General features: G+C 42.7%; 8 protein-coding genes across 15 annotated transcripts in view; 5 read left to right on the forward strand and 3 right to left on the reverse strand.

Annotated features, from left to right (window-relative positions):
• Nucleotides 1–15,727: 15,727 nt before the first annotated feature.
• On the reverse strand, nt 15,728–29,762 carry lrrc31 (leucine rich repeat containing 31). Its single transcript, XM_080417671.1, has 12 exons — nt 29,731–29,762; nt 29,407–29,483; nt 24,872–25,075; nt 23,952–24,095; nt 22,490–22,657; nt 22,236–22,400; nt 21,621–21,824; nt 20,711–20,878; nt 19,802–19,966; nt 18,948–19,103; nt 17,577–17,684; nt 15,728–16,880 (listed from the first exon to the last, which is right to left on the reverse strand). Exons 2-12 carry the CDS (start codon nt 29,417–29,419, stop codon nt 16,564–16,566), a joined length of 1,812 nt encoding a protein of 603 aa, XP_080273797.1. The 5' UTR covers nt 29,420–29,483; nt 29,731–29,762; the 3' UTR covers nt 15,728–16,563.
• Nucleotides 29,763–31,932: 2,170 nt separating this feature from the next.
• Nucleotides 31,933–44,633, reverse strand: eif2s3 (eukaryotic translation initiation factor 2, subunit 3 gamma). The gene is made up of 12 exons (XM_080417242.1): nt 44,537–44,633; nt 43,050–43,113; nt 41,776–41,903; nt 39,484–39,599; nt 38,636–38,730; nt 37,568–37,726; nt 36,207–36,341; nt 36,000–36,094; nt 35,084–35,228; nt 34,181–34,350; nt 33,432–33,604; nt 31,933–32,263 (listed from the first exon to the last, which is right to left on the reverse strand). Exons 1-12 carry the CDS (start codon nt 44,603–44,605, stop codon nt 32,200–32,202), a joined length of 1,413 nt encoding a protein of 470 aa, XP_080273368.1. The 5' UTR covers nt 44,606–44,633; the 3' UTR covers nt 31,933–32,199.
• Nucleotides 44,634–50,015: 5,382 nt separating this feature from the next.
• Nucleotides 50,016–64,141, forward strand: klhl15 (kelch-like family member 15). Of its 4 annotated transcripts, XM_080417353.1 has the most exons (9): nt 50,016–50,253; nt 51,508–51,598; nt 55,818–55,956; nt 57,116–57,304; nt 59,155–59,379; nt 59,972–60,133; nt 61,026–61,235; nt 62,236–62,426; nt 62,964–64,141. In XM_080417353.1, the coding sequence occupies exons 1-9, from the start codon at nt 50,181–50,183 to the stop codon at nt 63,856–63,858; spliced, it is 2,175 nt and encodes a 724-aa protein (XP_080273479.1). In that variant the 5' UTR covers nt 50,016–50,180; the 3' UTR covers nt 63,859–64,141. The 4 variants fall into 4 exon arrangements, with proteins under 4 accessions (XP_080273479.1, XP_080273477.1, XP_080273478.1 ...); XM_080417351.1 differs by lacking the exon at nt 51,508–51,598 and having other exon boundaries at nt 50,179–50,253; XM_080417352.1 differs by lacking the exon at nt 50,016–50,253 and having other exon boundaries at nt 51,581–51,668.
• A 7,178-nt stretch (nt 64,142–71,319) lies between these two features.
• Nucleotides 71,320–82,847, forward strand: apoob (apolipoprotein O, b). The gene is made up of 9 exons (XM_080418075.1): nt 71,320–71,366; nt 71,746–71,859; nt 73,364–73,489; nt 73,947–73,979; nt 75,278–75,332; nt 76,210–76,305; nt 76,651–76,742; nt 80,563–80,652; nt 82,281–82,847. The coding sequence occupies exons 1-9, from the start codon at nt 71,346–71,348 to the stop codon at nt 82,317–82,319; spliced, it is 666 nt and encodes a 221-aa protein (XP_080274201.1). The 5' UTR covers nt 71,320–71,345; the 3' UTR covers nt 82,320–82,847.
• Nucleotides 82,848–90,094: 7,247 nt separating this feature from the next.
• On the reverse strand, nt 90,095–97,271 carry LOC308077623 (diamine acetyltransferase 1-like). Its single transcript, XM_080418381.1, has 6 exons — nt 97,006–97,271; nt 95,611–95,662; nt 95,424–95,498; nt 92,233–92,334; nt 91,714–91,754; nt 90,095–91,246 (listed from the first exon to the last, which is right to left on the reverse strand). The coding sequence occupies exons 1-6, from the start codon at nt 97,069–97,071 to the stop codon at nt 91,070–91,072; spliced, it is 513 nt and encodes a 170-aa protein (XP_080274507.1). The 5' UTR covers nt 97,072–97,271; the 3' UTR covers nt 90,095–91,069.
• A 1,374-nt stretch (nt 97,272–98,645) lies between these two features.
• acot9.1 (acyl-CoA thioesterase 9, tandem duplicate 1) lies at nt 98,646–113,239 on the forward strand. The gene is made up of 16 exons (XM_080417846.1): nt 98,646–98,767; nt 99,438–99,523; nt 100,900–100,926; nt 102,450–102,495; nt 104,173–104,343; nt 105,456–105,493; nt 105,891–105,974; nt 106,838–106,941; nt 107,154–107,227; nt 107,851–107,918; nt 108,166–108,277; nt 108,508–108,598; nt 109,574–109,659; nt 110,244–110,331; nt 110,489–110,639; nt 111,574–113,239. The coding sequence occupies exons 1-16, from the start codon at nt 98,754–98,756 to the stop codon at nt 111,627–111,629; spliced, it is 1,296 nt and encodes a 431-aa protein (XP_080273972.1). The 5' UTR covers nt 98,646–98,753; the 3' UTR covers nt 111,630–113,239.
• An 11,539-nt stretch (nt 113,240–124,778) lies between these two features.
• LOC308077671 (pyruvate dehydrogenase E1 component subunit alpha, mitochondrial-like) lies at nt 124,779–142,150 on the forward strand. 5 transcript variants are annotated; one of them, XM_080418518.1, is made up of 13 exons: nt 124,779–124,897; nt 127,403–127,423; nt 128,488–129,093; nt 130,633–130,692; nt 130,819–130,992; nt 131,926–132,052; nt 133,461–133,552; nt 134,863–134,955; nt 135,232–135,387; nt 136,450–136,521; nt 137,227–137,294; nt 138,300–138,408; nt 140,307–142,150. In XM_080418518.1, the coding sequence occupies exons 1-13, from the start codon at nt 124,838–124,840 to the stop codon at nt 140,469–140,471; spliced, it is 1,803 nt and encodes a 600-aa protein (XP_080274644.1). In that variant the 5' UTR covers nt 124,779–124,837; the 3' UTR covers nt 140,472–142,150. The 5 variants fall into 5 exon arrangements, with proteins under 5 accessions (XP_080274644.1, XP_080274646.1, XP_080274647.1 ...); XM_080418520.1 differs by having other exon boundaries at nt 128,488–128,580; XM_080418521.1 differs by lacking the exon at nt 128,488–129,093.
• A 1,952-nt stretch (nt 142,151–144,102) lies between these two features.
• Nucleotides 144,103–144,179, forward strand: part of LOC308077518 (ribosomal protein S6 kinase alpha-3) — a 72,821-nt gene continuing 72,744 nt past the window's right edge. Inside the window, exon 1 of the mRNA XM_080418266.1 lies at nt 144,103–144,179. This exon is cut by the window's right edge and continues 531 nt beyond it. The gene's annotated coding sequence lies outside the window, so the exon portion shown is untranslated.

Consider the following 144,179-nt stretch of genomic DNA (forward strand, 5'->3'; position numbering starts at 1 on the left):
CTGACCTGAAGAACTGGAGACCGATTACCCTTTTAAACTTCGACTGTAAGCTTTTTAGCAAACTTTTAGCCTCACGAATGACCAAGGTTTTAGGGGAGGTGATCCACCTGGATCAAGCCTGTGCCTTACCAGGGAGGAGGATCACCGACAACCTCTTGCTGATCCGAGACACCATCTGTTTTGCGAGAGACAGAAACATGCGGCTTATAGTCCTAAATTTAGATTTTGAGAAAGCTTTTGATCGAGTCTCGCACCAGTACCTGTTCAAGGTACTGCAAAAACTGGGGTTTCCAGGGCGGTTCATAGCGTGGGTGGGTTTGCTGTACAGAGACATCAGCAGCAGATTTGTTGTTAGTGGGCATCTTACAAATGCAGTAGATTTACACTGCGGTGTCCGTCAGGGATGTCCGTTATCCGCCCTCCTCTACATCGCCGCCATCGAACCATTGGCACAGATCTTGAGAAGGGACCAATGGATCAAGGGGGTGAGTATTCCAGGGAGTGGGGGATACAGCCAAGTGCTTTTTATACATGGACGACGTCAACATTTTATGCACTGACATTTTATCTGTGGACCGGACGCTGGACTTGACTGACTTTTACGGACGGGCCTCTGGAGCAAAGCTAAACAGACAAAAAACCCAAGCCCAGTTTTACGGACCATGGACAGCGACCGACACAGCTAGACTTCCACTGACTGTGACCCAGACTGACTTGAAAATACTGGGGGTAAAATTTGACAGACAGGGTGGGGGCGACACTAATTGGCCAGACCTGATAGGGAGAGTTAGGCAGAGACGGGTGCGTGGCGCTGTTCCGACGCCTCGCAGCTCCGACAGCCCGCGAGTCCGACAGCCGTCCCTGGGAGGCCTCGACCCGGCCCAGGGAGCCTCAAAGCTGGGTACTCGCTCCAGTCCGGGGGACCCACGCCTCCGGGGGACACCCGGCTCTCCAGGCGGTCCCGTGGACCCACTGTTAAGCACCCCTCGGCGGGCGTTAAGTGAAGTGGCAGGCCGCGGCCAAAGCACCGCGTGGACCTGGTGGTACAAACGGCGACGAGCGCCCATGGGACTATTATGGACTTAGCGCGTTGGACCCGGCTCACCGGCCGGTCCCGCGGACCTACTCTTAAGCACCCCTCGATGGGCGATAAGTCGGGGGGTCCCGCGGCCTATGGACCGCAGGCACCTGGTGGTACAAGCGCTGCCGCAAGAGTTTTCATGCCCATTAGCAGGGTCTTATTTCCTCGCTGAGGACTGTCTTCTTCACTCTATGGCTTGAGCCGATGTCATTTCTCTTGGCTAAAGGTTTCGCTGGGTAGAGGACAGTGGGAATCTCGTTCGATTAACTCGGGCGATCCCCGCGGCGTGCGGATCTCCTCGCCGAGCCCCGTGATGGGGCTCGAGGCGAGGCCGGCCGCGGTAGCCCTCGAGCGGTCCGTGGCAAGACAATGGGAATCTCGTTCGAATTAACCCGGGCGCAGCCACTGCCGAGATATGGGACAACCGGGCCGCAGGGCAGCACGACCAGCATAGATACGTAGCTGCTCGCAGGTTCATGTCAGGCTCCCCCACCCCCGACACCATCAAGGTAACTTGACTTGCGGGTCGGGGGCTCTGGTTTACTCGACTCCTGCGTGCCCCACACACTATGTGGTCTGCACCCATGTAAGGTACTGTCCCGGCGTGGACACTTGGCAGTGCCTGCACGCCCAGCTCACACAAGTCTGCTGCGCCCTTTAAGACAAGCATATGCTACTGGCAGGATCAACCAGGTAGGCCTCCTGTTCCGCCGCGGACGTCGCGCCCAGCTGAGGCGCGCGCCGTGGGGTTGCCGGTCCGCGGAGACCGCCCAGGCCCCCCGTGAGGAGGGCGGCGGTGTGGTGTCTCCCGGAGGCGCGCACTGCGTCGGTCACCACTTCTTCCGTTGCCCCTCAGCCGGACGAAAGCATGTTACAGGGGATTGGTGCCCGTGGCCCGTTACGCAGCTGTTTGGTCGGTCGCCGGAGTACGCGACGCAAGCAGGGTTTGAGAAACGGAGTCTCCGGAGCGCGCCTTTGCGCCCCCGCGGCGTGCGGATCTCCTCGCCGAGCCCCGTGACGGGGCTCGAGGCGAGGCCGGCAGCGGGGGCCCTCAGGCGGTCCGTGGCAAGGCAACTAGGGCAGACGGTGCGTCTCGGTCTCGCTCGGCCGGGGTCGGCCGCGGAGGAGTGCGGAGGACAGGCCACCGAGGCCTCTCCGCACGTGGTCCCTCCGCACGTGGTCCCTCCGCCTGGTCGGGCCCGCAGGCTGCAAGCAGCGTCCACCGAAGCACACGAGGTGACGGCGGGGCCCTTGCAAGAGGCGGGCTACGAGTGCCTATCGGTCAGGGAAAAGCAGCGGGTTCCACGGCCCTTGCGGGCGGCATGGTTCCCGTGAGTGGCCACCGTGGCCGACGGCGGGCCCTGCATTCGGGCAGGCCTGCCGTCCGTGGTCCCAGCGTCCGCACGCTGGTCCTTATATCCGGTCTGGGGAAAGTTGGCGATACTCCCGGGAGAGAATTTCAAAGGAGGGGGCCAGGGCAGAGCCCAGATCCTCGTGGGCTCCACCAGGACCTCCAGGGCGACCGTCCGCCCGGCCGTGCCCGAGCGGAGGCCTCTCTCTTCCCATAAGCCCGCTGGCAAGAGGCCTCCGATTTCATGGTTCTCTCCCCCCTCGCGGGGAGGGGGGAGAGGGACCCACGGCCACCACCACCCGGGCGCCCCGCTCGAGACGGAGCCTCGCCCCGGGCTTCGGGACGGCCGAGCTCCATAGGTACGTTCTGGAACAAGTCGGCGCCTCGCCAGGGAGACTTTTTCACAGGAGGGTGGCAGGGACGAGCCAGGCGCCTCCTGGGCCACTGGGAGGGGACAGGGAGGTACGACGCGGAGATCCAGGACAAGGGACCCCTCGCGGCCCCGACACTGCCCCAAGACCATGCCCCGGTCCCGGGCAATGTCCCTACCTACGAGATGGTACAAGTGGCCACTCTCCACCCATTCGAAATTTCCAGCAGGGGACAGGCCTGCAGCCCAGAGCTTGCTGGGAGCTCTGGACTCTGAAAAAAACCATGGCTTTTTTCCGAAACCTCCAGGATTTGGGGGTTTTTCGGCCGCAGTTTCCCCGGGCGGACCCGGGGGGGGGCACCGACGCGTGCGCACCCCCGCCCCGGATCCAACGAGCCCTCCGCCGGCCCCGGGCGACTAAGGGACAGGGAGGTACCGGCCGTTTTGGCCCGAAAAGCCGAAAAAGAGCAGATCGACAAGCTCAAAAAAAATCTCAAAAAAGTTGAGATTTTCGGCCGGGGGTCCTCCAGGGGGTCCCTGGGGACCTCTGGAGCCCATGCAGACACTTAGAAACATTTTCAATTTTTTTTTTGTTGGGAGAACCAGGATTTTGGGCGGTCCGTGTCGCCGTCTCGGCCCCAGGCAGGTGCCTCCGTGCTGGGCATAACTACCCGATGGCACGGGTCGGCCTTTCAGGCACCTCCAGGAAAATTCCTTGAGGCAGGAAGGCAGGGGCCCACCTCCTCCAGGGGCTCCTGGACTTAGAAACATTTTCGAAGAAGATGGAGGTGATTTCTAAAGTGACACGACCCACACCATGGTGCGCAGGCATAGTCGTGGTTCCCAAGCCGAAAGGGAAAATACGGCTGTGTGTAGATATGACACCTTTGAACAAATATGTCAGAAGAGAGAGACTCATCCTCCCAGCTGTGGATGAGACACTTGCCATGCTTGAAGGGGCGAAGATATTCACAAAGTTGGATGCTACTGCTGGCTTCTGGCAAATCCCGCTGTCAGAGGAAAGCAAGCTACTCACAACCTTCATCACCCCGTTCGGGCGGTATGCATTCAATCGCCTCCCGTTTGGGATTTCATCGGCCCCAGAGCATTTTCAACGCCGTATGTCACAGATGATAGAAGGCTGTACAGGTGTCCAGTGTCATGCTGACGACATACTGGTGTATGGAAAGGACATACAGGAGCATAATGAGAGATTGCACAGGGTCCTAAAGACACTGCAGGCAGAAGGCCTGACACTGAACAGTGAAAAATGTGAGTTTGCGAAAAACAGCATAATGTTCCTGGGTCACCGCATCACAGCAGACGGAGTGGCCCCGGATCCAGCTAAGGTCAGAGCAATCTTGGAGATGCCTGAGCCTACCGACGTCGAAGGAGTGAAAAGATTGATGGGGATGGCCCAATATATAGGCAAGTTCTTACCTCATCTGGCCTCGTACACTCGCCCGATCAAAGACCTGTTGTGCGGGAAGAATGAATGGGTCTGGGAAGCCCCACAAAAAGAAGCTTTTCAGAGACTGAAAGCAGAGTTAATTTCCCCGTGGGTGTTAGCCCCGTACTCACCTACAGCAGAGACGTGCGTATCGGCCGATGCCTCGTCCTACGGTATCGGAGGCGTTCTGACGCAGCAACAGACAGATGGATTATGGAGGCCGGTCGTGTTCATCTCTCGGAGCCTGTCAAGCCCAGAGAAGAATTATGCCCAAATAGAGAAGGAGGCGTTGGCAGCCACATGGGCATGTGAGCGGTTGTCATCCTACCTTCTGGGGGTCAGATTCAGGCTAGAAACTGATCATAAGCCACTAGTGCCATTGCTGAGCAACAAAGCACTAGATGAGCTCCCACCCAGAGTTCTGAGGTTTCGGCTGAGACTGATGAGATTCACATACGATATCGTACATGTGCCCGGTAAGCGCTTGATCACAGCAGACACATTGTCGAGAGCTCCTGTCAAACACACATTCACACAAGAAGAAATGGACAGGGAAACAGATGTCAAAGTGTTCGTGGATGCAGTTGTGCAAAGCCTCCCAGCCACGGAAGCTAGGCTGAGGAGCATACAGGAGAAACAGAGTGTTGACCCTGTCTGTGCAAAGCTCATCAGATACTGCAAGACAGGTTGGCCTGAGAAGCATGACCTCCCACCGGAGTTGGGGGCATACTGGCCAGAAAGAGAGAACCTCACACTGGCTGGTGAACTACTGCTGCGTGGTCAGAGGATCGTGATTCCCCAATGCAGCAGACAGGAGGTGCTTAATGACCTGCACGCTTGACATCAAGGAGTTGTCAAGTGCAGAGCAAGAGCACGCCAGTCAGTCTGGTGGCCCGGACTGTCGGTGCACATCAATCAGCTGGTGGAAAAGTGTGACACATGTTCACAACACAGGGCAGAACGCAGAGAGCCCTTGGTCCCGACACCAGTGCAAGAAAGGCCCTGGCAGCGGGTCGCTACAGACTTGTTCTTCTGGGAGAAAAATACTTATATTGTGATTGTGGATTTTTTCTCACGCTACATAGAGGTTGCCCATCTTAAAGTAGCTTCAGCTGAGACAGTCGTGGCTGCGCTGAAGGACGTATTCAGCCGTAACGGGACCCCACAGACCCTGGTTTCGGACAATGGGCCCCAATACAGTGGGTTACCCTTCCAGAACTTTGCTATTGAGTATGGTTTCACCCATGTGACCAGCAGTCCACGGTATCCGCAGGCAAACGGAGAGGCTGAGCGGGCCGTGGCTACAGTGAAAGGACTGTGGAAAGGAGGAGGCGACAAGGCAAAGGCGCTGTTGGCGTACCGCGCCACGCCCCTGGAGAGCGTTTATTCCCCTGCACAACTTCTCATGGGGAGACAGATTCGCTCCAACATACCACAACTCCCAAAGACTCTACTCCCTCGCTGGCCAAACATCAGAGACTTCAGGAAGTCGGAGATGCAGGCAAAAGAGGATCAACAACGTCGCTACAATCTGCGTCACGGAGCCCGTCCCTTGCCTACGCTGCAGTGTGGCCAAAATGTGTGGCTCCCCAAAGAGAACAGAGGAGGGACTATCATACAGCAGGCAACAACGCCCAGGTCATACATCGTACAGACAGACGAAGGACAGTTGAGGAGAAATCGTGCTCACCTGCGCACTCTTCAGCAACCTGCTCCACAGATAACTACACCTGAGGTACCTGAGCCAACTGTGGAACAAGGTAACTCAGAGACACACACATACCAACCAGCTCAAAATGCCAGTGACATTAGAAATGACAGACATTCTGATAACACCAAAGTGCCCTATGTGACCTCCTCTGGCAGAGTGTCACGTCCTCCAGTTAGACTGGATATGTGAGAGACTGGGGGGGGGGTGAATGACTGTTCATGAGAAGAAGAAAAAAAAAGTGAGAAAAAAAAAAATGAAAAAAAAAGTATTGTGATGTTCTGAAAATGTGAATTGTTTCTTGAAAAAAAAAGAGAGGAGAAAGATGATGTGATTTGCATGTGCTCATAATTTCAGTAAGAAATGCAAGACAAGAGTTTTGGTTGAGATTTATTGATTGAAAATGTTATGCAAATATTGAATGCCTATTGTGGTGTAATACTTGAAAACATGATGTTTTGTTATTAAGGGACTGGGAGATGTTTCTTACTAAAAGGGGAAGATTTCATGTAAGGTATTGGCCCGTGTTGCTACACGGACATGTTTGTATGTTGCACACTTACTTCCGGAATGACCTACTAGTAAACAGTCAACGTGAACACACGCTCTCCGTCTCTTATTATATGTGAACTAAAGAGTACAAGGTTTACACAACACAGGAGAGACGGCAATACGTCAACCTTCAGAACAAGGACCTTCCCAATCATGGTCAGTGACCTTGTCTTCCAGAGACCTAGCTTCCTCTGGACTGCCAACATCCGCCTGGTCCAATTGGCCATGGCGCTCTGGGCTAACTCAAAGTCAACCCCCAAGATCCTCAGGGGCCCTTCGCAGAGAGACAGCCCCCCTGGTACCTCCGTCCTTCCTTTCCAGCGCCCAAAGAACTTGACCGAGGACTTGGCGAGATTAAGGTCTGCACCAGACGCCAGGCCAAATTCCTGGAAAATCTCCAAGGATCGGGTTAAGCATGCGTCGCGTTCCAGTAGCAGGGTGGTGTCATCTGCGTACTGGGTAAGCTTGACCCTCAGGCCTCCACTGCCTGGTACCAGGATCCCTAACACACCAGCGTCAGCCCTAATGGCTTCAGCCAGGGGCTCCATATAAAGGATATAGAGAAGAGGCGAGAGCGGACACCCCTGTCTCACCCCTGAGTAAAACCTGAAGAACTCTCCAAGCTTACCATTAACAGAAACAGTGCTCCCCGCTGCTGCGTACAATGTACGCAGCCACCCAACAAAAACCCTACCAAACCCTAGCCTATCCAAAACGCGAAACAAAAAGCCCCAGTGAACCCTATCAAACGCCCTTGCCTGGTCGAGACCAACCACCATTAGTGGCAGGTGCCTTTCTTCCGTCGCACATCGACACATCGACCGCCAGAGGTTAATCTCATAATGTACTCACCAGTGCCAAGGTGTTTTTGTTGTTTTTTTTTTTTTTTCATGTCGCCATAGATCTTGTTAAAATCCTTAAGATTGAGCCGTACACAGTCTGTTTACATCCGCGACATCCCACTGTATCTCCCAGTGAAGACCACGTGTCAAACGGGGTATCCATGTTGTAGTTAGAGCGGATTACGTTAAACAGTGAAATGCGAGGAGAAAAAACTACAGGAAGAGAATTGAGTTTCAGTTTCGTCTGTAGAACGAGAGCGGACGTGATCGTCAAAACCGGATCCCAAATAATTCTATTTCCGGTCATCAAACCGGAAACGGAAGTGGATCAAAAAAAATCCGAAAGTGAACCCGGAAATTTTTAGCGCGAAAAGACCGTGGACCGTAGGGCTACGGTCTCGGCGCTTAACAGTTGGATTTAACGGACCGTAGGACTACGTTCTTGGCGGTTAATGTGTTAAAGAGAAGTGAAATCACCCCCTTAGCCAAAGACCCTCCCATAACCCCTGTGCGGAGTACTTCGGATAACACCTCAAGAACCACCGGACCAAGTATCCCCCAAAACTTGAGGTAAAACTCAGCCGGCAGCCCATCGATGCCAGGCACCTTCCGCCTTGCCATTCTTCGAAGGGCACTCTCAAGCTCCGCGAGAGTGAGCGGGGCCTCCATAGCTTGCGCTATGTCAAGCGGCACCCGCCGGGTTAGGAAATCCAACATCACCTCCCCTCCCCCTACATCTATCTCTCTTTCAACGAAAACGGATCGGTAGTGGTGAGTGGCGACACGCACCATCTCATCCACCCCCGTCACAACTCTACCCTGCTCATCTCTAACCCCCGTGAGTACATGTTTAACCCTCGCCGCCCGTACAGAGCTGAAAAGGGCTGCGGAACACGTCTCGTCCTTCTCCAGGAAGTAGTGACCTGTCCGCATCAGATACCCACGAGCCCTACGTTCATAGACGTCCCTAAGCTTCGCTTTAAGGGAGTCACAAGCCCGCTGGTCTACAGTGCCACTTTCGTTTACGAAAGCGTACTCGAGCTCGAGAAGACGTTGAAGACGAAACACCTCCCTCCTCGCCTCCCGCGCCTTCCTTCTACAGTACCTAACCGTAAACTCTCTGATCCGCTCCTTGGCTACTTCCCACCAGTCAATCACACCCAGACAAAGCTCCCTGATCCCTTCCAGGCCCCGGAAGAAAGCAACAAAACTGGCCACGAAACCATCCTGTTCCAGGACACTGGAGTTTAACCTCCAGTATCCCGGACCAAAGACCGGCCCATCAGCCCGGACACAGAACAGCACCCCATCATGGTCGGAGAAAAAGGTCGGAAGGACCCTGCCCGACAACAGGCTCAACGATTCTGAAAATAATATATAGTCCAGTCTCCTGGACACCCCCTGTGAGTTTCGCCATGTGGGACCATCCATTCGAGGGGCGACAACCCTCCCCCCGTCCACCAACTTAAACAATCTCAGCATGGACTCCAGCTTTCGAACACTTGTGTCCCCCTCTCCCCCCAACTCACAATTGAAATCCCCCCCACAACAATCGGTCTATTTGTCATGCAGAAATTCACCAACAATTCAAAACATTCCCCCCTCTCCACCACCCCCTGCGGACCATAGACCCCAAACACCCTTAGCTTCCACCCCAAAAAATCTATATCCGCCCCCACAACCCTCCCTTGGACAACCACGAAAACCTCTTCCACCATCACCTCCCTGCTCCCGAACAGGATCCCCACCCCAGAAGAATGAACCCCCCCAACACTCCAAACTGACGCCCCACCCCCATTCTCTACTGAAACCCTCCACATCTCCCTTGTCTTTCAAGTGCACTTCCTGTAAAAAAAAAAAAATAATACATTTCTGTTCACCCAAAAAATCAAAGACCATTCTCCTCTTCACCACATTCCTTAGCCCCCTCACATTAAAAGAACCCACATTTATGGACCCATTATAATGGTCATTATTCAGTTCAAGAAATGTATGAAGGGTCCACCTGATCCACCGGGTCCACCTGGTCCATTATTCCTGCCCACGAAAGGGGCTCCTTGTTGGGCATCCCCCCGCCCCCCTCACCGGCACTGTCCGGAAAAGGCAACACAGGGGGGGGGAGTGCCAGCACTGACCCCAACGGCAAAATGGGAAACAACTCCTGCTGCGATGGGACAGCCACCGAGGCCACTTCAGCCCCCCCTGCCCCTCCTCCACTTTTTTTCCCTTTTCTCCCTTTTTTGCCCACCTTCCCCCTCCCTTTTCCACCCTCCCCCTCTTCTTCCCTATCCCTCTTAGACCCCCTTTCATGCTCACCCGCCTTGTGTCCATTGCCGCCCACTGCCAGGCCCGCCTTCTTCACCTTCCTCGCCGCCCCCTTATTTGCTGTCGCCGTACTAGACAACAGCCCCTCCATCCCGTCTTCTTGCCCCGAGAAATACTCCTCTGAGCCATCAGCCACCACCTCCTCCACCACCGTCTGCTGCTGGACCCTTCCTCCGCAGCGTCCGATTGGCCCTCTGCGGCCCTCGTCTCCTGATCATTCCCCAGCCTCGCCCTCGCCTCGAGGTCTCCCGTTGGCTGCGACGGCGTAGGTCCTCCTCCGGCCTGGGCAGTCCCTCCGGATGTGGTCCGCCTTCCCGCAGCCATGACACATCCTCTGCTGGTGCGGGCACTCCGCTGCCATATGGCCAAATGCCGTGCAGACCCGGCACTTGATGCCCCATCTGAGTGCCCATGCTTCCTACATCTTCTGCAGTAAGCAGGCTGTCGCGCGTAGAAAAGAAATCCCCGATCCGCCGCAATATTGAAAACAGCGGGGGGGTGCACCAGCCCATCTTCGAACCCTGGGTCCTCGTTCAGGAGGACCTGGAACTGGGTCCTCCCAGTCCAGATACCCGAAAGGTCCATAATCCTCCTGCTCCCAGGTAGTACTTCCCCATAGCAGGATAAGAACCCCACCAGTGACTCCCTCGTCACATATGGGTTGTACATATTAACTGTTATCAGCCGGAAATTCGGCCTGTCCAGGTTCAAAACTTCATAATTTCAGAACGGCTTCTCGCCAGCTCCCCTCCTGCATCTCTCCAACACATCCTCTGTGATTCCCACGTTAGAAAATGATACATCGTAGCTCCTCTCCTGAGCATTTGTTTGAAGGCAGTAAATCTGTTAACTTTAAGCTTCAAAGCTCCCATCATAACTGACCTGGTGAAAACTTCTCGCTGTGCCATCATGACACACCTCACGCTCCAGCGGAACCTCACAGTATTCCTCAGGCCCGCCTTGGGCAACGATTGTCCTGCCGTGGTATCCATTTGATCTCCGTCAAGTCCTCCACACCGATTCTGCCGTACTCCACCCTCACCTTCCCTCCGCTCTCCGATGTTCGTCGTCTCCAGAACTCCTTCTCGTCTATAGCATACACTTGATCTTAGCCAAAAGGCCGAGAAGCGATAACCCCTTAACTGACTGCCTGAACGATCGCAATCTCCGCTGATTCCATCCTCACCCGGCCTGACACCCACTAGTCCCCTCCTTTTGGCCTCATGAAGCTGTGGGCGTGGCTTATCGGCTTGGGGGCGTGGTTTATAGCGGTGGGCGTAGCCTATCGGCTTGGGGGCGTGGTTTACAGCTGCGGGCGTGGCCTATCACCCAGGGGTGTTTGATTGATTGATTGAAAATGTTATTAGGCAAAAGAATGTAAAACAACACAGTTACATTTATAATACTTTTGTCTAAAAGGTCCGATCAAAAAAGTCCTTGCGGACTTGTTTCCGTTGGGGTCCTTGAATTAATTTCATAGACATAAGTGTGGTTTGAAGCTGTGGGCGTGTCTCGTAGATCTGATATCTTCCCTGCTTGCCTTCCCGCGGCAAATCATACTTTGTCAGCTACTGTAAAGTAGCTACAACGAGACGCTAAGGCCACAGAGTGACACAAATGCGCTCACGCCTACCTTGACCTCAAACACTCCTCTCCTTGTCATTTGCTTCAACAGCTGAGTTGGCCTTGTTCAAAGGGCAAGACCCTCCAAAAATATGCATAACTCATGAATGTCCCTCTCCACGGAAGTCTTTAGTAAAAGGCGAAAGGCTTATTCGTCATGAAGAGAGACCCGAGTAATTCTGACCTTTCACCGCCGTGGCCGGCAAAGGCGCCAGCCACGCCGATCAACCATTTAGCGGCGCACACTCTTAGCTTTCTGGCAACATGGCAATACCCCCCCCCTCTGTGAGTCAGGTTATTCATTATATTAGAAATAGGGGGAGTAGGCCTCGTTCAAATGTTCACAAAGTTAGTGCTCTTATGTGCACCTGGTGATCTCACCTGTTTTTCTTCTTTTTTTTCCTTTTTTTTTAAGGAAAGCATCCTTAAAAAAAATATATATATTAAAAAGTTAAATATCGGACACTTTGGAGAAGCACCAGGGGGCGCTACAGCGTAGAAAGCTCAGGTGGGCTGCGGAACACGGAACTAGGCATTACTTTGGTTACACCTGGCAGAGTGCTGTCCTCTTAAGGGGCCCCGGTTTGGCGTGGGGGGCCCCGCAAAACTGCATCTTCTGCAGTTTCAACTTGGAAGAATTCAGGGATATAAATGGATTTGTACCACCAGGTCCCTATGGGCCGAAATTGGCTTATTTCCCCCTGTCCCCGGGCAACTAGCGCCCGCGGCTGTGGGTCCAGACTCCGGGGGGGTGCTTAAAAGTGGGTCCCCGGGTTCGGATGGAGAGCCAGGTAGAGGACTTAGCTGGGCTCTGGCTGGGCACCCCGGTGGGGGCCGGAAGCTCCCCGGGGCCGCGTGGAGAGCCACCTTATAGCCACTAATTATTTTAATTAATAATAAAATTTTAATTTAATAATTTAAAGACTAAATTAATGTAAAAAACCCAACAGCTAATGTGTTTGATTAGAAAATAACTTAAATAATTGTGGTAATCTAAAACTAATAATCAAATTATTTAAATATGATGAAAAACGAAACACCACATTAATAAATCTAATATTAATATGAAAATATTTAAACATTTGAATATTTGTATCTTTTGACCTGCCAGCTCTTCCTTCAACGACAAATATTACTTAAAATTTTTAATTGGTATGAAAGGCCTGGTGGTCTGAAGGTAAAGCACAGGAATCATTATGCAGAAGTTTGAGCAGCTGTTTTAGTTTTTTGTTCATAAGAAGAGGAGGATGGATTTAGCCTGCCTTCTTCAGGTTGTAGATGGGCTTAAAATTAAATTAAATTAAATTAAATTAAAAAAAAAGAAAATTAAAGAAATGTTTTTTCCCCTTTTTCTTACTCAACTCTCTGCCTCCTTTCATTTCCACCACCTTGAGCCGTTCGCTTTAGGAATCTCGTACATTGCGAGGTGTTGCTTTGTGAATCTCGTTCATTTCAAGGCGTTGCTTTTGGAATCTCATTCGTATCGAGGCATTGCATTCTGATATCTTCTGTCACCATGTTCGGAACTTGGTCTTTTGCCATCTTTCGTATTTTCTCTTCTACCATCTTTTGGAGTTTCTCTTTCACCATCTTTCGGGATTTCTATTTTACCATCTTCCGGAGTTTCTCTTTCACCATCTTTCTGAGTTTCTCTTTTATCATCTTTCATCATCTGTGGGCTTTGAACTCACAGTTTTTGCACTCTGAGGCTTTATCTTAACCACTGCACCACGGTGGTTCATACTTAATCTGTTCTCTTGCACGCTGTTAATTGAAGGATTAGAGGTACATGTACAAGAGCCAGATACAAACTTGGAAAAATGTAATTGCTGGATTTGATCTGTGAACCTTCTGTTTGTTAGGCCTTTATCTTCACCACTAGACCACCATGGTTCATATTTGATCTGTTCTCTTGCACGCTCTTCAGTGAAAGATTAGATAAAGGTGCAAGAGTCAGGTAAAACTTGGAAAAAGGTTCTGGCTGGATTTGAACTTGAAACCTTCTGGTTGTAAGCCCTGTAACTTAACAACTGCGCAACAGTGGTTCTTACTTACCCTATTCACTTGCGTGGTCTTCATTGAAGGATTAGATAAAGGGTAAAAGCGCCAGGTAAAAGTTGGAAAGATGTCCTTGCTGGTTTTGAACTCAGAACCTTCTATGTGCAAGCTTTGTATCTTAACCACTGCACCACTGTAATCTATACTTATTCTGTTCAATTTTATATTCTTCATTGAAAGATTAGATAAAGGTGAAAGAGCCACATAAAAGTTGGAAAGAATTCCTTGCTGGTCTTGAACTCAGAACCTTCTGTGTGCAAGGCCTGTACTGTATCTTAAGCACTGCACCATGGTTAATACTTCCTCTGGTCTCTGGCACGCTCTTTACTCAAAGATTAGATAAAGGTGCAAGAGTCAGGTAAAAGTTGGAAAAATGTCCTAATTGGTTTTGAACATGGAACCTTCTGGTCGCAATAAAGGTAAAAGCGCCAGGTAAAAGTTGGAAAGATGTCCTTGCTAGTTTTGAACTCAGAACCTTCTGTGTGCAAGGCCTGTATCTTAACCACTGCTCCACTGTAATTTATGCTTATTCTGTTCAATTTTATGTTCTTCTTTGAAAGATTAGATAAAGGTGAAAGAGCCACGTAAAAGTTGGAAAGAATTCCTTGCTGGTCTTGAACTCAGAACCATCTGTGTGCAAGGCCTGTATCTAAACCACTGCTCCACTGTGATTAATACCTGGTCTGTTCTACTATGCAAATTTCACTGGAAGATTAGGTCACAGATCTACAAGCTCACAGCGCTATGAGCTTGTAGATCTGCTATTTTTGAATAGCCAAAGCTAAGTGGTTAAAAAGGATAAGGGCAGGCAGCTAATCACCACCGTATCCATTGATTCATTCAGCAGAGCGACCCTCGAGCCATTCATTACTAAACTACAACATGAAGAGACCACCGCTGAAGAATTGATTGATTGATTATACTTGCATATTGTTTTCATTAACGTTTTTCAGTTTTGTAGTCAGTGTGTGTAGTGTTGTTGTTAACTTGTTTCCCCCGAGATTTTTCCCAGAGTAACCCCCCCCCCCGCCCTTGTGGGGAGGGGGGGATCTCGCCTGCCCTAAATGTAATTCCTGGGAACGCCACTGTTCCATGAGCTGCTGCAGTGCTGCTGTTCAGCCAGAGAAGAACGCCGCTCTGGTTTTGGGCTCCATGATTGGTCAAGTTCAAGGATTCTGCTATCGACTTTCATGGTCTTTTATAGGAATACGTGAAGCCTGGCTTTACCATCCTGGCTCAACAAGGTCTAGCTCGACAAAGTCGCTCCTTTTCAGCCTGGCTTGGTGTTCATGGAACGGAATAAACCAGGCTGTACGGACCAGACTTTTGTGTAATAGGCCCCCAGTGACAAGACACTGAATAAATAAAGCCACTTCTAGACAGTGTTGCCAGATTTTGCGAGAGAAATAAGCTACCAGGTGACAACAATGACAACAAGCCCAAAAGAAGCAACTAGGCCACATGAGCACTTTAAACCTTCATACTGTACGTCGGCTATTTAAAAATATCCGATCTACTAGCTCACAACGTGTCGTGAGCTTGTAGATCAGCTATTTACCAACAAATCTTGAAGAAAAAAAGTGCAAAATGTGTAATATTTGGCACAAATTATCATTTCAGATGGGGGTTTGCAAATACACGTTAATTTGGAGGTCCTTGACATAAAAATGTTTGAGAACCACTGGTTTAAACAATAATCAAAACATTTGGAAGCAAGCCCAAATGAGCAACTACACTTCAGAAACAAGCCCCAAAAAAAGAAGGAAAAACAAGCCCAAAGTCTGTCTGTCTGAAATTTCTTTATTAGGAGTAACCCCTTGAGATGAATCATCTCGTTTTCGAGGGGGACCTCAAATTACAAAATACACTTCATACATAAAGACAAAATATTTTTTACAGACAAATCTGACAACAACAACCAGACAAAACAAACAAAACAAGAAACAAGACAAAAAAAACAACGATAACACAACAACAACTACAACAGTACACATAGCACGTATATGAATCATTGCATCATAGATCAGTTATAATGATGATTAGTCGAAACATGAACAGGTAATCTCAAGGTGAGAGGACAGCGCAGTTTTGAACAATTGAAAATATGTTATTGAACGAATATGAACAGGTAGGTTGTTCCAGTCAGAAGGAGCTTTAAACATAAATGATTTTTTGGCAACTGACGTAGATGCTGTTGGAACTTCAAAGTAAATCTGTGAACGATGTCTTAGTTGATGTCTAGAAGTGAAAAGGTTCCATAAGCTGTTTCAGATACTGTGGATAATCAAAAATGAATACATTTAAAAATGAACTGCAGCCAGTGCTGCTGTCTTCTTGATGTGGGAGATGGCAGGTTGAGATTTTCATACATGGTACAGTGATGGGTCATATATGGAAAGCCAAGAATAAATCTGCATAAGCGGTTGTATATTGAGTTAAGAGGAAGAAGGTTAGTTTTGGGGGCAGTCTGGTAGACTACATCAGCATAATCGAGAGTTGGAAGTATAAGTTGTTGAACAAGTTTCTTTCTGACTGTAAAAGTAAAGCAGTTTCTGTTACGGTATAGGACACAAGTACTGAAGTTGATTTTCCTGACTATGTTATCGATATGACATTTGAATGATAGACCTGAATCAAGCCAGAGACCTAGGTATTTTATGTGATCAACTCTATGCAGTTGAGTCCTATCATGACAGTAATATAATATAATACTAGAAATATTGTTCCTGAAGAAACAATGTGGGCTCGCTTTAAAGCCAAAAAAATGTAGTTATAAAAAGTACAAATTCAGTTTGACTTGGTATCTGTGTCTTTCTGTTGTGTGTGGGCGTAGACTTGCCTCCGGTTGAATGATCAGATTGGGAGCACCCGTTATCATTCTCCTAATTGTCATCAGTTACACACCTGCTTGCATAGCTGATGTTTAGTAAGGGGATGGAGGGGTATAGGGGGCGGGAGTGATGGGTGTGGGGTGCTCCCCCCTGGCTCCAGTGAGCTTGTAGATTAGCTATTTCTGATGGTTTAGTGTGTGTGTGTGATTTTTTACAGTTTGAATGGAGTTTCTAAGTGAAAGTATGTAGGAGTAGTTAGGTGCCAAACTTTTGCGGAGAATAATAAAGAAATAGTGACAATATCAATAGTGTGCTCGCTGCTGCTGCAGCGAGCCCACACTAATATAATAAGCAGACCTGGCAACACTGATCCTACTCCTCAGGACGAGTCTCCTCCGCTGCTCCGTCCTGATTGGTCAGGTCCCGTTTAACGGCATCATCCGCCTTGGCGGGTCGGTCCCACTCCAACAGCACCTTCCTCTTCTTGAGAGAGTGTGTCAGCTGTTCTCTGCCCCGAGAGCTGCTGATGGCCCAGCGCTGCATGGCCAGGCGGGTCAGGGCGGGTAACCGGGGCAGGGCAGAGAGCAGGGCGGGGAGCCACGCCGCGGAGGACGGGGCGGCAGAGGTCGAGGGTCGTAAGCTGAGGTCAACTTCCTGCAGTGAGCCCAGACCTTCTCCTCCGGCTGGGGCTGTATCACAATTACAAAATATGTAAGTTGACGATTAATTGTCATACAGATAATTGTGATTTAAAATTTAAAGCGGCACCATGTGACTTTTTTTAATGAATACAATGTAATTTTGTCCAAACTCTATGGTAGAGTATGTTAATACGATGTAACTTATACAATTGGGGTGGTTGTATTTAGTCTCCCTGCTCTTCTATTGAGACATTTAGATCGTGTCAAAGGTCATGTCTCACCTAGACACAGGATCTGACATGAATTGGTAAAAATGTCAGCACTTGCGCAGGAAACCAGGTTCAAATACAGGGTAGAAGAGGAAAGTTACATAGTGTAGATTTAATTGTGTTTTTGGATTTAAATGTTGTGTTAGAACATGTGAATACAATTTTAATTTCTGTTTCCCTCTTAGGATATGTAAACAAAGATTGCACAGGGTAGATACGACATGACAATAACTTAAATATACGAAGAATTTAGTGACATATTTAATCATTTTACACTTAATTTTTTTCTTTTAAATATCGGAATTAGCTAGATCTACAAGCTTACAAGCTTTTAGATCTGCTATTTCCGCTATTTTTGTTAACTGTTTGAAAATGTTTCAACATGGAAACGATTAGGACGATTATGCTGAACAATTGCGATTATTTCAAATAATTGCAATTGGGCGATTATGTAATAATTATGACAGGCCTATACCTCCGGCAGCTCCAAAAAGTGCCGTCCAGCCCTCGTCCCCCACCTGGCCGTTGTAGGACAGATCCAGCACGCGCAGAGAAGAGAGGGAACCACGCTTACACGCCGCAGCTAGAGAGGAAGGATAATAAAAAGACATGATTCAGACATGATTAAATACAAAATAAAATCTCACAACTGAAAGATTGTGTCCTCATGCGATTTGTTTAACAGTGTGAAAGGAGCCCCCCCCCCCCACACACACACACACACACACACACTTTAGCATCGTTTCCTAAACAATATGTACAATGTTAATGTTTTAGTAATATTGTTCCTGCTGTTCTACATACTGTCAACCAGGTGACGAAATCACAGATTGAGGCTTTAAAGGGACACTTCACCCCAAACTTTGTTTCAATGGATTAGTCACCCCATGGAGACTTGAATTCATGGATATTTTTTTAGTTTTCTGTCTCATTCCTAAGACAATAATTTGATGACCGGCAGCGGTTCCGGTAGGAGACACAACGAGTCTCCGTTGTCTCTCCTACCGGAACCGCTGCCTACCGGTCCGCTGGTCATCAAATTATGAATATAAATATCCCAGACCATTAGGGTTTTTATGGAAGATGCTTCTGAACATATTGCTAGTTTGACCACTTCAAATGCTCTAATTTTAAAATAACCGAAAATAGCCTACCTACAAGCTTGTAAATAGGCTATTCACTACGCAACATGCTTCCATAGAAGACATGCAGACTTCTATGGAATAAGAAGTCTGCGACTGAGAATAATAAGTCGTGGCGACTGAGAACTTTAATCCATGTAATTCAAGCAGAATGTGTGTGTATGACGGTGCCTGTGTGGGGAGTTCTCGTGCACTTTTGCCATTATGAGAAAGATGAGGGAAATCCTCAAGGGGACAATTTTAGGGAGAGGACATCATTTTGAAATCAGTTTTTGTATTCTATAATCTATACTAATGGGCTTGTAACATTCACAAATTCGTCTACTGGAGGGAACAGTATATAGGCAATAATTGGATTAATACATAAATTAGTCTCTCAAGACAAACGTGTTGGCTCCGACAACTTTCAAATGCTTGTACTGTACTTTGGACTTCAGAAACTGACACATACTATTTTTTCCTTATGATGTCATGTCCCCTCCTGCACTGACCCCACAGCCACTGTATCAAACATTAACAGCATCAAATCCATTAAAGGACAACTTCACCCATTTTCAACTTGTCTTCATATAATTGGTCCTCACTAATGCTCATGATAAAATGGGGGGAAAGAAATCTACTCTGTCAAATCTCAGACAGCAGTGAGACACGTAGTGTGACACGTCGTATGACACTTGTAACTCTAACCATAAACTGGCCTTTACCCAGGTGATGGAGGTCATCTGTAGTCAGCTGACAGCTGCTGAGTCGCAACTCCTGGATAACCGATGGCTGCAAGGCATCCAATAGCAGCGTTAGGCGACCGCCTACCACCTTACACCAGGACACATCCACACTCCTGAGGTATGGCACAGCCAGAGCTGACACACACACACACACACACACACACACACACACACACACACACACACACACACACACACACACACACACACACACACACACACACACACACACACACACACACACACACACACACACACACACACACACACATTATTACATTAATTATTATTATTATTAATTAAAGTAACAGTAATTGAAATAGCTGCGGTAATAATATTGTAGTAGCTATTGTTTCGTCGACTAAAACTGTGATGAAAAATGTTTGTCGACTACCTTTTTTCACTGACGAAGACTAAATAAAAACTAAAGCTACTGTATGATGACTAAAACTATGACTAAATACACTGACAATTTCGTCAACAAATGACGACTTAATGTTAGGGAGGGACTATAGTGGAGAAGAGATTGTGAGCTTGTACATTGGCTATTTTCGGCATGCAGCTAAGTATAAATCAGGTATAACGACGCCATCACGGCCCCCCCAAAATGCATTTTAGTCGACTAAATCAACTGCGAATTTAGTCGACCAAAATCTTATGACATTTAGTCAACTAAAACTAGACTAAAACCCCAAAAAAATTGATGACTAGAAAAAAACTGTGTGACTAAAACTAAATAAGAATGTGCTAATGAACACTGTGTAGTAGTAGCAGAGCAGTAGTTGCTGTAACAGTAACAGTAATAATATTAGTACAGTTCATAGATAAAGTACCGAATGCAGTGAACGACACTTCGTTCAGACTGCAGCTGTTGAGTGGCAGGCGTCTCATCTGTGCCAGTGGCAGGGCGGAGCCTAGAGAATAGACCACGCCCCCAACCTCCTTATTGGACGACACGTCCAACTCCGTCAACTCAGCAAGAGAGGGGAGTGCCTGGACTGGACATAAAGCAAACAATAAGACGATTAATTGTCATACAAATAATTGCGATTAACGATTTAATTGTGTGGCTTTTAGGGCTTCGTAAAGAAAAGTTGCAAGGGGGCAGATATGACCAAAAAAACGTAATACACAAAGAAATGACAAATTCCCTGGATTTAGTTTAGTGGATGCCAAAATCAGACACATTTAATTTAAGTTCGTTACAAAATGGAAATAGCAGATCTACAAGCTCACAACGTGAGGCATCGTGACGCGTTGTGAGCTTGTAGATGAGCTATTTCCACTATTTTTGTGTATGAACCTTTCTCAACATGGAAACGATTATGAAGATTATGCAAAATAATTGCGATTATGCAAAATAATTGCGATTATGCAAAATAATTGCGATTAGGCGATTATGTAATAAATGTGACAGGCCTAGTAACATTTGAATCTCTAATTACATGATTTCAGCAAACATACCAATTCAAATTCAACTCAATTGATTTGATTAGAGTGGTCTCCATCTTCCAAGTGTCCTTGAGCAAGACACACTAACTGCTCCCGATGAGCATGTTGGTGCATTGCATGGTTGCCTCCGCCATTGGTTTTGATTGATTGGCTGTGTGTGAATGTGTGTGTAAATGGGTGAATGTACTGTAACGCATATATTGTAAAGCACTTTGGATAAAGATATAGAAATGCAGATAACTGTAGGATTTCCCTCCCTCTCAAAGCACACACACACAAACACAACTCACTCAGCGATTCCAAGTCGGCGTGCGTGAGACAGCACAGGTGCAGGTCGAGGCTCTCCAGGTGTGTGAGGTGAACCAGGTGGAAGGTGAGGCGCGACAGTCCCCCGGCCAGGCTTTTGTTGCAGGACAGGTCCAGTTCACGCAGCGAAGGCAGGTAACGGAGCGACCCACCTTCAGTGAGGCAGGGGGAAGTTGGATGAAACACGATAATAATTGCACGGAAATATAGGCTTTGTTGTCAGGGTCATCGGTCAGAGCTGTTAATTGATTTGAGGTTTTTGATCATGTGTGTTCAGTTCCACACGGCTCAACAGCAAAGTGTGGCATCCCACCCAGATCCTATACCACTCTACTATAGCCACCCTCAGCACTAATAAGACAAGATTCACTCACGCCAATATAACATGCATGGATTAAAGCAGAATAAAATCTCATGACTGAATTTTTTTGTATGGCCAAGTCCTAATGTGCAATTTGTGAAACAGTGTGAAAGGAGCCCCCCACAGTTAGCGCTGATTCCTAAACAATTTACACAATATGATTATTTCTATTATGTTCTAGTAATATTGTTCCTGCTGTTCTACATACTGCCAAGCAGCAGGTGAAGAAATCACAGATTGAAGCTTTAACCTTTGCTTTTATGAAATATCCGAGACCATTCAGGGTTTTATGGAAGATGCTTCTGAACATATTGCTAGTTTGACCACTTCAAATGCTCTAATCTTACAATAATAACCGAAAACTCTTTAAACACATTGAGAGATTGTAGACAGGCTATTTTCGCTGCGCAACATGCTTCCATATAGAAGACATGCTGACTTTTATGGAATCCAAATGAGTTGTGGCGCCTGAGAACTTTAATCCATGAACATGGCTTATGTCAAATCAAACCACAAAGGAGCAGTTCTCCTACCAAGAGCGTGGAGGCTGTTTGGCGTGAGTCCACAGGCCTGCAGTCGGAGTGTGGCGAGGGAGGTGGCGTGGCAGAGGGAGGCCGACAGCCCACCCAGACTGCCCCCAGAAGACTCTGTCTCATCATGGGACTCCTCCTCTGACAGGAGAGGGTTACCGGACACGTCCAACACACACAGTCTGGGCAGAGCACTCACTATGCCTCCTGAGGATAGAGGGAGACAAGGGGTAGTCATTAAAGATTATTATAGCGATATAATCTTCTATAGCTATATAAGCTATACAATATATGCCCACCAACACATCTGGTTACATCTAAAGTCAGTGTAGAGGCTAGAACGGCAGAGAAAATGGCTGCTAACAGCTAAGCAAGGAGAAAATCCCCTTTCTCCTGTACCTGCCCAATAATTTCTCGCTAAGATTTAGAAACATGACTCCCTATAAATAAAAATGTAACTGGATACTGATTTATAGCATTACCATCTATGAACCAGAAAACAAATTAAGACTTATTAATATTAAGTAAGGATATATCTGTAAAAATACAAAATATAGCATGTCCAACACATAATTATGTAATAAAACATTTAAAAACAACCAGTATTTTGTGTCTTACCCAGTGCAGTGGCATCAGCAGCAGTAAGCTGGCAAGCCACCAGGTGTAGCTGCCTCAGCGTCGGACGAAGTTTTCCCAGAAGCCCTTGCAACGCCCCGCCCCCAACTCCAACGTTCCAGGACAGGTCCAACATCTCCAGGAGGGGGACACACCCAAGAGCCTCGCCTTGGTTAAAAAGCACACATTAGAAACAGAGATTGTGTGAACAAACTTCAATTTGAGGAAACGTGAAAAGTGAATGTGCCGTCTCTCACCTAGTGCAACAACGTCATCCGTGTTCAGCCTACAGCTGCACAGTCTCAGGGTTCTGAGCCCGCCCACGTGCTGGAGGTGAGAGGTCAACGCCCGCAGGGAGCCACCAATCAGCTCGTTCCACGATATGTCCATGTCCTCCAGTTGAGGAAGGTACTGGAGCAAAGTAGCTGACAGGGGGGAGAAAGGGGGTCTTATATACAACAGTGCTGTGCAAACCTTTTCGTGTTGAGAAACCCCAAATTAATGCGTATTTGGCCGCTGACCCCCAATCTGAAAATGTTTTGTGCCAGGGACCCCCAGAAGAGAAGATTTGACTTCAAGATTTTGTATTTTTTTGCTGAATAGCCAACGTATACAATATGGATAAAGTGCTTAAAATTATTGTGATGCTGTATTAATACATTTAGCTGGGGACCCCCTGGAGCCAACCCCCCAAGGACCCCTGGGGGTCCCCGGACCGCACTTTGAGAGCCACTGTTATACAATGTGCAGGACGTGAGGTAACTTAATCCTTTGTGTGCCAGTTAGGATGAGTTTCGATGGTTAAAGAGGTGGTGCCATGGTTTTGCACTTTTAGTTTTTCAAGTGTCTATGAGGTTGATAGAACTTCATTAAGCCCCCTGGTGGTGTTTTTATGGTGTTTTATGTCTTCTCTGACCATTTTGAGTTTCTTCCTGGAGGCTGAAACCTTGAGGGTCAAACGTGCCAATAGAAAAACAGCCATTTAATGACAGTAAAAATATACCCTCCCCCTCATTATCATAACACAACCGGTGTGGGCATGAGGAGGAGGAGGGACTAGGACAGGTGGGTGGTGCTAAGGTGGTGGAGGAGGTGCTAAGGTGAGAACCAGGTATACTTAATGAACTAATGTATCCACATAAAAACATAATTTTAACACTTTCTGTACACTTTTTTGAAAAAAAATCTTCCTCCTAGTACGACTATAATACCTGATGATTATGTTTTGGGGGGGGGGGGGAATCACTGAAAATCACGGCACCCCGTCTTTAAGATTTTTAAAAAAGGGGGTTATCAAGTGTGTGCCTCCTGTCACATATCTTTTAACTGAAATTCCCTGGTCTTGGCCAGTAGGTCTCCCTGTCTTAGCCAGGTCTCACTCGTAAAAGAGCTTTTAGGCTCACAACAACTCAAGGTTCAACAGATGCTGAACAAAAATTGCTGCTGCTGATGTATTCATTAACACCTGTGCCTGTCGACCTACAGTACATGTGCCTTTAACAAGCCAGGGGTCTGGTGGTGCCAAAGTCTTTCTCCTGTGACTCTCATAGCCTTTGACCACTTTCCTTTAAAACAAAATCCAGGGAAACTGGTAAAAGGCCTACAGTCTGTCTGTGTGTGTGTGTGTGTGTGTGTGTGTGTGTGTGTGTGTGTGTGTGTGTGTGTGTGTGTGTGTGTGTGTGTGTGTGTGCGCGTCCGTGTGTGCGTGCGTGTGTTCACCTAGCTCTAGTATATCTGTGGCAGTGAGATCACAGTGAGCTACGTTCAGGCTCCGGCTATCCGCTTTCTTTCCCAACTTCTGTAGGAACGCACACATACGTCCCCAGCCCAGGTCACTCTCATTCTCAGCTGGCTCGACAACACCTAGGGCACAAAACAGATGAGCGGATGAGAGAACATACAATGGAGCTGCACACTTTATCTAGACTCTAGAAATCTGTTAGGAATGGAGTGGAGTTTTAGAATGTCTAGCATACTAGTAAAAGAAATGTCATCTTGCATTCCTTGCCTAGTACATGTACAAAAATCACATTGTTTCCATATTGTAGTTCACACGCAAAAGGTTCACAACAGCAAAAATAAAGCCAAAGAAATTACAACATTTTTATAAGCATTTTGCAAGTCTCATATACACACAAAATATAAATGTGCGTATTAACAAATAGACCATTATGTCACATGGAAAGGTAATACTATTATCTTTCCAGGTGACATAATGGTCTATTCGTGAGTTACAAAGAATCTGAGCACAACTCGGTACTTGTTATACAGATAGGCTTGCCCCTTTGGAGGGAAGCGGCTTTAAAAATTGATTTGCACCCAGGTGATCTCATTGAGTTCCCAGCTATTTCAATGCATTCTCAAAGTGCTTCCTGTGTGCTAGCCCACAGCTTGATAAACCTGTTGATTGATTGGTTCTTACTGATAACTACCCGTACCCCCCAAGCCCCACCCTGGAGCTCTATTCTCTATTCTAATAGAAATCATTGCTTAATCAGTAACTTGTTCAGTAACAGGGGTCTCTCTCTAATTACATTAGTAAATGCAGTATGACAATGTCAAGTTAACTAGCTGATTTTCCAGTTTCTTCCCAACTCCTTTCAACCTCTCTCAACCTTCTATCTTCTGACAAATCTCACCAGAGTCATCCGTTCCGTCTCTGTGGTCCCTGTCCTCTGTGTCTCTGTCCTCAGGGATCCCTCCTCCCTTGTCAGAGGTGCGAGACAGGAACCGGCCGGATGACGACCTCCGGTCTGCGGCTGAGCGCTTCCTGCGGATCTGACTCATGATGAGGTCCAGAGGGGAGCGTCTCTGGCCCGCCACGTCCCGACCCCGCTGACCGTCTAACCAATAACACATAAAAAAAACATCAAGTGAACTATGAAAAAGAAGTTGACTAGAGCAAGGGTTCCCAAGCTTTTCAGGCCGCGACCCCCCAAAATAATCATATTTCAACTGGGGACCCCCCCACCCTGACAAGCACTTGGAATTGTAGGAGTTGAGGCATTTAGTTTGACTCGGTTCCACAGATAAATATTGTGAAAATACCTCACAACGCCTCTCCTTGCAAGGTGTAGTGAGCTTGTAGATCGGCTATTTTCACAATTTTTGTCTTTTTCTAAAGGTAATATTTGACAATTTGGACAATGTTTGACCATTATTTGTAGTATAGTTTGTTAGTTACTTTTGACGTAGTAATGGTCTTATTCGTTTTTTATAATTTGTATTTGATTTTAATTGTAGAGGAGCACTTGGAATTGTAGGAGTTGAGGCATTACATTATTGTTACTGTGAGTGTGGACTTGGTTCCACAGATGAATATTGTGAAAATAGCCGAACTACAAGCTCACAACGCTGTGCACTGCGAGATGTTGTGAGCTTGTAGATCTGCTATTTTCACTTTGCGTCTTCCTTACGTAATATTTGACAATTTGGCCAATACATGGACAAATGCAATACATGCATTTGTCTCCTCAAGCTTGGACTATTGCAATTCACTCTTCACCTGCCTCAGTAAAACAACCATGGACCGCCTCCATGGGGGTTAATTCAAAATGCTGCCACCAGATTGTTATCCAGGTCCAGCAGAAGGTGCCACATCCCTCCTGTCCTGGCCTCTTTGCACTGGATTCCTGTTAATTCCAGGGTCCAGTTCAAGGTACTGGTGCTCACTTAATAGAGCTCTGCATGGTCAGGCCCCAGAATACTTAACTGACCTGGTCCCAAGTTATGTGCCCGGCAGGGCCCTAAGGTCTGCTGAACAGGGTCTGTTTTAGATGTTCATGTTCGCAACACTAAATTAAAAACTTAAGGTGACAAAGCCTTTCAGGCTGAAGCCCCTTAATTTTGGAATGCTCTTCCACAAGTCTTGAGAGCTGCAGCCTTTGTGGACATTTTTAAGAACAACCTTAAAACACTACTATTTGAACAGGCGTTTGTTGATTCATTATACCAACTTACAGGTGGCTGCAATTCGAAACTGGCCCCTGTAAAAAGTCAATGCCTACCCCCCCCCCCCCCCCCCCCTTAATGTAGATATTTTTATTTTTGATTTCTAATTATTTATATGACGTTTTGCATAGTACTGTATATTTGTCTGTCATTAAATGTTTCGATGAATTGAGTACAAGAACCCCAATGGAAAAAAAGCCATAGGCTTTCTTGGGTTTAAAATCCTCTCAGCAGATCTTGTATTGAAAACTTTTGCAAACTGCTAATAAACTATTCAATCTTCAATCAATCAACTGTACAGCCTTTTTCTGCTTAATCCCTTGTTTTTATTTTTTCACTATGTAAAGCCCTCTTTGTGAGATCTCTCTGTGAGAGACTATATAAATAAAATGTACTTACTTACTTACCAGACTTGTACTTGTAACAGAGTATTTCAACATTATAGTATTGCTACTTTTACTTAAAGGGATATTTCACTTTCAAAAAAACTTTGGGTCATTTTATCGTCTACTGAGGCTTTTGTGAGCCCCCCAGGCCGTTTTTAAGTTGCTTGATTCAGTATTTAGATATTTGATATTCATTTTATCAGACACGCCCCCTTCCTATACAAACCCATTATAACTTCAAACTCCATTTTTAACATGTTAGATTCATCGAAAACACCCGTCCTTGGTTCTGGTGACTCACCCTGCCCTCCTAATACGTGAGGGGGCCGTGTTTTTTCGATAATATATATATATTCTTTTTTTGTATTCAATTTTTTTCATTTTCCAAAAAAAATATTACAAATAAATGAAAAATGTTATCGAAAAAACACGGCCCCCTCGCGTATTAGGAGGGCAGGGTGAGTCACCAGAACCAAGGACGGGTGTTTTTGATGAATCTAACATGTTAAAAATTGAGTTTGAAGTTATAATGGGTTTGTATAGGAAGGGGGCGTGTCTGATAAAATGAATATCAAATATCTAAATATTTACTAAATACAAGCAACTTAAAAACGGTCTGGGGGGCTCACAAAAGCCTGAGTAGATGATAAAATGACCTTAAGTTTTTTTTAAAGTGAAATATCCCTTTAAGTATAACAATGTAGTACTTTCCATCTTTCCACCACGGGTCCTACGTATTCAATTCATCAGGGGCCAGTTGCACCACCTCACACTAAGTTCAAACTTAGCCTAGTTATAGCTTAACCCATTCAATCCGGGGACGCATCTCTGTCATTTTTAGATTTCTTTGGCTATTCAAAAATAGCAGATATACAAGCTCATAGCGCGGCACCGAGTGCCACGCTATGAGCTTGTAGATCTGCTATTTTTGAAAAATCGTTAAAATGTGTGCAAATCTTAATAACTAAAATCTTTGCTTCTGGGGGTCCCTGGAACAAAAATGTTACAAATGTTAAAACTAAATAAATATATACTTAAAGATTTGCACAAATTTTCTAGATTTTTCAAAAAATCGCAGATCTACAAGCTCATAGCGCGGCACCGAGTGCCGCGCTATGAGCTTGTAGATCTGCTATTTTTAAATAGCCAAATAAATCTAAAAATGACACGGATACTTTCCTGGTCTAAATGGGTTTTTTAAAGCCATTTAAGCTATAACTAGGCTAAGTTTGAACTTAGAATGAGGTGGTGCAACTGGCTTCAGGAGCCAGCTACATTTCATTTTACATAGAGAGGGGGGTGCACCGTTCCTGGAGGTACTGCAATACCAGGTCGATGCGTGGAGTGGACGGAGCAAGCCCCTATTCCATCTCCCAGTTCCAAAAATCAATTTAATATATGGTCCCCGGGTAGGGGACGTATCAGATATTAAACTGATAAGAACAGATTTTCTTTCTTTCGAAAAGTTTTATTAAGTCAAAAACAAAGTTTACAAACATATGCAAAACATAAATTCTTGTACTTTTTGACATTATGTAAATACTTTTTCGATTATTTTCTTTAAAACAAATATATACATAAATACTTCAATTGCCTTAATTCCGCTCGATATTCAGCAAAAATACACCTTAAACAAAAAAACAAAAAAAAACAACAATACACAAAAAACAGATACTACACTTGATCTTAGCCAAAAGGCCGAGAAGCGATACCCACAATTGGTTTGGAGTAGGGTTGTGATTCCCTGCAATAACAATGACTGTTGTGGGGGTTCTTTTTTTTATATTTTAAATATACATTATTCCAATGTTAACAACGCTCTGACATGAGGCATTCGTGTGTCGTTTAAAGCGTCGTGGAGTCGAATATTTATCATTTAAAGAAAAAGAAAAACGAGTTACGACTGAGTTGTACTTCGTCGTACGACGGCACACCGAAAATGGCAGATCTGCAAGCTCACAACGGATGGAGGACGCGACGCTTTGTGAGCTTGTGGATCTGCTTTTTCGGCGCACGCGACGGCACATATATTAGGCACTTCCTGGTCACGTGGTTTCACCACCAGGCAAAAACCAATGATAATTTGAGTAGATCCAGGACGAGCAAAGTGCTGTTTTAAAGCAATGGCAGAAAGTTGCGCTTTATTCTCTACTAAACAGAAGGAGAAAGGATACATTCAGCTGTACGTTAGAGTGTCTGTTTGTTTAAAATAAGTATCTGTACAACATTTTTAAGCGTTTGTTTGTGATCCACTTTCAACATGTTTTTGCAACCAAAGAAGTGTTTGCACCCCCTAGTGGAGAATACTCGTATAAACTAGGTTGAAAATCCTATCCTTGCCATCTATTTGTGTGAGGAGTTATACAAACAAAAATCTTATCTACAAAATAAATAATCTGCACACTAAAAGGTCATTGTATTCCTAAAGGATGTGATGAAAGCAGTGGTGGAAAAAGTACTGACAAAAGTATCAAAATGTACTTAAAGTACCAAAACTAGAAAGTTTTCAAATGTATTAAAATCTTTTGAAAATTGATCCACAAGCTCACGACCCATTGTGAGCTTGTAGATCGGCTATTTTCAAATGGCCGAAATGTAAATAGGGCTGAAGTGGTTAATGTATGTTTTGTAATAATAATCAAAATCTACAAAGTAACTAGCAAATTAAATTTTTCATATAATTGTAGTGGAATACAAGTACAATATTTGCCTCTGAGACATAGTGGAGTAGAAGTAAAAGCATTGAAAATTGGAAATACTACAGTAAAGTTAAAAAAAATACCTCAAAATTGTACTTAAGTAGCCTACTGGATGAAAGTTCATTTAAAGACCATTACCTGGAGACTCCATTTATAAGACCATACAAGCACTAACTTAGCAGCAAGCAAGTGCAGCTTCAACCTACGAAATCAACCTGTTGGTCAGAAACAAAGTCACTTTAAGGTTTGATCCACTAGCATTTGGCTCAGAAATGTATCTTCAAGACATTTTGGCATCATGTGGAACAATCTGGACAAACAGTATGTTGTAGTTGCCCAGAGCCAACTATCTGTGCATAACAAAAAGCCAATAGGCTATCCTTGAGTTCTTAGCTCGTTCAAATATTTGTCATAGAATATTATTACATCATTTTATATACATAGAACACAACTTTTGTTTACCTGCAAACTGCAACGCATACCTCGTACTGTGTACTTTCTGATGAGTGATGATGACGCTATGTCCCGTGTTACTCAGGTGAGACAATCCAAGGCTATATGAAGAAGGAAAGGTCATAATGCGTCACATAAGGTGATCTCAATATTCGGTGCAGGAAAAGCGTTTTCTGACGTCTTTATTTTTTTGATGACAACGATATAATTTTATTGAGGTAGCCTAAAACACAGAGTAAACTTGTACTGTGGTTTTATTAAATAAAACTTGTGTATATCCCAGCGCATTGAACGTGTTGTGTAACGTCTCCTTCTATAATAGTACTCCTTGGGACAATCGCGGAAGTGTTCCAACAACCACCTGTTGCGTTGAAGCAACGGATTCAAGAAGAGTCGGCACCTCAATGTAAATTTTTTTTTTAAACAAAATGTTTTAAAAAAAATAACATGCTTGAAAAAAATTCTGAAGTAATGTAAAGTGGGCAATGATGTACTGTGCATGTTCAGAACATGCACAGTACATCATTATCAGACTTAAATGTACCCTTCAACTTCTTGTTTATGCCCCAAAATGATTGGACATACAGGTTTTGTAGCTATTTGTAGCATTTGTTAGATCTTAAAATCTAAATATTAGATCTTAAAGGGTTAGTTCAGATTTTTTGAGTATTTTCTGTAGGAAATACTTGCCATTAATGTAGTGGTTGCAAAGGTATTAATTGATTGCCAGAGTCCCGTGGTCAGAGTTCTGGTCCGGTTCTGATGAATATGAAGTAGTTCCGGTAGATTAGTAGATTTGGTGGGGGCCGCTCATTAAAAAAAAATTAATAAAAAAAAATAGCATCATTTGTATTGTTGACCTATTTCTACCATATAGTGCAGGTTTCGTTCAATTTCGACCCCTCTGTCACATGGTACTAATGTTTGTGTCCAGAATCACTACGCCGCGGCAGCCTACTCACGCACAAAATATATGACACAAAAAATAGTACCATGTGACAGAGGGGTCGAAATTGAACGAAACCTGCTCTATATGGTAGAAATAGGTCAACAATACAAATGACGCTAGTTTTTTAAATTAATTTATTTTTAATGAGCAGCCCCCACCAAATCTACTAATCTACCGGAACTACTTCATATTCATCAGAACCGGACCATAACTCTGACCACGGGACTTGGGCAATCAATTAATACCTTTGCACATTAACATTAATAACATTAATGGTAAGTATTTCCTACAGAAAATACTCAAAAAATCTGAACTAAAGCTTTAATTGTCAAATGTTCAATCATGTATACTTTCCATGACTTAAGAAGACCGTTATCCAAAGTTTTTTTTTTACATTTTGGACCAAATAAGACAATTTTACATTGAGCCCACTCTGCCTTAGCGCCCACTCTTCCTATCACTGAAGCAACGACTCTACATTATATGAATTATATCCTAGATAAATAAACATGCTACATACATAAACATTAAACTATGAATTCACAAAACTCTTCACTTTTAACATCCATCTTCAACTTAATACTTATTTATGACAAAGACCCAAACAGCACATTTCTTCCAAATGTATTTTATTAGATTCCACTGACAGCTGTAGCCAGCAGATATTCAGAGTACTGGTCCTCCCCCCCCCCCCCCCTCACTGTGAAACGTGTAAACGTCACCAGAGGCTCATCATAACGGCTGTAAACACCCGTCAAACGCTCAAACAGGTAGCAAATATTCAAACATAAAATAGCCATAAACTGTCCTGTAGAATTGACTGGGACACTGTAGTAGGCTCTTTAAACATGGTACAGGTGATGCGCCCCCACCTGAACAAGCCCCTGGTTCTGCTTTTAAAAGACTCCCCTCTGGAACCCCAACCCAATGCTGCCGTCTGGAGGTCATCATAATAGTATAAATACGGAAGCCTGTCCTCGCCTCGTCTCCATTCCTCTGCAGGATTTAGACTTAGTTGCGTGCCGGTGCCGTGCTCAGTAAATAGCAGATCTACAAGCTGGCAATGCTTGTATATCTGATATTTGCGGCAGGCAAACACCAATGTGCAACTAAGTATAAATAAGGCTTATTATGCAGGTGACAGCGGCCAATGTATGCAGGATTTAATTCCAACAAAAAACTAAACCAGCTCACCCAATTATTACTACACCTGCAACCACAGTGGACGGCTCTAATTTGTTCAATTTAGCTACAGTGTAAATGTTTTTATATACATTTTTTTAATGTATATACATTCTGCCCTCCATTGCATCATGGCAGATGTCACGTACACAGAATTGTGCAGAGGAAGGAGAGGAGACCGAGCGAGGATTCGCACAGTCGTTGCACTATTGAGATGACCTCCATCTGTTGCTTCCTCCCTTAACCTCCCCCCCTCGGTCCTTTTGTCCTCCTTTTGTATGAAGAGTGTGATGGTGGGTGTGGCTCGTCTTGTTGATGGGAGCATCGCCACGGTGATGCAGGTCTCCTCAGTCGTCGTCCACTGTGGGCGTGATGGTCACGCCCCTCCTGATCTGACCCCAGCCAATCAGACTGAAGGGGGGAAAAACCGTGAAGAACAAATAAGACGCAGCACAGATACACTGTATGCAGACAATATCCTAGATTAAAGAAAAATAAAATCTAACAACTTCAAATGTTTGTATGACCAAGTCCTTATGTGCGATGTGTGAAACCGTGTGAAAGGAGCCCCCACACTAGCCGTTTCCTAAACAATTAACACAATATGACATTTTAGTAATATTGATCCTGTTCTACATACTGCTAACCAGGTGAAGAAAACACTGATTGAAGCTTTAACCTTTGCTTTTAAATGAAATATCCGAGATAATTAAGATTTTATGGAAGATGCTTATTGACTCATTGAAGATTATATTTAAGATTAGAGTCAAATGCTCTAATCTTAAAATAATGACCCAAAATAGCCTATCTACAAGACGCATTGAGAGCTTGTAGATCGGCCAATTTCGCTGATCAACAAGCTTCCATAGAAGACATGCTGGCTTCTATGGAATCCATATTACTGTGTGCTATATGATTTATTGGTGCCATGTAATTTTATTGGACGATGTATTTGTATTGTGTTGCAGGACCAGCCGCAGGCTGAAAACCCAACTCTTCAGGAAACACTACCCTTCCTCTTTGCCTGGCCTACTTGTTAACTATTGTACGAACTCTTGTTTTATTGTTGTATTGTTTTATTGGATCTTGTTTAGTCGATACACTTATTTGTTTTAGCTCGTGCTCATTTGATTTAGCTATTTTGTCTCATCTGTTTAAGAAAATAGGTAGCTGATATATTGCACTTTTACCTTAGCGCTAGGTATACTCTTGGTTGCTTGTTTTTGCAGGAAATGCACTTAAGACTTCTGGTGATTAGTAGTTTCGTTCCCTACCTATGTTGAATGCACTTATTGTAAGTTGCTTTGGATAAAAGCGTCTGCTAAATGACTGTAATGTAATTGTAAAAAAGTTACATTACGCTTTTATGTGTATATCCTGGGTTTAAGTTAGATTGTGTTTTATCGTATTGCTTTTACCAAAATCTAATAAAATAAATGAGTAAAGCATCTTGAGTTCTCATGATAGACACCGATAATAGTGAGGATTTTCATTTCAGCAGGTTTATATTACCGTTGATACTGAAACTCGACAATGCTAACAGGTATCAATTTTCATATATCTAGCACACTGTCCTCACCGCCAATGTTTCTCCACACGGCGACTCAGGGCGATCTTCTCGCCGACCTCTGTGCAGACGGGGTTGGTCAGGACTATCTTGGCTAAGTCGGCCTTGACGGCGCTTACACGGCCTCCTGTGGACAACGAACCGATGTTCACCATCAGCACCTCGTTCTTAGACAGCTTCTGGACCTGCAGGGATAAATATGTTGCGTTACAGGATGTGTTACATAGACTCTTTTCACCCATTCAATCCGGGAAAGCATCAGTGTCATTTTAGATCTTAGCTATAATATAGCTAAGATACGGTATATATATTATATAAAGCACATTGGTTCTAAAAGTGGGGTCCTTGTGGGGGGGGGGGGGGTTACCAGGGGGTGAATATAGCATCAGTCATTTATACCACATAAACCATTATATTATATTTTGGCTACTCAAAAATAGCAGATATACAAGCTCATGAGCTTGCTCTGCTCTTTTTGAAAAATCGTGAGAATTTGTGCAAATCTTTGAATATATGCATTTTAAAGCTAAACATTTTAATGTTTGCTTCTGGGAGTTCCCGGAACAAAATATTTTGAGATGGGGGTCCGCGGCCAAATCCATATAATTTTGTGCGTCCTTGACATGAAAAAGTTTGAACATCACCGATATAGCAACATGCTTCCACCTGGTTATACAATGAACACACGCTAACACAAACAGTTCTAAGGAGTCAAGACTCAAAAAGACTACGGATCCCAGAATGCACAGCTCAGGGCGCACCTTGGCGGCCTTCTTGTCTCCCTCTGTGCGGACTCCCAGCAGCCTCCGGAGGAGGAAGTAGGAGATTTCCAGCTCTGTGAAGATCTCTGGCAGCGCTCCGACGGCGCCCAGCACCTGGCCCACCATACGATCTGCTCTGCACAGCGTCGGGTCGATTTTAGTGCCCACACCTGCAACACACACACACACAGACATATTCTCATGCACTTGTTTGTGTTATCTCACACTGTCACGAATGCACCCAAGTTCCACCAGGTCCACCAGAACACACACGGCTCCTCATTCAGATTAATTTGCATAATGTGCAAACATCAGCCGACGTTTAGGGAAAATTTAATTGAGCTGCACAGAGTGCACTTGGCAATATAAAACACATAAGGTGACAGTTTTATAAGCATGGATTACTATGACTGATTTCAGTCATTTGGATTCATTTGGAGTCAGCATGTCTTCTATGGAAGCAAGTCACGCACAAAAAATAGGCTATCTACAAGCTTTATTCATACATTTTAAGTGGTCAAACTAACAATAGAATACATGTTTAATCTTCCAGAAAATCCTAATGATCTCAGATATTTCATAAAAGCAAAGATTAAGGCCTCAATCTGCAATTTCTTCAACTGGTTGGCTGTATACAGTAGCTACCAAAACATCATAAATGTGTTCATTGTTTATGGAACACAGCGCTAGTGTGTGTGTGAGATTTTATTTTTCTTTGATCCATGAATAAGTTCTATGAATCCGTCACAAACTATTTCAACAATCTTGTGTTTTGTCTGATTTATTCCACATAAAGGTGGTAATGTAAATGATTAAAAAGACATTTTCTCCCCCACAGATCGTTTCATCGTGGAGATCTTTGCACGCTAAAATAAACACGAGCCTGATTAAAGCATGTCATACCGATAAGGCCCCCGGGCGCGGCATACTGCAGGTCGTTGTGTTCGGCAAACAGGGAGACAATCTTGGAGAAGATTGGCTTGCACATCAGCTTCCCTTCGTGGTCTTTGGACACGATGCCTGGACGCACCTCCAACTCCTGACCCACCTGAAGTTAGAGAAAAAACACAGCTGATCTACAAGCTCAGAATTTGTAGCGTTGCAAACCATTGCGAGCTTGTAGAGTATCTATTTTCGCCATGCGACGCCATCGTCCGACAAAGTATAAAATAGGGGTAAAAATAGGGGTAAAAACACATTATTACACGGCTTGGTTGAACGCTTGATTCCAATTCGTCAATCACTGAATTGAGCGGTCTGTTATTTTTTAATGATGACCGCTGAACTCAATAACAGTTCAGACCGCTGTCTAATAAAAGGCTCAGAGCATCTGGCTCATATCAATCTGCGTTGCTTGATTTCGTGCCGTATCAAACATGACAGTCATGCAAACAAACACACAATGTCATTTACAGCTAAACATTGCTCTCAAGAATGTTTTTAAAAACATTTGAGGCGATAAATAGAAAATGCAGTAACCGAATATTGATTCTATTTTTATCAACACGTCCCGTTGTTTTCCATAAGCGATCACGTTGCACTGGACACACCTGGCATAAATTAATAGATTACTTTCATTACCGTAATTATTTTGTTTTGTTAGTTTTGGGTCAATTTATTAATGTATGTATTAAGTAGCTGTGTAATAAGCGGGATTAGGGTGATTCAGGATTCAGGGTGATTAGACTCCGCCTCCGCTATGCTATCGCACAGAGGTCTAATCACCCCGTCTGGGTTTATTTCTCAATGACCCACTCCCCATTGATAATCCCTTGCGTAAAACCAAGCACGAAGGAAGGGCACAGGAGAACGTCGTTACCTTGAGCACACCCTTTAGGATACTGCCTCCAGCTACACCACCTTTCAGGTCATCTACCTCACAACCAGGCTTGTTGACATCAAATGATCTGATAACTGAGACAGAAAATCATAATTATGTTAATACACCCCACCACAGGTTAGTTAGAAGCAGAGAAATAATATTGTACATTTTATGTTTGTAATCTCCAATTTTGTGCATACTTACCGATGAGTCTAGGTTCTGAGATGAAGTCTCTGATTGGTACTGGGATCTTTTTGACGATGTACTCGCACACCACCTCTATGTTGTACTTCAGCTGGGCTGAGATGGGAATGATTGGGGCGCCCTCTGCCACTGTACCTGCAGAGCACCGACCATCAGGTGAAAGATGACATGTGGCATTAGACTCTGGCAGAGTGAAGATTACAGAAATGGACCCTAACGCAAACAACCTGAGGGGGAGATCCGAGTACATGGACAATGAAGGAGGAATTAGATTAGCTAACACAGGGAAGCTGTCAGAACCTTCTCTAAAACATCCGGGAAAACGCTCCACACGTCCCAGACTCTTCTCCCTTCTGGCTCCTAAACTGTGGAACGAACTTCCCATTGCAGTTAGAACTGCAGACTCACTCCAAATCTGCCGCTGTCATCTGAAGACTCACCTCTTCAGACTCCAATTTAGCCCGTAGCAGTTCCCGTAGAACTTGACCTAGCCTTGATGACCTTGCAGGCTTATGCAAAGGTTAAAATGTAATTTAGATGCCAGGTTCATTTGTTGACCTGGTTGGCATCCTATAGTTTATATAGTTTCAATGTACAGATTATTAATTTGTAATTAATTTTGTATTATACTTTAGAGTAGATGATAGTGTCTTGGTTTATCTATGCATTTGCTATAGTCCCTCGTGTTTATCTTGCTTACTGTAAATTGCTCTGGATTAAGAGGGTCTGCTAAATGCCTAAATTGTAACACTAGTACATACTGTCAAATTGCCCCTGGGCAAGGTATGCAAGACCCAACTCCTCCAGGCAAACGTTGACATAGTCCATTGTCCTGGCCACCTTTTGGCCACTTAAAATCCAGTGCTAGTGACCACTTGCCACTCAGTGTTTCCAATTAATTCATTTGTTCTGACAGTTTCAAAAGCAACCTTTCACCACCAGTGAGCATTACAAAGAGCAGTCCCTCTGTCATGTACGGACTTGCAAACTTCGCAAACATCCACATACAGTGAAAGACAGGACTTTAAGCTAAGAAGCTGCAAAGGCTTTATCGACTACATTCTAATTCTTAAGATCATAATCAAGAATTAATGTGTGTTGCGTCGAATATGAATTTTGTCGTGTACTGTCAAGCATGTTGTTGGTTTCCACAACAAGGCACACACCACAATTTATTTCTTTATGGGTAGTAAGTAAGTAAGAGTCTATCCCCGTTAGAATGCGCTAGACCCCTGGGAGATGGTAGGTATGGCACTCCACCTCAGTAATCCATCAGCTCCCAGCAACAATATGCATACATTCACTACATGAGTAAAGCGACCGCATAACCAAGGAGAACCGGGAAGCCCCCACACACTCACCCTGTACGAAGGCGAGGATCTGCTCATACTGCTCTTTGGCCTGGCTCTCTTTCACCAGGTCGATCTTGTTCTGCAGGATCAGAATGTGTTTGAGCTTCATGATCTCTATGGCCGCAAGATGCTCCGACGTCTGCGGCTGGGGACACGACTCGTTACCCGCTGGGCACAGAAAGACAGAGAAAGACAGCAAGAGAATGAGTCAGTCGAGCTGGTATGTGGCATGGTAGCAAGTTTGTCTGGCGGTAGAGAGGCTGATAATAGCGACTATTTATTTGTTAATTTTAACTCATTCAGTGCCAATCACTGAGGGTTGCACTGTGTGGTTTCCCAAATGTCAACGAGGTCATTGGACCTTGTTGACATTAATTGTCTGCCTTCTGAAAATAACAGAATAAAAGACATAGTAAAAAAGAATTGCTCAGGAGCCGAGATACAGCCTTTTTCAGTAATAAGTTAAACAAGAAGTGAATGGCGCAGCAAATCTTCAAATGATGATATCTTGGGTTCTGAACGTTTTCTTTTTTTTTTTTTTTTTAAACACGTCAAACACGTCATTGGCACGTTGCGCCATTGCGGTAAAACACGTGAAACACGTCAATGGCACACATGGGTAAATAGTTCTATTTCCCTTCAAAAGGAGGTGTCAACAGTCTTACACTACCGCCTTTTTCCTTTTTTTATATATATAGCTGTCTGTATTAATGTGTAATATTTGATGCTATGTTGATCAATTGAATACATAGGACCACAATGGACTTTTTTGTGTTTTTGTGTTATTTTTTGTGTTATCAATGTCTTACTGTACCAAATGTTTACATTTTGTCTAATTAAGTATTCAATCAATCCAAAAATCTGCCCTCTTTTATGAGATGCATATTTATACAAAGCCCCAAGACGTGTCTGTGTCTAGGACGGATATATGAAAATAACCACTTTAATTGTATATGCTAACAATAAAGAAATGTAAAATAAAAAAATACATTCCACAGAAGATACATTTGGTTTCATTCCAAGGAATCCTCAGGCTGCAGAACGGCAGTCCTTCCATACAAATGACGTTAGTCTTACCGATCAGCAGGAGGGCTGCGTCCATGACAGCAGCTCCGTTCAACATGGTGGCCATCAGAATGTCGTGACCGGGACAGTCTACAAAGGAGACGTGTCTGGGGAGAGGGAGGGAAAGCAACAAAAAGGAAGGAACGCGGTCACTTCGAAATCCCAGTAGGACAGGAATGTGTCTAAAATACCAGGTCCATAGATATGGATTATCACACAACCCACAGTACAGCAGAGAGCAGAGAGACGGCATGTCGGCTCAATTAATTATGCAGCAGCCTGAACTATGTGAGAAAGGCTACAATATGAACACAAGCTCCTATAAAACCCACAACAATCCAAATAGTCCTGACCCAAAATGGACCTATGCCCTCAGCCCTGCCAAAATGTCCTTGAACAAGATAATTTTTCAACTTAGCGTACCTAATTTGGGATTTTTGGGGGGGCATTAACCCATTAAGACCTGAGGCCGATTCTACAAATTCCTTCAAAATCAGTAGTTCTTCTCACACCAAGATTTTTCAAATATGTTTAAAAATGGCAGATATTCGCAGCGCGGCACGAAGATGCTTTCCCGGTTTTTAATAGGTTAAAGGCTATATCTTTCCGAAATGTTCACACACGGGGAGGGTTTCTTCTTCTTTTTTTCCACCCTTGTTTATTTTTTAGTATTAGTTTGGGTATGGGTGGGTTATATATAAGTATATCGTCTCTGTCGGGTGGAAACCTCATATTATGTCCAAAACTTTTAAGGATTCAAATTCAAAATTAGCAAAAGTATCTACAAGCTCGAAACGTGGCGCGACTTTAATTTGTGTGACGCTGTTGTACTTCTGTGATTCACCACAGCCCAGACTCACCTGACCAGCTTGAAGTTGCCCTTGGTGCCGGGGATGTCTGTGGGGAACTCATCCGGTGTACTGCTTCCACATGACCTGTAGCACTCTGGTCTTGGACAGTCGTCCAGCTTATACACCTAGTACCGTGGAAGGTGATAGGAGAAGAGGCGAGTAGTATTTACATTTAGTTTCGCGATAAGTGATGAAACGGAAAAAGAAAGACATTTGTGGTGCGAAAAACAAACAAAATAGGCGATATCATATGTGAAACAAAAGGGTACAAATTTGAGGTATGAAGGCAAGGGAATGGTAAATGACTAGGGAAGGAAGACTTTGTAATGAAGTCAGAAACAGAGATGGAATATTTCCATCTCTGAAAGAACTTCCTGTTCCTAACCTTTACAAAAGGTTAAAGGTCAGCTTTTGTGAATGTATTTCAATTGGGACAGAATTTTCAGATGCATGCTGGCAGTGAGGGCAATATCATTGCTGGTTAGACCAAGGCCATGCATTGACTTTTGGGAGGGCAGGTACACCCCCCCCCTCCGACGCACTTAAAAAATGTTGAACTTAGAAACTGAATAAAACTGAATCTAGAAGAAGAAATTTGCAAATTCATTACTGAAGTACAGTAGGAAATATATAAACCAGAGAAGATAAGCAATCTAGACCCAATCAAGCAAAAGTGTACAATACTTTACATGCATTTTATTATTTTTTTACCCACAAATGTTGTCTGCTCTCTCTCTCCTTTTTAATATTTGTAATGCCTTCTTCGCCTCTTTTTTATGTGCTTTTATGTGATATTCTGTTCGTATGCCTAGTGTGTATTATGGAAGTAACAATAAAACTGATTCTGATTTATTAGTTAAAAACATGATAAAAATGTTAACCGATTAACCCGCTAAAAAGCCTATTAAAAAGGAAGCCATTAATGTTCACACTTCTTTGGCCTTCTGAGATAGACGTGCTACCTCCTAAAACCAGACTTAATAATCCACATGTCTCAGAAACGCCAAGGAAAGACTATCATGGCTGTTTTCTTATGCTGCCGTGCATGATTAAAAGGTGTGTTAAATATTTATTTGCAAGTGCTGACTTTTTTCATTTACTATTTTTGTGCCTTTTGCGTCGGCAAAAGGCAGTCTGAAGACTTATCGGGATGGGATAACAAAACAACCTGGCCTAGTCTTTGTATTGAATGAGAGCAGGGTGGATAGCAACTGTGGTTCACTGATAGATATAAATGAAGGAAATTATGTAGGCATAAAAAGGGAATGTTCTTCTATGAAGCCCAAGTGCTTGGGCTCTGGTTGGTTTCTATGTGTGTGCACGTGCTTCTTTAGACCATACAACTCTACAGCTGAAATGCAAGACATTACATGGGGTGTATGGCAGGACAAATAAATGGCACATTTCCAGACTGTAGTGTTTTCAAGACCTTGGAAATTATCAAATTATTTCTCCATGCTTCTAGTCCTTGTTGTGGGAGGACTGGGAACAAAAGTATTAAGAACGCATGCAACAAGATCTTAACCACATTAAAGGCCATCCACAAGTGTTGCAGTGGTGGCTCAGCGCCTCTGCCTGATGACCAAAAGCCTAATATTAAGATGTTGCCTCCTTTCCACAGATCCGAGTTAAATTCCCAGGCGTTACACAAGCACTAAATCCATCACTGTTGTCATTACAGTTGTGGTGTAGACTCTGCCATCCACTTGAGTTAGAAAGATCTTTAAACAATCTTTAAACAATATCTTATATAGTTATGGTAGTGCTTAGTGTGAATAGGCCATTAACCCTAGTGTCCCTCTTTTGGGACAATTTTGCCCCCCAAAAATCATATTTATTTAAGATATTCTTTTTTTTAACAATTATGATTTTATTTGATTGTTTTATTCCAAAATAGACCATCTTCAAGCTTTTAGATCACCTAGTTTAGCTATTGGCTGGCTGTACTAAGTATATCGTCTCTGTTGGGTGGAAACCTCATATGTCCAAAACTGTTACTTTTCAGGATTAAAATTCAAAAGTAGAAAAAGTAGCAGATCTACAAGCTCAAAAAATGTCACTTCACGCCGCGTTTCGAGCTTGCAGATCTGCTACTTTTGTGTGACGCTGTAGTATGATCAAATAGGGCATTAATTTATGAAGAGAACACAAAGTTAGAATATGGAGAAAGGAGGCTTCTACTTGACAGTGACGATATAGTGCCCGAGTAATTTAGTGCAACTAAACAACCATTCAGAGATAGGTCTGGCAATGATGACCCGTTTCCCCCCTCAGACAAAGAGGACCCTCCATGGTGCTTACCTTGGCGTTGGCATATCCAAGCTTGATAGTAATGTTCCTTTCCAGCTCATTCTTGAACCTGACGGTGTGCACACCGGAGATGGCCTTCACCACGGTGGACTTTCCATGAGCCACATGACCAATGGTTCCTGGAGGAAAGAAGAGATTGTCAAGAGAAGGTGACGGAATGTCAACATGGAAAGGTAACCGAAACGGTCGGTACAACAACCACCAATTCAGACCCTTTTTTTTTTTCACGGAATGCTCGCCCCCAGCGGTTGAACACTCGGTCCGCTTGGTGAGAAGAACAGACTGCAGGCCCTAATATTAAGTTTAGGCATGTAACGGTTTATCATAACTCGATTAAAATCGATTCAAACTGGTGACAATTTAAATCGATTTAATACAAAATGTATCGCGATGCAAACAGCAGAGGGCGCGTAAAAAAAAAGAGAAGAAAATACAGGATCTTTGTAAGAGAATTGATTATAATATGAGTTTTCGGTCATTTGCTACTGTATTGAAAAGATAAGAGAAAACAAGAGAATAATACCAACCGTGATTCGAATCATATCGTGAGTTGAGTGAATCGTTACATGCCTAATTAAGTTAGGAAGTAGTTAGGCAAAAAACTGTTAGAATGCCAGAGGCGCGGCGTCAGATTACATCTTTGTCAGGTCACCTGATGAAGATGTAATCTAATCTGACATCGAAACGTTGTCGTTTTTTCCTGTGCTTTGCACCCGGTTATCAAAATAAAAAGGCTCCAATCATTGGAGTTGCTCCTCTTTATTCAGTTGCAATAGACCGCCGAAGTCTGACGTCATTTACACATCCTTTGTTTGTCTACCTGGTTCGCAGTTTTCCACCCCCGTTCTGAATCCCATAGACGTATTTAATATCGCGTCAAATAAGAACTGTGTTCCAAAAATAAACAAATGACCCCGGCGGGTTGACTCTTATGGATATGAAGCATCAACTGACGGTGAGAAAACGCTAATGTTACTTCCGCCGAATTAGTTACATTTTCGCCAGAAACAGACTGTATCAAATATAAGTGACTGACTATCATAAACGATACAGAACCCCCTCCCTGACAATAACGCCGACACGCGGTGTTTATTTTTGGACCACAATTCTTATATGAGACGATTCTAAGATGACCCAATGTTATTCTCCATAGAGAAATTACTTCCGCAAACCTGGGGATGAACGAGTCACGTCAGGACTTCGGTGCTCTATAGCATACATGTTTGACCTGTCTAGAGATAGTAGATGACGATTGATTTTCTTACCAATATTGATGGTAGCCTGTCTGCTGATGATCTCTTGAGAGAGAGGGGTCAGTTTTGACACATCCTGATGAGAGAGACATACATGAGTGGGATGTCACTGAACAGACCAGAGACTTTGTTTCTTTGTTAACCGGACAATGCTGCCTGTCATCAATGAGGGGGACAGTACCTAGAGGGGGTGGGGGGGGGAATCCAATCCATGGCTCTGGACATTTATTTCATTGATGACCTACACAGTAAAAATCCCTTGGGTCAATTTGATCCTCTTGTACACGCTCCGAGTTAAATTGTCCCAACACTGAGGATAGTACAGTGTAATATGGTTCAACTATCAAATGCCCCACGAAAGGTGTGATATTGTGATCGTATGCACAATATAATCTGAACTTGAACGGGGCTCCTATAAGACAAAACAGAATGGTCCATATTAGCTCATATTTCCTCAGTAGCCTACGCTTCCTGTAGCCTACTGTCCTTGTACTTAGACAGTTAGCCGGTATTGGTCCAATAGCTGATAAAATCACAATGACTTCTGAAAAGAGCGTGTTGTTTTTAATTGATCATCTGCAGATATCATATAGATACAGTGGTTCTCAAAGTGCATTCCAAGGACCCTCTGGGTTCCTTTAGGGGGTTCTAAATGGACCCCTTCAAGTCTGTAATTCTGATAGTAACGGGTCCATTTGATTCCATTTGTACACTGGCAGAGTTAAAGGGCTCGACCTCTTTGGTAGAGGTTTGGGTTGTGTAGTTACCTTGGCACCTTGCCATGATGTAACAACAAAATAAAATAAATCAAAAATAATTTCTCCATAGAATATTGACATATTAAACAAAGCTGATTCTGACCATATAGATCATCACCAAACCCAGTAGACAACGGTTTGTTTTTCAAATAAAAATGTCGACTTCCTATTTTGCTATTTTTATTAGGAGGAAAACCCGGACTGGATCTTCAAATAGTAAAGTCAACAGGAAGTTGACATTTTTATAAAAAAAAAAAAACAGTACTGTGTTTGGTGATGTTCTACATTGTCTGAATCAGCATTGTTTACATTCGTATACGGGCTTAAAAGAGCTCTTCCAGAGTGGTTTTGCCGTCAATTGTAAGTCAATGAGGAGCATATTTTTAATTATCAATTTCTAGTCAATGGAGCAATTATTTCTTGTCCACCTTTGGAGTTGCATCATGGCAAGGTAACTACACGACCCAAACCCCTACCAAAGTGTCCTTGCCCTTTATAGGGAGACCTTAAAATGAAAAAGTTTGAGAACCATTGATATAAAGCTCCATTAAAATAATTCACATATGGTCAGCACTAGCACCAGCACCCATGCCTTCCAGCGCCGGGCCCATCACACAGCAGCGGGCTAACAGTCATGTACCGGCTGGTATGAAGCGAGGAGGACATTTACAAGCTCGTTGTTTCCTGATCGAGTTTATGGACACTGAACGACTATTACGAACAAATAAAACAAAGTCTCACCAGAGTATTTAGATCTTGTCGGGATAGATGAGGCTGCCCCAGCGTTATTCCAGACTCGTCACCCGCCATCTTGAACGAAAAAGGAATTGAGGATGCCGCGGCGGGCGCCTGAATTACTTAATATAAATCAGCTGGTTTGTTTTATTTGAACCGCAATTTATTTGATAGGAGTGGGGAGTAGTCGGGGTATTTACAGCGAGGTGTTGCCGTGGTAATTGTTTTTAGGTGGTTGACAGACAAGCGATATTAGTTTTTTTCATGCAAAACACGACAAGTTGAAAGGGGTCCTTCCTAGCACTGGTCCAGAGCGTTAGTGAGTAAGCGCAGCTCTGCTCATAGGCCGAAAATTCCACTGCCGTGCGAGGTCTCCGTCTTTAGAAAAAATAAACAAAACTACTTCGCTACTTACCAAAACAAAGGCAGTTTTGTACTGTTGAAAGTCTATCTTCCATGGTGGAAAGCCTCTCAGCACCCCATCTTCTCTGTATAATACACTTTTTGGGCAGAAAATAAATTATGTCCGCCAGACGGAAATTATTTGATTTACTCCACTGCGCCCTCTACAGATCTGGTCAATATAAATGACCATTGACCAGATCTATAGAGGGCGCAGTGGAATAAATAAAAATATTTTCCGTTTGGCGGACATATTTAATTTTCTGCCCAAAAAGTGTATTATACAGAGAATGTGGGGTCCTGAGAGGTTTCCCACCCTGTAGAATAGACTTTCACCAACACAAAACAGTCTTTTTTTCAGTGAGTAGCGAAATAGATGTATTTATATTTACTAAAGACGGAGACCTCGAACGGGTGTGGGATTTCGGTCTAAGAGCAGAGCAGCGCGCCTGGCGTTAGAGAGAACTCACTAACGCTCTGGACTAGGGCTGGGGTCCTTCCACAAGGAATGATGCAACATTTTCATTCTCAAGCACACAATTAACACATTGAACACACTCTGCTGCTCATATACGTTGTAGAGTTTTTTTTCCAATAATATAAATAATGTTTCATAGAACGTTATTTTTGCCCCAAGTGGTTTAAAGCCAAATAAGTAAAGGACCATTTTCTCATCCATGTGTCCGTCGCTTTTTAATGACGTTATTCAACTTTACGCTATTTTGTAGTTTATCTCTGGGGAAACGCTCTATGAACTACAATTAATGCCTCACCCAATATTCACCCCAGCAACTAATGGTGACGTTATGGTGATCATGAAAAATCATGACAAATTAAATAGCAACTTAATTTCCATGTAGAAGAATACCCTCAAAATCGATCCTTTTATTTGTTTATCCCAATACAGAACAAGTTATTTTCTGCAGCTTGTTTTAGAGCACTGGTTCTTTTTGATTGATTGATTGAATACCTTATTAGCAGTTTGCAAAAAAAAGAAAGCACAGGAAAGTACAGTTCAATACAAGGTCTGCTAAGAGGATTATAAACCCAAGGAGGCCTATGGCTTGTTTCCATTCCATCCTTTGTACTCAACCTTTTCAGGCCCTGATGCAGTAATGGTCCTTTTCTTTCTTTTTTTTCTCCTTTTTTTGAGGAAGGTCCTTAAATGGTTGCTTCACTGTCATCTGGGGACCCCCCCAACAAAAATAAAAATCATGTGGGGTCCCGACCCAACAGGTTGAGAACCTGTTTTAGAGCACAGTTGTTCAAAACGTTTGGAATAGTAATAATAGGCATTATACTATAATTAACTCCTTGGTATTAAATGTAGCCTATGTGTGCCTCTATTAGGCTACTGATCATTCTAATTCTGAGAAGTCACCAAATGTTTTAATAGGCTAATTACATTTCAGGGAAGTGTTTTATAAATGAAAATATAGCCTAAGAAGTGTTATTACTGTCATTAAGTCAGTTATTTACAGCAGGAAGTGGGTTCCATTTCTTGGTGTGTGTTTTTCCCATACATTTTTGGTCATAAGCTATAGACATCTTGACCGTTTGATAGCTTTATGTATCGACATAGGCCTACTATAATTCTCTTTAAAAGCCAGATGTTTAAATCCCACAGCAAGTGTAACAGCATGCAAGGCGACACTAATAGGGTTTCAAAAGGGTAGAGCAAGTATTGTTGCTGAAGGTGTTTGCATCCTATGAAGAATTAAACATTATAGCCTACCCCATGAAATACCAACTGAACCAGGTTGTTTAAACCTGTGTAGAGTTAGCAAATAAATAAATATAAATGATTGCATGAATTACTGCGTCCAGAATCCTGTGTAGCGATAGAGAATTGTGGGCTGAAACACCAGCTGCTCGAAGGAGCACTGCACCCATTTTCAACCTAATGCTCATGGCACCATTTCTGTCTATACTCGCTCTACTCACTCTCATTGGTGGGCTATGCACCTGCAAACCTGCCTACAAGTGACATCATCAATGTGAATTTTCTCTTCCTGGAAATAGAAGCCTTTGTTCTTGCATTTATAATGAAATATATTGTTAGAAATTAGGTCTACCGAACCTGCCTAGTACCATGATGTCACTGGTAGGTAGGCAGGTTCCCTGAATCATGATTATGGACTGGGCCAATGGGGCCAGTCAGTGACCAGGGGCCCTTGACTACCAGCAAGGTCCCCTGGGCTGTGCGGCTTATCGACAACTTACTAAAAAATTCCTGGAAAGTTAGCATGCTATAATGGAAGCCATTGTTCTCGCATTGTTGGAAAAAACAACAACTGCCAAACGATGATGTCACTGGTAGGCGGGTTTCTGAAGATAGGTTAACATGGGCAAGTCGTCCTTTAACTCTCAAATATGTGGACCCCTCAGCATATACTGTATGCCATTCCTATATATTTGTCTGACTAACAGAGAGCTGAGAAGTATTTTTAAGATTTTTTAAAACATATAAATCATGTAAATAAGTAGACTGTATATGATGTAAGATAAATAGTCTCTCATCTTAAAGCTGCACTACGTAACTTTCCTGTTGTACCCTGTATTTGAACCCCAGTCTCCTGCACATACCAATTTAGTTTTTTTTTTACCACTGATCTAATAAAGACTGCTTGCTTGCTCTGGGGAGATTTTTTTTTTACCTTCAGGTAAAAATTTGTGTCAAACCAGAAACAGGATCCTGTCAAAGGTCATGTCCAAGACACATGATCTATTTCTCAATAGAAGAGCAGGGAGACCAAATACAACCGCCCCAATTGTATAAGTTATATTGTATTAACATGCAGATTCAGATTGGACAAAATGATATTTTATTCTACCCAATTTATTCCCCCCCCCTTTTCTTTCCTTCTTTTTACATGATACAACTTTAACAAGTCAAATAATTTCAGAATGATATGCAAATGCATGGGACTTATTCATTGCACAACAACAACGCATTGTTGTTGTTGATTGACAGGTAGGTTTATAACTGTAGTATTGTTGTTGTTGATTGACAGGTGGGTTTATAGGCTAACTGAAGTTGTTGTTGTTGACATTTGGGAGATTTGGGTTTATAACTAGTTGATTGTGGGTTTACTGAAGTATTGTAGTTGATTGTGGTTTATAACTGAACTGAAGTATAATAGTTAATTGTAGCTAATTGACAGGTGGTAACTGAAATATGTTGTTGATTTACAGCGGGTTTATAACTAGAATATTGTTGTTGTTGAGCGTAAAGTAACTAAGTACATTTAATCAAGTATGTACTTAAACTACAATTTTGAGGTATTTTTACTTCATTGGAGTATTTCCAATTTTCAATACTTTTACCTCTACTCCATTACATCTCAGAGGCAAATATTGTACTACTCACTACAATTATTTGAAGCATTTAGTTACTAGTTACTTTCTAGATTTTGATTACAAAACATACATTAACCACTTCAGCCCTATAGTTCGGCTATTTGAAAATAGCTTTGCAACGTGTTGTGAGCTTGTAGATCTGTTGTAGACTTAGTTTCCAAGTGATTTCTATACATTTTGAAAACTTGTGAAATGGGACATTCTGCGTAATAAGTAGGCTACTTTTACTTTTGGTACTTTAAGTATATTTTAATGCCAACACTTTTGTACTTTCACTCAAAAGTCAATTTTAAATACTGGACTTTTAACTGTAACAGAGTATTTCTATGTTGCAGTATTGATACTTTTACTTGACTGAAGAAATTGAGTACTTCTTCCACCACGTTGTTGAGTGAGTGACAGGTGTGTAAGTGTTTATAACTGAAGTATAATGTTGTTTTTTGAGTGACAGTAATGTTTATAACTGAATATTGAGTGACAGGTGTGTAAGTGTTTATTATAACTAAATATGTTATTGAGTGAGTGACTGGTGTGTAAGTGTTTATTATAACTAAATATGTTATTGAGTGAGTGACTGGTGTGTAAGTGTTTATAACTGAATTATATGTTGTTGTTATGTTGAGTGACAGGTGTGTAAGTGTTTATTATAACTAAATATGTTGTTGAGTGAGTGACAGACATGCGTTTATAATTGGAGTATTATTGTTGTTGTTTGAGTGACCGGTGTGTAAGTGTTTATAACTGAATTATATGTTATTGTTATGTTGAGTGACAGGTTTGTTATATAACTAAAAAAAGTACAAAAAAGTACTTTAGAAAGCCGAGGCCTTAATCACTATTATCTCGTTTTACACTTTGTACATCACACTTTGTGCCATTAAATAAACAACAATTTAGTCAATACTTTGAACTATACTGTCTTCATACTTATAAATCTATTTTTAAAAGTATATGTTGTTGTTTGAGTGACATGTGTGTGTTTATAACTGAAGTACTTAAGAAAGCCGGGGCCTTAAATCACTATTATCTCGTTTTACACCTTACATCACATTTCGTGCCATTAAATAACAACAATTTAGTCTATACTTAAAACTATACTTTCTTCATACTTATAAATCTATTTCTTAAAAATATATGTTGTTGTTTGGGTGACAGGTGTGTGTTTATAACTGAAATATAATGTTGTTGTTTGAGTGACAGGTGTATAAGTGTTTATTACAGAAGTATAAAAATGATGTTGTCGTTTGAGTGACAGGTGTGTAATTGTTTATTATAACTGAAAAGAAAGCCAGGGCCTTAATCACTATTATCTCGTTTTACACCTCACACTTCGTGCCACCATTAAATAACAACAATTTAGTCTATTCTTTTAACAATACTTTCTTCATACTTATAAATATATTTGTAAAAGTATATGTTGTTGTTTAAGTGACAGGTGTGTAATTGTTTATTACTGAAGTACTAAGAGTACTCGTTTTACACCTTGTACATCACATCATTACCTTGTACATCACATCATTCGTGCCATTAAATAACAACAATTTGGTCTATACTTTAAGCGATACTTTCTTCATACTAAATATATATATATTTTAAGTGCTATATGTTGTTGTTTGAGTGACAGGTGGGTTCACTGACTGCGGCCGCAGCGCAACGCCCTTCAGTTCAGTTCCGCCCCGAAAGGGAAATGACGCCGGTGCAGAAGATGGCGACCGACGCACAGTGTATGGACCGCTGTGGTTTGTTATCCATTGAAACTACATAGCGCAGCCTCCTTTTTCGAGGTGCAAGGGGGGAGAAAACATCCCGCAGGACGACATGGCGACGCTCTCCTCCTGCCTCCCGTTCCCTTGATACCCCGGGGGACTCGAACCAAGCAGCAAAACTCATGTCTGAAGGCTCCAGATCTGTCTGGTCCAAGAGGGGTTGTGGTGGTGGTGGGGGGGATTCGCATCGCCGAGGTGAGAGGAGACGAGCGATTCTTTTTTTTTGTTAAAGCTTTAATTTATATACTCCCATCATCGCAGATCTCCAAGAACAGATCTCCAAGCCAACAACGCGTTGTTGGCTTGGAGATCTTGTCCTTGTCGGCCAGCGACACCGCAGTACTACGGATTATAATAGGCTTTATTATAGCAGCTTTAGCTGCTTTTGGTGTGTGTGGGGGGGAACCCTCCTCCTCCAATACAATGAGATCAATGCATCTGATTGCTTTGCGTGAGACAATGATTACACATGTATCTTTTCTGTTATCCAGCGTTTAGTTAGTAGTCATTTGAGCTGAGAGAGAGAGAGAGAGAGAGAGAGAGCTGTGATTGTTATTTTTTGTTCTGTGGAAAGCACAAAAACTGGACACACAGCCATTGTTCACTGAATGATAATGTACCTCATATTCAGTGGTGTAAAGTAACTAAGTACATTTACTCAAGTACTGTACTTAATTTTGAGGTATTTTTACTTCACTGGAGTGTTTCCAATTTTCAATACTTTTACTTTTACTACACTACAATTATTTGACAGCTAGTTACTAGTTACTTTGCAGATTTAGATTATTATCACAAAACATACATTAACCACTTCAGCCCTATATATATATATATATATATTTCAGCCATTTGAAAATAGCAGATCTACAAGCTGTGTCGCGACACATTGTGAGCTTGTAGATGTGCTATTTTCAAAAGATTTTATACATTTTGAACTTGTGAAATGGGGCAGTCTGCACAATGAGTACTTGTACTTTTGGTACTTTAAGTTGTATGTGGATGCCAATACTTTTGTACTTTTACTCAAGTACATTTGGAATACTGGAATTTTACTTGTAACAGAATATTTCCACAATTGCAGTATTGAGACTTTTACTTAAGTGAGTACTTTTTCCATCACTGTTCTGTGGAAAACACCAAAACTGGACACACTGCCGTTGTTCACTGAATGAAAATGTACCTCACATTGTGAGATGACGTTTATTTGACCTGTTCAAGGAACCCCACTTATTTGCAGCGTCAGTGCAAACGCTGTTTTGAAACCTCAGTTTCATATAAACATTTTACATAGCTTAGCTACAATAATGAACATTTTCTGATTGTTGGGAGCACTGCCAACAACAGTAGGGTGCACGTTTGTTGTTTCTCCTTCTTTTCCTCCCCTCGTTCCTGTCCTTTTCTCTGTCAGTTTACGTATGTTCGCTGTCTTGTCTCTCTTAACTTTAACAGAACTAGGGAAACACAAACATAGGAAATGTGAGCGGCCCCTTCTTAGCGCCCTGCTAGAGAAGCCTGTGATTGTTGGCCCAGGCTCCAAAAGGTAGGACCTTCCATCCACATCACAGAGTGGACGACCCCGCTGTCACTTGTCCCCCATCTCACCTGTCACGGTACGAGTCCCTGTCACTGCTGCCCCAGTGCCGCCCCCCCCTCCCCTTTATTTTGCTTCATCGTCAGCCTCACTACTGTTATGGATTTGTTCACTTTCTACTTGCAACAGGGGTCTTCAACGTTTTTTCAGGCCAAGGACCCCCCCTAGCTGAGAGAGAGAGAACGCAGGGACCCCCCCCAACAATTATGTGGCACCATAAACTTTTTCTTAGATGGCTGACTTTTTCATAGATGGCTTCATAGACAGTGTTGTCTTCAGTGTTGTGTAAATTAGTTTTTTTGTTTATTTCAGACATTTAAACTAACCACCCTCCATACTTGGTAAACTTGACCTTTGGCTCTGTACTGAGTTTGCTTCTTTTTTCCCTCTACCAAACCTCTTTGTCACAACTTGTGAGCTTGTAGATCTGTTATTTTCCCCTCAGAATAGGGAGGGATGCTAGGGTTCAAGTGGTTAATGTAAAAAAAAACTAAAAAAGGCCTATCACACAAAGAATTGGCGGCCCCCCTGTAGTAAGTCTGAGGACCCCCTGTTGAAGACCCCTGACTTACAAGGTTAATATGTTTTAGCTGACTTGCGAAGCTGCGATCAGTAACCCCTGTCAATGTGTTTATGGGAAATTGGAATTGACCCTTATGTTTGTTTTCTTGAACAAATTGTTATAACTTATTATTTAATAATAATTTGGATTTGAACCTTTTTGATTAACAAGACAAAAACCTCGGGTCAATGCCGTATATACATGCCCACGCAACAATTATGTTTGATTACATATATTTAACATCTACCGGAATGATTCTATCAGGTTCCCTGCCTGCTCAATAAGTTGGTAGCCGCAAGCAACTTAGATGCTATAATCTGCAGCTAACCCTTGGCAGCCCATTAATCCAACAGAAGAATCCTATATGATTGTATTAAACAACTTTAAACTCTCCAATATTGCACCTGTACGGATAGCTTGGGTTATCCTCCTTGTCTCTGTCAAGTTTTTGTTTAATAAAAATCCACCGTTGTCATGTTATGAGCTACTTTCTGTCAATACATTCTGTCCAGCGAGGATTTTTCTGTGTTGGAGTTTGGAAGCACTCGTTTTCAATAACTCAATGTCCTGCTGCCTCCTGCATATGTGCAATTTCTAAACGGGTGATACGCAGGACCGTTGAGTGATTTCCAACGCGTGCTTCCAAACTCGAACACATAGAAAAATAATCGCTGCACGGAATTTATATTGACAGAAAGTTGCTCATGATGAAACAAAAACTTGACAGAGACAAAAAAGGATAACCCAAGCTATCCGTACAGGTGCAATATTGGTGCGTTTAACGTTGTTTAATACAATCAGATCTGATGGATGAATGGGTTGGTATTGCTTAGATGCAGATGGCATTATACTAAGCATCTACTGTAAGTTGCTTGTGGCTAACGAGTTGGTACACTGACCACATGATTGCAACGTCCCAGATTCAAAACACCTCAGTGTTTCCCAGATTCAAAACACCTCACTGTGTTTCCCAGATTCAAAACACCTCACTGTATTTCCCAGATTCAAAACACCTCACTGTGTTTCCTGTCTCCCTTCACTTATCTGTCAAACAGTGCTGAACCTTGCTGTTTTAGACTAGCGTGTGTGGTCACACTTTAATGTGAGCATTGTTTTGGCTACGTCATCTAGGTGATTGACCCTCAGAAAAGGGATTTTGTTAGAATCTCCTGGACACAAGGGGCACTGTCCTCTGATTGGCTCGGACAACCCCCTCTGACATGCCCGTGGCCAATCAGAGGTGAGTGTGCATTGTGCGCGTACTGTACTGTACGCGCGTGATTGTGGATAACTGTGCACCCCTCTGTGTGTACATTTTGTCTTTTGTTCCTTTCCGTGGTGTGTGCATGTGTGTGTTGTTTTCATTTACTTTGTGCGTGTGAAAGAACATGATCTGAAATCAGGTTAAATGTAGAATGGTGCACGTTTGAAAGTGTGTGTGTCAGTGTATGTAGGTGTGGAGAGAATTAGTTGAAATTAAGTGAAGTTTGTGTTGGGTTTCTGTGTGTATGCTTGCACTCATTCACGCATGTGTGTGGGCATTAGGCAAGGCATGCTGCTAATTATTTTGAACATGTGGGGTTATTGTGTTCAGATGGTCACATGGGTTCAGATGGTGTGTGGGTGGGATGGAGATGTTTTTAGGAAACATGCATATCGTCTCTGTCGGGTGGAAACCTCATGTCCAAAACTGTTACTTTTCAGGATTTAAATTCATGAGTAGCTAAAATAGCAGATCGACAAGCTCGACGGGCTTGTGGATCTGCTACTTTATGTATATGATCAAGTAGGGCGTTAATTTACGAAAAAACACAAAAAGTTGTTGCTGTCGGGGAGAAACATATTACGTAAGCAATGAGCAGAATAGGGCCGATTTTACCCAGGCCAGCGTATGTGTGAATTCATTGTGATGCATATGTACATTCGACTCTGCGAGATGAATAGCTTGATCTGCTTTGCAGGAGCTGAAGTGCTGAGTTGTGAAAACTGAACGTCCTATTGAGTGCCCTTCCGGACCTCATAGTCACAGCCCACTCCAGCACACTGTTTTTCTTCTTCGGAGAGACTCTCCGTATTTGTGCTGAAGTCATCTCTGTGAAGTCCCAATCCAGCCACTTTTTTAAAAAAAATTCTTACCCTTTAGACGGCACTGTCTTTAATCTTGTGCTTACAGAGAGTCAAGGGCTTGCGGTTTTTCATCACAAGTTAAAGGCCCAAACAAGCAGATTTCACTAATTAACACCTTTAAGCCAGAGAAGGGGAAATAAATGGCCCTTCGTGACAACACTGGCAACTGTAGCTATCCTGAGAGCTATTACTCTCGGCACTCAACAGCCCTTATGTTGTGTTATATGGCACTGCCACATCAGTTGTTTTATAGTGCTGGATGGACAGTGCAGGTTGAAATGATAGCATCTTGATGACAAACAAATATTTTTAAGGGTAATTTGAGCTCAAGTTGGACTTTAATTTGTATAATGCATTACACAACTAGTATGTGCTTTGCAGGAATAATAATAAAAAGAATGCATTCCATAATGCATGTTTAACCCATTAAGCCATGGAACGCATCTGTGTCATTTTTAGATTTGAGCTAAAAAGCATTATTTTACACTTTGGCTATTCAAAAATAGCAGACAAGCACCGAGTGCCACGCTATGAGCTTGTAGATCTGCTATTTTTGAAAAATCGAGATTTTTTTTGCAAATCTTTGAATATATATTCTTTAAAGCGAATATTTGTAACTCAAATCTTTGCTTCTGGAGGTCCCTGGAACAAAATATTTTGAGATGGTGGTCCGTGGCAAAATACATATACATTTTGGGGTCCTTGTCATGAAAAAGTTTGAGAACCACTGATATAGAAACATACGTTTTTTTCAAAGAACTGTTAGGACATTTTGTAGAATCGGAATCTCAGGCCTTAAATAATGGGTTAAGTACAATTAAATGAATGCATAACACATTAACACATTAACAACAAAAGTGCAAAATAGTATGCGAAAATACGCAGAAAGTGCAAACATTCCATGCACTGTTCACACAAATTGAAGCGATAGAATCAGAATCAGAATCAGAATCCGTTTTATTGTCACATCACAGGTTTACAAGGTAAAGAAGTGGGTGAAATTCGTTTTTGTACATCGTTCCCATCGCAACGTTAATTTCCATAGAAAGAAGAGGGGGGGGGGGAGAAGAAGAGGGGTGGGGGGCAAGTGGGAAGGAGATCAAAACAAGAGAGCAACAGAAGGCCAGACAAGTTATCTACATATTTACAAAGCACCTGAGATAATAAAAAACTAAGGTGCCTGAGCATAGCAGCAATGTATGTATACTGTGCATGTTATACTTATACTGTGCATGATATACATATGGACGTTAAGGTGCTTAGAGAAAAAAAAGCACAATAAAAAGACAAAAAAGTCAGTGCGTTATACATGGGATTAAGGTGCAAAAGGTCAGTGCGTGTCCACCTAGGGTGGACTGACCCTAGTATAATCCGCATATGTATGATACACAAGTCAATGCTCTGGATTTATATGTATGTCTCACTGTGGCTTCCTCTCTTTCTCTCTCTCCATCCCTCTTCACTCCTCCTTCCTTCCAGGTGTGTTATGTCGGGGGGGGATGTGGAGGTGTACCTGTCACAGGTGCATGATGGGAGTGTTTCGTCAGGGTTCCGGGCCCTGTACGAGGAGCGGCTGCTGCTGGATGTCACCCTGCTCATAGAGGAGCACCACTTCCAGGTACACACACACACACACACACACACACACACACACACACACACACACACACACACACACACACACACACACACACACACACACACACACACACACACACACACACACACACACACACACACACACACACACACACACACACATACACACACACACACACACGCGTTTGTATTACTATACGTTTTAAGACGGCATTGAAAATAGATGAAAGTAGCCGAAAAATACCCGATCTACAAGCACACAACGCGTCGCGCTTCGACGCGTTGTGTGCTTGTAGATCAGCTATTTTCCGGTGTGTGTGTGTGTTGTGTGTGACATCGCCACACTACTAAATATGAAATAGGGATAACCCTAACCCCAAAGCCCAGAACCTAACTTCTAAATGTCCCCAAAAAAACCCAATCTGAATATTTTATTTTCCTAATTAAATTGAAATCCTAGTGCCCCAAACCAGGAAAATGGTCCTTGCAATGTCCTAACAATAGTTCTCAAATTCTACTATATTACTGTACTCACAAGTACAGTTATACACACACACACACACACACACACACACACTCACTCACTCACTCACTCACTCACTCACTCACTCACTCACTCACTCACTCACTCACTCACACTCTCTCTCTTCTGTTTGCCCCACAACCAGACTACTAGAGTGAAGGTTCATGCTCTGTTTCTTAATCATTGAATTTGCACCACTTCAAAACCTGGCGTCCACCTATTTTGTCATTATAAGCAAACATTTGCAAAAATAGAAGATCTACAAGCTCACAACGCAACGTGTATTTTCGCTATTTGTCATACGACAAAGTATATACTAGTGTAGGGCTTAAGCCTTAAGGTGTTAAAGCATGGCTTGATTTGAAAATTCGAACTAACTAACGTGAATTATAACCCTAATCCAAAACCATATCTCTAAAATAGCCCTTTTGTAAAAGTCAGGGTGACGAACAAAATGTCCTCATTTGAACTTTTCAGTACTCGTATCACTTGATCTGTTTTGAACATTCGGTTCTCGTACAAAGGATCAATGTCCAAATGCACTGTGCGAGGCTCACTTGCACAGACAAATATGAGACATATTATTGAGGTGACTCTTCCCAACACTCTGGTGGCTGGATGAAGTTTTGACAGCGTTTGTTTGTCTTCCCTGTAGGCCCACAAGGCCCTCCTGGCCACCCAGAGCGACTACTTCCGGGTGATGTTCACGGCGGACATGAGGGAGAGAGACCAGGACAAGATCCACATGAAGGGGCTGACGGCCGCCGGGTTCGGCCACGTGCTCCGCTTCATGTACTACGGCTCTCTGGAGCTCAGCATGCCCACCGTCCAAGAGATTCTGCAGGTAACTAACTGACTGCACAGCTCAACATGGGGCGGGCCCAGATATGGGTCCATCATCGAGCGCATAAGCGAAAACGTCCCTGCTTCCATTCCGAGGTCGGGACCTGCGTTCGTTCTGTGTGCCGACGGACCTTCCTCTCTGCCCTCACCTTCCTGTCAGTCTTCACTGTCCTATCTAAAACCAGTGGTTCTCAAACTTTTTCAAGTCAAGGACCCCCAAATGAATATGTATTTGGCCGCGGACCCCCCAATCTGAAAATGTTTTATGCCAGGGACCCCCAGAAGAGAAGTTTCAAACACTCAAGATTTTTCAAAAATAGCAGATCTACAGGCTTGTAGATCTGCTATTTTCATAGCCAACGAATAAATGGATAAAGTTTTACTACTTTTGCTGGGGACCCCCTGGAGGTCCCCGGACCCCACTTTGAGAACCAATGCTCTAAATTGCCATAAAACCACCTTTAAAAAACAAAACAATTACTCAATGCTGTGAATAACAAATAACTACACACTGTGGAAAGGCAGGCAACTCCAGTGAAACCTGAGTTATACTTAGTTGTGTGTGGGGGGTGTCAAGCACCGAAAATAGCTGATCTACAAGTTCACAACGCGTTGCATGCTTACAATTTACAATTTAGGCATTTACTGTAGCAGATGCTAAATTAGACTTACAGTAAGCAGGGTAAACACGAGGTAATACATCAAATGCATAGAAATTGTAGAAATAGTCATCTAGGATCATAGGTAAACCAAGAATCATCAGTCTAAACAGTATAATATCAAAACATAAATAATTTGTACATTGAAACTATACAAACTATAGGATGCCAGGTCAACAAATGAACCTGGCATCTGTCTACATAACATGCGGTCTAAATTACATTTTAACCTTTGCATACGCTTGCAAGGTCGTCAAGGCTAGGGCAAGTACTTTAGCAAGTACTGTAGATCTGCTATATTCGATGTGCGATATGGCACGCAAAATAAATATAAATGGAGCATAAGGCACTGTGTACTCTTGTTTTAGCTTGCAGGTCTAAATAGGATGCATTGCGAAAGTGCTGATCATGGACTAACTGCTGTTGCTGTGCAAGTATTGAAAACTCATTTTGAAGCCACTGCGCTCTTTTGGCTTCAGGTTGAAAAGAAAATTATTCTCCAAGCTCTCAAGCGCTAAAACGCATTCTAAGCTCTCAGCACTGTCAAGAACCTACTCCTCCTTTCTGCACCTCCTTTCCACCGCAAACAGCAACAAAAGGAGGCAACCTAAATCCCTGTATACGACGCTAATCCCTCGCTGTCACTCTTTTACTCCCTCACTTCTACGCCTCTGGGCTTTCTGTGCGTCTCTGCTTAACCCACGTTTCTCTACCCATGCCTGTGTAATTGTTGCCTCTCCTTCTGCCTCCCCTCCCTGGGCACATGTCCATTTTAATCCATGACTCCACCTATCCTCTATGTCTACACTTAACCCCACCCATTTAATACCAGAGAGGGTGGCTTGTAAACATTCTTGGCTTTGATGGTATCTTTAGATTAGTTGTATTTGATGCAAGTAACATTAACGAGTGTCAACGAGTGTCAGCTGGACAGTGACACACACTCACACCTCCCCTCTGCTGTGCTGAACTGAAAGTGACTGGAGTTAATTTTGTTTCCCCCCCCAAAGCCCTTGAATATGATTGAAGACATGATAATGGTTACTGTGATTATGGTAAGCTTGCATCACACACACTATACAGTAAGAACTCCTGTAACTTTCACTAGGAAAAAAATGAAATCTGAGAATCGTGATTTTTACATGAATCGATTTTAGTTTTTCAACACCCCTACTCCCTGTCCCCGCTGCAGGCAGCCATGTATGTGCAGCTGACGGAGGCGGTAGAGTTCTGCTGCTCCTTCCTGCTTGCCAAGATCTGCCTGGAGAACTGTGCCGAGGTGATGCGCCTCCTGGAGGACTTCAGCGTGGGCGTGGAGGGCGTCCAGGAGCAGCTCGACCACTTCCTCCTCGACAACTTTGTCCCCCTCATGAGCCGACCCGACTTCCTGTCCTACCTCAGCCTGGAGAGATTGCAGGTGTGGTTTACAAGACGGTACATGAAATGGTAGTTTTGAGAGTTATTTTTAGTTTGGTGATGTATTTAGTGCAGTTCTCAAACTTTTGAGTGGCTCTCAAACTTTTTCATTTGAAGGACCCCTAGGTTGGTATGTATAAAGGTAGCTCCCCACCAAACAGACATAGCGTAACACTTCGTGCCGTGCTATGAGCTTGTAGATCTGCTATTTTTGAAAAATCTTGAAAATGTGTGGAAATCTTTGAATATATATATATATTTTAAAGCAAACATTTTTATATCAAATCTTTGCTTCTGGGGGTCCCTGGAACAAAATATTTTGAGGTGGGGGTCCGCAGCCAATTTTGGGGGTCCTTGGCATGAAAATCTTTGAGACCACTGCTGTAAATACTGTCTGCCAAAGAAAGACGGTGTACATCCTTTTCTGTCGTATATAGATCTGTTTTATTAATTGAACTGTTTGTGTTTATCTCTCTCCAGCACTAAGCTCAAGTAACTGTTGCATGGATGAGGAGATTAACCCCATCAACCTGTGTGTGTGTGTGTGTGTGTGTGTGTGTGTGTGTGTGTGTGTATGTATGTCTCTCACCCAGTCCTACCTGGACAGTGATGCTCTGAGTCGGTTTCCAGAGATCGAGCTGTACGAGGCCGTCCAGACCTGGCTAAGACACGACCGCCGCCGCTGGAGACACACCGACACCATCGTCCAATCACTGCGCTTCTGTCTCATGACCCCTGCCAACATCTTTGAAAAGGTGAGGAACTCATGCAAGAAGTACACACGTGTGCGTGTCAATATATTGTTAACCTGATGCTGTTTCATGGCGACAACTGCTGCTATACTATCGTCAGATATCAGATTTTGGATGGTATTTTTGTGTACTCTGTCAAACACTTAGCCTCGATGCTTTGAATAATTCCCATGAAAGGGTGGTTTATAGAAGGATGGACGACGATGGCCTAATCAATTAGCGCCTACTACATATAGGCTCTAATTGATTCCAGAGCCCGACGGCCTTTGCTGAGTGTCACTCCCTGTCTCTCTCTCCTGTTTCCTGTCTATCTCAACGGCACTATCCAAATAAAGGCATAAAAGCTCCAAAAATATATTTAAATAAATAAAAGGTCAGCCACTAGGAATAGAAGCAAAGGAAACCAAAGTTCTGCTTGTGATGAGGCAGACTATGGAAAAAATACTGAGGCACTCTGTCTTCAGGTGAAAAGATATATATACGCGTTTCGACACTTAGGTCTTCAACCCTGTTGAACACCTAAGAGTCGAAACGCGTCGGTCAGCTTTTGCCTTGCTCATCTGCTAAAATAAATCAATATATCTTTTCACCTGAAGATGGGAGTGCCTCAGTATTTTTTCCCTAGTCTGCCTCACCACAAGCAGAACTTTTGTTTCCTTTGCTTCTATTCCTATACCTATTCCACTGAAGAGCACCTGTTTTGAGCCATTGTGATTGAACCCCGGCAGCGCTTCCTTTTCTTTTGTTTAAAACCATCAGCCACTAGGCTCAGTGTTTTAAAAAAAGCAAGTTTTCTGGCCTGACAGAAAGACTGTGGAGTCGTGGAGTGTTGGTTGTGTGTCCACCACAACCAGCACACACCACTAGCGTTCAGGTTTCTACTTTGCTTTTGCAGGTGAAGACCTCAGAGTTCTACCGTTACTCCAGACAGCTGCGGCAGGAGGTGGACCAGGCGCTCAGCTACTTCCACGACGTCAACCAGCAGCCCCTGGTGGACACTCGCTCCAACCACATCCGCTCGGCGCGCCCGCAGACCGCCGTCTTCCGAGGCATGATCGGACACAGCATGGTCAACAGCAAGATCCTGCTGCTGCACCGACCCAAGGTGGCTGCGTGTTTGTAAAAGAGGAATTGTCTGTCACTGACAGAGAAATTGGGAATTATACACATTATTGATTGATTGATCGAGTACTTAACAGTTTGCAAACAGTAATGCTAAAAGCATAACACAAAAAGCCCTGAGGGCTTGATTCCATTGTGGTCCTGTGTATTCAATTCATCAAGACATATAAAGACATACACTACTATACAAGAAATCATCAATACTAGGAGCAGTAAAAGTATATTTACAGAAAAACTGTGGAGGATCATTTCTTTTGGCAAGCTAGAAGACTTGTCTAGGTCTAGTTGTAAACAGGTGCAGTTTTATAGGAGGGTAGGGAGGGAGTCTCACTTTTTGATGGCTGTTGGTAGAGCATTCCACATTTTGGTGGCATAAGAGTAGAATTAATTCATCCGCATGTTTGTGCCGAATCTGTGATGTGGTTGAGATCAGTGGGCACTGGTCCCTTTAGTATCTTGAAAACCAGGCCCATTGCAAGTTGTACTCTGTCCTCTACACACAAATGCAGTGATCATTTTTACGCACAGGCCTCTTCTCTGCAGGAGGTGTGTGTGTGTCTGTCTGTCTATGTGTTTTCCAGAGCTATTCTCGCACACCCCTGGACCGGTCGGCACCAATTTATATTTTAATGCAGTGGGTAGAGAACCTTTGGCTGTTGTGTCCAATGGAATCATCATTTTTGCGTTGGGTATCAATTTATACAATGTTCATTCTCTGATCAACTCTGGATCAAAGCATATCTATCAATATAAATCAATACAAAACTTAGAGCTAGATTGGGGTCCCGGCAATAACATCAAATGTAGGTAAGTGGCCTAATGCATATGAATTTGCGGCTCTTTAATTGGGGGAGCTATAACTCACTCACATTAGATGCTACAAATACTCGTACTGTATATGGGCTGAGGATGATCCTGTTGTTGTGTGTGTTGGTATGTATGTAATCTAACAGGACCACTGTGCTTGTGTCGTACTGTTCTAGGTGTGGTGGGAGCTGGAAGGGCCTCAGGTGCCACTGCGGCCGGACTGCCTGGCCATCGTCAACAACTTTGCCTTCCTGCTGGGTGGCGAGGAGCTGGGGCCGGACGGGGAGTTCCACGCCTCCTCCAAGGTCTACCGCTACGACCCGCGGCAGAACTCCTGGCTACGCATGGCCGACATGTCTGTGCCGAGGTTAGAAGGAGCCTCACATCCCTGCATGGCTGTATGCCAGACCTTAATTTTTTTTTTTGCCTTAGCATTGTTTAGATCAGTGGTTCTCAAACTTTTTCATGTCAAGGACCCCCCCAAATTGATATGTATTTGGCCGTGGACCCCCGCCATCTGAAAAGGTTTTGTGCCAGAGACCCCAAGAAGAGAATATTTGTGTAAAAAAATATATATATTTAAGATTTTCAAATACTAGCAGATTTACAAGCTCACAGCGCATCCGAAAATGTTCTGAAATCGCGTATTTGTGAGCTTGTATATCTGCTATTTTTTAACAGCCAATGTACAAAATATGGATAAAAGTGCTTAAAATAATTGTGATTCTATATTAACACATTTTGCTGGGGACCCCCTGGAACCCCACACTTGGATGTAATTGACTCCATACGACCACACCTCCATTTGTTGAGGACGAGAAGAACCAATATCATGTAATTAAAATAAAAGACCACACGTTTTCCAGTATAAGTAAACAAAAATGTATGTTTTTTTTTGTCCCAGGTCGGAGTTCGCCGTCGGGGTCATCGGCAAGTTCATCTACGCGGTGGCGGGCCGCACGCGCGACGAGACCTTCTACTCCACGGAGCGCTACGACATCACGGAGGACCGCTGGGAGTTCGTGGACCCGTACCCCGTCAACAAGTACGGCCACGAGGGCACGGTGCTCAACGGCAAACTGTACATCACCGGGGGCATCACCTCCTCCTCCACCTCCAAGCAGGTGTGCGTGTTCGATCCCGGGCGGGAGGGGGGAGGAGGAGCAGGAGGAGGTGGAGGTGGTGGTGGTGGTGGTGGTGGTGGTGGTAGTGGGGGAGGAGGAGGAGGAGGGGGAGTGTGCGGGGGAGGGGGAAGCTCCGCGGGGAGCGGCGCCGCCGCCGCCCAGGACCCGCACAACAGGACGCGCGGCGGCCGCAGCCCGCTCCTCCCCTCCTCCTCCTCCTCCTCCTCGGGCGGCGCCGGTGCCGGGCACCACGCCAGCTGCTGGGAGAACAAGTCCAAGATGAACTACGCCCGCTGCTTCCACAAGATGATCTCGCACAACGGCAAGCTGTACGTGTTCGGCGGCGTGTGCGTGATCCTGCGCGCCTCCTTCGAGTCGCAGGGCTGCCCGTCCACAGAGGTGTACGACCCAGCAGCGGACGAGTGGACCATCCTGGCGTCCATGCCCATCGGGCGCAGCGGGCACGGTGTGGCCGTGCTGGACCGGCAGATCATGGTGCTGGGCGGCCTGTGCTACAACGGCCACTACAGTGACTCCATCCTCACCTTCGACTCCGACGACAACAAGTGGAAGGAGGACGAGTATCCCAGGATGCCTTGTAAGCTGGACGGCCTGCAGGTGTGCAGCCTGCACTTCCCCGAGTACGTGCTGGAGCACGTCAGACGCTGCAGCTGAGCCCCCCTCCCCTCCCCCCTCTCTCCATCCATCCTCGCCACGCCTCCTTTTTATAACCCATTAAGACCTGAAGCCGATTCTACAAATGCCCTCTAAATCCCAACAGTATTCTGAAAAATGTTTCTATATCAGTGGTTCTCAAACTTTTTCATGTCAAGGACCCCCAAAATGATATGTATTTGGCCGCCAACCCCATCTCAAAATATTTTGTTCCAGGGACCCCCCAGAGGCAAAGATTTGAGTTAAAAATTTTCGCTTTACAATAATATATATATTAAAAGATTTGCACACATTTTCACGGTAAATTTTTTTTAGCAGATCTACAAGCTCGTAGTGCAGCACTCGGTGCCGCACAATGCGCTTGTATATCTGCTATTTTTGAATAACCAAAGTGTAAAATAATGCTTTTTTAATTCAAATCAAAAAATGACACTGATGCGTTCCCGGTCTTAATGGGTTAAGATAGAGGAATGCCCCCTCCCCCACCCCCCAACCCCCTCGTCCCCAGTGGTGGACAAAGTACTCAACCTCAGTGCTTGACTCAAAGTATACAGTAGATACTCCTGGTCAAATATTACTCCACTACTAAGTGAAAGTTGCTCTGTAAAATTTGTACTCGAGTACTTTCTTTAAAAAAAAAAACGTAAAAGAATAGTTCACCCAAGAAATGACTTTATTTCAGTCGTTTACCTACCCGGGTGTTGTCCTTGACATTGCGCAGAGTTTTACAGTAATAACATTCCTTAACGGTGAATGCAGAATCCAAAAATGAAGTCAAAACTTAATTAATCTGAGACTCCACATATTAACAGCAAAACGATATAAAAACTCTGTCCATAAAGTCCAAAACACAGCTCATAATGCAGTCCGGTGTCTGTTCTATCTCTTCACGTTCTATATTTTCTTCTTCTATGGTTTATTAGAACAAGAAAATAAACTTTTAAAACAATTCTGGGCTAAACCGGCTCATACGCGAAAGACGCACGCGCCTGGGTGCTCGCGTGTGATGTGAATAAGCTCCGGTTGAACCCTACAGGCACGCCCAGTCGCCCATGTGCATTCTTCGCTCGTGCATGAGCCGGTTTAGCTTCCGGGTGTTTTAAAGTTAATTTCTGAAACATTTCTTAGCGGACTTCGGTAGAACGGAACCTAAATGATAATATGAGCAGTGTTTTGGACTTTATGGACAGATTTTTGACATCATTTTGCTGTTACGTGAAGTCTCTGATTCATTCCATTCATCAAGTTTTTTCTTCATTTTTGGATTCTGGATTCACCGTTAAGGAATGTTTTACAAACTAAAATCTCTGTGAGTCAAAGGCAACACCGGGTAGGTAAGGGATTGAAATAAAGTAATTTCTTGGGTGAACTATTCCTTTTAAGTATTTTTTAAAAGCATGCACTTTTGAATTGTATGAAAGTATTCAAAAGTACAAATTACAAAGTACATTTTCTTTTTAATATCAATGCATTGCTTAGACGTTTTCCCCAAAAAATCTAAGATTTTCCAGAAAAGTTCCAAAAATATAGAAAATAGCAGATCTACCAGCTCACAACTTGTACCGTTGTGAGCTTGTTGATCTGCTATTTTCACTATATTTAGAAATGTAGTGGAGTCAAATGTACAATATTTGTCTTTCAAATGTTAAAGGTAGGGTAAGTGATTTGCAATTATTCAAATAATTGCAAAATGGGTCTATGTTCTGATAGTGCTCGTTACTATAGAGTGTCCTGTCCATATAAATAGTCTCCATGTCTCTCCAGCTCTTTATAAAACAGAAAATGTATTTTGTAGTTTTTTTTTTTTTTTTTGTAGTTTCATTTCCAATTTTATCCAACCAGGACAGAGAACTCAATCAGGATATAGATTAAACAAGTGAAATTGGAAATGATGACACTAAGAAATGAGCAGACAAAATTTTTACTGGAACACTATACAAATTAAGCTTAAAAATGGGTACTTTCTCCTGATTGGCTGAGATTTTGACACCTACCGAAAAATGTATTTTCTGTTTATTAAAGAGCTGGAGAGACAGGGAGACATCTGTTACTGAAAAAACACTCTATAGCAATGATTACTATCAGAATATAGTATTTTAACCTTTTAACAAAATACTTTTTGTTTTAACCAAAAAATATCACTTACCCTACCTTTAATGTAGTGGAGTGAAAGTAAAAAATATAAATACTCAAGTAAAGTACAGGTACTCAAAAAAGTTTACTTACGCACAGTACTCAAATAAATCGTTGCTGTCGGGTAGAAACCTCTTATCTCCATATTTTTGTTTTTATCGTAAATTAACGCCATACATAGCACAGATCTACAAGCGGCGTGTTTTGAGCTTGTCGATCTGTGACGTTTGCTATTTTTGAATTTGAAATCCTGAAAAGTACCAGTTTTGGACATGAGGTTTCCACCCGACAGAGACGACACGTACTTTGGTTACTGTCCACCACTGGTCTCCCCATCACCCTGCCCTCCTTTCAGCGAGGACTGACTCCTCCCAGTGGGAGGAGCCAAGGTTGTTTACAGGTGTGAGACTATTAATGAGCTAATGTCGTGCAAAGCTTTTAAAACTAGAGACCCTTGTGTGCTTATTTTAGGGTGAGGAGGAGGACATGGTCCTGGCCCGTCGCAGCAGTGAAACGTGGGGTGTGCGTGGCTTGAGGTCACGCCAAAAACGGGCCCGGGAAACATTTTCGCATTTAAGCTTTCTCAAGAAAAATAAGGGAAAAGAAAAAAAGTTTTGAGGGGTAAAAAAAAAAGAAAAGAAGTCAATTCTGCTGGTATAATTCTTGGACATACAGTCAAGTTTCCTGTTCCTCATACTCATCTACTATATTTAAGGCTATCAGACAGTCTTTAAGTCCTCACTTTTCCTGTTAACTTCCCTTATATTCACCATACTGTGCTCATGTTCTCGTAAAAAAAAACGCCATGGCGTCTTGTCGGTCCCGCCCCACCTTCCTTTCTCTGTCTCGGTTCGAGAGCGCGTTTGTGGGTGTGTGGGTGTGCGTGTGTGTTTCGCGTGCGAGTCTGCATACTGTATGTTAATGTGTGTATGCACACACCTAGGCAGCTGGATGAACATTTGACAAAGCAACACTACTGTTTCCGTGAAGGCTTTTATTTTTTTAATTTTTGTTCAAGGGGTGAAGAAGATGATGTTTGTGACGACGATGTCCTGCACTGCAGTTACACTGGTCTGCCTCCTGTGCTGCTGGCAAGGGACACAACCTTGCAGTATGGCCACAGAGGTCAAAGAATAAGATATCATTAATTGAGCATATCGTCGTTGTTGTCTGGCAGAAACCTCATATCTCCATATTCTAACTTTTTGTGTTTTTTCGTCAAATTAACGCCCCATTTGATCATACTACAGCGCATAAAAAAAGCAGATAAAAAATAGCAGATCCACACAAGCTTGTACATCTGCTATTTTGCTATTTTTGAAATCGAATCCTGAGAAGTTGCAGTTCTTTTGGACATATGAGGTTTCCACCCGACAGAGACGATAGTATAGGGAGTTTGTTTTGGGGGAAACTGCACGTATGCAATAGAACTTAACCCCTTAGCAAACCAGTGTTGCTCTATTGCTATGGCTTTGTACTGCTATATTTATTTTTATGTCTACACAGCTAAATCCTCAGCGTGAGTAAAACTCTGATATTTTTAAACTGACGCTGAGGATTTTGTGTACATTCTTTGTACTAGTACTCACTTCTTATGGTGGCTCTTGGGGTTGTGCTCGTTCATGAGCACCGTTTTTTTTCGCCATAGACTCATCCAGGAATTGTGGCATTATTACAAGACGCGGTAACATAGCAGACCTTTTGAAGTGCTCTTGTACAAACTACTACTATGTAAGAAGACTGCTTCATAGCAAACACAACTTGGCAATGGTGATATATAGGCAATTTAGAGCCCACATGTCCCAAGCATTCGAGTTCTTTGCCAGGTGCCTTGATCCAGCAAAACCCTGTTTTGATAGCCAGCTATGTGTTTAGGACCTAATCATCATCATCTCTGCCTGTCTTTTTTTCCACTATTTATTTATTTATTTTTCTTCTTTTCATGAGCAAACTGTGAAAAAGGGCTAAAGCATAAACTCATGCAGTTCAGTCTTTCAGCCATGCTTTTTTATTTTATTTTTTTATTTATGCATCTCTTTCACCAAGCTATGCAGCAAGTACAGCAAGTGGTGATGTTATTTAATTTGATATGATTTGCTATGTAAATCACTTTTTTTTTCTTTGAGGGAGACTGCGACTGTTATTTTGTGCTTAATAATGTCTGCTGTTGCCTGGTTCCCTTTTGTTATCTACTCCTGTCCCCTCTTTCTCAACAGTGCTGCACATGGCTGGTAGAATCTAGTCCCTGTCCTCTCCAACACAACACATAGCTGGTAGAAAGAGGCTTGTGTCTTTATCTCTACTCCTCTCCTCTCCGTCTCAACACTACTGCACATGGCTAGTAATAGGAGGCTTGTGTCTAGGGATGGGACGATAATCTTTATTATCGTTTAACGTGATACAAAAAAAGAAACACTCACAATAATCGTATCGCAGAAATTGAAATTTATCGTGAAATTGTCCTCCGTCACTACAATAGGATGAATTAGCTTTTGTTGAGCTGCAAATTCAGTACCACTTAAACCCTCTGTACTTGATAAAACGGACCTGTAAAGAGCACATTTGGTACGCTCTTATTTCACTCTACACAAATCGATTCGCCAAAAATAGCTGATCCACGTTGTATATCGGCTATTTTTGGCGAACGTTCCCCCAGAATAGGGATGCTGGGGGTTCAAGTGGCTAACAAAAGTGGCATTTTAAGTTTTAAGCATATTTTGATCATCGCAATATTGTTGATCACAATAATCGTTGGCCACATTAATCGTGACATGGAATTTTCATATCGTCCCATCCCAAGTCCCTGTCCTCTCCAACTCAACAATACAACTTATGGCTGGTAGAAGGAGGCTTGTGTTGTGTTTCCCTGACAATTCATTAAGGGGATACATATTACAAAGCCGGATTTATGCTTTCAGTTGAAAATGCTCCTTTTGTTGAGTGGCATTGGTCGCTGAGGCATAAATCAGGCTTAAGAAGCAGGCCGTGCAAACCTAGCTAACCTACACGTTGGAAATAGTTCAGGGCAGTGGTTCTTAACTCTAGTCCCGAGAGCACACACACTACTGCTAGGTTTTCACTTTATACCGTTTATTGAATTGATCATTTAAGGCTTTGTGTTCCTGATCTAAATTACCGCCTGTGCCTGATGAGGCAGACGGCTACGAGGAAAACCATGGCTCACTGGTTTCCCGGCTCAGTTGAGAACCACTGATCTAGAACTCTCTTATATGCTCTGACTATTATCAGTAAAAACAAAACGCTTGTGTACTTGTGTCTCCTGGCTAACTATACCAATGATATGTCCCTTTATGAACAAGTTCTGCTTTCTGGAACTCCTCGTCATGAGTCCTGCAGCAAAAGCAGTGCCGTGTTTATGCAGTAGTAGATAAGAGTTATGGCTGGACTGGTCATTCCAATAATGTTGCTACATATCATGACCACGATTATCGCTGAGGACTAACTGGTCTCTGTGAATTTGGATAGAGAAAAAAATTGAATGTGTCTATATGGCCAAATTCTAGGGTTATTGAATCCATTTTGTGACATACACAGGATTAATTGTGCAGCCCCGGTAGTAGCACGTTAACATGCCTATCTGTGTGTGGATGTTCTAGGTAAGGTGGGTCGTCGCAGGCTCTCAGCACTGTCATAACTGTTAGAAACAGTTTGTATAATGTTTGCACTTTGCAGGTAAATGCCCTCAGTACGAAGAAGGCCTGTGGTGATGATGCTGTCAGATCATGTAGTAGGGCTGTCATGGTTAGGACGATTAATTGTCACACAAATAATTGCAATTTGATAGGGTTTTTTGTCGTCGAACACTGGAGCATATATGAATAAGATTTACATTTCCGTTTGGCCCATAGACACTGGGTTCGGCCTTTTGGGTTTTGAAGTTGCACTGTAGGGCAGATATGACAAATAACCCAAATGTACAAAGAAATGACTGACATTTAATAATAATTTTATACTTTAAAAAAATGTATAAAACTAGTAGAAATAGCCGATCTAGAGCTTGTAGATCGGCTATTTCCACAATATCTTGAAAATGTTAAATGTATGAACATTTTTCATATGGGAACAATTACGATTATTACGATTATCTCAAATAATTGCGATTAGACGATTATGTAACAATTGTGACAGCCCTAATGTGCCACGGAGGACATGAGGTGTGCATGATGTTTTCACTTCCCTTTGTTACACCATCAACAAAAAAAAGGAGTTGACAAATCAGGAATGAAAACATGCATGAATCTTGTTCCTCCCACACCATGTGATCTGGCACCAAATATTGTCAAAGGCACGTAAGGGTTGAAGAAAAGTGGTCTCCTCTCCATGTCTGTTTGGAACGTGTCATAGTATGTTTATGTCTGATCTCTACTACAGTCAATATCTCATGAACATTTTAATATGCCAAAATGTTGGGAAAAACGTGTAACTGATGCTGCTGTCTTCAGTCTCTAGGCCCATTCTGGCATAGTGCAGCATTATTATTTTTTTGAATCTTTTTTTTAATTATTTTGTTGTCACCAGTCTTCAATCTTGCAGTAGGATAAAAAATGATATAATATTGAGGTTAAAAACAATACTGTTACAACGCCTGTATCTGAAAAAAAAGGAAATAAGAACTCGGATTAGCATAACCACGTATCTGAGTCGTGACTATTTGGAACAATTTGTAATTTCTTTTAAAAGAAATAAATGTTCATATTGTTAAACTTTCAAAACGTGTGTGTGTCAGTGGGGGGAAAAGTACTACTTTTTTTTTGCTTTGTAAAAGTAACAATACTGCAATGTAGAAACAGTGACACTCTGGTACAAGTCCAGTAATCAAAATGTACTTGTGGAATACTACAAAAGTAATGGCATCAAAATATACTTAAAATACCAAGATAAAAAGTACTCATTATGCAGAATGTCTCATTTAACAAGGTATATGTATAAAATGTATTAAGATCTTTTGAACATAGCAGATCTACAAGCTCACAACGTGTTGTGAGCTTGTAGATTGGCTATTTTCAAATGGCCAAAGTTGAAACGGGCTGAAGTGGGTAATGTATGTTTTGCAAATTCAAATCTACAAAGTAACTTGTATCTGAAGTTGTCAAATAATTGTAGTGGAGTAAAAGTACAATACTTTCCTCTGAGATGTAGTGGGTTAGAAGTGAAAGTATTGGAAATAGTCCAGTAAAGTAAAAATATTTCAAAATTGTACTGAAGTACAGTACTTGAGTAAATGTACTTAGTTACTTTACACCACATTGTGTGTGTGTGTGTGTGTGTGTGTGTGTGTGTGTGTGTGACTTGTTTTGATCCTCGTGACTTGCCGTAAACGCCAGTTGTGCAAGATGATATCAAATGTGAAAGTGGTAAGTTGATTCATTCAACTTCTCTGTTTGTCAACACATTATTCTTATAGTGAGACAGGTGAGTGTGGACAGCATGATCCAATGAAAATTATAATAAGTAGGGATGTGATAGAAATATTGAAATAGCTAGATTCAACCTTTGGCAAATGGTAGCTACCATTCCAGCTAACAGCTAGCAATGTGCTAACTTAACATGTGAAGGCTCTCGTGCTCGGGATCTCGAAGGGACTACGATAAGTTGACATTTTAGACCGTTTTACTGATATCTTGTTTACATTTATCTTCAGTAAATTGACAACAATGTAGTGGCATCATTTCAGTGTGAAGCATCAAGATCATCATCAGTATAGGGACCTGTGTTCTATCTACTTGCCACTAGGTGTCGCTGCCTGTCATGGTGCTTCCTGGCCTGATGGGTGTGTTGAGTGGATCAGTGCTGGCTGCCAGTGAGAAGAAAAACAACAGCACTGTGCAAGCTGTCAGCATCCACGAGGTGAGTGCCTGTCAGGCTGAGAAGCCAGGCTGACAGTGACTATAGGCCTTATAACTCTATGCTATAGACTAGAGTTCAGTGTTGCCAGATTTGGCGAGAGAAACAAGTCCTAAAGAAGTATCTCGTTTTACACATTCGCGTCACTTGAACCCTATATTCATACTGATACTGAGACTATTTTAATATAGCCGATCTGTGGTGAGTTTGTAGATCTGCTATGTAGTTATGTTTATAAAAAAATGTAAATAGGTCACTATCGGATCTGACAGCCAGTTGTTGAAGGCTCCACGGTCTAGCACAGTAAAGCCGGGCTACCGTGCCTTTGCTGTGTTGACACCGAAGTTGTGGAACAAACTCCCTTTGAGGATCAAAGCCGCCCCCACCTCGGAATGCGTTGCGATGTGAGCTTGTAGATCTGCTATTTAGAAATAAAAATGTTCACATTAAAAAAGTTAAATGTGAAATATTTGGAATATGTTTGAAACATTTTAAATACACAAGGGTGCCAGCGTCCCTGGATTTTTTTTTACCAGGTAGGTCCACAAGGTAGGTAGCTTGTGGATCTGCTACTTTTGATGCTTTTGTGTGTAGTATGATCAAGTAAGGCTTTAATTTGGGGTGCTGATGGCCTAGTGGTTAAGGCACGTATCATATATAGGCTCTGTTGCAGCCTGATGGCGAGTCCGGTTCGATTCCCGAGCCTGACAGACCTTTGCTGCGTGTCTCTCTCCCCAATTCTTGTCAACCTTCTCTGCACTATCAAATAAAGGCAGAAAAGCCCAAAAAATAATAACGAGAAAGAAAAAGAAAGTAGGACGTTAATTTACGATAAAACCCCAAAAGTAAGAATATGGAGATAAGAGGTTTCTGCCCGGCAGAGACTATATAATATTCACAGTAATGGCCTGTTTACTCACTGATCTAACCAGTGCTTTGTATTTGCTCTGTATTTGGTCTGGTGAATGTTTTAACCATATCAGCAAGTCAGTATTTTGGAAGAAGAAAGAGGTCCCCACAATCAAACTCTGGCTCAACGAGATCGAGATGACAGAATCCTTACATTTAGAAAGAATCAGATTTATACTCAAAGACAAACTGAAAGATTTTGAAAAGATTTGGAAGCTTTTAGTCTCCTTTCTTAAAGGTTGAAAGGCTAATCCTTGTGGATGACCCGTGTCGCACGTAATCTGGGGCAGCACTTCTGGGGAGGCGGGAGGGTCCCTTTGTTTTTTGCTTAAGTTTGAGTGTATTCTTTTCATGTTATGTTACCTGTCTATTTTGTGTATATGTCTGTTTGTTAAAAAGAAAAGAAAAAGGAAGCAATCCATATATATGAACAGAAATGTATAATCTTACCCTGTGCTTCACAATAAAAAATATTTGAAACAAGCAAGTCAGTGTTGTGTGTGTGTGTGTGTGTGTGTGTGTGTGACCGTAAAAATATTTGTAAATGCACAATCAAGATCTGTGTGTGTGTGTGTGTGTGTGTGTGTGTGTGTTTCAGCTCCCATCACTGTACACTGCTCCAGAAGAAGTGCGTTCCAGCTACGTGGAGCCCAAGGCGGGACCGGTAGAAGAGAGCATGTCATCACTGAGGAAATGTGCTGAGCCTTACACAACTCAGGGTCTGGTATGTTTCCATCTGGAAAAAACCCAAGTGAACATGAGCAACACAGCACAGCCTCACACTCACAACTAAATGGGCTTATATGGAAAGGACTTTTTTTTTATTGTTATCCTAAAGCAATATATATTTAGAGTAGGCAATACTTTTTTACCCCCTTTTTCTCCCAAATTTAGTCATTATGCCAATTAATTTCTCCCCAAACACATTGCTGCGTGTTGTCACTGCTGTTGTATCCTACTGACCAGTGAGGAGCCCCCACCGGGAGGACGTAGGGCCTTCGTCCGAATCCTCCTGCCCAACACTCCCTGCTGACACCCTCCCATCCCCGCCCGGCTTCCCTCCCCTTCCCCGAACACGGGCCAATTGTGTTCGCATAGACGCCCGACAAAGACCGGTTAAATTACAAAATTATGAAGTAAAAAGAATAACCAGTAAAATCTTGTTTTTGTTTTTCTTACAGGAAACATGTGAAGGCGCCATGAGGAAAGCACAGGTAATGGTCTTTTTGGTGCATTATAGGCAAAACATTTCAAACGAAACATTTAACATTTTCAAAAAATATCAAATGGCACATCTATAGGTTTAACATCTGTCGAGTTGTGACGCGTTATGAGCTTTGGCTATTAGTCCCACAATAAACTTAGAACTTAAGTGATTAAGCCTCATTTAATTTATACTACCGTGTCGCTTACCAAAGTATAAATAAGGCTTTAGCCTCTTTGTGTCAGTTGAGCCCCTCGTACAAACTTAAGTGGTGTTTTTTGTGGCGATGTATTATATCCCCCTTTTCCATCCTTCAGTCTGAAGAAATATGATTTCATGAAATCTGATACCCACCACGACAGTGTTATGAAATGTTAAACATCACCTTTTCAAAGGTTGCAAACTTTTGCACAGTCCAAATCTCAGTTCTCTTTAAGATCTTTTAATATTATTTTATCTGTTTCCTCCTGCACGTTATATCAGCATTATCTCTTGACTGAAGGTGATTTTAATTATATAAAATCAAAATGACATTACATTTCACCTGGTCATGCAGCTGTCATGATTATGAAATTTTACTTGACATTTAATTGTCGCTCAAATAATTGAGATTAATAAATAATTACAATTTCTGTTTGGCTTTTAGGCTTCGTAAAAACCAAAAATTGCACAGGACAGATGACAAAAAACTTAAGATTTTATAACTTTATATTTTAGTTTTTTGAAAATGTTTGAAAATATATGAACATTTTTAACATGGAAATTATTATGACAATTATGCAAAAAGATTATTGCGACTATCTAAAATAATTGCGATTAGGCAATTATGTAATAATTGTGACGGTCATGCTAGTCATGCACGTATTGGAAACAATGGTATTGACACTGGCTGTATCTGATTCCACAAATGTCTTATTTCTTATTCTCACTGTCGTGCTGGACTTGTTAATGTTAGGCATGCTGCAAACTTGCAATACATTTCAGGTATTTCACATGCGCTGTCATCCAGAGTGATTTACAGTGAGTGTAACAGTAGAACAAGCTTAAGGTCCTAAAACGAGGTGGGCAACATTTCCACATAAAAAGATCTAACTTGGATGTTTTCCAAGGCTGGCGAGGTCTACCATCACCTCGCCGTAAAAACCACCACCCCGTTTTTGTCTTTATTATAGGCTGGTAATTGGAATAATGCAAACATAGAATGTAAAATAAAAGGAGGAGTATTTTTAGAACAAGTCAAAGAACTAAGGGCCAGTGGAACTGACTCACTGTCTCCGTCTCTGTCTCTGTCTTGACCTTCCACCCCAGGAATTATACACAACGGTCGAGCCTACTGTGAACACCTCTATTAGAACAGTCAGAGGTGAGCACACACACACACACACACACACACACACACACACACACACACACACAGCTGAGCAGTGAAAGTGCTTTTGTGGTGTGTGGGGCGTAGTACGCCTTAGCTCTGCAGTAGGCCAGCGTCTATGTTCAATATTAGGGGTATTGGAAAAATACCCCTAATTTTCACATTAAGGGTATTTCACAATTATTATTATGATTATAATTGTTTTCCCCTGGTGAAAGGTACAGGAGTTCTTAATGTGTGATATGAAATGTAAGCTTACCATAATCACAGTAAAATTGTCTTCAATCATATTCAAAGGCTTTAGGGGGGAAACAAAACGTAACTCCAGTCACTTTCAGTTCAGCACAGCAGAGGGGAGGTGTGTGTCACTGTCCAGTTGGCGCTCGTTAATGTTACTTGCATCAATAGAATTATGTTGTTTCTGCATCAAATAGAACTACACTTAATCTTAGATAGCATCAAAGCCAAGAGTTTTTACAAGCAACCCTCTCTGGTATTATATCTTTTTTTGTTTTGTTGAGATGTTGGAAATAACTAGGCTACACTTGGTTGTTAAAGTTCTTATGACTATGTGTATTAAAGCAGATAAAACTGTTTTTTTTTGTCGAATCGTGACCACAAGAATCAGAATCGAAACGTGAGATAGCGGCCCTAGTTAATATGTTATGTGTGTGGTGGTGTGTGTGTGTCCGGAGCTAATCTTGCAAAACGCTTGACCAATCAGTGCCACATTTCTTGTGCACAGTTCCAGTAGGCCAAAGAAGTACTCCTGTTTATTCTATTTCAAATATTTAACTGGGACTGTGTGTTGTGTGACATTTCACAGTGGTATGACAAGCAGGTTCACATGCACTTCCTCTTTTCTTGTCAGACACGTATGACTTCCTCAGTGACCCTCCACCTGACCTCTACGCCCCTGTTGGGGTAGTCGGCTTCTCAGGATTCCTAGGGCTCTATCTGGCCAAAGGTAACACAGCACTGTGAACGTTAATTATAATTGTGACTTGTGAGAATTCTCGTAGCAGACGCGTTGTGAGCTTGTAGATCGGCTATTTTTGGCACACACCTACGTATAAATCGGGCATTATGACACCATCAAGGCCCGCCAAAATGATTATTTTTTACTAAATCAAGATAGATTTAGTCAACTAAAATCATATAATATTTTGTCAAATAAAACTCAACTAAATGTAAAAACATTTCAGATGGCTAAGATATGATTGCCATTTTATTCAAAAGACTATGACATGAAAAAATCTGAATTTGCTGTCAAAATGAACTCTGGTTCCTTGTGGTCTCATTGTGTTCACAGGCTCCAGGGTGAAGAGGCTGCTGTTTCCCGTGGGTCTCATGGCTCTGAGTGCCTCCATGTTTTACCCTCAGCAGGCTGCATCCTTATTCAAGGTGAACAGCAACACAATAGGGGTCATCACCATGCCAGCTTGTGATGGACATTTCATCAATATTTTATTTTTGCCACGGACATAATAAGTGATCAATAATATTACCAGAAACACAAAGGCCTAGCCCTAAATGTATACAGTACTAATGGACTCTTGATGTGCCATAGTGTCTACTCTATTCCACTGCACTACACATTTTAAAACAAGCCAATTTTGGGAGAAAAGCCGATCTACAAACTCACGACACATCACAGCATGTTGTGAGCTTGTAAATCAGCAATTCTCTTTTCTTTTTAGCCTATAATGTGCTGCAAAGGTGAGTGGATGGATAGCTTTTCAGAGGACGGTGTTACTTGAGGACAGGAGGAGACATGGAAGTTCCAGCTAAACCCGTTGTTTGTCAACTGTAGCTTCAATAGTTGTGGTTTCCATTAAGGTCAACAGCTACAGGCCTAATCCATGTTGATGAGAAAGCATGCCGATGGAACAAGACTTTGGAAAAAGACTTTGAGTGTCAAAACAGATAATTATGTCCAGTACATGATGAGTGATTAATATGGCAGGATTTAACCTTAAAGGAATTAGTCACACAATTTTTTTAATATTAGATTGTGAATATTCAACAAAAAAAAGACATTAAAGAGGAAAAAAAGAAAAAAGTGCCACGGACATAGACAAGTCTTGCCACGGGTGGATTGAAAGAAAGTGGAAAGGAATGCAGAATGTATTGACATACATTTTATACAAATGAACCTGTTACACCGGTTAACTTTCGGTTTTACCATGCTGTTTGCTGTTTAGACCGAAACTATACTATAAAAAATGGTCAAGCATTGGCCAAATCGTCAAGAGCAAGGCAAACGTTTTGAAAATAGCCGATCTACAAGCTCCCAACGCCTCGAGGCGTTGGGAGCTTGTAGATCGGCTATTTTCACAACATTTATCTGTGAAAACGAGTCAAACTAAATGTAATGCCTTAACTCTGACAATTCCAAGTGCTTGTCAGGGTGGGGGGGCGGTGGTCCCCAGTTCTAATATGATTATTTTGGGGGGTCGCAACCTGAAAAGTTTGAGAACCACTGACCTCGATATCCTACTGCTCCATATTTAATGCGTACACAGTATGTGCGTCATAGGTGGAAAGCCTCCGAACGGCAGCATGTAAACAATGTTGACCTTTATGTTTAAACAAAGTACTAATCACATTGTACAAGGCCAGGGTACAGCAACACGCAGGTAGAGAAAACACAGTTTTAACGTATGTTTAGATTCATGATCTGCACCTGCAGGCGTGTATATGCGATTTGTGTGTTGTCTTAACATGCTGTGTTAGACATACTGACTACAGTAGGTTAGCAGGGCAAATGGCATACTGGGACAGGTGTGTGTGTGTGTGTGTGTGTGTGCACGCGTTTGTATTACTATACATGTGAGGGCCAAATGCTCCAACAAGTATAGGAGAATTTGAGAAATAGATGTTTTGAGGACTATTCTCCTGGTCCTAACAAGAAACAATATTGTTCTACGATTTAAAATGTTTTTTCGAGTTCAGGTGAGGATTGGATTAGGCATTTAGAGGTTAGGTTTAGGAGTTAGGGTTGGAGTTATCCCTGATTTATGCTAGTTGCGTGCTGGTATCGTGCACCGGATCTGCAAGCCCACAACGCGTCACAGTGGGCTTATAGATATGCTATTTTTCGGCTTAAGGTTTACGGTTAAAAATGGTGATCATAAAATCATCGTCTTAAATGTTGATGTCCTCACAAATGTAGTAATACATTACAAACGTGTGTGTGTGTGTGTGTGTGTGTGTGGCATTGACCTCTCTTCCCCCCCATAGGAAAGGGCTGTGGTTTCCTTTAGGAAGCGCTGGCTGTGAAACACATTTCTGGGGGGAGTCTGCTGTACTTTTCCCCCCAGAGGCTGTTTGGTATTTCACTGGGATGGGAGGAGTGTTTGGGTGGAAATGGAAAAAGGTTTATAATTTTAGCTCCAACATTTCCACCGGGCCATCTGTGCTGTTTTCGTTTATGCGCACGGCACTCAGACACCGGAAAAACAGAGCGCGCACACACACACACACACACACACACACACACACACACACACACACACACACACACACACACACACACACACACACACACACACACACACACACACACACACACACACACACACACACACACAAATACTCACCTCCACACCTGCAGAGATCAAACGGATGGGAGGATGAATTGTAAAAACACAGGAGCTGAAGATAGACTGAGAACAGAAGGTTCAAAGTGATGAGTGTGCAGGATACCACGGAGAGTGTTGAAATGTTTCATCTTATCAAACACAGGAGGATTGTTTTTTTGGCTTGTTGTTTTTTTATGTGATGCTGCTGTGCCGTTTAATGATAATAATTTGGGGATTTATTGGTGTAAAATCATTCACCTGTCAGTAAATCTGTCAAGACAGCATTGTGTGTTTAATTATGAAGTTAGATTCGAGGGCAGGATGATCATGTTTTCTTTTCCACAAGCCACAGCAGGTGCTCAATGTAACGTTAACCACTGACGGGCCTATTTTAGGCTCGTCATTATAGGCGAAATAGACACTCAGGAGATAATGAGTCATAGAAAAGAACAACAGATTTATCCTGATAGTGCCAGTGGCTACTACTGTACACTACAGCCAAAGTACTTGCATATACATTGCTGTCGGGCAGAAACCTCTTATCTCCATATTTGAACTTTTTGTTTATTTTCGTAAATGAATGCCCTACATGATCATCCTACAGCGTCGCACAAAAGCATCAAAAGTAGCAGATCTGCAAGCTCTAAACGCGGCCCGAAGCGACGTGTTTTGAGCTTGTAGATCTGCTACTTTTGCTATAATTTATTAATTTGAATCCTGAAAAGTAACAGTTTTGGACATATGAGGTTTCCACCCGACAGAGACGATATGAAGGTTTTTAACCTGACTTTAGTGACTGGCGGAGTAGATCAGTCAGGCAATTTAGTTTCTTATTATTCCCGGTGGCAATATTCCACCCTGGGAGGAATCTTCCGCCAAAGGCAACTGCATATGAGTGATTAAAGTCTCAAGCCTTTGACTTGAAGGAAGCGACGTTGGTTAAAAAAAGACAACTGTTGCAGATACTCAATGCCCTCAGGAATCCATTCTCTACACATTCTTCCCTGTATATGTTGTTCATTTAGAGGTGCAGTTGTGTTATTGTTTTGTTAAAATAAGTGTTAATTAGCTCTATATTGTTATAGTAATCATTGCAATATAGAGTATTTGTTTGGTAACAGGAGTCTCCCCGTCTCTCAAGCACTTTAGTAGACAAAATGCATTTTCAGGTGGGGATACCAATTTTATCCAATCGGGAGAGAAATCATACAAGTTTACAGGATTATCAAGTGAAATTGGTGATGACAAAGAAATAAGCAGACAAAATTGGAATTGGAACATTATGAAATTGAAGCTGGGAGACCCCCGCTACTGATAAAACACTAGAACAGTGATTACTATGGAAATATAGAGCTTTAAACCATTTTGTTTTAACCAAAAAAATATAATTTACACTACCTTTTAATGTTTCTGCCAGGTCTTGACGCATGTGTGTATTTAAATGTGTTGGTGAAAACATATTTTCCATTTGGAAGAGAGCATATCGTTTCTGTCGGGTGGAAACCTCATACTGTATGTCCAAAACTGATGGTTTTCATTAAAGGTTTCTGCCCGACAGCAACGATGTGGTGTTGAAAGTGAAACGGGGGATTTGTTATGTTGTCAGCCGCTGATGTTCTCCTCTTTGTTCTTCTGTCAAGGTGAGCAAGGACTCTGTGAACTCCTGGGCTCAACAGGGTCGCGTTGCCGTGGACACCCTGTGGAACGGGCAGTTGTTTGGTAAACAGAAGGTCAGTCATTTGAGTCGTCATATGAACTCACTGTGTTTGACCGGATCAGTCAGTTCCTCGAGTTCAGCAGAGTTCCTCGCGGTTGGCCCTCGGCATTGAAAGAGTTAAAACATACCGGTAATAAATGGCGTCGCTGATTTGGTTAGATAATTGGGTTGAAATGCTTTGTTCCCCCAAAAAGCAGTGGTCAGCATTCAGCCATTAAACACCATTGTTGGTAGAGGAAAGGCTATTAAGCCGTTGATTGTAGAATGATTGATGCCCTCCCAGATCCTTATCCTAACCTTCGCCACACCAAACTCATGTCTAAACGTAACCGTAGAAACAGTGCCTTACCTTAACTAAAAGTATGTAACCCATTTAGACCTGGAACACCCATACATTGTTATACCTTTCAAGCTGGGAACACCTCTGTGTGTAGTTGTTGCTATACAGTATATATAGCAACATTAAAGTTAAGATTTTCAGAAAACATAGGTCAGGATTTAGAAGCCGTTTTTACAATCGGCCTCAGGTCTAAACCACACCCAAGACCCAACCCATGCCTAAACTAGCTTCAAGCTACTGTATAATTGTGTCTGACGGCTGAATATCCACTGCGTTTCAAAAAGTGAGGGTCATACATACTTAAAGGGGAATTTTGGACTAAAGTTTTCTTACCTTTTCTATGACGTTATGATATCTTAGGATGAATGGTACAGTAGAAAATTTTCATAACTCCACCCCTGAGCCGCCACAGCTTAAAAGGTGCGCGGATAGGCCTTAGGTTAGATCACATATTTTAATAGCTTTTTTTGTAATTTTTTTTAATGAGATCTGACGTTCATAGTGACTGAACATTATACAACCAAAAAAAAAAAAAAAAAAAAAACAGAAGTCCCGCTAGACGAGATTGAAATCTCCAGATTTCAATCTCGTCTAGCGAGACTTCTGTTTTTTTTTTTTCTTTTTTTTTTTTTTGGGACAGTGTTCTGTCACTATGAACGTCAGATCTCATCAAAAAAAAATACAAAAAAAGCTATTAAAATATGTGATCTAACCTAAGGCCTATCCGCGCACCTTTTAAGCTGTGGCGGCTCAGGGGTGGAGTTATGAAATTTTTCTACTGTACCATTCATCCTAAGATATCATAACGTCATAGAAAAGGTAAGAAAACTTTAGTCCAAAATTCTCCTTTAAGTAAGTTACGGATATAAATATTCATATAAAACATTATATGAGGAAACGATGTATCACTCTATTTGTCTCTTTAGTTTCTGAAACTTAGTAGAAAGTGCCAGCTCTTGTTTACTCTTTACTTGTTGTCCCACCACTTTTATTTTACCTCTGGGGCGGAATCTGCCAATGCTTTGTCAATGCAAATGCGTGGATTCTTGGAAAAAATGCGCAAGACCATGAATCCACGCATTTGCATTGACAAAGCATTGGCAGATTCCGCCCCAGAGGTAAAATAAAAGTGCGGTGGGACCGTGCCCTTAGTTGTTTGTGTCAGAAAATTGCAGAGCTTTGTTATACTGGTCTTGACTACCTGCTGTCTTTTCTGTCTGCTTAAAAATGTACTAAAGAGATTTGTAAAGAAAAAAATAAGTTCCAGCTCACTCAGTCTGTACTGTCTTGTCTTTTTTTAGTCTGAGAAGAAGGAGAAGGCAGAGAGCAGCACCAGCTGAGACACCAGAGAGCATCTCTATCAGATATAACGTCCTGCCACCCTGACCTGTAGTTAACGTACAGTACACCCACACACACACACACCGCACCATTTAGAACCCATAGAATAATGACCTGCCACCTTCCACAGTCTTACGTAGAGAAATTATTTGAAATATTAGATTGCCGTATATCCGATGGTGCCAAAGAGTTGGACAGTTTGCACCTCTCCATGTATCAGTATATGAACTTGTGTGTCGAATACACACATGGTTCAGAAATCTGTAGCTTGCGGTACTCAATATAACACCATACATCTGTTAATGAAAGACATATTTTATTTGTTGTTTTGACCATGTTAAAAAAGAAAACGTATTTATTTTCCGTGATGTTTCTGCCCGTTCTGGGCACAATACAATGAAGTATGTTATTTAATGTCTTAATGTGCTGCTTAACCTTGAATGACTGAAGTAACAATGTATTGAATGACAATGTTAAACCATCCTGTGTATAATAAAGAGTTGAGTTTTTGGTCCCAGTACCATGGAAACAAAGATTATTATTCGGTGTTGTTTTTTAAAATGGTTTCATCCTTAGTGTTTAGCAGCCTGATCAAACACGTTGCATTTTTGCAGCTTTTGTAATCGTTCTCAATGTGAGTGAAGCATTTTGCTCGCTGCTTTTGTGCGGCATGATGCCCCGGGAGTACATGAGACAAGTGGTATCGTTGTGTAACACGCCTTTGGTTAAATTGAATATCACTCCACCCAAAACACCACGACCCTGTGACACCGAAACCACAGTCTCAGCGGTGTGTGAATTTGTTTCGTCAGACACATGCAAGAAAAAAAGAAAACAATGCAGCATGACAGGAGAAAAGAAGTATATTGTTGCTGTCGGGCAGAAACATTGATCACCATATTTATTTTTGTTTATTTCTTTTTCGTGCCCTATGCCCTATTTTATAATTCAACCTATGACAGTGTCGGGCAAAACTGGATGATTACAAGCTCACCGCGCGATGCAATGAGTTGTGAGATTTGCTATTTCACTTTTTCACTTCTTGTTTACCATAACAGCATAACTGCGCTGCTCTGTACAGTAATAGTTGCCTTTCCAAAAGTAGCTGAGTACAATACTAAAAAATCTACTCAAGAGAAAGTAGAAATACTATTTATTTTTAGAATATACTCAAGAAGGTAATATATGGAAAAGCTACTTGATTATAGTAATGAATGTACTTGTAATTAGTTACCCCCCCCCTGCGCGTGTGCGCGCACACACACACCACATAAAGTATATCATTAGTATATTGTAGTTGGCCCCAGTGGGAACCAACATTTATCTCTAGCCGTGATCAGTGTCATGTTCTACCCATCAACCCATACAGCATCACAAGAGCCTTGCAGTACCGTGAGAGGATGCATGTTGCAGATGTCTGTGGTGGGAACCGAAACCAAGCGGTCAAATTTCATGCTCTGCAATGCAGCGCTGCAACAGGGCCTCTCCTATACAGTAGAATGTTTCTTCTGCAAGTTGATTCTCATAATGTACTGAAATGAACTGAATCCAATGACCTCCTTGACAAATATAATCACAACAGGAGTGAGAAAATAATGTTGGCGCACATTAAGCTAATCATCTGGGGACCCCCCAATTATTTGGGGACCCCCGGGGGTCCCGAACCCCAGTTTGGGAACCACTGCCCTACAATAATATGAGTTATAGTCCATGGTAAGTTTCTTTAACCCCCAGGGCCCAAGTTGACATGTACACATGTGTGAAGCCAGGCTGGCTTCACCGCATTGGAATTTGTGCAGCCTGAAAATATGTATGAATCAAACATACTATTAGCAAATATAAATTGTAAGAAAGACTACCCAACTATTACCCCAACCCCCACTGTGTGGAGGACAGTAGCAATTTAGGCAACAGATAAGTTAAACAATATAGACCCAGTCTGGTAAAAGTGTACATACTTCATATAATTACAAATATGAATGATAATGATTCATAGATAAGCCCTAATAAAAAGCCTGTCAACAGAACCTACTGTAGCAAGTTCACACTTTTGAGTTTTACTAGCATAATGTCCTATAATGTAAACCACACTTCACACCCACATAATGTCTGAGAAATGTTTACATTTCCTTCTTCTGCTGCGTGTTTTTAAAAGTGTTGCATAGCGAGTGCTGACAACTATTCTCTGGTTTTAACAAGAAACATGGAGACTGCCATGCTCAACTAAAACATTTTCAGACTTATTACATTACATTACATTACAGTCATTTAGCAGACGCTTTATCCAAAGCGACTTACAATAAGTCCTGATAACTTATCAGGATGAGAAAACAAAGCGACTTAACCTACATTGTATTGAATGAGAGCAGGGTGGAGAGCAACTGTGGTTCAGCAAGACCGATATTTAAATAAGAGAAGGGCAATTTCTCCTATGAAAGCAAACAGGCAGGTGCTCGAGCACTGGTTGGCTCCTATGTGTGTACCTGATGGAGGCACTGCATGCTACACAGGTCACAGGTTAAACTGCATGCTACACAGGTCACAGGTTAAACTGCATGCTACACAGGTCACAGGTTAAACTGCATGCTACACAGGTCACAGGTTAAACTGCATGCTACACAGGTCAAAGGTTAAACTGCATGCTACACAGGTCACAGGTTAAACTGCATGCTACACAGGTTACAGTTAAACAGCATGCTACACAGGTTAAAGGTTAAACTGCATGCTACACAGGTCACAGGTTAAACTGCATGCTACACAGGTCACAGGTTAAACTGCATGCTACACAGGTCACAGGTTAAACTGCATGCTACACAGGTTACAGTTAAACGGCATGCTACACAGGTTACAGTTAAACAGCATGCTACACAGGTTAAAGGTTAAACTGCATGCTACACAGGTCAAAGGTTAAACTGCATGCTACACAGGTCACAGGTTAAACTGCATGCTACACAGGTTTCAGTTAAACAGCATGCTACACAGGTTAAAGGTTAAACTGCATGCTACACAGGTCAAAGGTTAAACTGCATGCTACACAGGTCACAGGTTAAACTGCATGCTACACAGGTTACAGTTAAACAGCATGCTACACAGGTTAAAGGTTAAACTGCATGCTACACAGGTTACAGTTAAACGGCATGCTACACAGGTACAGGTTAAACTGCATGCTACACAGGTTACAGGTTAAACTGCATTCTACACAGGTACTATACTAGGGAGTCACTCGTAACGTTGCCAAAGAAATTAGTGCTGAATTGTCAGATGTCATGAAAGCCGTGAAGAAGCTGTGAAGAACACCCTGTTCTCACGCATGTTGAAGTTATGTGTCTTGTCAGGAGTTTTTACTTCTCCAAAACTACACAGAGCTGGTTGACAATTTCAATGACGATGTCTGGGTTGTGAGCTGAACAGCATTTTATAGTTCTATGCAAGGCCACAATGCACGCACTATTCACGTTTCTGTATGACAGAATGGAAAGCATTCTAAAAAATAAGAATATACTACAGTATGGGGTCCCTGCTTCATCTCTCTATCAGCTATGGGGTCCTTGGCCTGAAATGTTTTGAAGACCCCTGATTTACATAATTGGAAATACGTCATCCAGGCACGCAAACCTATCCATATATCCACCACTTTTCTGAGTTCTTGTTTCAACTCAACTCAAAACAAAACACGGTAATGGCGTCAGCAGGAGAAGAACGAGCTGAGTCTGATGATCAGCAGCTGAAACAGCCTAACAAACCTCCAAGAACACCCAATGGCCTTATCTGAAGTCCATGTTATGAAAAACGCACACACAGACATAAAAAAACATACATTTTCAAACGCTTACTGATAAACTAAATCGCTTCTATAAATTCATTGTGAAAACATTACAGCAATGCATCGATATACTATATATATATATATATATATATTTTTTTTTTTTTTTTTTTTAATATATTTCTACTTTTACTTCTACTTGTACTTGCACTTAAGTATTTTTAAAAGCATGTACTTTTGAATACTTAAGTATATTTAAAAGCAATTACTTTTGTACTTTTACTCGAGTAACATTTTGACTGAGCTACTTTTACTTGTAGTGGAGTAAATTTGACCATTAGTATCTGTACTTTAACTCAAGTACTGGGTTCGTCCACCACTGCTTATTGATAGAATTGCCCAGGGAGGTTTTGTGACTAGAAATCTTGTTACTGTAGTGTGTGTACAAATCTTGTCTGTGGCGAGAACTTAAACTTAAAATGTTCTGCGATGCAGCATTACAACAGGGCTCTCATATTAAAGAGGAAGTGCCATGCTATTGCTGTCAGCTTTTAAAATAGAATACTTTATTGGCAACATTTAAAGCACAGTATCACCACAAGTAAGACGCGCGAACGCTGGAAGCGAACGCAGCTCGAAAATATTGTGTATTTACGGACTTGTAATCCGTGTTTTTTCACCGTGATGGGGAGAGAACATTGTGTGTGTGTGTGTGTGTGTGTGTGTGTGTGTGTGTGTGTGTGTGTGTGTGTGTGTGTGTGTGTGTGTGTGTGTGTGTGTCTGTGTCTGTGTCTGTGTGTGTGTGTGTGTGTGTGTGTGTGTGTGTGTGTGTGTGTGTCTGTGGGGAGGCTGTTGTGCATTGTAGTCAGAGCATTGTCTAAATTCCTGCACTCTGGCGCACTCGGGTGGCTGCTTACAGTGAGAGCATGAACACAGACAGACACACACACACACAACCCAAGCAGAGTTACATAGTAAGCTCCACTTGGTCGGAGGCGCGCCGCGCCTCCTTCCGCGTTCGCAAATACAAGTGCCAAAATGGAGATCACAAAAAAGCTTGTTTCCATTGTGGTCCATTATAAAACAAAAGACACCCACCAGACTATACAAACAGACACCGTACAAAAACACAATGTATTAATGACTAGTATTTCTAGAATGAATAGTATTCAATGCTCTGGCTTGTAAGTGCAAATTGCATTGGTGGAGCTAAGTTAACCCCCAAAGCCTTTGTACAAAACAACAGAAGGAGACGGAATGGAAGCAGACAAAAACAAAGTGAGCCATGTGGCCCACTGCAAAATAAATAAGTACTTCATATTCTAACTAAAACCAGTGCAATAATTGTGCAATTCATCTATCATGATTCAGCTCACCTATTTCCTATATATGCACGATATGTGAGTGTAATATTGGCTACCGTCCTTAATTTCTTCGGCTACTAATACACAGTGGCAGGACATTAAGTTCAGTATAGTAATTTAGTAATTACACTGTTGCCTTATATAGCATCTCTTTGTGACACCTGGTGTCACTGTGGCCATCCTATCAAACTAATCCAAATATCGGATTGTCCTGGGAAGACGCACTTGCTTCCCTAAGTTGGATCGTCATTAACAGACCCCCCCCCCCTGTCGCCCTGGGAGAATGGTTAATCTTTAACCAGATAAGTCTAATGGCTTGACATAAACAAGACCCAGGACAGGATCAAAGGCCACGGTTATAGCCTGGCATCACAAATAAAACATACTGTAAGCTCACAGATTCGTCAGCTTCCCCAGTCTACAGGGAGTTTGGGTCAGCAGTGGACCCGAATGATCATAATCTGTCATAAATGTTGACACCTAAAGGCATTCCTGTACTCTTTTAGTCTTTTACCTTTTGAAGTGTGGCTCAAAATGAGAGTTAGGGCATTGGTTTTCAAAGTGGGGTCCGGGGACCCCCAGGGCGGGGTCATTGGTGGGGTTTCAGGGGGTACCCAGCAAAAGTAGTTAACATAGAATCACAATCATTTTAGCCATTATACATTTATATGTTGGCTGCTAAGTTTTTGAGAAATATCGAAAATGTTTAGGACATTTTTAATCATTTGGATTTTGTTTTTTTTACATAAATTCTTCTCTTCTGGGGGTCCCTGGCACAAAACATTTTCAGATGGAGGTCCGCGGCCAAATACAATATCAATTTGGGGGTCCTTGGCACGAAAACGTTTTAGAACTACTGGGTTAGGGGCTCAGCACAGCAGATTTCACTGACATTTCTTGTAATAGGATGATCTTCTCTGAACACTATCTGATACACAATCTGTTGTTTTGGTTTCATTTCCGTTAATGTTATAAATGATGTTTCTATATGACTCCACAGGATGGGGTTCATACATCAGACGTCACATAGCCTAAATCTGTTGTGAAAATTCAACTCAGTACTTTTCCGCTGTGGACGATCTCTCTAACCATGCACTTTGACACTCTGAATTTGCCCCCGACGATGAGTGGCTCACCTTTGTCCCTCCATCTCTTCATGAAGGACAGATGGTGACTTAATTCATCCATCCATCCATCCATCTTCAACCGATTATCCGGAATCGGGTCGCACTCGCAGGGGTAACAGTTCCAACAGAGATTTACAGACTTCCCTTTCCCGAGCAACATTAGCAACTTCCCCCTGGGGAATCCCCCCATTTGGTCCTTGGTCTGCCCCGGGGTCTCTTCCCAGTGGGACGTGCTGCAGCAAGGACCTCCCTAGGGAGACGCTCGGTCGGGAGGCATCGATACTAGATGTCCGAACCACCTAAGCTGGCTCCTTTCCAAGTCAAGGAGCAGCTGTTCCACTCCGAGTCTCTCGTGGATGACTGAACTTCTCGCCCTATCTGTAAGGGAGAGGCCGACCACCCGTCTGAGAAAACTCATTTCGGCCGATTGTATCCGCGATCAGTGGTTCTCAAACTTTTACATTCCAAGAGCCAGATTTACCCGTAAGGGTGCATTCTAAGCCCCTGGAATCCCCTCAAGGACTCAATTGACTCTGGTAACTTCAGACAAGTGCTCACCCTTTCCACTGTTGCATTACTGTTGCATTGACTGGACCTCTGTTCAGTTCAGTTCAACTTTATTGTTACTGACACGGGTAGTAAGTTTGTTTTAAAAAAATCAAAATTATTTCAAAAAATGTTAAACACTTTCAAGATGTTTTTCAAAAATGTTCAAAAATAGCAGCTGTATAAGCTCGCAGCGCAGCACGAAGTGACGTGCTGTGAGCTTGTATATCTGCTATTTTCTAGAACCACTGTTCTAAATCCTAAGAGTGTTTTGAAAAACTTATGTTGCCATATGTATAGTTAAAATCTGAAATGACACAATTTCCAGGTTTTAATGGGTTGATATTTCCGTTTGCGGTGAATAGTATAAATGTAATGAAGTTGTAGTTCTGTGGCAATATTTGTTTTTGGCACAGAAGATAACCTGTTCCAGAAATTAAACAATGGGCTATTTTTGTTAGGATGGCATAATAGTCCTGTTTTGACTGGGTCCAATTTCATGTGCTTTCAAAACAGTAACTTCAGCCAATGTACTTTGGAGAAAAGATAATGTGTGCAGTCTAGCAGATGAAGGACGGTTCTGAATGATGTTACACCAAGGTCAGTGATGTAAATTTAGCTGTTATCCAAACTAACTCTATGGTGAGAGATCAGATTTAGTGGGGAGGGGGTGAGTGAGTGGGGATGACTTGTTTTTGACTTATCTGCCAACAGACTTCACTTTTTAGGGGCACAGGTCACTTTACAGCTCCCAGTGGTGGAAAAAGTAGGCCTACTCACATTTTTTACGTGTAAAAGTATCAATATCCCAATTTAGAAATACTCCATTACAAGTAAAAGTCCGGAATTCAGATAAATAGTTCAGATTTACTTTCACATAATACGATTGGGGCCAACAAATCCTTTCTCACATCTCATAAATGACTTTTACTTAAGTTTGAGTGTAATGAATTAGACAGTAAAAGATGTTTGATCAGTTTACCCATTTAATAGCTGTTATAACATGAACATTTCTTTCCAATCAGCAGAGTCAACATGTTACACAAAAAAAAATCATCACTAAATGCGTCGTCGCTGTGATAACAGCAAGACATTACGTTAAAAGAAAAGCTTCTAAAAAGGTTAGTATGCTTAACTACATTAGTATGCTTAACTACATCAGCATTAGCGCATGCTGAAACCTAGCCAAGAGATACAATAAAAATCCCCCTTTAAAGCTAAACTATGGTTATGCCAGAGTCATATATACAGAGTTTGAGCCATGCCTGTGCAAACGACCAATTCCATTATATGGGGTGGATACAAGAAGAGTGGGCACTAAAGAAGAGCGGGCACCTTGATCTAAAATTGGTAATTGTCCAAAATGTTTTTTTTTTAAATACATTTGAAAAGTGGTCTGAAGTAATGTAAAGTATACATGATTTGAACATGCACGGTACATCATTATTATCAGACCTAAATGTATCCATCAACTTCTTGTTTATGCCCAAAATGATTGGATACACAGGTTTTGTAGCAATTGTAGAAATATCAGGCCTTAATTGGCGAATGTTCAAGCATGTTCTAATCATGTATACTTTACATTACTTAAGACCATTTTCCAAACATTTTATTATTTATCATTTTGGGAAAAATAGCCCATTTTACATCGAGGTGCCCACTTGTCCTTAGTGCCCACTCTTCCAGATACCTATGGGGTACATAACCAGCTATTCAAAGACACCAAATCTCAGATCTGCCCGTTTTAACAGATCATCATCACTCCTGATCGGAAGCCACTGAACAAAAGCCAAATGACAGACGCATCAGGACAGTGCCAGGTTTGAACGACATCGCCATGCATTTTCTCGTCCGACGACTCCCCCGACTTTTGAACCCTGTGTGTGACCTCCAGCAGCGCTGCTCGTCGAGCCTGCATGGGGTGGGGGGGGGGGGGGGGTACAGCTCTGTCACTCCTCCGCAGGGGTGGACATCTTCGCGAGGCTGTCGCTGTCGAACCTGAAGAGCCGCCAGCCCTCCTCCTGAGAGAGATCCTCGGCGCCGCGGCGCTTGTAGAACTCGATGGACTTCTTGTTGTCCTCGGCCACGATGAAGTGCATGCTGCTGCAGCGCGTCTTCATCGCAGTCTGGATGGTTGGGATGGAGGAGATGGAACGAAGTCAGAAGGGTGCAATACCATCAAGGTTGTGTTTTATTGTTACATCATTGTGTACAGGTACATAAGAGCACAACTTATTTTGTTCCTTCAGACAATGCAGCAGCATAAGTCTTAATAATAATAATAAAAAATAAGATTTAAAAAAACAACATATGAGCTTGGTACATTATAGACACCAACAGCATTTTTTCCCCCAGTAGCTGCCACATTACTTTATGTAAACGACTTCAGTTTCTTCTATAGACAGCAGTTCAGGTAGGAACACTTCAAGCGTATTAAAGTGCAAGAAAAGGACAGGGAGGAGTTGTGAGCAATGGGGGGGGGGGGGGGGGGGCGTCATTGATGTCAAGAACATACAGCTTGAACACTTGATGGGAGTCATTCTTTCAATGTCTCTCTCCCTCTCAAAAATAAAATAATAAAAAGTGTACTCACAAGACTGAGGAGCTTCAGCACCTCTGATCCGATTCCCAACCCTGGATGGTGGAAGAAATTGGGGGAAATGCAAGTTAACACAACAAAGCAATTAAATAACTACTGGTGGCAACCTGAGACAGTGAATAGGGCACTTTTATTGTATAAAAGTGTCGGCCAAAGGGTAAATATGTATTACAGAATCTATCCCCTTTGCATTAGGCCTGTCATGATTATGAATTTTTACTTTATTGTCAATTTGTCTAAAACATAATTTAAAAGGCTTTGAAACAAAAGTTGCACGGAGCAGATATGACAAAATAAATGCACAAAGAAATGACCCATACCAATAATCAAAATAAATATTGCCCAAAATACACCATATTTTATACAGATTTTTTTTTTTTAATAGCCGATCTACAAGCTCACAACGCGTTGAGCTTGTAGATCTGCCATTTCCACTATTTTTGAAAATGTATAACCCACTTAACATGGAAACGATTATGCAAAAAGAATTGCCTACTGAAAAGAGTCTCTCACCTCTGTACTCCTGCATGACAAAGAAGTCTTCCAGGTAGAGTAGTTTGCCGATCCAGGGGTCATAGGTGAAGTAGTACATCGCAAACCCCATTACCTTTGGACCTGAACAGAGGACCACATACAAACGTATTGTAATATCAGCTTTGTTTTTTTGATGTCACGTGATGCGTGTGTGTGAAGATACCGTCTTTTTCGTTTTTTGCTACCGACATATTCAATCAGCTTATGATGATATTCATTTACCTACAATTTAGGCATTTAGCAGACGCTCTTTACCCAGAGCGACTTGTAGTGAGCAAGGACCAAGAACCTTCAGATTCAGATTCAGATTCCTTTATTTACCATTGTGTAATACACATAGGAATTTGTTTTGGCAATGCATGATTGTGTTTCAATCTTTTTTCACATATAACATAAATAACAACAAACACAAAACAACACCGTGCAAGAAAATAGATAATATAAAGTGCTATAGTGGACAGTAGTGCAATGTCATTGCCAGTGTCAGGTTTCAGGTTTCAGTGACCCTTGGGGGCGGGGGAGAAGGGAAGCCAGACTCATTGAGCAGCCTGGCAGCTGAGGGGAAGAAGCTTAGTCTGTGGCGTGCTGTGGTGGCCTTCAGCAGCCGCATCCTTCTCCCAGAGGGAAGCAGGGTGAGGAGGCCGTGGCCAGGGTGGGAGGGGTCAGCCATGATCTTTCTTGCCCTCCTCAGCGCCCTGGAGTCGTGCAGGGACTTGAGGGAGGGCAGGGGACAGCCAATCACCCTCTCTGCGGAACGGATCACCCGCTGCAGCTTGACGAGATCTTTTGCAGCTGCAGCGGGGAACCAGGTGATGATGGAGTGGGTGAGGATGGACTCGATGATGGCCGTATAAAAACGGGTCATCATAGCCCTCGACAGTCTGTACTTCCTCAGCTGCCTGAGGAAGAACAGTCTCTGCTGTGCCTTTTTCAGAAGGGTCATGATGTTCAGTTCCCACTTCAGGTCCTGGGAGATGGTAATGCCCAGGAACTTAAAGGACTCAACAGAGTTCACCAGGGTGCCTCCCAGCATGATGGGAGGGGGAGGGGCTGCTTTCCTCCGGAAATCCACCACCGTCTCCACTGTCTTTTGGGCATTTAGCTCCAGATTGTTGCTGCTGCACCAACTACGCAGCCGCTCGATCTCCCTCCTGTAGGCTGACTCGTCCTCCTTGGAGATCAGGCCCACCAAGGTGGTGTCGTCGGCAAACTTGAGGAGCTTGACCGACGGGTGGAGGGAAACACAGCTGTTGGTGTACAGGGAGAACAGTAGAGGGGACAGGACACAGCCCTGCGGGGAACCGGTGCTGGTGGACCTGGAGCTGGAAATGCTCTTCCCCAGCTTCACACGCTGAGACCTGTTGGTAAGAAAATCCGTAATCCACCTGCAGGTGGAGGCAGGCACTTGCAGCAGGGACAGCTGGTGCTCCAGGATGGATGGTTGGATAGTGTTGAAGGCCGAACTGAAGTCGACAAACAGGATCCTGGCATAGTTGCCGGCAGAGTCCAGATGGTGTAGGGCGTAGTGCAGAGCCATGTTCACGGCGTCCTCCGTGGATCGATTTGCTCTGTACGCGAACTGCAACGGGTCCAGCACAGGATCGGTGATGCGCTTCAGATGAGCCAGGACAAGGCGCTCCAGTACCTTCATGACCACAGAGGTCAGGGCGACGGGTCTGTAGTCATTTAGGCCTGTGACCTTGGCCTTCTTGGGGACGGGGATGATGGTTGAGGCCTTGAAGCATGCTGGGACATGACACAGCTCCAGTGAGGCGTTGAAGATGTTGGTGAACACCGGGGCGAGCTGGTCAGCGCAGTGCTTCAGGACGGAGGGGGAGACAGAATCCGGGCCGGGCGCCTTCCGGGGGTTCTGGCTCCCGAACAGCAGTTTCACCTCTCTCTCCGAGACAGAGAGAGGGGGTGGGGGGGGGGAGGAGGGGGGCCCACTAGGGTACGGAGGTAGTGGTTGTGGCTGGGGGGGTGGAGGGAGAGGGCGGGAGGGAACCTCTCTTTCAAATCTGCAGTAGAACTCATTGAGCTCGTTCGCCAGGGGGAGATTATCCGGCGCTTGTGGCGACTTTGGTTTATAGTTAGTGATGGTCTTGAGGCCTTTCCAGACCGAGGAGGAGTTCCCCTCAGAGAGCTGTTGCTGCAGCTTCTCTGAAAAGCGATGTTTCGCCTCCCTCACTGCTTTGGCAAACCCGTACTTTGCTTGCCTGAACAAAGCCACGTCACCGCTGCGCCTGGCCACCTCCTTCTCTGACCTCAGCCTCCTGAGATGGGCTGAAAACCAGGGCTTGTCGTTGTTGTAGATCTTCCTGAAGCGGAGAGGAACGCAAACTTCCTCACCGAGGCTGATGAATGATGTCACAGTGTCCGTGTATTCATCCAGACTGTTTCCAGCCTCAGGCCCCGCCCACTCAACAAGGTCCTGGTCACAGCCCGCATTCTCCAGCCAGGCACAGAGTCTCTCCTTTGCCTCACTGGACCACACTCTGAAACTCCGCACTACAGGTTTTGATATTTTTAATCTCTGCCTGTAGCGAGGGATCAGATGGATGAGATGGTGATCTCCTTTGCCCAGTGCAGCCCGGGGGACAGAATGGTATGCCTGCCGAATAGTGCAATAACAGTGATCAAGAGTGTTCATTTCCCTTGTAGCGCATGTGACTTGCTGTCTGTATTTGGGGAGAGCCCGGCTAAGATGAGCCTGGTTAAAGTCCCCAAGCACCACAGCCAAACTGTCCGGGTATTTGCGCTCCGCCCCCGACAGCTGTTCGGTCAGTGTGTCCACAGCTGTGGTGACGTCAGCATCCGGAGGAATGTAAACACACACGAGGATGAACGCATTAAACTCACGGGGGGAATAGAATCAGCATCAGTCTAAACAGAATATAAATAAATACAAATATCTGTACATTTGAAATTATACCTCTGATACCTCTGGTGTAGACAGTCTCAACACATAGTAAATACTGACTAAAAGCACTAAAAACATTACTGTAGTCAGAGATACTGAGCTAAATGTACTCATAACTAAGTTTACACCCCTCGGGCGGTTTATTGCTCACGGGTGGCGTGTTGTCGTGGGGGAGCGGAATGGGGAGGGTGTGTTATGTTGGCTGCAGTTTACTATTATGTGTGCAATGTGCATGTAGAGATCTCCTTACCACTCTCCTCTCCCTGGCTCTCTGCCACGATGCAGTGGTAAAATGGCTGGTCACCGAATCCGTCCTCGAGGAGGTCTGCAAACAGTAAAGTTTGTAAGCACTTTGGCGAGCGTGCAGGCGTGCACTTAGGTGTGTGTTCTGTTTGTTTACATAAGTTATAGATGGGGGGGAAAAAGAAAACGCTCACCTTTCTCAGTCAGACGAACTTGATCTTCCATCTCTTCGTATTTTGCAAGTTCCTAAAATAGACAGAAATCCTGATTAAGTCATTATCATCAAAAGACATCGTGTCTGTTGTAAAATACATAAATAAACAAAGTTCCATAACAAAAACTAACTTCAAAGACTACGCCAAACCATAACATGGCTTTTTAATAATACTACAGCCAATATAGTGCTTTTCTTGGAACTCAAGTCACATTACAACAAAATAAAAAAGAAACTTTATTAAGAGAGAACTAGTTAAAAGGCTTGCCATTATAGGCAAACACTCTCATTTAATTAATGTAGGCCTATTTATTTCTCCAAAATACCAGATTGTGACCAAGTGTAAGAGGATTTTGTAAGTGTTTAAACCTAGATGTGAGATGAACCATGACCATATTAGGCATTCCTGTATCCGGGTAGACCAGCATCATGATGAGGAAATGAGCCAGTTGAGGGCCAAGCCAACAAAGAGCTTCCTCAAACATTCGTCATCGCACCATAGTACACGTCCGTCGCAGTGTTGCCATGTCTGCAGTGGTTCTCAAACATTTTCATGTTATGGACCCCCAAATTAATGTATTTTTTTGTGTGAAAATGGCAGATCTACAAGCTCATATTTTCAAATAGCCTATGTATAAAGGTGTAAAGGTGCTCATGTGTTAAGTCGCTTCTTTAGAGCTTGTTTTCATCTAGCAATCTGGCAACACTGGTCCATCGTCGAACGGTTCGGGTAAATGCCCTCATCATGGGGGATTAGAGGTTTATCTGATCTTCATCTGGGTGTCATATGATGCCGCCCCAACGGCCAGGCAGCCATGCATGCACTCTACAAGGTTTAAGCTCATGATGGGGGAGGAGGACTTGCTAGAATAGAATCTCATCCTCCAAATCTATTCCAACTGGAATCATTAAGAGACTTTGCCTGGGCTTCCATTTCTGTAAGGTTGCTTGAAAAAGAAAATGTGGGCTCGTTTCTAACGTGTAGTGGCTTATTTGGACTTGCTTCACAATTATTTTAACCAGTGGTTCTCAAATAATTTCATGTCAAGTACCCCCAAATGAATATGCATTTGTCCCCTACCCCCTCCCATCTGACAATGTTTTGTGCGAGGGAGCCCCATACAAGATTTGTGTTAGAATGTTTCAAAAAATACTCAAAATATTCCACATTCTACATAAGATTTTTGAAAATAGCATATCTACAAGCTCGTTGTGATCTTGTATATCGGCTATTTTCAATTTATACAGTAAATAGGTTTAAAGTGCCCTAGTTGCTTCTTTTGGGCTCGTTTTCCCAGACCTGGTTGCTTATTTCTCACAAAATCTGGCAACCCTGCTCCAGACCGCAACAACAACACTGTAGAGGCCTACTAACCTTTATGAGTCGCAGTATGTCAGGCACGTCCTTGGGCTCAGCCTTCCGTAACTTATACTTGTCCATTTTCTTCTTTTACTCTTTTTCCCTTTTCTTACGAGACCTCTGTATGTGAAGTGAAGCAGGAGAATTTTCTTCATTCGCTTATAGGGGGGTTACCCTCCACTATGAGCCTGGTGGGGATCCGTGCGCGTTAGTCGGTGGACTGGCATGCAGCAAAAACACCCTTTTATGGGTCAAGATCAGCTGGACTGAAGTGCTCTTTGTTTCTGTTGGGCTTTTATAACCTGGACCCCGGCGGGGCGGGACTGTTAACCCCGGAACTCTGCACGTTCTGGCCAATCAGGACGATGGTGTGGACATGCGTCACCAGTATCTGAAACTAAACAAATACATAACTCTTTGATTGATTGATTTAATACTCTATTAACAGTTTGCACAGGGAAGTACAGTTCAACACAAGGTCTGTTAAGATGATTTTAAACCCAAGAAAGCAGGAAAAAAATTGCCTAAACAACTGAGTGTTTACAAAACCAGCTAAAACCATGTGCAAAATGTCCATAGTTTTAGTCTTTGTCACAACATTTTAAAAAACCTTTAAAAATAGTGACAATAGTAGATCAAGCTCAAGCTCATAATGTGTCACTATGCGATGCGCTGTGAGCTTGTAGATCAGCTAAAGCTAAACTAAAACTAAGTGTTTAAAAACTAAAAACTACACTAACCCCGCTTTTGTCAAAACTAGATTTTTTTTAAATAAAGGCTAAACTATAATAACCTTACATGTCACCACTCTTTATTTTGTTGGAGTTTAATCTACTAATTAATATGACTAGACTGGGATCAAAGCAAAAACATAAGGGAGGAACGAAACCGTTATTCATGACCCAGACGGGCTTTCCGCACAATCCACAGTACCTGTGGAAAACTGGGTTTCTATTAGCTCTGGTCCATAGCGTTAGAGTTCTCTCCTTCTAACGCTATGGACCAGAGCTAGGTTTCTATTTACTGCTGGGTTTCTATCTACTGATCTTGTCTAGAGAGCCCGCCTACAGTATCCGATCATTTGCATCCACACATACATACAGACACCGTTTCCATATTCCATAATTACCATAATAACTAGCCTTGGATCACACAATATGGTCATAATATATGACAGTATCAAGGCTAGTAGTGGCTAAACTGGATCTGCAACCGGCAAAGCATATTTCTCTATATTTGAAATCTGAACGTTAAAGTACGGGCGTAAATGGAGAAAGTAAAGTGCAAACACCAGGTTTAAGTTCATTCATGACTGTCATGACATCAGGGCTACAAATGGACCATCTTCACAGTGAGCTACTGTGACAGCTCATATATGACAACGTATTAAGAGTGGATTTCTTATGTTTTTTATACTTGTTTTTATTGTTGAGGCAGTTCTCTTTTATTTATTTATAAAAATAAATACAAATAAATAAATGAATATATATATATATATATATATATATATATATATATATATATATATATATATATATATTGGTGGTGTGACTCGTATGACTTGGGACCATGCTTGGGACCCCTATGCCCAGGACTAAACCTACGTGACGTCATTAGTGGGCGGGGCTACACTGACACAACCAACCAGGAAGTATCCGTACTATTTTCAGTCACTGCTGTGGAAAGACAGACATCATCACCAAGATCACCCTCGTCCCATCTGGTCTTGTGTTGGTTGGTAGTAGTATCAACAGTGCGCTGAGATGCTCTCACCAAGGTTAGTGTGATACAGTGATACATTATTATAGCTAGATGTAACTGTTATGTTGAAGTAAGGACTAAGGAGGGTTGAGAGGTATGCTCCTCCTGTTGATACTGTACTCTGGCGATTAGCACATCTGCTAACCAGCTTAGTATGTATCCACATACTGTACCACATCAAAATCTCTGCAGTTTGACCTGCCTTTTTATGATGATTGTGTATGGGTTAAGGTTAATGTATGGTATGGGTTTATGTAGATTGTCTCAACTAATGACATATTGTCGGAACGAAGCTATGTATAGATGTAAAGACATTAACTGCATTATGGACTATACTGTATACCCTGGCTGGCCCCACGTGGGTGGAGACTGTTTACACAGATAGGGTGAGGCAGGGGTGTGCCAGCTTCTTTTTGAATAACTCATTGAAACTCAGTAGAAATCACTGAACCAGCAGCTTGCTAACCACGCTCATGTACAGTATGGGCAGCTGTCAGGACCTGTCTATCAACAGGGTGAAGACCAGACATCATGTGTCCTCATGTACCCTCTAATCTGTGCCTCTGCCAAGAGATGACAGACATGTGTGCTGGCTGCCCAGCCTGTTTACGTTTTACGTCTATAATTAGAACAGGATGTAGGCTCTTAATAAAGTATACTAGTTGATGCCATGTTCCCTGGTTCAGGTTCCTGTTGCTGCGGTCCACTGCGTCCAGGGCGTTCTGTGCTCGGGGCGTGTCTCAGCAGGGCATGGCTCCGGACATGATCGAAGGTAAGGTGGAAAACACAACTAATTGGATAATCTGCATGACCGTTTTTGATTTGAATGATTTCCCCCCAGAACCTGGTTCACTTCACACTGACTGTGATGGAGGGAAGGTCTCGATCTCTAATCAGTGACAAATAATATCTCCATAAAGCCAGATTTATATATTACATGTGTATATTAAGCATAACTCTCCATTGTTTGCAGATCAGTCAACAGTATACATCTGCATACGCATAATGTGTGTAGACCAATGACATGAAAGTGTTTTGACATGCCAGGCCGGTGTCATTTGATTTGTTTGTGTTGTGGCCACAGATGTGCGTTGTGCAAACAGTGGACACGTTTAGGGGAGGGGGTTGTTTTGGACGAGGACAAAGCGTACTGCTGGCATTTAGTGATGGGAATTATCGTTCATTTCTGTGTTCTAATCATCTCGTTCATGTTCATTCCAAAGATCAGTTCAAATCAGTCATTCACGTTCAGCGTTCAGAAGTGGTTCCGGTCCCGGCGGAGCGCATGGGCTACTGTATGCATGCACTGTGTGCATCTGATCCCACTGACATGACTGCACAGAAACACAGCACTGTCATTCACGCTCTAATTGCACAATCTAATAATGTGTAGAAGTAATGAATAACGACAATAAATAATGTCAAGTTATTTTTTTATCAGTCGAGATTTTTTTCCACAAATTCATTATTTTATACAAAGCAGCCTAAGTCAGTACACTCACATGATTATCGATTGCCTTTAACTTAATGTAGTTCATGAATAGTAAAACGTGTTAATTGACCAGTACCTAGAGTACCTGTCCCTTGTCTAGGACCATGCATATTTATTTATTTTCATACTGAAATGTTGTGTTAATTGACCAATAGCTGTCTATTGTCCAGGAACAATACATCTTTATTTCTATTCAAATTGCAATGCATGCATGTCTAGTGTAAAAGTCTACAACAGTTTGTCGTGGGTAGAACAGCCCGCCTCCGTCCTCATGTAGTACTGAGTACTGACTCCCATGAACGCCTGCCCTGAACGTAATCATTTAGAACGAATCTCTCATGAACGTCCCATCACTACTGGCATTTGTAATCAATCGTCACTCAGTGATAACACTGCTATAGCAGCCTTGACAAGGTATCTTAGTTTGTCAGACTTTTTCTCTGAATATATGCCGCATTCTCAACCAAATTATGTAGTTTGAGCTATTGCATTCCCACTTTGAGAAACATTTAATGTAGTTTCATGTAGTTAGTGGTTCTTAGACTAGTTTGACCGAATCAGTTGAAAACACTGTCTGAGACCTCCCCTCCATCCAGTCATACCATCTGACCCCTCGCCCCTTCACCTTTCTTTGACCCTGTTTTGTTTCTCCACAGGAGATGCACAGTTACATATGGCCAATGGTGTGTGTTGGTAAATCAAGACGAATCTTAACCAGCTAAAACTCCTCTACCTGACTCCTAATTGGCTTCTAATTCCGTAGCATTTCCTCTGCACGATGCTGCATTCATTCCTGTTAAGTACTCTTTATGCACTTGAATGCAGTTTTGGTGACAGAAACCTTTCATGCACAGGCTTACCTCTTACTGTACCTCCTTAAAGCTTTGGTGGACTCTGTCTGAACCTTACCTGATACCACCTCTCTCTGCCAAGTATCTATGCCTTTTCCAGAAGCTAACGTTTATAGTTTTAGTGGAACCACAGATTTATTTTTAGCCTCAGAGCTACAGCAAAGAGATGTTGGATAAAAAAGCAAGATAGTGGAATTCATTCTAGTGAAAGGCTGTCAACATGTGACCTCATTGTACACACACAAGAGAACGTTAACCCCCGCTCTTCCCAAACAATCACAATAATCCTCCCCAGTCAGAGCGATAGTCTCACTAGTCCGAGCCTTCACTTCACTTTCCAAATAAACAATACTCTTAAATCTTTAGAAAGATTTAACAATATCATTAATTCTCAACTCAATTAATCTGGATTGGTTCATTATAGGCATATCACTTTTATATCTACATTAAAGAAACAACAACAATGAAAACACATCACTCATTTAATTAGCAAAATCAAGATTCTTTATTTGTATTTTGGAAACATACTACATTTTTTTGCTATTAATTGATGCTCATGACAAGACTTTTACCATAGCAATGTATCTGGTACATACTGCTGGATTGTCGTGGCATGTTCTGTGCACCTCTGTGAACCCCAGAAGATGATTTTGGTGACCCTGTGGCCTTTCCTCTAGTACCACCCTTTGACCAGCAGCTTGGACTCTAGAGGCTGCTAGCACTGCTTTTAGACTTGTTATTTCTCATCTTTGGCTACAAAGTCCTTGTCTTAGTGCCGTACACTAGACTGTCAGTTATCTGGCTGCTCCGGCTGTTGACTTGGGGCTGCCTTATCTTTTCCACCTGCTTTCACATTCTTGTTTTGTATTGGCTCATGATTGGGACATCAATAGTTGCAGTCAACTATTGATGTAACAAAGAGGAAGTTGTTGCATAATACAACACTATTTTATTATTCATTGCAAATTCTTACTTGTTTCTAAAAGAAACTCAATCTTGTGTTATGTGTTTTACCATAGAAATGTATGTTCTTTCTGCTGATGTTTCTGGTGATGTTCACTACCACATATTTCAATTGGCAATACAACTGCAAATTTCTAAACATTTCAAAGCCAACATAAATAGATATCAATCGCTCAGTGAATTGTTTACACTTAACCTTGATACATACGAACAGACCTAACCACAGTAAAGTGAGACTGCAGTTTACTGGTGTTTTGATTGAGGCAAAATGAAACAAGAAAATGACAAATAACACTTTATACCTTTATACACAAACTCCACATCTAAACACACACACTTCTACATTAAAACGTCACATAGAGAATGTCCTTATTGGCTCTTTTGTTTTCTAGTTCGCAACAGATTGAGGGCAATCGTGGGAGCTTCTACTAACTGGAGGTACTGAAACAATCATGTATTAAAAGTACTGAATATCTTCAGGATCTGGGCATTGGGCATGTTCTTTTTTTTAAAAGCTTAGATAGACGTTTTTGACAGTGTCCAGTGTTTATTAATTAATTTATAAGCCAAATATCTATAATTTGTGCCATATAGATAAGGACAGTGACTTAGTATTGTCCTTTTGTATTGTGCAATGATTAGACTTCCTGTAAAAGCTACTGTATAATTTGGTGCGCTACAGTACTAACTGCCATGTGGACACGCCTGAAGATAATTGTTAACACATTATGAAATATATCACATTGTTGGCCAGTCATGCACGACAGAGGGCCAACTATGCAGGTCTTCATTCCATCGCTGTTTAGAGTTCACATATTCCACACCCTCCTCTTGTTTAAAGGTAGGGCAAGTGATATATTTTGGTTAAAACATAACGTTTTTTGTTAAAAGGTTGTGATAGTAATCATTGCAATAGAGTGTTTGTTCAGTAACAGGGGTCTCCCCGTCTCTCCAGCTCTTTAATGAGCAGAAAATACATTTTCAGGTGGGTTGCAAAATTCCAGCTAATTAGGAGAGAGTACCCATTTATCAGCTTACATTTTATAGTGTTCCAATTCCTATTTTGTCTGCTCATTTCTTTGTGCCATCACTTCCAATTACTTGTTTAACCTGTGTCCTTTCTGAGTTTCATTTTCTGTTTAATAAAGAGCTGGAGAGTCATGGAGACTCATGTTACTGAACAAACACACTATAGCAATGAGTACTATCAGAATATAGAGCAATTTAACACTTTTTTTAACCAAAAAATATCACTTACTCTACCATTAAAGCCCAATTTGGGATTAATTGTTTTGAACATCTAAATTAGAATTATATTTACATACATTCTTAAAGATTTGTATTTGTAGATTGGTCAGCTAGACTCCAATATTTATAAATATTACTAACATAAACATATTACAGCAAACTAACATACAAGTTTAAAATAATTAGTCTGTTAGGGTTAGGGTTAGAGCGGAGTCCATCACCTAGAGAATAAGAACATCAGCCAATTGCTTAATGAAATGACCGGGTCTAGCGTTAAGTTGGGATGAACCTGCATAGTTGGACTTCTGTGACAAACGGTTGGACACCACTGTCATAAAGTTTACAATGTCATAAAGATTGTGATTGACCTGGTTAGACCAGCTTGTAGCCTGGGAGCAGACCATGTATATGAAGTACAAGCTCATGGAAAAATCCAAAACCATTTATGACCGTTGAATGATTTCTGAGGAGGGTGAGGGGTCATGAGTCAAACCAGGGCAAGTGGGATCTGGAGTCTCTCTCCATCTCATCCTCTCTGACTCACCTCATCCTCTGACTCTCATCCCATCCTCACTATCTCTCAGCTCTCTGACTCATCTCATCACCTGTCTCTCATCTCACCTCTCTGACTCACCTCTCTGACTCTCATCTCATCCTCTGACTATCTCTCGCGTCTCTGACTCTCGTCTCACATCTCGAACTCATCTGTCATCTCATCCTCTCTTGACTCTCGGCTCATCCTCTCTTGACTCATCTCATCCTCTCACTCTCATCTGACCTCTTTGACTCATCCTCTTGACTCTTAATCTCACACCTTTGACTCTAATAATTTCTTCCTCTCCGACTCTGCTCTCTCCCTCCCTGCAGAGACCACCAGCAGGCCTTAGCGGACCGCGTAGCCTTGTCGTCCCAGCTGGCAAAGTCTCAGAGTGACCTGCCGGTTAGGCGGATGAAGGACAGCTATGTGGAGGCCCACCTGCCCCTAGGGTCTCAGCCTCAGCTCAGAGAGAAGTACCTCACCTTCCACAACAGTGTCAGGTACTGTCACCCCCAGTTAGGGGTTGCGTTTTTTTGGGCTTGTTTCTAAAGTGTAGTTGCTTATTTGGGCTTGTTTCCTAATGTCGTTTAAACCAGTGGTTCTCAAACATTTTCATGTCTAGGACCCCCAAATGTATGTATTTATTTATCCACGGACCCCCATCTGAAAATATTTTACCAGATTTGTGTATAAAAAATATATAATATTATAATAATAATAATACATTTTGTCAAGATTTTCTTTTGAAAATAGCAGATCTACAAGCTCACAGTGAGTCGCATCGTCATCATGTATATGTTTAATGTGCTCATGTGGCCGAGTCACTTCTTTTGAGCTTGTTTTCATAGACCTCATTGCTTATTTCTCTCGCAAAATCTGGCAACAGTGCTCCTGAGCCACAGAGTGAAACCGATACGAAGAAATGCAATGTCAGTGCAGTCACTGTCAGTAATATGAGGTACTGTATTGAATTACACAGGAACGCGGAAGTAAGGTTATGCAATAAAGTGGCACTGCGTATTCACTCACCTAATTGTATTAGATACAGCATGTACTCTAACAAGAACATACTGTCTAGACCCACAGACATGGGCTGAAGGTTAATGGCTCAATAATTTATAACTAGATACCAATAAAATTAGCAAAGCATTTGTCTGCACCTGCTCAACGCATAACCCCACCCTTTGAATAATACTCTTTGAATAATATTCTTATTCTTATTCTTATAGACCAATTATTTGTTTACCGACATTGAGACTGGACGCACAGGTGATTGTTTCATGCAATCAATTCCCAACATATTGTTTCGGGGTGTGCTGGTTTCAGTTCATTCAACCTCCTCTTGTGTGTTGGCTAGTGAGGCGCGTCCTAGCGAGACATGACAGAATGGGTTTCATTTGGTGCCGGCCTGCGAGTGCATACTGGTTCTTGTCAGTGTGACGTCGTCTGTTAAGGGGTCTATACAATCATAAGTACACAAAGTAGTCAGACAAAGCTTGTTAATAACACCGTAAGCATTTAACATACTCCTGCCTCTTTCTACAATCACGACTTAGACATTTTAGTAGACGCTCGTGAACTGCTTCTAAATCACATCTCTCTTTGTTTACAGGTTTGGAAGAATCCTGGAGGATCTTGATAGTTTAGCAGGTACCATATTATACACGTTAACAATGTTAATGTTATCATTCTGTATATCGTTGCTGTGGGGCAGAAACCTCTTGTCTCCATATTCTTTCACTTTTTGTGTATTTTTCGTAAATTAACGCCCTACTTGATCGTACTACAGTGTCACACAAAAGTCACATCAAAAGTAGCACAAGCTTGAAACGCGGCGCGAAGCGACGGATCTGCTACGGATCTGCTAGTCCTGAAAAGTCACAGTTTTGAACATATGAGGTTTTCACCCGACAGAGACGATATTTGTACAAAACTGTGTTAGCGCTTTCTGTATGTGGTAACAAATAAATAAAGGTATTGTTTTATTATAATTCCCTGTCTGAGTTGATGTTCAGAACTGTTTTCTGTCCTCTTTCCTTCTTCTCAGTACTGATCAGTTACTCTCACACCCATAATGAAGCGCTGCCGCGGTCTCCGCTGTCCATCGTTACCGCCCTGGTGGACAAGATAGGTATGGCACTCAGATACCACAAGACAACCGCACCACACACACACTGCAATCAAAGGCTTTTTAATAATGCTGAGAATAATAAAAAAAGTGTGACCAAAATAGTCAACTGTTGAAGATTTTTTCATGGCAGCGTCTTCCTTGGAGGGCAGTAATGGAGTGGGACCTAACCAGTGGTGTAGTCTAAGAAGGGTTCCCAAACTTTTCAGGCCGTGACCCCCTAAAGAATCATATTTGAACTGGGAACCCCCCCACCCTGACAAGCTCTTGGAATTGTAGGCATTACATTTAGTTTGACTCGGTTCCACAGATAAATATTGTGAAAACAGCAGAACTACAAGCTCACAATGCCTTGCACTGCGTATATATTTGACAATTGACAATTTGACAAGAAATGTGCAGATACCCTGTATATACTTATACTGTCTGTTGGTTTGTTTACTGTTGAGTAAGAAAACAATGTTGCACATTAAGCTAATCATCTGGGGACTCCCCAAAATAATTTGGAGACCCCCCCCCCCCCCCCCCCCCCGGTGGGCCGCAGCCTGAAAAGATTGAGAACCCCTGTCCTACACGGCCACTGTCTTCACCGATAGAGACAGTGACACCACTGTCCCAGACAGAATCTCTGCGTCAGCTCTAGGGGCCAACACATCTGAGGCTAAAATCAGCTCCAAATTGGTTGAGTTACAGGGCGATTAACATTAGAAACCGTAGAAAACCAGTTCTATTATTATACTATACTGTATGCCTAACTGTTCATTAGTTTGTAACTGTTCAGCTCCATTAAGTAATCTGTTGCTAAAGACTTGGCCCTTGTGGCTGACTGCTAATTCGTATATATTTTGTGTCGTTTGTGATGACAGACATGAGGAAGCATACCGTCTACCCTGACTGTGACATCAAGTTCACCGGTCACGTGACATGGGTGGGGAAGACTTCCATTGAAGCCAAGATGCACATGTCCCAGGTAAACACACACACACACACACACACACACACACACACATACACATACACATACACATACACATACACATACACACACACACACACACACACACACACACACACACACACACACACACACTAATGCACAATAATACTATACAGTACAGTCTGTGATAAAGTTACATTTTATTGTTTTGGGGTATTTGTGATGTGACTGCTTATGTTTTCCAGTACCATGACGGAGCTTACAGTCCTATTCTGGATGCTACATTTGTCATGGTGGCCAGAGACCCAGAGAACAAGAGGTAGTTAAACATGTGACCTGTGTACTCATGTAGACTTCCTCTCCTCTCAGTCCCTTCAAACCGTGCTTCTGTTTTACAGTTTCTCTCGCTTCTTAATACCATTCTCTCTTCCCTTTTCAACAATTTGTTACCATATCATTGTGACATGACATGTCATACTATTCTGCCTGTAGCTCATCATTGGGGAAAAATATCTCATGTTAACATAAAGGCTGTTTTATATTTCGTTGCACGCCAGTGTCATGCACTGAAGATACGGAATGTGCGCTGTGGGGGGTTGGGTTTGCCGGTTAAAATGCCTCCCCACAATTCAGTCTGGATACCTAGCCTACACATTTGTGTATTGGCCACTCTGAGCACCGTCTCTGTCTGCTATGTCACAGACTGTGTGAATGGCTCTTTCACACTGAACGCCACAACAACACCAAGTGAAACCCGTACTGTGTAGGCACTAGGCAACACTGTGAAAGTTGACCGCGGCCATCGTCTGGCCACGCCCATCATTAATGTCCCCCCACGTCGTTTATCAATCTGGTGGCTCTGTACTGAGGGCTGTACTTTTCTCCTGCTTTACTTACTTTACTTACTTCTGCTTTAATTTACTCTTTCTATTGTACCCACAGGGCAGCTTTTGTGAATCCACTGAAGCCTGAGGGGCCAGAAGAGGAGAAACTGTTTCAGGAAGGAGAGAGTAAGAGGCAATTGAGTGATGGACATGCATGAACATAAAATAAATGCAGATCTATAAGCTCACTGTGAGCTTGTTGACCTGATATTTAGATTTTTTTTTTTAAATACTTGTTTAAAAAAAAAAAATGCTTATGACATGCCCAAAATATGGACAGCAGGTTGAAAGTGGTTAAGCCCAATTTATACATCGTAATGACCAACTTGTAACCTCCTCTTCCTCTCTCGTGTGCGCCTGTATGTCCATCCAGACAATAAGACCCGTCGCGTGGAGCTGAGTACTGCGTCGCTATTGAAGGTGGCTCCTGCAAGTGAAGAGAGGAAGATCGTACACAGTCTGTTCCTCAACACCCTGGATTCTAAGTACGAAATCCAAACATAGACACACACATACATACATCCATAAACACAGACAGAGTCACACACACACACACACACACACACACACACACACACACACACACACACACACACACACACACACACACACACACACACACACACCACACACCACACACGGTGTAAGATGTTACAGACACACTCAATCTGTATTGACTGTGTGTGTGTGTGTCTGTGCCTGCGCTCTCTTCTAGGACAGTGAGTTTCCGGAGTCGGGTTCTGCCTCCTAATTCTGTGTGGATGGAAGATGCCAAAGTCAAAGGATTGGAGATCTGCCATCCTCAGGTGAGATGCAGGAAGGCTCCGTTAAGAGGAGTCAAGTATGTGGTGGTGGTTCGGGGGTGAACATTAACGCTTAAAATCGAACCAGGCGCACAAGCATAAGCACACAGACGCAGATTTTCTTCTGCTCTATGTTAATGAATGCAGCCGTTCTCACTGGCCGCACACAGTGAGAGCGCAATGACTAATATCAGTGAAGGTGTTGAGGGTGTGAATTGGTGCCCTGCCTGCCCAGTTTTTTGTTAAGCAATATCAGTCGCCTAATCACTGCGACAGACGTTTGGAGTATTTTCTGGGGGGAGGTGATTTGCTCCCCGTCCATCTATCGTTAAGCAGAGATGTAAAGCGTTTTAGTTTTTTCCCCCCTCGGTCAGTCTTTCAGGCCAGGGCAGGCAAGAGCTCACTTGGGGAGGCAGCTGCCTGCATTGCCTCTACTGTGGGAATACAAGAACGCTCACCCCAAAACACGCTCTCCCCGGGTCTAATCCGGCGACCTCGGAGCGGTCAGCACCAGGTATTCCTAAACGTAACCTCAGTAAAACTATGGCTAAAACTAACCTTATTCCTAAACGTAACCTCAGTAAAACTATGCCTAAACCTAGCCTTATTCCTAAACTTAAACTCAGCAAAACTATGCCTAAACATATTCCTAACCTTAACCTCAGTAAAACGAATACAAGAACCGCTTGGGGCAAGCAGCCCGCAGAAAAAACGGGGCAGAGTGTGTTTTGGGGTGAGCGTTCCGGTTACCTACGCTGGCTACGCTTCTGGTTCAGGCTAGATCTGTCTACAGCTGAGTGTGTGTACAATATCTGGAGGGCGAAAGAGACTGTGAAACCGACTCGGGCTAAAGGAGGACTTGAGATAAACCATTCATTCATGGACTGTGCAAAGCCTGTCAGAGTAGGAAGCCTGTGTTTGTCAGAGTAGGAAGGTCTCCCCAACTGTTTAATGTCTCTATGCGGGTGTGTTCTCTAGGAGAGGAACATTTTCAACAGGATCTTCGGAGGTTTCTTGATGAGGAAAGCCTACGAGCTGGGCTGGGCCAACGCCTGCATGTATGGGTGAGTGTTCATGTTAGAGAGACCACAGTAACACGCAGACAGACAGAATTAAACAGGAATAAAAAAACATATTTTCATCGTTTGTCACTCAAATATCTTTAAAGTTTTAGAAAACTTGATCTGTTTAAACACTTAAATCATTATCGTCTCTGTCGGGTGGAAACCTCATGTCCAAAACTGTTTGGACAAAAGTAGCAGATCTACAAGCTCAAAACGCGTCGCTTGGTGCCGCTTTTCGAGCTTGTGGATCTGGTACTTTTGGTACTTTTATGTGACACTGTAGTATGATCAAGTAGGGCGGATTAGGAGGAGTAGGAGGATTCTGCCCGACAGCAACAAAATACTGTATACATTTACTTCGTTGACTAGAGTCCCTAAGGGGTCAATAATCGACCCCCTGCTTTTTTCCCCTCTACACCAAATATCTTTGCAGTGAGCTTGTAGATCTGCTATTTATGGCAAATATTTCCCCCCTAGAATCGGGACGCTTGTTTTCAAGCGGTGGTTAAATTAACATTTTGAAAGCTTTTTTTCCATGTGATGGATCTTGTCAGTGAATGTGACCATGCTGTGTGTTGTTACAGAGGCTGTCGTCCCAACCTGGTAGCGGTGGATGATATTCTGTTCCAGAGGCCTGTGGAGATCGGCTCCCTGCTGCTGCTCTCATCCCAGGTGTGTGTGTGTGTGTGTGTGTGTGTGTGTGTGTTGTGGTCCTATGTACTGTATGTACATACATGCCCACTGTATCTGAATATATTTTAGCAGACCGTTATTGTACTATTAAAGCACATTCTGAGTCGGACCATCTACTGCTCTGTCTGTCTGGCAGGTGTGCTACACCGAAGCGAAGAGCATCCAGGTCAGAGTTCACACAGAGGTTATGGACCCGCTGACCCAGCAGCACAACACCACCAACGTGTTTCACTTCACCTTCGCCACAGACACCGACGTCCCCAACATCGTCCCCAAGACCTACGGAGGTTAGGCACCCACTGCTACACACACGCACGCACGCACGCACGCACGCACGCACGCACGCACGCACGCACGCACGCACGCACGCACGCACGCACGCACACACACACACACACACACACACACACACACACACACACACACACACACTACACATGGCTTTAAGTACAAATATCAATACCCTATTGTAGAAATAGTCTGTTACAAGTACAAGTTTGGTATTCAAAATTTACTTGAGTAAAAGTACAAAAGTATCGTCATCAAATTATGCAGAAGGTCCCATTTCACAAGTTTTCAAATGTAAAAAAAAAACTTTTGAAAATAGATCTACAACTCACAAAATCTATAAAGTAACTAGTAACTTAAGTTTTCAAATACTTGTAATGGAGTAAAAAGTACAATATTTGCCTCTGAGATGTAGTGGAGTAGAAGTAAAAGTATTGAAAATTGGAAGTACCTTAATTGTACTTAACTACAGTACCAAGCTGGATACTGTCAAATGTAGGGCAGAACCATGTCCTGCAGATCCATTGCCTCTAAGGTTTGATTAAGTTTATCAATCATGGTCACTAGTCATCTTGAAGGTTTGTAGAAACAAAATAATATTGTAGTTTTTATAACATATGTTATAAATTATGTTGACTATTCTAAACTACAACAGAAGTTCTAAATGTTAGATAATGGTGTTTAATGTTTCACTGTTGCTGAATTCTGTTGAGTGAGTTGTGGAACCTAAAACTGCAATGCACAAATTAATTACCAGTTTATCTGACTTAGCACATGGTTTTAACTTCACGCTCTGACCTGACCTTTTACATTTTGTTTTATTATACTTTATCAGTGAATTGTGTTTGGTTATGCCAGTTGTTTGATTACACCATTTACCATTAACAATTATAGCGTTATCAATGATTGTGTTCTTTATTTTATCTTTCATAGAGTCTATGCTGTACCTGGATGGGAAGAGGCACTTTAATCAGGCCTTGGAGCACTGAGCCAAGAACCTACTGTACCATTACACAACACGCTGCCTGTCTGCCAAAGCCTTAAGCATATCCAGACATTGCACTGTCAATGTGTGTATAAACACATGCATTTTTATTGAGTTTATTCTTGATGCGAAGTGTAGATAATTTTTTATTTTTTTTGCCAAAGTATATGATATGCATTGATGATTAATGTTTGACATTCAGCTTTACACTTTATATCTATGGATTCAGTTTACATTTTAGAGAAAATTGAAAGGGCCGATATAGAAAAGTGGGTGGCTTTTATTCATCTCGGTTTTTATATATACTATATATATCAAAGCACTTGGTGTTCCTTGTTGCTGACAACATTCATATATTCATATTCATTGTCTGGGGAGGGAGAGTGTACCTACAGTACCTACCTACTACCATGTCTCCTCTGTTACACCTGGAGTAACCAGCTGCTTCTTTTCACCTGACAGTGAGGGGGTGCATGCCTACGTAATGATAATGTCACAAATAGTCAAAGCTTTGGTAGGACCCAAATGCAGGACAAAGAGGCAGTGCTGACATCCATCCGTTTATTCACAAAAACACAAGAAACACAAATACACCCATGGGATTACTGTACGTTTCACATGGAAGCCAAACGGAACACAAATTACAAACTGGCAATGCGGAACAGAACACAGAGGGTAATATCATCACACAGGGACTAACTCAACACGGGTGAACTGAAACCACATTCAGGACCACAGTGGAAACAAGCCCCTAGGGCTTTTTGTGTTCCTTTTAACGATCATTGTAAATCGTACCTATGTACTAATTGCAAACTGTTAATAACATATTCAAACAATCAAAAACACAATCAACACACTATTGGCTAGCTAGACACTAGCAGGGATCACAGGTGAACCAGATAATCAAGCTCTTGTTTAATTTTTTTTATTGGATCTTGTTTTTCCGATGCACTTATTTGTTTTAGGTCTTACTCATTTGATTTTCCTATTTATCTCATTTGTTTATAGCACTTTTACCTTAGCGCTAGGTATACTCTTGGTTGCTTGTTTTAGAAGAGAACGCACTTAAGACTTCTGGTGATTAGTAGTTTCGTTCCCTACCGATGTTGAATACACTTATTGTAAGTCTGCTAAATGACTGTAATGTAATATAATAATCAATAAATCACAGGGTGGGGTGAGACAACACAGGTATCATGGCTACAAAGGACACAGGGAACACTAGAACATACTTCAAACTAAAGGTACACAATAATATAACACGGCAATTCATGATGGATAAGGACAAACCCCCCCAAAAAGCACTAACAGGCAAGCCAGAAGCATCGCTGGTTACTTTCCTTCCCTGGCTGTAACTGAGAATGACCTCCAGTCATTGTTTGTATTGATTAACAGTTATGTTTATGTTACATGTATGTTATACAGCTTTTACGCACAATAATCTTCCCTGCAGAGCACTTAGTTATTTTTTCTTATATTCGCTTTTGTAAGGGAAACTTTTATCGTTTGTTTTTATCATGGTTATATGAGTTGGAGGACAGGGGGCATTTCTGCTGGATCTCTCCAGTCAGTGATGTTACTGAAATGCAATAAATGAAATCTTATTTGTCTTTAGTATGTCATCTTATTGTCTTTGTCTTTGCATTTCCATTTAATATAAATATGATATCTTGTGATATGATAAGGGTCATTTTAACACACAAGTAGCTTTATTGGCCTTGTAGTTTACAGTTTGCTTGAGAGCTTTGTTGACATATGTTTTAGTTCTCAGCATGGATCTGATATCTGTAGGGAAGTAATAAACAAAACAGGCACAGGCGGATGTTTTGTCCATTCTATTCATTGTGTTGAAGATACAAAATGTAAAGTTAAAAACATTGCCACCTTATGGTCGTAAAATTTAATGGAAACGGCCACTGCAGTGGTGTTAGTTGAGCGAGACTTGATACATTTGATTATTTCTTATTCACGTGAACCCCAGTAGCCCTTCAAAAACGTTTGTGAAACCAGCAAATCACTCTTTGTTCCTGTTTCGGTTTTGGCCACCACCAGTATTTCACTGCCTCATCAGGGTTTATCTTATGAGATACACATGATCACTTGGAACCCATTTGGAAAGACCTCAATTCATGTGGTTAAGGCTAGAACTTCTCCAATTTATGCGTAAAAGACATTAAACTGAAACAAAGTTGACAGACCCACTTCACTTTAACAACTTTGAATCGGCCTCACAGCAGACTGTTGTAATACTGTGTGAGAAGAACTCTCCTTCTGTGGGACGACCAACGCACATCTTTGATCAGAGAAGAAGAGAGGAGATTCTGGCCATCTTTATTTTCACAGCAAGAGAAGGAAGAGAGTACAGAATATTTAGTTTTTTCAGTCTATCTAGTAACACTTCCAACCACAAATGTCCATTTATGTCAACTGGAAATGATGCTTGTGCACGCCACACACAATGGGTAGAAGAAGTGAGGTCATAGCAGTCATCTGCTGTGACGCACTGCTTTAATATAATGACTCTGCGGGGGGCGGGTAATGGGTCACAGACAGGCCGCTGCCTCACCTCATCAACTCAACTCTTGACAGCAGAGCACTCCTGGCTGGAAGTAAGCTGGGCTTTTTTACGGGTCTCAGCTCATGTGGGAGTGAAACAAGACAATGAAGCGGTTGATGTGGCAGCCAATGGGTCTTTGTAGAGGGAGGAGGTGGATGTTGGCATAGCCTTTTTGAGATCTCTGAGCATCGTAGAATGGTAAAAGAGGACATGACTAGAAGGTGGCAGAGTGAGTGGGAGAGAAAAGGAGAGTATAGTTTTCTTACTCAATACAAAATATTGTTAGGGGAGGGACATCACTGCAGGGTACAGGTGATTATGACACGGTTGAGACACTGTCTTAGCTGTAAAGGGACTATCTTGCATTGTGTCGTTGTATGAGACTGTGCTGAATCCATACAGCATGCGATCATGGAGTGTACTAGCCCCATCTGTGACCTCAGCCAGATGGGTGAGGACAAGGTCACAGATGGGGCTAGTACTCCAAGGCCCCTTTTCCACCAAAATAATTTAAGTTCTAGAACTGGTTCCGTTCTAGATTCTTGGAACCGTGGTGCTTTCACGGCAGAACCATTGTAATTGGGGGCGGCATAGCTGAATAGTTAGAGAGACCCGTTCTGGTTTAGCATGGGTTCGGGTGGGGTCAGGGCCCTAAAAGATAATTGACCTGGGGGCCTCCTTGAGTCTTAATCCGTCTCCTGGTTCAGTTTGGAGTGCTAGCCGCTGAGGAATCCTGCATTTCAAACATAATGACTTGTTTCGATGAATTGAATACACAGGACCCCAATGGAAACAAGCCATAGTGCTTTATTGGGTTTATCCCTTTAGCAACCTTTTATATGGAACTGTACCTCTGTGCTTTTTTTTTGGCAAACTGTTAATAAAGTATTCAATCAATCAATCAGTCAGTCAGTCAGTCAGTCAGTCTGAGTCAGTCAGTCAGTCAGTCAGTCAGTCAGTCAGTCAGTCAGTCAGTCATCAAGTGCAGTGGTGGTGAAAGCTGTGATGGATTTCTTTCCTCTGCTCTATAAACAATGGGCAGTACCTAGAACCAACAGTGGGAGGCAGCAACGCCATTGAGAAACGGCCCCAGTCTGCTGGAAACAGAAAAGAGGAACTATTGTCTTTAGACAGCTACGAACCACACGGGTGAACTTTCCAGACGGACACCAACACGGAAGCAGTGTTGCCATGTCTGCGTATTAAGCGACTTTGGACTTGCTTTTCTGTAAAGTCTATTAAACTACCAAATATTGGTAGTAGCGGGTTTTAGGCCTAGTTTCCATTTTCATGTCAAGGACGTCCAAATTAATATGTATTTTTCTGCAGACCCAACCTTCTGAAAATATGTTGTGCCAGACAAAGACTGGCACAACATACAAGCTTTTGTGGATTTGAAAATATTCCTAAATTCACTTTTTTCCTTAGATTTGTATTTGAAAATAGCAGATGGTACAAGCTCAGCTTGTAGATTTGCTATTTTCAAATAGCCAATGTATGTGGCCTAAAGTTGCTTGTTTTGGGCTTGTTTTCATAGACCTGCTTGCTTGTTTCTCTCGCAAGTCGCAACACCTGGCAACACTTCAACACGGAAGTAGCGGCTCAGTCATCTCCCTGAGAGCTCCGTTCCGGTAGCAAATATAACACATCCGGTTTCTGAGCTAGCAAATATAAGGTTTCCGGTTGCCTTCAAAGTAAGAGCATCGCATTTAATGTTTTATGAAAGACATACATGCATTTCGAAAAAGACATTTATACAGTGGTGGAAAGTAACTAAGTACATGTAATCAATTACTGTACTATGCATTTTGAAAAATACACGTATACAGTGGTGGAAAGTAACTAAGTACTACTCCACTACATTTCAGAGGCAGATATTATACTAGTTACTTGTTACTTTGTATATTTTTGATTATAATTACAAGACCACTTCAGCCCTATTTAAACTTTGGAAATTTGAAAATAGCCGATCTACAAGCAAAAGATTTTTATATTTATACAAGACCACTTCAGCCCTATTTAAACTTTGGCAATTTGAAAATAGCCGATCTACAAGCAAATATTTGTATATTTAATTACATTTTGATACCAGTACTTTTACTTAATTACATTTAGAATTCAGGACTTTTACTTTTGCAGAGTATGTCTACATTGCAGTATTGATACTTTTACTTAAGTAAAACATTTTAGTACTTTTTCCACAACTGCATTGATGGATGTAAATATAAGAATTAGCCTATACGCCCTAACAGGTCGTTATTGAAATTGGCCTTTGATCCACATTCAATGGGCACTTAGCACATTTTCCATACACCCATGTTTAACCACTGTGATTAGACTGTAAACAGGTTTCAGATTTAAATTGGAATGCCAAAGATGGCAATCCCCTTTCTATAAATAATAATAGTAGCTTGTACAGGTGTAACATGTGGGGGGTTTATAACATATTTAACAATACAATACAGTGTGTGTGTGTGTGTGTGTGTGTGTGTGTGTGTGTGTGTGTGTGTGTGTGTGTGTGTGTGTGTGTGTGTGTGTGTGTGTGTGTTTCTCATGGCATGGTGTTTTTTTCCCTCAATTTCTTTAGAGCACAAAGCCCAAATACCATTGAATATAATATATATGTATATATATATATATACGTATATGTATATGTATATGTATATGTGTGTGTGTGTGTGTGTGTGTGTGTGTGTGTGTGTGTGTGTGTGTGTGTGTGTGTGTGTGTGTACCCTAACCCCTAACTGCTGATGTTTGTGAAGGTACATCTCCCTTCAAAGACTATTTTGAACAACTAAGGGCTACAGCCAATAATACAATTAAAACCAGCAATGACACAGGTGAAAATCAATACCATGGAGAAACTATTTTAAACAAACTGTTCTCAAACTTCCTCCCAACTATTCCAATATGGTCAGATCTACTCTCAGGTGATTTGCAGCGATTCTCTGGAGCCTATGCTGCACAAATAAACCATGGTAAGAAAAGCACAGCTATTAGTGAGGCCATGTTCAAAAACACAAAAGTGTTGCTTTTACGAAATGGGAAACACAGAATTGACGAATGTATACAGCGCATACGCTCACTATACAAGCAGTCAGCCATAGATTTCATTGCCAAAGTAGGCTACAGGATATCACAGGCATCACAGCGTCCACACCCACCACCTGTAGAAGAGTGGAACAAAAAGAGAACTCTGCCGCCACAGCTGAGACGCTCTTATCAAAATAAGCCACAAGCAAATTCAAAGATTTTCTTACAAAATGACAGCTCAGCAAGTGTGCCAGACAAAACAAAGGCACAAAACAGAGGCACAAATGAGGAAATATGCAATAGTATATGCAGGTTTGCAAATAATGAGAGTAATTGTTGGCTAAATGCAACCCTACAATCGATACTGCATCTGCAAGTAGTACAAGATAAATTGAAACAGTTGACACCTACTTATATGGTTGCGATGTCATCAATGCCAGGGAATTTAGCAGCTCTCATCCAAGCGTTTTTTCAAAATCCAGGGCACACATTTGATGCTAAAACAATCCATGGTGTCACTCAAGAATTAGTCAAGAGCATCCCAGCGTTGTCCTTGTCAATGCACAATGACCCACTAGATTTGATACACAAATTATTAATCTGGTTGCATGATTGTAGTGTCCAAACAACTGCTATGGCAAAACATACAGACATCTGTAAAAAATGTGCATCGAAAGTTGAAAGCATTTCATGCGCGCCTACTGTTTTTGCATTACCGCTGACACAGAAATGTGAGTCCCTCAATTCTCTTTTCGAACACACAATCATGGAAGGTGAAGGTCAACAGAGATGTACAGCATGTGGTTCAGAAATGAAGAGACAAATATGTTGGATTGATGCTCCTGATGTCATTACTCTTTCTGTGTCCCGTGTTGATAATGGTGGGACGGTGCTCCACACGCCTGTAGTCCCATCTGATATAATCGAAATTCCCATTCGTGACAGCAGTAAAATTAAGTATAAGTTGGGCTCAATCATTTGTCATGTAGGCTCAGTGGCCAAAGCCGGACACTTCTGGGCACATTTGCTTTATGACAATGTTGTAATTAGAGCAGATGATACAAATATAAACATCCTTCAACCAGCAAATGCATTGCAATTGGCAAAACCACATGGGTACATTTATTTCTATGTGAAATGTAATGATGCATCACTTAATGCTGTTATCACAATAGAGGACAATTTGGAAGATATTGGCCATGGTGTGGATGTGTTTTTTTGCAATGAAAGACCAAATCACAATATGTGTGAAGCCATACCATTACCAATACTAACATTTCTAAAACAGACATCTGCTTTCCAAAAATGTCACACACGGCTTGCAGCAGCAGCAGCAGCAGCGCAGTCCCCAGCATTGTTTAAAAGAGCGCTTGAGAAACTTGCCAACACTCAGGTGGTGTCATTAGTGTCTCGGCAATTTTCTATGACAGACGTGTACCACATATTAAACGGCTTTGTGAATGACACACTTGGGGCTCCTTTCCTTGGAAATGACCTGCTTTGCCTTAAAAGTCTTGGTCGCTATATTTGTACTCAATGTGGTGACCATCTAGAAAAGAACATATCAGAACTCATAGTGCAGCCACTTGAAGTGTCACAAAAAGGCATCTTGGACACAGTTGCCAAAATATGTTCTGCTCAACTTGACCAATGTGAAACATGTAAGCAGGACTTAAGCTTATCAACCTATCAAGTAATTCACAGCCCACAGACTTTACTTCTCCTGCTAAGATCTGGTGCAGAAATTCCCAAAACGTTCACTCTCTCCTGTCTGTACCACCAAAATGATTATGCTGTGTCCAGCATTTGTGCATTTTTTGACAAGTCACCATATGTGTCATTGTACACGTGTAAAGACCAGCAATGGCATATCATGACAAAAGCATCCAATGACACAGCAGGCTATACCTTTGAGCTGATGCTAAAAATACTGACCACAGCTAGTTGCTTTGTCGTGTCATACGAGAAAACTAATAGTGTGAAACTAATCAACTTTCAGCAGGTCGAACAAAAACATAAATGCACAGACAGATGCAAACAACACAAGCAGACAAGGGCTAGAAAAGGGAGATCCAAGGCAGCTGTGGAGAATAACGAGTGGCTGAGTGATAAGATGATCGATGAGTACCATAAGCTCTTGCTTTCGAGTGTTGAAAGAAAAAAAAAATCATTTATTTGTCCCAGCACTTTTGTAAGCCAACAGTTACAGAGTTTTTGGTGTGATGACATCAGTGTCCTCCCAGATGTACCACGAGCATCACGCAATTGGTGGAACTACGAGTTGGTGATATTGCCCGTCAACGCAAATAAGTCACCAAAAAGACAGTGAATGGTGATGTTATAGTATTAGATGTTGTGATAATGGATTCACTACGTGTGCATGAGCAAGACCTGGTTAAGGCATTTTTTCCACTGCAAAGGTACTTAGCATTACAGTACTTTGCATTGTATGGTAGAGGTATGGGTATTACATTTAGATATGAGTGTTATCACAGTTGTCCCAATTTCATAGAACAAACTGACGGCAGCAGCTGTGGTATTTTCACTTGTTTGTTTTCCAAAGCTGTTCTGTTTGATGTGAGCCTCAACACTTTCAAAAGCCACCGTGAAAAGCGAGATTGTGTTATGCATGAGTTGTCAGGCAAAAAGATATTTATCTGAGTACAAAGTTAAAGCATGTACTGTGATTTACTGTATCTTGGACAAACTACCTAAAAGGCTCTGTTGTGTCTGTTGTAGGAGAACGTCACAAATGGAGGATGCGAGGGACCAGAACTGACATGTTCCCAAGACACCAGGAGGGAACGTCATTTTGGTCTTATTTTTTTCTCCTTTAGGTTTTGATTTAATCAAATGTTTTCTTCTTTTTTTCTTTTGTCTTTGTGCTTACTGTGATCATCTAAAAACAAACATTAGAGCACAGGACTATGCAATGTTTGGACTGAGCTGGTTTTGCTTTATATACGTACATCTATCTATTGATCAATTTGTGTGTGTGTGTGTGTGTGTGTGTACAATGTTTGCACTTTAAGTTTGCTGTGTTGCACTTTTGAGTGATGTTTGCACTTCAGTATATTGCATGTTATACTTTTTTATACATTTGAGTGATGTTTGCACGTTGGTACATTGCATGTTGTACCCGTTTATTATACATTTGAGTGATCTTTGCACTTAGGTACGTTGCACGCAGTACCATTTTATACTTTTGAGTGTGGTTTGCACTTCCTAGAACTTCCACATTTTTACAGTTTTGCATGATGATTGTGTTTGAATAATGTTTGCTGTTATTAACACACACACATATAGTAAATTGATCAAATCTGTGACTACTAAACTACTAAAGTAGCCTCTCAGTCCACCTTAAGACAATTGGCAATGTTTAAAAACAAATATTGGACAATTTATTTATATATATTCTGTTTTTGATAATTTGTACACTGTTTTATTAGCAAAGAGTAATTAAAAGGTCTTTTTTTTAAACTTTCAAAGCCTGTCTGTATTCTTTTATGGTGTGGGGTTGTGTGGCCACTTGTATACACTATTGGGTTAGGGTATGGCCACTTGTATACACTATTGTCTGAAAAGGGCCCTTTTCTGACCCCTGACCTCACTGGACGGCCCGCCACTTTTCCAAATACAGCTCTCCCGCTTAGCGGAGTGTGTGGCGGTGTAGAGGGGCTCTCCCCGAACGCGTGCGTACCTCCGAAGTTCCGGCGCCAAGCACCGTCTCCTGTCCAGTGTCAAATTTGTATACACTATTGTCTGAAAACGGACCTTTTCTGACCCCTGACCTCACTGGACGGCCCGCCACTTTTCCAAATACAGCTCTCCCGCTTAGCTGAGAGTGTGGCAGTGTAGAGGGGCTCTCCCCGAACGCGTGCGTACCTCCGAAGTTCCGGCGCCAAGCACCGTCTCCTGTCCAGTGTCCAATTTGTATACACTATTGTCTGAAAACGGACCTTTTCTGACCCCTGACCTCACTGGACGGCCCGCCACTTTTCCAAATACAGCTCTCCCGCTTAGCGGAGAGTGTGGCAGTGTAGAGGGGCTCTCCCCGAACGCGTGCGTACCTCCGAAGTTCCGGCGCCAAGCACCGTCTCCTGTCCAGTGTCCAGTGTCCAATTTGTATACACTATTGTCTGAAAACAGACCTTTTCTGACCCCTGACCTCACTGGACGGCCCGCCACTTTTCCAAATACAGCTCTCCCGCTTAGCGGAGAGTGTGGCGGTGTAGAGGGGCTCTCCCCGAACGCGTGCGTACCTCCGAAGTTCCGGCGCCAAGCACCGTCTCCTGTCCAGTGTCCAATTTGTATACACTATTGTCTGAAAACGGACCTTTTCTGACCCCTGACCTCACTGGACGGCCCGCCACTTTTCCAAATACAGCTCTCCCGCTTAGCGGAGAGTGTGGCAGTGTAGAGGGGCTCTCCCCGAACGCGTGCGTACCTCCGAAGTTCCGGCGCCAAGCACCGTCTCCTGTCCAGTGTCCAGTGTCCAATTTGTATACACTATTGTCTGAAAACGGACCTTTTCTGACCCCTGACCTCACTGGACGGCCCGCCACTTTTCCAAATACAGCTCTCCCGCTTAGCGGAGAGTGTGGCGGTGTAGAGGGGCTCTCCCCGAACGCGTGCGTACCTCCGAAGTTCCGGCGCCAAGCACCGTCTCCTGTCCAGTGTCCAATTTGTATACACTATTGTCTGAAAACGGACCTTTTCTGACCCCTGACCTCACTGGACGGCCCGCCACTTTTCCAAATACAGCTCTCCCGCTTAGCGGAGAGTGTGGCAGTGTAGAGGGGCTCTCCCCGAACGCGTGCGTACCTCCGAAGTTCCGGCGCCAAGCACAGTCTCCTGTCCAGTGTCCAGTGTCCAATTTGTATACACTATTGTCTGAAAACGGACCTTTTCTGACCCCTGACCTCACTGGACGGCCCGCCACTTTTCCAAATACAGCTCTCCCGCTTAGCGGAGAGTGTGGCGGTGTAGAGGGGCTCTCCCCGAACGCGTGCGTACCTCCGAAGTTCCGGCGCCAAGCACCGTCTCCTGTCCAGTGTCCAATTTGTATACACTATTGTCTGAAAACGGACCTTTTCTGACCCCTGACCTCACTGGACGGCCCGCCACTTTTCCAAATACAGCTCTCCCGCTTAGCGGAAAGTGTGGCGGTGTAGAGGGGCTCTCCCCGAACGCGTGCGTACCTCCGAAGTTCCGGCGCCAAGCACCGTCTCCTGTCCAGTGTCCAATTTGTATACACTATTGTCTGAAAACGGACCTTTTCTGACCCCTGACCTCACTGGACGGCCCGCCACTTTTCCAAATACAGCTCTCCCGCTTAGCGGAGAGTGTGGCGGTGTAGAGGGGCTCTCCCCGAACGCGTGCGTACCTCCGAAGTTCCGGCGCCAAGCACCGTCTCCTGTCCAGTGTCCAATTTGTATACACTATTGTCTGAAAACGGACCTTTTCTGACCCCTGACCTCACTGGACGGCCCGCCACTTTTCCAAATACAGCTCTCCCGCTTAGCGGAGAGTGTGGCAGTGTAGAGGGGCTCTCCCCGAACGCGTGCGTACCTCCGAAGTTCCGGCGCCAAGCACAGTCTCCTGTCCAGTGTCCAATTTGTATACACTATTGTCTGAAAACGGACCTTTTCTGACCCCTGACCTCACTGGACGGCCCGCCACTTTTCCAAATACAGCTCTCCCGCTTAGCGGAAAGTGTGGCGGTGTAGAGGGGCTCTCCCCGAACGCGTGCGTACCTCCGAAGTTCCGGCGCCAAGCACCGTCTCCTGTCCAGTGTCCAATTTGTATACACTATTGTCTGAAAACGGACCTTTTCTGACCCCTGACCTCACTGGACGGCCCGCCACTTTTCCAAATACAGCTCTCCCGCTTAGCGGAGAGTGTGGCGGTGTAGAGGGGCTCCCCGAACGCGTGCGTACCTCCGAAGTTCCGGCGCCAAGCACCGTCTCCTGTCCAGTGTCCAATTTGTATACACTATTGTCTGAAAACAGACCTTTTCTGACCCCTGACCTCACTGGACGGCCCGCCACTTTTCCAAATACAGCTCTCCCGCTTAGCGGAGAGTGTGGCGGTGTAGAGGGGCTCTCCCCGAACGCGTGCGTACCTCCGAAGTTCCGGCGCCAAGCACCGTCTCCTGTCCAGTGTCCAATTTGTATACACTATTGTCTGAAAACGGACCTTTTCTGACCCCTGACCTCACTGGACGGCCCGCCACTTTTCCAAATACAGCTCTCCCGCTTAGCGGAAAGTGTGGCGGTGTAGAGGGGCTCTCCCCGAACGCGTGCGTACCTCCGAAGTTCCGGCGCCAAGCACCGTCTCCTGTCCAGTGTCCAATTTGTATACACTATTGTCTGAAAACAGACCTTTTCTGACCCCTGACCTCACTGGACGGCCCGCCACTTTTCCAAATACAGCTCTCCCGCTTAGCGGAGAGTGTGGCAGTGTAGAGGGGCTCTCCCCGAACGCGTGCGTACCTCCGAAGTTCCGGCGCCAAGCACCGTCTCCTGTCCAGTGTCCAATTTGTATACACTATTGTCTGAAAACGGACCTTTTCTGACCCCTGACCTCACTGGACGGCCCGCCACTTTTCCAAATACAGCTCTCCCGCTTAGCGGAGAGTGTGGCGGTGTAGAGGGGCTCTCCCCGAACGCGTGCGTACCTCCGAAGTTCCGGCGCCAAGCACCGTCTCCTGTCCAGTGTCCAATTTGTATACACTATTGTCTGAAAACGGACCTTTTCTGACCCCTGACCTCACTGGACGGCCCGCCACTTTTCCAAATACAGCTCTCCCGCTTAGCGGAGAGTGTGGCGGTGTAGAGGGGCTCTCCCCGAACGCGTGCGTACCTCCGAAGTTCCGGCGCCAAGCACCGTCTCCTGTCCAGTGTCCAATTTGTATACACTATTGTCTGAAAACAGACCTTTTCTGACCCCTGACCTCACTGGACGGCCCGCCACTTTTCCAAATACAGCTCTCCCGCTTAGCGGAGAGTGTGGCAGTGTAGAGGGGCTCTCCCCGAACGCGTGCGTACCTCCGAAGTTCCGGCGCCAAGCACCGTCTCCTGTCCAGTGTCCAATTTGTATACACTATTGTCTGAAAACAGACCTTTTCTGACCCCTGACCTCACTGGACGGCCCGCCACTTTTCCAAATACAGCTCTCCCGCTTAGCGGAGAGTGTGGCAGTGTAGAGGGGCTCTCCCCGAACGCGTGCGTACCTCCGAAGTTCCGGCGCCAAGCACCGTCTCCTGTCCAGTGTCCAATTTGTAGACACTATTGTCTGAAAACGGCCCTTTTCTGACCATTTATCATAGATAAATTTTTAATGTTTAAAAAACCGTTTTTGTTACACAGAAACATAATATGTGTTGTGTAGAAACATAATATGTCGTTTAAATGCTTAATTCATAGTTTTAATGTGCAAATTAACCGTTTTTCAATGGCTCCTTTTAGCTCTAGAGGGTACTCTTATTCTGAAGAGATCGTCCACCGGAAGTCTTATATTTGCTCCGTTATATTTGCTGACGGAACACTGCTCTCCCTCTGGTGTTCAGATTCCGTCCTCTCCTCCTCAGGTCATATATTGTAACTCTATGGTCCAGTAACATGAAATCCATGCTGGCTCTCATCTCTAACGCGGTGTGTAGGATCACTGGGAAGAACGCGGTGAGTTCAATGGGGAGAAGTATTTCCCACAGGAGGTGATTGATCATGCTAAGCTCACTTAATTAAAACAATCTTGCACGATGCTGACCTTGTGAACTGGTTTGAACCGGGGCTATCGTATGGGGGGCTTGTTCTAAGTGTTGCTGAACGTGCATGCATGGTGGGCTCTGTTAACGTGCATGAGGATGATAATGTTGTGCATGATGCATGAATGAATGAACACCCCGTTTGCTTTGTGAAATCCACTGTTATATGTGTGGCATTGATGATGATGATGGCGGGAAGGAAGGAAGGTGGCATTGGAGGTTCCTTCCGATACTATTTCAGTCCTTAATCCGCCTATTGGTGCCAATGGAAATAATATCTTGTGATGTTGAGCACTGATTAACTAATGGCTGCTTAGTGGAGGTCTGGAGGACAATGCTTTCCTGGCCTGTGTTTCCTCTGCATTTGACCAATCAGTCCTTTTAGGATGAGTCTGTGCCCACTGCCCAGTGGTGTAAAGTAACATTACTTACTAATAAAGTACATTTACTCAAGTACTGTATTGTATCAATTTTGAGGTGCTTTTACTTTACTGGAGTATTTCCAATTTTCAATACTTTTACTTCACTACATCTCTGGGGAAAATATGGTACTTTTACTCCACTACAATTATTTGACAACTTTAGTTACTTGTTATTTTGCTCATTTAAATTATTATATTATAAAACATACATTAACCACTTCACCTTGTGGATCGGCTATTTTCAAACATTTTAGTATTGTAATGTTGGTACTTTAAGTATATTTTGATGCCAATACTTTTGTACATTTGCTCAAGTAACATATTGAACAAAGGCCTTTTTACTTGTAACAGAGTATTTTTATATTGTGGTGTGGTACTGGTATTGCTTAACCTGACACCGTCAAATGGAAGAAAGCTTGCGACACACATTTTGTTTCAAATGCAAATGAGATTTCCGGAGGGAGGGGGTTTACCAGGCTAGGTATTGCTACCATCTGAGTACTTCTTGCTCCACTGTCTATGCTAGCCATGGTTCACATAGGGCTATGTCTGTGTCTGCCAGGGGGCCAGTTGCACCACCTCACACTAAGTTCAAACTTAGCCTAGTCATAGCTTAAACACATTCAATCCGGTAAAGTATCTGTGTCATTTTAGATTTCTTTGGCTATTCAAAAATAGCAGATCTACAAGCTCATAGCGCGGCATCTATGAGCTTGTAGATCTGCTATTTTTTGAAAAATCGTGAAAATTAGTGCAAATCTTTGAATATATATTTAAAAAATAATGGAATATATATATATATATTTAAAGATTTGCACAAATTCTCACATAAAAAACTAAAAATAGCAGATCTACAAGCTCATAGCGTGGCACTCGGTGCCGCGCTATGAGCTTGTATATCTGCTATTTTTGAATAGCCAAAGAAATCTAAAAATGAGGTTAAATGGGTTAAATGGCTTTTTTAAAAGCCATTTAAGCTATAACTAGGCTAAGTTTGAACTTAGTGTGAGGTGGTGCAACTGGCCTCTGGAGACCAACTCCCTTCGGTCAAGGACAGCAATGGCCGGTGTTATGGTAACGGACTATGGGTTTATTTTGTGACTATACTGGCGGAAGATGTAGCTACTAGCTATCCTTGTGAATGCCTCTTTTTGTTTATATATTTTTTCATTCATAGGGCCCACTTTGTTAATGGAATGCATGCAAATGTAAAACACACACGGAGGGCAGTTAAATAACATGGAGGAAAAAGCCTATTTCAATTACATGACATCCATCATGATTCACGAATGCTACAAATGTTGCAGTTTTTTGTAGAAACATGACCCCCGACCAAATTAGGCACAAATTGCCAGGTTTTGGGGATTTCGAGGAAAATCCACACATTTCTGTCTGTCTGTGCCCCATTAAAGCCCATATGGAGATCTCTCTCTCTGACTAGCTGTCCCTTTTATGCCCATATATGGAGATTCCTGATAAATAGCCTTTATAGTACCGACGTCATAGACTGGTCTCCAAATACTATGATAAAGGGTTCTGTACTAAGTCAGATTTATTTGAGAAGAATGGGTTTCTGCATGTCTTTTGTGCATGTAGGACAAAGTCCCTAACGTGCATGTCTGTGGATGCATGCAGTGTGCAATGACCCTAACATGCATGTCTTTTTGTGCATGCAGGGCAACGACCCTAACATGCATGTCTGTGGGATGCATCATGCAGTACAATGTCCCTAACATGCATGTCTGTGGGATGCATCATGTGGGACAATGTTGCTTGTCAGTTGTGGTGTGATGGTGAAAACTGCAATATCAGAATATGGCCCGTGTTAAACTATCCGCTCAACTTGTCTCAAGCTGTCCCTAGCTGCTTCATCCTTGCTTGCCTTCATCTTTCTTCTGCTCATACAAAGTCTGACACATACCAGTCAGTGTTTGTTTCTCCAATTTTCCTGTAAAATTGCTCTCCTCTCTCCCTCCTTCCCCATGGCTGTGTTATAGGGAGCCCAGACAGTGTCGGAGGTAAGCAGCTCATGTAGTTCTGCTCTGATTCCCACTTTCTCTACTACCGTCTGTGTCTGTGACTCTGTGTGCAATTTTGGCTTTTCCATGGAACGCATGTTTGAAATTAGGGTCACAAATCAATTATGAAGTTTTACTTGACGATCAATTGTCGCTAAAATAATTGTGATTAGCGGTTTAATTGTGTTTCTGTCATTGAACATTAATAATGAATAAAACATTCTGTTTGGCTTTTAGGCCTCGTAAACAAAATGTGACGTGTTTTGAGCTTGCAGATCTGCTATTGCCACTATTTCTGAAAATTTGTATATGAACATTTTTCAACATGGAAACAATTATGACGATTTTGCAAAAAATTATTGCGATTTGTATCTCAAATTATTGTGATTACCGTATGTAATAATTGTGACAGGCCTAGTTTCAAATTAATGAAAACAATCCTAAAGTTACAAATATGCACTTGTGTTTCAGTTTTAGTAGTTGAATGAATTTCTCTTATGAGCAATGCGTGCACTACTACAGTGTGTGTGACTGTGTGCATTCATGCAGAGTGTGAATGTGATATTTCACATTGGTATAATATTTAGGAATAGTCTTGTAGTCAAATATATGAACGCCTCAGTAAGCCCACCAGCAGCACTGGCTGTCTCATCAATCACTGCTATAAGCTAACCTTTATTTTAATTGGAAACTAAATTAGAATGAAAGAAAAAATAGCCATCAGTCTCGATTGGTTGACATTTGAAATCATTAAAAAGAAAAATGGATATGCAACTGCATAATACCAGTAATGTTGATGTCTCAGGCAGTTGCTTCAAATAGATGTTACAAATGGTAGGATATACCAAGTGAAATATTACTTACACTTAAGACACTGTTGTTGGGCTGGTCTTTGTCTGTGTGTTCCCTGTCTGTAACTGTAGGTTGTAGAATCTGCTGCTCCCTCCTCACTTCTTCCTGCTGTTCTAATTTCTAGAACTCTCTCATTGTAGCCCAGTAGCTTCTCTGGCAAATGGCAAATGGCAAATGCTTCGGTCTGAATGATTGGCTCCTGTGTTCCCCAGTTGCTGATTGACCTCTCAAAGTACGTCAGTTTAACCTCACCTGCGACGCCTGCCATTGGGGCCACCCAGCGACAACCACCTAAACCACCACCAGTCAGTAATAGAGCTCCACAGCTAGTTAGTGTCCAGGCCGAACCAATAGCCAGCGTCCAGGCTGACCCACTAGCCAGCGTCCAGGGTGACTCACTAGCCAGCGTCCAGGCCGACCCACCAGCCAGCGTCCAAGCTGACCCACTAGCCAGCGTCCAGGCTGACCCACTAGCCAGCGTCCAGGCTGACCCACTAGCCAGCGTCCAGGCTGACCCACTAGCCAGCGTCCAGGCCGACCTACTAGGCAGCATCCAGGCCGACTCACTAGCCAGCGTCCAGGCCGACCCACTAGCCAGCGTCCAGGCTGACCCACTAGCCAGCGTCCAGGCTGACCCACCAGCCAGTGTCCAGGCCGACTCACTAGCCAGCGTCCAGGCCGACCCACTAGCCAGCGTCCAGGCCGACCCACTAGCCAGCGTCCAGGCTGACCCACTAGCCAGCGTCCAGGCTGACCCACTAGCCAGCGTCCAGGCTGACCCACTAGCCAGCGTCCAGGCCGACCCACTAGCCAGCCCTGTAAGAATTTCTGTCCTCTGTGGTCATTTATTTGTGCTTGCTTATGAGTGGGAAACTTAACATTAATTGTCTACAAGCCGTTGTGGAAGGTAAATTGCAAAGACACTTTATCCATCAGTTCTATGTACAACAGCACCACTAAATGAAGACATAGGGACACATAGAAGTAGGGATGGGCAATATTATCGATATCACGATATATCGCGATATTTTATTTCGCGATACTGTATCGATACTCCAGTATCAATATCGCGATTTTTTTTTTGTTGCTTTTTCAGATACAGGCTTTATGAAAAACATTCAAAGAACCTATCACAGATCTGCAGCTACTCAATATGTAGTGTATATATAAACAATATGTAGTTGTGATATATGTATATATCGCAATATATCGCAATATATCCCAATATCGTGATACGACCCAAGTATCGTGATGCGTATCGCAATATAATCGTATCGTGACCCAAGTATCGTGATACGTATCGTATCGTGAGATTGTTGCCAATACCCATCCCTACATAGAAGTGGCTTACAGTGTTGACTTTCTCTTCAGTCAACTCAAGGTCAAAGTTAAGCAGAATTTCAATGTCACTTCTATTAATATCACACAAACAGACCAACCTTTTTTTTAACCTTCATTTTTTGCTCCTGATTTCGTCTAGTTGTTATGTCAATTGCCCTTGAACAATGAGGTATTGGTCCCTGTTGTTACTAACCCCCAGTTCCCCACTTATTAGGGTATGAACTGGACTTGTTGTGCTAATACCCCCCATGGACATACATACACAAACACATTATGGGCGTTTCAGGAGTTAGGACGGACATTACTTTCTTTTAAAGACCCTTTTAGATTTAGAAATAGGCATACCTATTTGTAAAATAGAAGTACTTCTTGTTTTTGTTGTTGGGTGTTTTAATTGTGGTGTATATGTATTTATTGTCTTGTCTTGAATGTATTAAGCATTGACCTGAGCAAAACCATTTTCCTTTGTGGATAATAAATATACATATATAATCTAAACTAATCATGTAGACATGTGACATCATCCAGACGCTTCTTTTCACCTGACAGTGAGGAGTTTCACTGGGAGAACGTAACATGGGCGGAGGATCACATTATCTCTCCAATCTGTAGGAGGAACGAACATAAGGGCCCGGCGGCCAAGCTGGAAGAACCTCAGAGGAATCGAACCACAGTCTCCACAGTGACGGGCGGGTTCTTTACCCTCGTGCCACCCAGATGCCCTTATCACAGACTAACCTATCAGCCAGACCAGACAGAATATCATTAGATTTGATCTTGTTCATCATAAAAAAAGAAGCTCCATCCATCCCCCAGTGTATCCCCAGAATCGGCCCTAGTCGGATCCGAACTGTTCCAATCCATACCCAACTAACCCTCCACCTGGTATAAAGGGGCAGGCAGCCTCCAGGCTGTCTTTGTGTGCATGTCTATACGTTGTGTTGTGGAGATGTGTAACTAGTACTACAGTATTATGTGTATGAGCGTATGTGTGTTTTTGTTTGTTTGTCTCCCAGGGGGCCCAAGTAGTGATTTCCTCGCGCTCCTTCACCTCCCAGGCGACATTTGACATCAAGGTACTGCAAAGACATTGCCAAAAATAAACCTTTTTATTACATATTGTGTTTATGCAATGTAAATGAATAAATAAATGCTGTTACATGTTTGAGTGTTCTAACTGTGTCCCTCTTCCGGGCCAATAGAAATGCGAGCTGCACCGTTTGGAGGAAGGGCCGCCAGAGAAGGCGGAGCTGACCCGGGAGCAGGGTTTGCAGTACTACCACACCATGCAGACCATGAGGCGCATGGAGCTGAAGGCTGACCAGCTCTACAAGCAGAAGATCATCAGGGGCTTCTGTCACCTTTATGACGGACAGGTCAGAATACTACACATCAAGATCACCTGTATGTTACCCTTCCCCTCTCTCTCTCTCTCTCTCTTGAGCTCACTTCCTCCATGCTCCTATCCTTCCATCTCTCTGCCACTGCATTCCTTCCCTTACAAAGGTTCCCAAACTTTTCAAGCTGTGACCCCCCCCAAAATAATCATATTTGAACTGGGGACCCCCCACCCTGACAAACACTTGGAATTGTAGGCATTACATTTAGTTTGACTCGGTTCCTCAGATAAATATTGTGAAAATAACTACAAGCTCGCAACGCCTTGCACTGCGAGGCGTTGTGAGCTTGTAGATCGGCTTTTTTCACAATGTTTGCCTATTTCTTATGCACTTGTTTTGACAATTTGGCCAATCTGGTATTAAAATGGTCTTAAAAGTATTTAAATTGTCACTTTAGAAATGTGCAGACACCCTGTATACACTAATACTGTATGTTTTTTTTTCTTTCTGTTGAGTGAGAAAATATTGTTGCACACCTCTGGGGATCTCCATATTTCATCTTTTTCAGTTTTTTCATAAACGTACCGGTATGCCCTATTTTGTACTTTGTAGCACAAATATCTGACCATTTAGGGAAAGGTTTTCCAGAAGGTGGCATTCCCGTTTACTGGTTCATATTCCCATAGCTTCATTTGACTGGCTAGACTGGAGGTTTGAACCGGAAGCACATGGCACCTTCACTTGTGTTTCCAGTTCAAATCAGCTGCTGAGCCAATCAAACAAAGCTATGGGACAATAGGGGGCAGGGTTCAAATCAGCTATGGGAAAATGAACAAGAGCAGGTGTGCCACATTTTAGAAACCTGGGACTACACAGCTACCGTGCCCAAAGAAGGTGGGAGAGACACAATGAATGCACACAATGAAATGCTTGTACTGTGACTGACCATTGCTTAATGCATTCACTCAGGAAGCTTGTGCGATGGGTATCGAGGGAGGCATTAACCCCACGGACCATCTGATAACTGCCTACCGCGCCCATGCTTACACATACACACGCGGCGTGTCCGTCAAACAGATCCTGGCTGAGCTGACAGGTGAGACAAAGTAAATCATTATAGTCGAATTTGTGTTGAGGTGCAGTCACATTGAGCTTTCGCTCAATGTTAATATTAATCCATTAAGACCTGAGGCCAACTCTACAAATACCTTCTAAATCAGTAGGTCTCAACCTTTTTCGTAATTCAAAGTTGTTCAACTTTTTTCAAACACTTTCAAGATTTTTCAATTTATTTTTAAAAATAGCAGATGTACGAGCTCTTCGTGACGCGCTGTGAGCTTGTATATCTGCTACTTTTGAATAGCCAATGCTAAAATCTAAAATGACACTTTCCTGGTTTTAATGGGTTCATATTAATGTGATGGATTGGCTGTTTCTATTTGCCCTTTTGAGTCTCTTGCAGCTTACACATTTTAAAACATCGGGTGGTCTAAAAGAGACAGAAATCATGGCACTAGCTCTTTAGCAAAAATTTTACCATACCAAACCCATGGATAAATTATAACCATACTAACGGTAGCTAACCTTATCTAAAATGAATTAAACCTCCACAAACTCATGGTTAATTCATACCCCATCCCTTCAGGCTATGGAACGATGGAATCAAACTCACTGCAGCCGTGTGCCTGTTTGTAGCCTGCAGGCACATGCTGCCCAAGGGAGAGTGTGAAGCATGTTTGTTACTACCTTGCTTATTTCTAACCTATAATGTTTTCAGATGCATATTTTAGTGTGTGAGTAATTAACCGTCTGGATGTCATCTTGAATGAGATGGCTCTGTAATTAAAATCGGGTGTGTTTGGAGAAACGTGAGCTTTGGGACTCAAACGGGTGAATGAAATCATGATTAATTTATATTCATAAGAGTATGTCATCACGCAGTACATTTGAGTTTACAGGAAATAACTAAGATTGGCATTTTAGGGACTTTTGATATAAAAATACACATTGTATAATTTTTTGGGGGGCCATCTATTGTTAGGTATGTCCATATGACCACGGATATGCTCTAAAAGTGTGAAAAACGTATTTTTAACTAAGTCTTTAACTTAAATGAATGAATTAAACCTTACCAAACTCATGGCTAAACTTATACTGAAGTGCCTAACCTGAACCAGCTGCAAGCTCCTCTTATTGATGATGATTTGTATTTGTATGTCTTGATGATTAATTGAATACATAGGACCACAATGGAAAAAAGCCATCAAGGCTTTTTTGTCATCCTTTTAGCATTGCTTGCGTCGTTTGCAAATTAAAGTATTCAATCAATCAAAGCTTATAACCACACGACTGCTCCCGACCAATCGGATGGTGTAGAAGCGCTCTTTGCAAGTAGGAAAGGGTCAGCTGTGAGATGAATGATTTTTTGTTTAGTTGCTTTTCTCCTGTTTTCCGTGTTCCTTGCATCCAGCCATGTTTATTTCTTAACTATGTTACTCTCTCAGGTCGGAAAGGGGGTGTGGCCAAAGGCAAAGGCGGTTCCATGCACATGTATGCACCAAGGTTCTACGGCGGCAACGGCATTGTGGGGGCGCAGGTAACGCACACCCTAACAGCATACAGTAGCATACACCTGTGTTTCCACAAACAATGGGTCGGCACCCATTTTCATGAGTCGTGAGGAAATATCCTCCTTTTCTACAATTCTTAAATTCTTATTTCAAAAGTAAAAAAAGAAAATCCCCTAAAATAAAAATGTCAGAATAATTTTACAAGAAATCCATACATGCCAAATTTCTCTGTTGGGACTCGAGCTAAAAAGTTTGGGAACCCCTGAGCTACACTTATCTACAAAAATCACCCACATCTACAATATTCAGGGACACGTGTTGGCATTATATGTAGAGTTTGGTTCCAAATGAGAGGCATAATAACATCTTTGGGGTCGTGGGCGGTAGCTGCAGTGTAGCCTTTGTGGCAGTATGCTGCAGCTAGCCTGGATGGACCTAGACTATAACAGGGGGCTCACTGAAGCCTGCCCTGGCAGTTACAGGTGTGAGCATGCATCCAGCCGCTTGACGCTCATGTATAATACTGCACACACACACACGCGCTGTCAGGTGAAAACTTCATATGTCATGGAAAAAGTAGCAGATCGACCAGCTCCAAACGCGTTGCTTCGCGCCGCGTTTCGAGCTTGCGGATCTACTACTTTTGATGCTTTTGTGTGACGCTGTAGTATGATCACGTAGGGCATCAATTTACGAAAAAACACAAAGTTAAAGGGTTACACCATGCATTTAAAAATATATATTTAATATCATATTGTTTATGTCCCTCAAACGTCTTTCAAAAGGTTTGAGCCTCAGATATACTCATTTCAACTAACTTCTCTCTGGCTTATAAAGCACTATCACCTGCAATACCACATTGTCCTTATTTGGCACGTGGTGCTATTGAGCCAGTTTGTATGCATGTTATCTCCTGGTTCTCCTGGTTATTTTTGCTTTGTAGGTATCGCATGTGACGTCACAGGCGGGGGCAAATCAGTTGGCCTGTTTTGAGATAAATTTACATAAAACCCCAGATATGCTGTGAAAGCCTGAGTGCTCAAACTTGGGTATTTTTTGGGGATAGAAGAGGGGTAGGGGAGACCAAAAACACACACAAAAAAAATACGGCGATAAGAGGTTTGTGCCCAACAGCAACGATATTCACCTCGGTGGAGGCTTTTGTCCATATCATCTTGCAGTCTTATGAGTGCATACAGTTGTGGCTTAATGGCCCCAGTGGGAATCGAATCCTTAACACATAGTACAGGAACACACACAGCCTCTTCTCTCTACTTTGGTCAAAGTGGGCATTGGTGAGTGTTTTTTATTCAAGTTGACCTTGCATGTCCTCCAGGTTCCTTTGGGAGCAGGTATAGCACTTGCCTGTCAGTACCAAGGCAACAACCAAGTGTGCGTCACACTTTATGGAGACGGAGCAGCCAATCAGGTGAGACCGAGTCGTCTCCATGTATATTATGTCTGTCATTGTGTCCTGTTGTGTGACTTTGCTTCCTTTATCTTATTTCTGTTCTCTATTATTATGACGTATTTTTTTTAAGCTAAAAAACATTGTACAAAAACAAATTACACCTATAAACTTGATCTTGTGGTGCGAGAATGAAGTTGAAGTGGCTGATTCATTGCATTGCTGGTCAGAAATGTGTCTAAATACTTACATTTTTTGGCTTTCTTTAACACATGTCCTCTCTTGTCTAATCATCAGGGCCAGATATTCGAGGCTTACAACATGGCGGCTCTGTGGAAGCTGCCGTGTATCTTTGTCTGTGAAAACAATAAGTATGGCATGGGGACGTCAGTGGAGAGAGCCTCAGCCAGCACAGACTACTATAAGAGAGGAGACTTTGTACCAGGAATCAGAGTAAGACCCAAACTTATACATAAGTCCATCTCTTCATGGCTAAATATATAATGTGTTACCATTAATACCATTATGTAGAGTTTGGCTCCAAATGAGAGTCATAATAACATCTTTGGGGTCGTGGGCGGTAGCTGCAGTGTAGCCTTTGTGGCAGTATGCTGCAGCTAGCCTGGATGGACCTAGACTATAACAGGGGGGCTCACTGAAGCCTGCCCTGGCAGTTACAGGTGTGAGCATGCATCCAGCCGCTTGACGCTCATGTATAATACTGCACACACACACATACGCACACACGCTTGATAAGGAAACCACAACAGATGCATCTCGTATCATTGTGCGTCAGTGTTTTGATAAAAGCAGTTGATGGCCATGGCGTTGAGTGTATCAGTAGCCTTACGAAAATGAGAGTGAATCAACAGATGCATTTGCTGCTCAAGCAGAAAAATGTCAGCCATCGTAACAGTAATTGAAATGACATTTTGATCAAATGACACTTTGATACACTTGATCCTCCATATTCTAGAGATATGAACCACTTGAGCCCTGTTTTACATTTCATCGCCTGATGATGTCCCATGGGGAAAATTGCTGTCTTTGCCTATAATGACATGCCCAAAATAGTGATGCCAGGTTTTGGTTGGTTAAATGAACTTCTAGTATATCTTTCTTTTTTTCTTAGATATCTCAGATATATGATATTGGAATAGAGCTCTTAACCGCTTAAACCCTATATACCCTATAGAGCGTGCCAAAAATCCTGAAGGGGGCGTCAACAAGTGTGTTTTGGTAGCGGCGGACATCTTTGAGGGGTAAAAACCAGGTTGACTTAACATTGCCCCCCCCCCCCCCCCCGTGGTGACGACACGTTGGCACGCTCTATATACTTAGTATAGAGCCCCTCCTTTTTTTTCCCTCCACCAAATATCATTGCTGAAAAAAGCAGATCTCCAAGCTTTGCTATTTTGAACTAGGGTTCATGTGATTCAAATGTGTTTATTTGCATTGCCATCAGGTTCTAGCTGCTGAGTTGACCTACTTAGTTTGACCCCTGCCTCTTCCTAGGTGGATGGAATGGATGTCCTGTGTGTGAGAGAGGCCACCAAGTTTGCAGCAGACCACTGTCGAGCGGGCAAGGTGGGTCGCACCGCAGTGAAATGTTGATTCACGGCCCTTCAAATGGTTTGTGGATGAGGAAGAAGTTTCATGGGAAATATAAGTGAAGTTCCAACAAGTCTCAGACAGTATCACTCGCTCAAAGGACAAATATGACCTCTACTTTGGGTGACAAATATGAGATCTACAAGCGCACAATGTGTCCCATCTCATTGTGAGCTTGTAGATCAGCTATTTATTTATTTTTTGGCGATTTGGTCAATAGAGAATTCAAGAGAAAGTCCTCAGTTCAAATGGTTCTAGCAAAGTTTAAACTGATTTGTTCTGTAAAATATTAGTTTTATTTTGTTAATATTTACCCTTCAAGTAATGTTACCACCAAGCTGTTATTATCACAACAATGTCCAAAACTGTTTTAAGGATTCAAATGTAAAAGTAGCAGATCTACAAGCTTGTGGATCTGCTACTTTTGATGCTGTAGTATGATCAAGTAGGGCATTAATTTATACGAAAACACAGTTAGGAGAATATGGAGATAAGATGTTTCTGCCCGACGGTGACGATAAGTAATGTCACTTGCCCATAAATCAATGACATACTGAGGTGACCTTGGGTACATTTTAAGTGCTCTAATGTCGTATTATATATAACGTGCATGACATTAATTAGAGCATTATGAAAGGATGACCTCTTAACCTGTAGTCTTTTGATGGCTGTGTGCTTCAGGGCCCCATTCTGATGGAGCTGCAGACCTACCGTTACCATGGACACAGCATGAGTGACCCTGGGGTCAGGTGAGACATCCTGTGACCTTTGACCCTGTGACAGACGTGCATAAATATTGAGCTTGTCCTTCCTGCTGCCCTGTCGTGCCACATTTCCCTCTCAGTTCTTATAAGTTATCAATCTCCATGTCTCTGCCTCTGGCCTCTGTGTTTGAATTTAAACTTTGGCCACCATTTTGCAGCTTGGAGAAGAGAATGATTTTATCCCATCAATTCCTGATTAATTCTTGATTTCTTTGTAATCTTGCTAAACAAAGTGGTGTTACCCTAGTTTCCATGTCTTTCTGTTTGTTTAGCAAGCGCTCCCCATGGTCTCTTAACACATTGATTGCCAAGATCGAATATATGCGTTCTTTCAAATCCATCGCTTGATTGCCTAGATCGAATATTTGCGTTCTTTAATTTTTTGGGGAAAATTCCACAAGGGGCGACCTAACACAGCTTTGGAATGATCGATCGTCTCTCAGAGAAGAAAAATATGGATGTGACATTCCAAAAAACGTCACTTCCACCCGCCCCAATGATGGGATTTTCAGAAAAACAGCTGTAACTCAGTTTCTTTTTTTTTTTCATTGAAAACCACCCGTTTTCAGTGGACCAAAGCTCCAAAATGGCGGATCGCGGTTGGAAACTTGTCGTTCCCATGGATACACAGATCCTTCCGCCTACTTCCAGGAACCTTTTTTCGTGTTTTTATTTTTATTTTTTTTACACAATGTCGGTTCCACAGCGTTTCAAATATCATTGGATTTAGGTAATTATACGCCGGCACGGGGATAGGAAACTATGTTTAATATCTTGGCAATCAATGTGTTAAGTAATCAGTGAATCCATTAACATCCATAGATGAAGCATCTCTTGACTCATGCACATTCAAGTTCTATAGCAAATGTATGGCATTACAGGCCAAAGTCAAGGGTTCTTATAGTTCTTGTGTACAGGTAAATGAAAGCCCCAGTGTGTTGCTGTGGGGTTGGGCTAGAAGGGAGTTCTAACTGTGATGTCCCTTCCTAGCTATCGTACGCGTGAGGAGATCCAGGAGGTGCGTAGTAAGAGTGACCCCATCTCCATGCTGAAGGAGCGCATGCTCAGCAACAACATGGCCTCTCCAGAGGAGTTTAAGGTACGCATGCTCAGCAACAACATTGCCTCTCCAGAGGAGTTTAAGGTACCATTATGACGTTAAAACACAAACACACACCGAGGTCAATTCCTAGAAAACCCTTGTTGACCGTCTTAAGGTGACTCACTACTGCAACGAGCCACATAACATGTCATGGAAATGCTTCACTGGACACAGTAGTGGAACTGTATTCACGGCCGGTATGAGTCACATTGCATACTGAGAAGAAGAGGAATACCAGCGTGCCTCAGACGGAACAAGGCAGATCCGGTGCGCCACAGGAGCGGGACAATACAGCAGCGAAGGAGAGGACACAAGAGCAGCTCGGATATTTAAGACGTTTTTTTAAATTTTAAGGTGCTAGCAAGTGTGACTCACGTTTCGATGTCTTCGTCATCTTCCTCAGTCATGAATGCCACGTGCCGGGGAGGCATTTAAATGCAGAACAAGTGGCAGAGGCAGTGCTCTCCATTAGCAAATGTGTGACAATAATCTAATCTACACTGTTCTGCACGTGGCAGTCTCAATGGAAACATAACGGTCCTTCTTAGAGAATAAAAACACATTTGCGTGTTGTCATGGATCAGGGCAATAGTGCTTAAACAAATTACGTTACGTTAAATTGCAAAAAGGTACATCAATATGACAAAGTCTATGAAAGACCTGTTCCATACAAGGATACAAAAATAAATATAATGCATTACAAAACAGCATTCACAGAATAAGGGAGTAGGAAGTATGCCCAAGGCCTGTACACAAATAATAAATGTTTAAAAACGAACAAATACAATCACAACAGAGTATGGTGGCAACCTTGGGGACCGCCTACAAGAAGCTTTTAAGGCTCAATTCATTAACGTCAGAGGCCTCTAGAGTGCCTTCTCTACAGAGAAGTGTTTTTATTGCATCACCCCCACGCAATGGAATGACATTTTCCGATATCCCAGAATCAAAGGAAAGCTGGAGAGCCGTGCTTGGCTTGACTGTAATGTTTAGCCATGGCGTGGTCGAGTAATTTTTTTTGTACGGGTGGCTGTTTTGTGTTCTCTAATTTGAACTTTGAGAGGTCTTTTGGTTTGGCCAATGTAGCCTAGACCTCAAGGGCACTTTAATAGATCGATGACATGAGTGAAGCTACAGTTAATAAGGGATTTTGCGCGGGTGGGTGAAAAATGTGATGTAAAGGTCCTTACACACCGGGGCGATTTTTTTTCATGCTAATATTACGTTTTTTTTAAAAACCTTATAAAGTCCATGCAAGCTTCCACACCAGTTTCGCGGAGCGAAAAAAGCGTCTTTTAATTATTCGGAACAAGTCCGAATTTTGCGTATATTCGCATATTCGCCGGTGTGTAACCACCTTTAGAGTTTGAACAATGGGCACAGTTGCCACATTTGTAGAAGCCCTGTGGCGGGTTGGAAAATGTTAATTTTCTTTTTAGACATGTTCTCTTCTGGGGTTCCCTGACTAGAGTTCTCAACTGGCCTGGCCGAACAATTTCACACTTTTAGGCCCGAAAAACCCGAAAAGGTGTCATTATGTGCTTAATGTCCTTTAAGTCACGTAAAGTTCACTTTGAGCTGCATCCAACACTTCCACTGCCATTTCTGTCGGCCTTACCGTTGGGGGGCAGTTGAAATTTCTTTTTGGGGGGGTAATGGATTTTCTTTTTTTTTCACGAAACCAGAAGCTCGGCCCATCCCGACTAATTAGCATAGATTTTGGGCCCGGGTTGGGTTCGGGCAGAATTTGACACAAAACATTTTCAGGTCCGTGGCCAAATGCATATCATTTTGGGGGTCCATTTGTAGACTCAGCCTCAGGTCTTAATGGGTAAAAAAGCTGATGGCACTGTGTGACCCTTTTGCCTTAATATGACTTATTTTGTTCTCCTTAGGAAATAGACGTGGAGATTCGAAAGCAGGTGGAGGAGGCGGCTCAGTTTGCTACCTCAGACCCAGAGCCTCCGCTGGAGGAGCTCTGCAACCACATCTTTGCCAATGATGTGCCCATAGCTGTCCGTGGCACCAACCCCTGGACCACCCTCAAGTCTGTTAGCTAGAGCTGCTAGGTGGTCAAGACGCCAAATCCTTTTCAGCAGGACGCACCCCACCGCTGTTCTCTTCCTCTGGATCAGGCCCATCAGATAGTTGGATGCACACAATCCATTTAAGCTTGTAAAACGTTCCATAGCTGTTCATCGGCTGAGTAGCCATTAACACAACAGCAGTCCAACCAGCTTCAAGTATAAAGCAATGCGCACCTTATGGGACTGTTACTTTATTTTTCTTTATTTATAAGGTTTATGTTCATGTTTATATCGCTCATATGGAGGGACAGGACTTCCCCAAGAAGAGGAATAAGATCGATATCAGGATTACTCGAATGTGAGTCACGTAAATCTCAATGAAACCATGTTGTTCAATTAATAAGGCGGTCTTGTGAAAATGAGTTCAGTGGCGCTAATAACATTCATTTGACCGACGTGTAAATACTGTATCATACCATGCTCGGACACTTGGTGCAGGAGATTACAGTTAATGGGATTGCGATGTACAATAGGATTAGTCAATCCCCTAAGTACCCTGAAGCAGTGTAAGTAGGGAAGGAAGCTCTTTTTATTGGTTCACAAGCCCCAATGTTGAACACTGCCCTAACATAGGCACTAAAGAAGCCGCCTTCATTAAACCTATTAATTTAATTTGTAGGCAAGAAAAATACCTTAATACCTAAAGGATCATTTTAGGTAATTCCAAAAAAAATAATCAAACTCATTTAAAAGCATAGTAATCTTATTTACCAACATGCATACTTGTTGAGCTGCTTTTAGTTGTCAGACCTCTTTGGCAGCTTAAACATACTTGGAATATTCACGAGATGATGACATTGACTTCTTTAGCATCTGGTTCAAAAGTGTCTAACGCCCGGCAGGTTCTGGGGTATTTTAAAAGCAACTTGTCTAGCATCATCTGCCAGAGTAAGTTGCATGGCAAGGCAACACTTATGTGTATATTTATTTATTTAAACAGTGCTGCACCAGTGCTAACACAAGCGACAGTGAGTTATGCAATAATGAATGCTGTCTTATGAGCCACTATTGAGCAATGTTGCAAGGCAGGTTTCCCAAAGCACTAGTTTCATCATGCCCCTTAAAGCCACACATGAGAAATTGCATGTGTGTAACCTGTGTTGAACAAAGTAATTTTGCTAATGGGACACATTTAATGTAATTCTAATGGCAAAAAAAATTATACTATTATCAGTGTTTGAAGAAAAGTAAAGAAGAATGCAATATGCTACTTTAAGCCTAATTACCGCCAGGGGGGTCCCCAGATGATTAGCTTAATGTGCAATCGTTTTCTCACTCAATGGTAAACAAACCAACATACAGGCTATCTGCACATTTCTAAAGTTACATTTTAATGTTGGTCACACACGCACATTTATTTATTTGAGAGTTTAATTTATCCTTTGCTTGTATTTATTTATCTCCTAATCCTATTGGCATCGTGTCATACTAGAAGGCAACTGTGATGCGAAGAGCTTGGCAGAAAAAATGGTATGAAAGAACAAATAGCAGCTATATATTTTATATTTTCTTCCTTTTGTACCATAAGGAAAAAAGATTTACAGATCTAATGCTTTGAAGTATGTGTGTAGGTTAAAAGATGGAAAGTTGAAAAGCTAATGAGATTGTTTTGCTGTAAAGTAATGGTGGAAATAAAAATGGCTAAAATGTGATTCCCTTGTTTGCCTCATTTTTGGATGACAGCCTTTTGGTATAAGATTCCTACATGTGGCTAGATAAGAATTGTTTCTAGGTCTTTAAAAAATATTGGAGTTGCACAAAAAGGTCGGGCCATAATTGTATTGCAGCCTAGCCGTGTATTTATAATGAAAGCCTATAATTGTAAGGGTGGGTACACTTGCCTGTCATTTCACATTATGACATGAATTGAAAGGTATAAAATTATAGAAAACCAGAAAAGATTTCCACATGGCATGTGTGATGAAGGTACTCTTTGGCAGGGAATCGTTTTTTTTTTAAAGATCCAATTCAAAGCCAGTGATGGATATTGCCTTTGAGATGTAAGGCAGTAGAAGTAAAACTATTGGAAGTAGTCTAGTACTCCAGTAAGTAATTGTACTTAACAGTACTTGAGTAAATTACTTTACACCACTCTAAACAGCCTTTATTAAGACTGCTAATAGCGAGATTATGTCAGAGTTGATACCCTGGTACCGTCCAGGCACTCTGCAGTCTGCACACATCGGCATACTATCGGACATGCTGAATGAACAGTGCTCATAAATATGTTCATACACGGACAAATGTGTCTGTGACAAAGACTTGTCTTTGTCCGTGGCAAATTTTAGATTTAGTTTTTACATAACATTACATGATTTGCTATGACACTATGTATGACACATTAGGAGTACACTAGGACGATGGTTCTAAAAAAATAGTTTTCAAGGACCCCAATAACTGAGAGTGTGCAAATCGAACCAAATGGACCCTATCCATTTGGTTCCGTTTGTACACTCAGAATAACAGACCTATAATGGTCCATTTGGACCACCCTCAAGATACCCCCAATTGAGGACCATAGCATTAGTAGTATATGTTTAGGGCTATCTCTGTTTCTGGTAATAATTGTATGTCCATGGCAACATTTTTATTTTGACAACAATGTCCACCACAAGCCATGGCGATGAACCCTGTGAATGAAATAGTATAGAAATTAAAAACTAAAATTAAATGTGTAACAAGCCACCACTTATGTGTTCTGATTTTCTTTCGTTGCCACTAGGTGTCCCTGCCGAGCAATGAATTAATGTCAGTCATCTGCAATGAGAAAAGGTTTCATATTTATTGTAGCCTACTTTATTCACCATGTTATGCCTGAATGTGTCCCTGCCTTTGACACACATTAACTTGCATGGCATCTTTCTCTAATAGTGACATGACATCAATGACATGTGTCCTTATTCAAATATTTTACTTAAGTAAAAGTTATCAATAAAACATAGGTAAAAAATACAAAAAATACCAAATGTAATCTGTTACAAGTAAAAGTCTGTTATTCAAAATTCAATTATGCAGAATGTCCCATTTTCACAAGTTTTCAAAATGCTTAATATTTTTGTCTGTTTTAATATTTGTCTCTGAGATGTAGTGGAGTAGAAGTATAAAGTATTGAAAATTGTACTTAAGTAGTAGTTAGTAGTAGTAGTAGTAGTAGTAGTAGTAGTTACTTTATGACCTTGCCTTGTTCCCCTTTATCACCAATACTGTTCCAACTAATCCATTTATAATAATATTTTGTCTAATCAAAGATTGCCCTGACAGTAAAACACCTGCCTGCGCAAAGTAGTCCCGCCCCTCCGATGACGTCAGAGTGACGCGGCAGTCTGACGGACAGGTGAGCCCGTTGGACGAATTAAACTGACACCCGACACCATATTGGGAAATAACGGAAGTGAGAGAAAAGAGAGAGAGAGAGAGAGAGACAGACAGACAGACAGACAGACAGACAGACAGACAGACAGACAGAGAAACAGAGCAAGGAGAGAGAGAGAGAGAGGGAGGGAGGGAGGGAGTGAGGGAGGGAGTGAGGGAGTGAGTGAGTGAGTGAGGGAGAGAGGGAGCGAAAGAGACAATCAGAACGAGGAGAGAGAGAGAGAGAGAGAGAGAGAGAGAGAGAGAGAGAGAGAGAGAGAGAGAGAGAGAGAGAGAGAGAGAGAGACACACACACACACACACACACAC

Source organism: Gymnoscopelus braueri (genome assembly GCF_963280865.1).
Source record: "Gymnoscopelus braueri genome assembly, chromosome: 21".
Lineage (NCBI taxonomy): Eukaryota > Metazoa > Chordata > Actinopteri > Myctophiformes > Myctophidae > Gymnoscopelus > Gymnoscopelus braueri.

Bases quoted from the DNA above. Each gene is read 5' to 3' on its own strand.
- lrrc31 (XM_080417671.1), bottom strand. The intron at 21,825-22,235 runs GTAAGACACAAA...CTCTATCCTCAG, and splicing joins TGCTGATGCCACTGCACTGG to GAGGCATAGTGAGTGCTCTG. The intron at 17,685-18,947 runs GTAAAGGCCAGT...CTTCCTCTCTAG, and splicing joins AGATGACCTCCATCACCTGG to CTGCGGCGTGTAAGCGTGGT.
- eif2s3 (XM_080417242.1), bottom strand. From the start codon at position 44,605: ATGGCGGGTGACGAGTCTGGAATAACGCTGGGGCAGCCTCATCTATCC. The intron at 34,351-35,083 runs GTATGACATGCT...TGTGTGTTGCAG, and splicing joins CGCGCCCGGGGGCCTTATCG to GTGTGGGCACTAAAATCGAC. The intron at 32,264-33,431 runs GTGAGGACAGTG...TCCCCCCTTCAG, and splicing joins CGTGTGGAGAAACATTGGCG to TCTGATTGGCTGGGGTCAGA.
- klhl15 (XM_080417353.1), top strand. From the start codon at position 50,181: ATGTCTGAAGGCTCCAGATCTGTCTGGTCCAAGAGGGGTTGTGGTGGT. The intron at 50,254-51,507 runs GTGAGAGGAGAC...TAACTTTAACAG, and splicing joins GGGGGATTCGCATCGCCGAG to AACTAGGGAAACACAAACAT. The intron at 61,236-62,235 runs GTGGCTGCGTGT...GTACTGTTCTAG, and splicing joins TGCTGCTGCACCGACCCAAG to GTGTGGTGGGAGCTGGAAGG.
- apoob (XM_080418075.1), top strand. From the start codon at position 71,346: ATGATATCAAATGTGAAAGTG. The intron at 73,980-75,277 runs GTAATGGTCTTT...CTTCCACCCCAG, and splicing joins GCGCCATGAGGAAAGCACAG to GAATTATACACAACGGTCGA. The intron at 76,743-80,562 runs GTGAACAGCAAC...TCTTCTGTCAAG, and splicing joins AGGCTGCATCCTTATTCAAG to GTGAGCAAGGACTCTGTGAA.
- LOC308077623 (XM_080418381.1), bottom strand. From the start codon at position 97,071: ATGGACAAGTATAAGTTACGGAAGGCTGAGCCCAAGGACGTGCCTGAC. The intron at 95,499-95,610 runs GTGAGCGTTTTC...TACTGTTTGCAG, and splicing joins AGTTCGTCTGACTGAGAAAG to ACCTCCTCGAGGACGGATTC. The intron at 91,755-92,232 runs GTGAGAGACTCT...TCCACCATCCAG, and splicing joins TGTCATGCAGGAGTACAGAG to GGTTGGGAATCGGATCAGAG.
- acot9.1 (XM_080417846.1), top strand. The intron at 105,975-106,837 runs GTATGGCACTCA...TTGTGATGACAG, and splicing joins CGCCCTGGTGGACAAGATAG to ACATGAGGAAGCATACCGTC. The intron at 108,599-109,573 runs GTGAGATGCAGG...TGTGTTCTCTAG, and splicing joins TGGAGATCTGCCATCCTCAG to GAGAGGAACATTTTCAACAG.
- LOC308077671 (XM_080418518.1), top strand. From the start codon at position 124,838: ATGAAATCCATGCTGGCTCTCATCTCTAACGCGGTGTGTAGGATCACT. The intron at 136,522-137,226 runs GTGGGTCGCACC...TGTGTGCTTCAG, and splicing joins ACCACTGTCGAGCGGGCAAG to GGCCCCATTCTGATGGAGCT. The intron at 137,295-138,299 runs GTGAGACATCCT...GTCCCTTCCTAG, and splicing joins ATGAGTGACCCTGGGGTCAG to CTATCGTACGCGTGAGGAGA.